Genomic DNA, 117,989 nt, shown 5'->3' on the forward strand with positions numbered 1-117,989 from the left:
GGGGGATAATTTTACTGAGCAGAAGATGTGATTCATGGGTAAAAAGAGTTTCCTAATGGGAGGAAGAAAATCAAAGGAGGTGAAAGGCTGAAGGCGCAGAGAGCCTGAAAATAAGTTGTTTTAGTTATCCAGTTGTTTACACATTCGCCTAACAAGCAACAAGATCTCCAGTTTGATCCCGGGATGAGATATAGATCCCTCGGGATTGTGTCAGGAAGGGCACTCTACCACATCAAACATGTGGCGCTGCCCCCTGGGCGAGCCATTATGACAAAAGTAGTTTTAGTCATTCAGGGGATGAGTCATATGTAGCACCACGGTCTTGGAGGAACGTCGTCTCATTTCACTGTGTACTGCACCACTGCACATGGTTGGGATGACAATAAAGTCACTTGACCTTGAGTTCTTTAAAATACAATATATACACTATGACACACCAAAGATCACGTTTCCAATTAATATAAAAGTTATTTAATTTAAATTGTACAAAACCATCTTTGTCCAGCAAATTACCTCTCACAAATACAGATTTAGTAATATTACATTTTTATTTGAGTTGTCTTGTTTAAAAGTTTAGCAAACATCATTTGATTTCTTCACTTTTTGTTCAGCATGATACAAAAGTCCTTTGCCTGCTTGGACTGGAAAAGCACATAGTTTTACTTTTTTCTTTAAAGTTACACAGGCGCCGGGCCATCGGGTTAAGATAAATCAAAGTTAAATACACATCAGACAAAGAAGCTTCGGTAACTTGAAACTGAAAAACCCCACGTCTGTTCTAATTTACACCAAATCTGATCACATCTGCTTCACAAAACTTGCTTTATCTTTCCTTCAATCTGCTCACACGCACACATTTCTTTACAATTCAATATGCACACAAATGCACAACACTTGTACGACTTTACCTTTCGCTCCATACCCTGTCCCCTTCTTTACACTTCTTCGCAAACCCTCAAGCAAAACATTCTTTAATCGTCTCAATCGTGTATTATTAAAGCACAACCTCACCAAACCTCAACCAACAGCTTTGTAGAAATGACTGTCTCTTACTCCATGTGTAACCTATTTGTATTTTTTCATTCATTTATTGTTTGTTGTTGCCTCTATTCAAGACGAGATGCTAACAATTTTGCAACTGACAAGTGAGTTAATGAGCCAAATTTCACATTCTGACAGATTCAGATCATTGAGGTGCGATTAGTGATCCTCCTCAGCAGGCCTGCAGGATAGGCTGGTAGGGCTCAGTCAGCACTTTGTAGCGGATCTTGGTGTTTGTGACGGCCCCGTGCTTCTGGCGCAGGTGCAGGCGCAGCTGGCTCTTGTGTCGGAAGTGCAGGTCACACTTCTCGCACTGGAAAAACACAGAGCGTTCATTCATTAGACGTCATGAACATGACAGGACAATGCTCTTGATGCTGCGATTACGTGTGCCACAGGTAGCTTACGCTGTAAGGCTTCTCTCCGGTGTGGATCCGCAGGTGACTCTTCAGCGTCTGCAGGTGGCGGAAGCGGGTGCCGCAGGTGTTGCAGGGGTAAGGCTTCTCCCCAGTGTGAATCAACACGTGGGCCCTGAGGTGGGCAACCTAACACCGGGGCAGACCACACAAACAGGTTGAGAGGTGCAAAATAAAGCATGCAAACATCAAATAAGGCAGGCCTCGAGGAAGAGCTGTAGCCATCTACACTCGCTCCACATTTTCAAATTTTGCGAGCAACTAGAAGAGTTAACGAGAAACTGGAACTCAACTAGTCTACATGAACCAGTCTGATACTGCTGGAGATAAAGAAAACACACCAGTATCTAGTGTGGCTAACATCTGTGTTATTTCTGAGAAGTCTTTTCACGCAGTCATTTGACCCTCACCTGAACAAACCGTGCCCCGCAGGTGTCACAGCGGTAAGGCTTCTCTCCGGAGTGAATCCGGGAGTGAGTCTTCAGGTTGGCTGGTCGGTTGAACTGAGCTGCACACACGTTACAGCGGTATGGCTTGTCACCTGCAGACCCAGAGGTCATTGTTACATGTTTGTTGTTCACTTCTGAACTGCATGCAGAACAGGAAAGTAAATTTAAACTTTTTTTTAAGTCTCACTTGAGCAGGCAGGTTTGGGTCCTTGAAGGCTGCCAGAGAAGGAATAGGGCGTGTAGTAGCTTTCACGCTTAACTTGGTGATGATTGAGATGGGCGGCTTCTGGGTGAGAAGAGTGCGATTTCAGGAAAATAGTTAAAAATAAAATCTTATAATAGCACCAGTGGAAGATTTTAAAAGTGCTGTTTATACCTACCATGTCCCTCCTTGTTAGAGGTGGGCACAGTTGGGTGGTCCTCAGAGGGTGATGGCCTGAGGGGAGGGGCTCGGCCAGAACCCTCGTAGCAGGAGGCCTGCCCCTGTCTGAGGAAGAGAGGGTCAAAGATTTTAGAAACCCTTACAAACTTTCTGTTTTCTCTGTCTTTTCATTGTTGTTATCCAGTTTACCTATCAATCTGACCGGGCACTTCTCCAGACCACGCCTCTGTTGGTGCGTTTGGTGTTGAGTCATCAGTGGGTGATGCTTGATTTTGGGGTTCCTCCATCTCCTCGACTTTCACTGCACTGGCAGCACAGAGAGGGTTGAGGACAATGTACTTGTACTTCTTCCAGTTGCAGGCCTTCGGGTCTGGTGTGGCTTTGGCATCACTCTGGGGAAAACAGACAGAACATCAGTTATACAAGTGCTGCACGAGCTCCCCAAAACCCTACAAATCAAATACTTTTCCTGAGACATACCACAAGGTTTTTGTTGCAGGTCTCAGATGCAGCAGGAGAACTTGGTTGGCAGCTGGAGCGGGTGGGGCTGCTTGGAGACAAAGTCGGGCTGGCCATGAGAGGTGACTCAGGGTCTCCTTTCAGCTCTGTTGACCTGGGCTGACAGCTGGGGAAAGCCCCTGGCTTGAGAGAGCCCCCAGTCACCACAGGGACCCTGCAGGAAAAACAAAGGAAGCGCTGTAATGAGCTAAACCCGTCAAAGGACAAAGGAGCGCAAACCAAAGCACGTCTGGCATTGTGCAAACAACGGCTCAAAGTGATAAACAACTTTGAAAAGTAGGAGCCGCGCAAAAAAAGTCATCCGGGATATCAACTATACATTTAATTATTCAGTTTCACACTAGACCTTCTTACCGGGTTGCTGCTGCTGTTGGCAGTAATCGCAGGGGTCCTTGAGTAGGCAAGTCCCCTCCTTTGGGAGATACAGAGGGTACGGACACCCTGGAGTCCAGCTCCAACTGGAGGTGTCTGACTGTCCTATTCTCCATGCTGCAAAAGATTGCACATGAAATTTGATCCAGTTTAATACACTATCTCTTCCAAGCTGTGAACAGCACGTGTTCTTTCATGGCCCTCACCAGTGCAGCTGCATGAAATCCCGGCAGGTCTCAGCCACGTGGTCCATCTGCAGGTAGACAGCCACAGCCAACACCCCGGAGACAATGCTCGGTGTCAGAGGGAGGCGGGAGGTGTACATGAAGTCTAGCAGCAGGGAGACGCTAGAGGGGTCCAGTGTGGTGGGGAGAGACACAGTCATGAGCTGCTCCCCGCTCCCACCACGCCCCTGTAGCAATGCACGGCGTGAATACAGCGAGTAGAAGAAACCACTGAGAAGAGAGGAGAAAGCAAAAACAACTTAAAGTAAGACATGCAGTTCTCGTATAAAAAACTATCTGCAGTGCTTTTAAGGGAAGAAATGGGGAGAAAGGGAGTGGGAAGAAAAAAACAATGGATGTACTAAGTGGAAGGAAACAGGAGCTTATGATGAATGAAACAAAATTAGAAAGACAAAACCAACTATGAGTCAGGCATAGAAAGAGGTGCAAGATGTACCACTCGGATTATTTTTGCAGTAGAAGAAGATTAAAGAAGATATTGCTCCTAAATTCTGACCACAAAAGGACTGGTTTGTCCACCAACCTGCAGGCCACGAGCACAGCACAGTGTGCCTGCAGGTGCACGTTGCCAACGATCAGGGTGGTGTCAGTCAGGATGCTCCGATGTCGGAGTTCATTCAGGTTCAGCAGCACATCATTGGAGTGGCGAGTGAACTCCTTCACATATCCTTCAGCTGGGGCCGCAGCCCTCATGCTCTGCCCTCTGTCGGCCCGATATCCCTCCAGAGCTTCCATCGTGCTCATCTGAATCTTTAAGGCATTATAAGTAAAACAATGAGGCATTGTACATAATTTTCATGATTTTTTTAATGATTGCACAAATATCCTTTCTATGTAAGATGCATAACAGACACTTACCTGTGTGTAACTGAAATAATAAATATACTGGAGTGTCCCAGACACATCCGTTAGGTGAGACCAGCTCCCTACTCGTACCTTTGAGTGGGGAAAAAAGAAATACTAATTTAATCCCATTTGCATATTCAACTTTACAGTGTTACGTTTTTAAATCGACATGAATATGAATCAAACAGCAGCAGCGTGCACTTTTAAAAACTAAGAGTTTACCAGAATTTTCTGTAGATAAATCACCTATTTAGTGTACTTCAAGGGTTGTTTAAAGAAGATTAAGATTATTAACAGTTCTACATAAAAATAAAAAAGTTAATCTAAGAAAGCGACAGTTAGGCAAATCATTTTTAAAAAAGCGAAACAATCAGTATTTCCACCTTACCCCGACCAGCAGGGACGAGAATTAGCGTGCACTGCACTGACGTCAAACCCCTTTGGCTCAGTGTTCAGTCCACGGTCAAAGATGTGGAGCAAAGGGATCACCGACAGCCTCCGCTTGCTCTGAGCAACACTGTGAGGAGAGGTTGAAGGGAGGGAGCTCTTTATAATATCATTCAGGAAGCCCCCTTACAACCAGGGCAGCTCATTTCCTCTTTCCTCAATGGGCCCACGCGCACACTGGAAACAACGCAGGAAAAAGCCCTGCATGGCTCAGGCTCCAGGCTCTAAGTATTTTTAGTGGTCTATTAGTTTTTCTAAACTCCCCCCTAGGTCTGTACAAACTAATAGCAGGAAAAGCATCGTGTGTTTTTGTGCCATGTTAAAAAAATATATGTAAGGACCTTTGGGGACATGCAGTACGTGTCTGACTATCCAGGGGTAAGCCAGAGAACATCCCCCACCAACGCTTTCCTGCCCTTCACCTCTCTCCTGGACAGAGGAAACTGCTTGACAGGAAGCTGGAGCACCAACTTATTGTTGAATAAACAAGTTATGCTTTCACCTTTTTAAAGGATGATTTTTTTTTAAACATTTTTACAAATTCTGCTAATAATTTTATGCGCAAGCTCTCATAACCTATGATGATGCCCATCATTTATAATAAATACTCCCATTCAAATACAAACTGTCATTGTTGAGTCAACCAGGTCAGTATAATGGGCATTTATAAGTACTTCACAACACTATCCGGAAGCTTCTGGCTTGATGCCTCAGAGCAAAGGCTACGTGTTATGAGGACCAAAAGGAAGGAAGCGAGACAAAATTGATCATTATAAATGGGAGACACCTTCTCCACACTGAAAAACAACCCCTACCCAACCCTGACTGAGAGAAATGCAGCCGACAGATGTGCAGGAACTTCCTCACACATACACACAAACATGCACAAACTTATTATGCATCCTGCAAAGCTGCTCAGAGACGTGGATAAAAAAACCCGCCCGCGCAGGACATCCGTCAATAATAAAGCAAGCAGGAGATAAGGGAAGAGATATGGAGACCTGGGTTGGGGGCTGGGAGGTGTTAATGAAGTGAGGGGACAAAGGCTTTAGAGGTTATGAATATATTTTTTTTTAAAAATGATTAGCGGAAAGCTGCCCCATCTTTAGCACAGCCTCAGGTTCACAGAGAATCACACACAGTACAGTTAACTGAGTCACAGCTAACGTGAACTATGAACTGTGTTTCCTCCACATCAGAGCATTTTACAGGAGACCATGAGGAAGGTGAAGAAAAAAATCTTCAAGGTTGACTTCTTAGAAGTGCTCTGATTCAGCTATACTGTGTAATGTTGAGGTGAAGCTTGGAAATGTTCCTCTAAAATGAAAAACAGATGTAGGATTCAGTGCAGGATGAGATCTACAAGAGAAACAAAATACTGCTCAAACTTAAATGATTACTTTTGATGAATTTAAAGTGACTCGGTTAACTAGACTACATGTTCTCAGAGTTTTGCAGGCTTGATATGTCTTAAAGGGGAAAACATTTAACAAGAATTTATTTAATAGTAATAAAGATTATTAGGCATAGAGTTTACAGAGTTTTTGTTACACTGTTACACAGTTTGATACAGCACAGCGTACTCTAAACACTGCATGCTCTATATATTGCGTATATTTATGCCCTATATGTTGTACTGTGCCCCATACACCGCATTGTGCCCCATATAACACACTATGGCCCATGCACTGCACCACACTCCTTGTGATAGAAATTGCAGATGTTTTCCTTACTGAAGTGCAAATTATTAAATAAAACAAATTTATACAGCTGTGATCCTCAATACCCGTTTAACTCAATATAAGTAAGCGAACTAAAGAAGATTAAGTCGAGTGCACAAATTTATATTAAGTAAAAATGTAGTTTTTTATTTCCAGTGATGACTTTATTGCATATTATGTGGGAGTTTCCAGTGATAATGTAGATGGCAATAAAAGGACACAGATAAGTATGGATATTTTGTATGTGTAATTTTTTTTGGCATGCTGTTTTACAATTTATTACTTTGCAACTCTTTTGGATATAAGTCTGAAATCACTGGGAGTCCCACTGAACAAACGCATTCAATTAATTAGCTTTTTCAGGTTTGATAAGCCTTTAATAAAATATTTTCCCTACAATTCAGTGTCTAAAAGATGATTTCAAAATCAAACGCAAACCCATTTTCATATGAATCCTTTGAAAAGGTGAATCGGAAGTAAGATGTTTGCATGGGACGTTGAGTGTTTGTGTGTGCTCTTGTGCTTTTATTTGTTTGGATGGAGCTCAGATCAATTGTGTGCTTTGAAAAAAAAAAAAGAAGGAAAAACCATAAAGGAACACAACGGTTAAGAAAACAGAGAAGGAGATGTAGGTCTAGGCTACTTCCAGGCATTGTGAGAAGAACGGATGAGGGGGGCGGTTGAGGAAAAGTGAGAACATTACTAAACGGGTTCACCAATGGCCGGAAGCCATTGAGTCTGTCCCGCTGGCAAGACTGGGCAACGCTCATTGTGACTTCCTGCATCTTGCCCCATCTGTCAATGCCCATCAGCGACCCACTGGCCCTGTTTTGATAAAATGCAGAGTTGTTAATATTTAACATCAAAATAAAGTCCCAAATGGACCTTCTGCACTTCTCAAATGAAGAGCTTCCCCTTGTTTTGTGATTTCCTGGTTGCCTGGACAGGACCATATTGTTTATCTGATAATGTATGGACTGAAGCCATGCTTTGACTTCAAATCCACCAGTTGGTGCCAAAGTGTTGATAACTCCTGTAACAATAACAGAGATCAACCCAAACTGCCTGTGATTACAGAGCTCTATGGCCATATAAGGGCAAACAGCATAGAGCTAGAGGAGGAGGAGCGGGACAAGGAAGCAGGGAGATCCCAGGGAGCAGCTCTGGTTGTTTGTCCGCTTATTGGCAGAGATAGAGTGGGAAATGAAAAATAAATGATATGAAACCCTTCCTTTGAAGCAGTGCCTTGAGGAAAGAGCCATGTGCCTCCAACACTGTGCTGGGTGGAGTATGAGGAGGAAGAGGGAGAGCGAAGGGAGATGGGCAGCTGACCCAAATCTCATGATTTGATGAAGCTTGATAGAACTAGTACTTGACCTCCATATTAACGGCTGTGTGTGTGTCTGTGTGTGTATGTGTGGTGGAAAAGAAGCGAGTGAATATGTAGAATAAATAGAATACATTGGAATAAATAGTATAATTGTCTTTTCAATTCAGTTCAATTTTATTTATACAATGCTACATCATAGCAACAGTTGCCTCAAGGTGCTTTATATTATAAAGTAAAGACCGTACAATAATACAAAAATACAATGTTTAATTGCCTTTTTTGTTGACAATAGACAATCCAATCTGCATGAGTGGTATCCTTCAGATGGAACCAATCCAAGGGCTTAGTATCAGTGGTAAGTTGGCAAACATGGCATCAGAGCTATGTTTGCCAAAGAGGTGCTTCCTCAGAGTGAACTAGTGGCTAGCCTGACACTCTGAAACACTTTGAGACTAGATCATTTGTTTCCAAAGTGTTATTGTGCACACCACCATCAGAAGATCGATAACAAGATCAAGTTTTTTTCAGTGAGAGATGAAGAAGCAGCCTCGGTGCAAATGATTTGTTTCAAAAAAGATTTTTAAAAAGTGCAATGCTTAAGCGAGAAAAAGTTGCTCTAGAAGGAGGTTGCCTAAGAGTGAACTCAAACGAGGAAAAGCAAGAGTCATCGAACAAGGTCATATGGTGGCTATTTACAGCGGCTACCTGGGAAAAAAGTTCCTGTTTACTGATTAATCCAAGTTTGGCATTTGTGACAGTGACAGAAGTGTGCAGATAAACAAGAGACAGAATGAAACTGTAATGTATTAGACCCAAAATGAAACATAGTGCTAATCAAGTCTGGAGCTGGACACCAGTACTGAATCACCTTCACCCTATCCTACTCTCTTCACCCAACTCTATGTTGACAGTTCTCGTGCTGCAACACGATAACGAGCCCACACGCAAAACAAAGGCAAATGAGTGCTGAATGTCACGGTCTTTGGTCCACACACACGATCATGTTGAGATAACAACATCGGGTATCAGGTTTTGCCCAAACCTGTCAGCACAAGCGCTGTTATTAAACCATAAAATGATTGTTTCATGTTTATGAGGGACCAAAAAACTTTGTTGTGCACAGGAAAAACTACCCTAAATGATAATACAATATCTGCTTAATTGTGCCATTTTTTAACCCACTTTCCCCAACTTTCTGTGTTTTCTTTAGCTGGATGATTGAGCATGCGTCAAGACATTTTGGTTTGTATAATTTTTACCATAGTCACCTTTTTGGAGAATTCTGGTCATATTATTTTATAGTAATCTACTGAGCTTCTCTGTTTTACTAAAGCTGGCCTGTTATAGCTGGTGGTAATGTTTCGGGTGCTGAAACACATGACTTTCCCACCTTGTCCAAAGGGAAGCAGAGCTCAGTGGCGGTCTCAGACTTAATATAATCCATATACTGGTGTAATTACACATGTGGGGTTATTCTGTTCAAACTTAGCAGTCTGGTATCTGTGTTATGTTGGAGTTTTGAGTGTATTCTTTGGGGGGGGGGCAGCCTGTAGATGTGACGGACCCCCCCACGTCTCCGTGCGCGCGCACGTACACGCGCGCAGCAACGACGTCACACGGTGGGAATGCAGTGAGGATCTGCGGCCGCCGCTGCTGCTGCTAAAGGCCTCTGGATCCGGGACAAAGTAGGTTAGCCACGCCGAAGCAGAAGGAAAGTTTCTCCGGGACAACTTTCCCCGGCCTGGGAGCGTTTGGATGGAGGCGTAGGTCGTGTTGGTGTGGCTCATTTCACACGGTATGTGTCGTGGTGCGTTTTGGCTGGCTGCTTTGTTTCCTGTTCGGCTGAAGTTAGCCCGAGGGAGAGGCACGAGCTTTGCTCGAGTTCAAAACAGGCTAGTAAACAAGGCTGTTACTAAAGTTAATCACGGCCGGTTAGCCCCGGTTTGGAGCGCTTAAAATGCTGTGTGTTTTCACATGTGTGGGGTACGGAGGACAGTTTTGGACGAGCAGCTGAGCAGTTTGTCTTTCACGAGAGAAGAAAAATGTTAGTGAGCGCAAAAAAGCAGAACAAACATGTCGCTCGTGTATCTGTGATGCGCCTGCTTGTTTCCTCACTATCCTGCTGTGTTTCTGGATTTTTAGATGACACCGAAGGAGAGAGGAGGCTCTCTGTAACGGTACTGTGAAAGGTAGGAGACGATCTGATGCCGTTCGTGTTATATAGCACAAAATAAAATGTATACATATTTACAAAAAACGTTTCCCGGTATGACTTCAGTCATTTTGTCTTCCTCTTACTCCGTTTAGCACAGATCGCCACCTTTTCAGGCGACACTCTGTCAGATGAGTTAACGCAAACAGAGCAGCGAGCTTCAGAATAAAAGCGTAAATGTTACAAAATAACGACCTGTTATTAAAATTAGAAATAAATAACAGATTAAATTAAAATTTAATCTGTTATTCTTTTAATATTGTGTGTTACTAAAGTGCTTCCAGTGCATTTCATTTCGATTTTCCAAAAATCCCGGATGTCCTGTGCCTCTGTTCCCGTTTCCTTCACGCTTCTTGCTGCAGTCAGCATCAACTTTGACATTTCACGGGTTGCTGCGCCTCCCGTACAGCCCAGCCCAGCTCACACATTTAGCTTTGTGTTTCACTCCACACGAAGAGGTAACAAGACGGTCTAAGTGATATAACAGATGGGATTAATTTCCTGTTCTGGATCCTGGGATTTGAGTGTGTGCTCATCCGGATTCAGACAGGGGGTGTTAAAACGGGTGGTCAGTGGAGGTGTTGGGTCACTCTTTCTTCCACGTGGTCAGTGTGTATTATCATGTAAAGTCCACCCTGACATTGTGTGGTTTATTGATAAATGACTCCAAATCTTAATATAATGAAGGGGGAGAGGGGTAAAAGCTTAAATCTAATGTTTGGGAATTGTTTTTCTGTGTGACTACCTCATCTTCTCATCCGTCAGTATAATCCTCTTATGATGGCCACACGACCCACATACAATCAGTCTGAGTGGGCTATTAATTTCTCCACTCTGACAGTACGTAGCTGTGATTCGCTGTGCCTCTCAGTCCATTTTAGCTTTGTGTCCATAGCTTGCATTCATATGTGCTTGCTCTTGTTTTATGTTGTCTGTAAAGTTTGATGAGTCAGCTATATTTGTATTCTGTAAAATGATGAAAGCGCAGACACCAAAGTGATGGCCTGAAATCTGTCTGGCCTCAGTGTTATTACAGTCATATTTGCTCAAAAATACACAATACAGATAACAGTAAAACATGCCAGATGTTTTTTTTTTCTTATGTAACAGGAGCGGCTTTACGCCCCTCACGTGCAAGTCGGCACTTTTTCAGCTCAGCTGTGAGCTTGTCCTGAGAATACATAGTATATTGTTATGAGCCAGGTGTTTATGCGTATACAGATGCATATCACGGTACAACATTTCCTGCCGTGTTTTTCTCCCAGCTTCATTTGGAAATAAATGATACTGGTGTGTAAACATGAAAAGACAATAACTATTGTGGCGGATAAACAGACGAGGGGTAGCTGCAGATTTGCACCTGTTTATGTCACTGTACATCTGTGTGTGTGAACGGGTGTGCTGGCGATCTTTTCCGTCACCGTTTGTGTCGTGAAACGCACAAAAACACACTCGCACATGTTTTCAGGCGTGTGCAATCCTGCTGGAAATCCCCGAGCCCTGCAGTCCAGCTTCTCTCTTCCTGCTCTTCAACCAGAAGCCCATTGTTCAAGCCGTGTGTGCCCGTTGCCATAGGAAACAAAGTCTGAAGCATCCCTTAGTTTCCATTGGTTACCTCCGGCATAAATGTGCAAAACAGCCACAGCTGAGCTCGAATACACGAATTAAGCCTAAAAGCATGAAAAAAATACCAGGAGGTTAAAGTCAATTTTCTTATTATTGTTACAGGTTAAAAGCACGTATCAGTCATATTGTATTAATGAACTTTTATGTACAGAAAAATGTGACATAAATGTTTGCATCACCTCAGACACCTGCCATGTCCGGTCCCACCTGGCTGCCACCGAGGACTCTGGACAGCCCAGAGCGAGCCGCCCCCCAGATGTCCCACTCTGCTGGTGGAGCAATCTATCGAGCCCCTATGAAGAAGGGCACGCCTGATTTCAGACCAAAATATGGTCCTTACGATCAGAATGGAGGAGGAGGAGGAGGGATGGCCAACAGGTACATGGCAACTGGGCCCACAGGTAAGAAGGCTGCTCGGCACGCGGCTGTATCGTCCTGAAAGCATCTGAAACTCAACTCACCGATGTTTTTATGTTACAATCAGGAGAAAGGAGCTGTAAAATCCTAAAACTCTATAAACTCTGCATGATATCCATCCTCTGCTACTGATGTGCAGATGTTAGACTGAATAATGATGATCCCTTCCTGTAGCAGTTATATTTAGGAAGGCTCTAGCAGTCACAAATAAAGTTTGTTTACCGAAGTCTTTTTAGTATTAAATGTCAAAAAGCAAGTTTTTTGAATTTGTAAAAGTTTCTGCTGACCTCTGAAATACACCGAGTGTGTGGCTGTGACCCTGTTTTCTTCTATCCTTTTTACATGGTGTCATATCACATCGTCAGAGTTTTAGAAGCGGAGATTGTGGTCGAAGCAAGGTCTTTTATTTTGAAAATTGACCAGATTCTTTATCCTGTTCCTGTGTCCTGACGTCTTTCTCCCAGCGATGTCCTTTTTTTCTTTTCTTTCCCCAATCGATTGTAGAAGATGGCTGTCCCTCCCTGAGCCTGGCTCTGACGGAGGTTGCTTCCTGTTAAAAGGACGTTTTTCCTTCCCACTGTCGCCAGTTGCTTCCTCATTAGGGGTTTGATTGTAGGGTCTTTACCTTAAAGAATGAAGTGCCTTGAGGTGACTCCTCCCTGTATCTTTTGCCTCCATTTAGAAAAAGTAAGCCGTGGTATTCTTAAGTGATACAGAGGAGAGATCCACTGGGGACACTCCTGAAACACTGGTGTATTTCAGGGGTAAAACAATGAGAATATTTAGAAGTAAGTGACTAAAAGTCTGATAGAAACAAATCGGATGTGGCTATGCTGGAATACTGACTCTTCACTTTTTTGATTTTTGTTTAATTGGAAACAGATTCAGGCCTGTAGCGTTTCTTACTCATATTAGAATCATGACTGAAAGATCTCTCGTGGTTAACGTGGGTAGAACGAGTGTTTCAGCAACCAGCGATGCATCGCATGAATGTCAGAGCGAATCTCTTTAGTGAAGATCGGCTTTGTGATGTTGTGCTTTAAAAAGACGGTTTTGGATTCATTTCCAATATCTGTTCTCTAAAACATTAGGTGGACCCATGCATCATTCATCTGGTGATCACTATTACCCGTCTCCACACGGTCCTAAAGAAGACCGCAGTTGGAGCCCTCACATGGACAGCTACGAGATGATGGTGAGTGGACATGTCAGTAGCTTTGCCTACAAGAAACTAAAGATTTGAAGGGTTTCAGAACCAGCTGACAGGTTTCTTATGCTGTTCTGGTGTTAGCATCGTGGCCCAGAGAAGCCAGCAAGCTACCACTCCAAAATCGATGCTGAAATTGACTCCCTCACCAGTATGTTGGCTGATCTGGACAGCCACCCGCAGGACTCCAGCACTCAAGTACGGCAAGCTTGATTAGCTCAAAATGATTTACATGTACTTAATTGATAAATTAAACAATGAATAATGTTGATATCTCTCTTTATTTGCCTGTTTATTAATTCTCCGCCTCCCCACAGCTCTATGACAACGTGCCTTACAACAAATACCTCTCAGCGGATCACTACAAGCCTGCACACCAGAGCGCTGCCCCTCCTCAGGGTCGCCCATCCATGAGCTACAACCCTCATCCCCAGAGCCAATACCACCCAGCACCTCCCTACCCCAATGAGCATCAGACACCTCAGTACTCCACCTCCCACCAGCAGGACTACTACACCACTTCTACCCCTAAACCTTACCCTCAGCCCGTCCCAGCCTCCTACACCACAGCGTCCACTCCTACGGGGCCCAGGTTCAGCGTCCAGGTCAAGACAGCGCAGCCAGTCACCTACTCTCAGACAGGGAGGCAAGCTGAACAGGCATACACTCCGCCTCCTCCTCGCCAGCACGTGTCACGACCCCCGCCCCAGACTCAAACTGCTCCCCAGGGCTGGTACCCTCCACATCCCGGCTCACAGGTTCAGGAGATGCACTCTGAGGGGGGGTATAAGGGGAGCGGCTCAGGGTCTGGAGGAAGAGTTAACCAGCTTCCTGTGTCTAAGAGAGCGATGGAAAATAATCAGAGTGGGTCGGGAGCCGCACAGGGTCCAGGTTATCAGTCGAGCAAGGTAGAAACGAAACTTCTATTTTTTTCATACAACAAACACAAATTGATTTGTGGTCCAGGTGTTCTGAAAAATCAAATAAACTTTGTGTGATTCATGTGTCCTCTTTCCTCCAGCAGGGGGCAGCAACGCCCAGGCCTGAGGAAGAGCTGGATCGGCTCACCAAGAAGCTGGTGTATGATATGAACCACCCGCCTGCTGAGGACTATTTTGGTATCAGTTGTTACTAGTGGCACATCACAGCAATAAATCTAAAAATAGTTTAAGAGGAAAGCTCATCTTAATGACTTTTTTCTTGTCCGTTTCCATGCCGACCTTCAGGTCGCTGCGCCCGCTGCGGAGACAACGTGGTCGGCGATGGCAGCGGCTGCATCGCCATGGAGCAGGTTTTCCACGTGGAGTGTTTCACGTGTATCACCTGCCACGCACGTCTGCGAGGACAACCCTTCTACGCTCTCGACAAGAAGAGTTACTGCGAGAGCTGTTACATCGTACGTGAATGAGCTGTTTTCATATTTCCTCAAACCGGAGAGATTTGCTCTCCCTCGTCTTTCAGTGGTCCTCTCTCAACCCTGTTTTTATTTCCATCTGTTTTTCTTAAGAGCACACTAGAGCGCTGCTCAAAGTGCTCCAAACCCATTCTGGACCGCATCCTGCGAGCCATGGGGAAAGCCTACCACCCTCGCTGCTTCACGTGTGTCATTTGTAACTGCTGTTTGGACGGCGTGCCCTTCACAGTGGACGCCACGTCTCAGATACACTGCATAGAGGACTTTCACAGGTAATCGCTGAACTGTGCGAGCTAAACAGCGTTTGCAGGCTGCGACTGTGAACTGAGGCCGAGACAGAGGTGCTTAAACTAACTCTGAGCTTGGATGCTTGTTGTGTCTGACAGGAAGTACGCGCCGCGCTGCTCGGTGTGTGGGGAGCCCATCATGCCCGAGCCGGGGCAGGAGGAGACCGTCAGGATTGTAGCCCTGGACCGCAGCTTCCATGTTAATTGTTACGTTTGTGAGGTGAGCTTTCCCAATCAAGCAGATCTCTTGGCGTATATCGAGGAAAAGCTTTATGAATTCCCTTTTTTCTGAGAATAAATTATTTAAAAATAAGAGGAAAAGGGATCAGTTTCAGGGAAATGGAGTAACAGCCTCAATTCTGGCGCCTTTCCAAGGCAGGAGAAAGCCTGGTTACATTAAACATTACATATAATTAACACAGTGAACTCTCTTGTGAGAATAAAGTAGTCAATAAACATCAGCATGGCGTTGCTAATCTCTAAACTGCAGGTTTAGGTGGAAACAGCTCAGTGTGTTGACATAAATCAATCACAGTAATCTGGGGAATCTAAATGTGGACTTGCTGATCAAAGTGTGAAGTTCATCATAGTTGACGAAGAGTTCAAAACACAAAACTCGGCAGTCCTTGTGAGCGTTTATCTGAAGTGACCCGAGTGCCTCTTTTCGTCAGGAATGTGGTCTCCTGCTGTCGTCTGAAGGCGACGGTCGAGGCTGTTACCCGCTGGACGGCCACATCCTGTGCAAGAGCTGCAGCGCACGCCGCATCCAGGACCTCTCGGCCAAAATCTCCACCGACTGCTAACAAATCTCTACCTGAACCTCTTCGCTCCCGGCCTCACAGATCCACGGACAGCCGGCACATTATTGATAGCAGCTTGTTCACTCACAGTGTCGGTAGAAAATCGTTACTTTTACTTCCTCCTCACTGGTGTTCGGCTTCTCCCGCTTCATTTCCTTTACTCTTTGGTACATCGTTTGTAATGTTTAACTCAGCGTTTGTACGACAGTGGCCTGACCTGCAGGCAGCTTGGGCTCCACTTTATCATTCATCCACTCCGGTACTGCCCACATATTCCTTGCACATGTCATTTTATTTTATTGTTAACACTTTCAAAGACAATGAAAGCACACACGGACGTTACAGATTTCAATCTGAAAATAAGGATTTTTTTCCAGATAAGGGACACGCGTGATAATCAGGATTATGGTTTGTCTGAACCAGGCTAGAGAGTAGGCAGCGTTTTGCGTCGAAATGCATATTAAAAGCACACAAAATCAACTGTGATTGTACATAACAGGTGGGTTTGAGTGAATCTGCTGCGGGTTGTTGTGGAACGCGTGTAGCCTGTAGTGCAGTGCGGTGACGTAGCCTGATAGAGCAGGAAATGTAGACGATAAGAATGTGTAGCAGTTTGACAGCCAACAGCTTATTTTTCTTTAGAACGAGATTTGTTAGGACAGATTCTTTGTCACGCTTCTCAGCATTACAGCATCATGTTACTAGTCGCTTACTCACAACTTGTAATAAGACTCTTTTCTCTCTTTTTTTGCCATTTTTGAATGTCTACGAAACACAATCTTTGTTCGATGCTTGTTTGTTTGATACTTGACATGTTACATTGAAAATGACGGTGCAATGAAGTCAAACTCACTTTGTCTAATGGAAAACAGGGTGTGGCTCACTTACGAGGCATCCTGGTGTGCAAAAGCTCAAAGCCTCTTGTAAAGATTTTGTTTAATGTGCCATTTGGGGAAACGTTAAAAAGGAAAAAAGCATTTAAAAGTGATAATCTGTTTAAAGGGGCAGATGACTTATGGATTAGCAAAACTTGTGTTTCTCGTTTGGTGTGAAGGCACCGTTAGGGGGTAATGAGTGCTGAATTTAAAGGGGACCTGTTGTGCTGTAATTTTGAACTCAAGTAGAGCAGCTTTGCAATGATTCAGTCTGAAATAATCAAAAAGTTGCTGTCTCTGTCTGAGCTGTTTTGCACCTCCCCTTCTTTTAAAACCAGCTCTCTTCTGATTGGCTGCCCCTCACAAACAAATGGTTAGACCAGCAGGTGGCTTATGTGCTTATGATTAAGCCTACTCTATGACATCACCTACAGTTTAGCACAGTAATTGGAAATAAAGAAGTAAAGAAAAGCATGATAGGGTCCCCTTTCTTTTAAGGTGATGACTTTGTTTATCCCCCTTAAATGGATTTTTTTTGTTTTCGATTACAAGTCTTCATTTATGGAGGCAAAGTAGTCATACTCTGAGCCTTTGGAGCTGCAGTATTTGTTATAACTGTGTTTAACCTCTTGTCTCTCCGTCCGCATTTTGTACGTGTTTAACTTAAAGGGCTAGAAATGTGAAAGCCTTACCTCAAGGATGTCATTCAGCTCCATAACTGTCCTGGTTTGAAACTGTTTTTGTGTTTGTGTGTTTCTGTGAATTCTGCTTTTGTTTCGGTGACACAACACGATCACTTTAAAACGCTCCAGTCGTCGGCATCTCTTCATTTATCTCGTGATGTGCTAATCTGTTTTGTTTTTTTTAAACATTTCACAGTGCTCGCAACTCACTCAACACACTGATTCACGCCAGCATGCGTCACGCTCCTCGGATCTTGGAGTTTTCTTTCCTTTTCAGTCACGGATTACGATCCTTGTTGTGGATTCAGTTTAAAGTGTTGAGTTGGAGCTCGGTGGTTAAAACGTTAGCAAAGAGGTGATTCTGGCATTTTAACAAACACCATCAAGTGCTGCTGATAACTAAAACAATCTTTTAAAACAACCATCAGTGCTACACCTCAGTGACTTCTCAAGTTATCACATTCACAAAATTTTTAGACAACTTGACTTTGACCTTGAGTTTGAGGTCACAGAGATTCATCTGAAAGATTCAGTTTGAAGCTCCCACGTCTCCTCGTTCTCGAGTTATCACAATTACGAACTTGGCTGAGGTCTAAAAAGTGGGCACAGGCACCAAAATTTGTATGTTTGTTCCAAGCAAAAAGCCGTATTTTTAGCCGTATAAAACTAGGGCTGCACATTAAACCTGCAGTTCAGTGAATTTCATGTATGTAAATCACCAGTTATCCTGACAAGTCTCAGGTTTCAGACCCAGAATCTTTTTCTTCCTGCGGGGAGACTAATGCGTAACGGTGCTGCCCAGGTATTCGTTACATTCGCCAGGTTAATCAGTGTTATCTGTGATTTATATAATGCTTTTTACATTGCAAGCTGAGCCAGTCACTGTCACTCATGTTCTTAAATGGCTTTATCAAAAAAGTAACTTGTATCTATCTGTGAATGATTTCCCTCTAATGCTATCTGCTGCACTGTGTTCAAAAGTTAAAAAAAACAAAAACACATTACCAAAAGATGATATCAACTTGCATTGTGGGAAATGTAGGATCCAGGAAAGCTGGGGTTTGATGCAGACAGAATCGGGGGTATCTCATCGGTACCAGCTTCACAAAAAAGCAAGAATTCAGGATTTAAAATCAGAAAATTTATTTCAGAAGTGTGTACCTGCCGGTCTTGAAACATATAATTTTTATTAGTCTTTAAAACTTAAAGTATCTGCACATTTGTTATCTTACGGTAAATAATCCGGTTACCACAAAGAAAGCAAACATGCGTCGGCTGATCCGTAAAAACAAAAGATACTCCTGCTGTTAACAGGAGGTGAAAGTCTTCCAGAAGAAGTTGCGGCAGCCTGCTTTGCGCTCTCGTTGGGACAGAGAGAGGTGTCGCCTCGTCACCTCCTCCCTGCCTCGCCGCGTCTCGTCTCCTCTCGCCGCCATCAGTTCAGCCATGAACTTCAGCAAGAGCCAGTGAGTCAGATCCTAAAGGAGGACAGAAATGGAGGGGACGGGGTTCCTCAAGTTCAAACACCTGTTCCAGTACAAAACTGTTTATATATTTTAGCTCCTGATGCAGCATTTACTCACCTTGTCATTTGTGAGGTCTGCTCTCAGTGTTTCTGTCAGCATGTCGCTGTATGGAGCCGTGCTCACCCGCACCAGCAGCACAGACAAACCCAGAGCCACGAGAAGCACCTGAGAGCGAAACATCTCCGCCTCGAACCGCAGACAGAACAACTCAGCTCTTACGTTCCCAGACTCTGCTTTCAACGCTGGAGATGTGCGGTGCTGCAAAAATCCACAAACTATAAGAAACCCTAACCAATCGGGATGTAGGAGGTGCGGGAGCTGAAGGGTATCATGATGAGCTGAGCTGATAAATAGGCACCTTCATCTTCAAATCCTCCTCATCCTCAAGCCAACAAAAGGATGTGATTGGTGGAGAGGATTGGCTGTGAGGCAGTGAGGAGGTGTGTGTGTGTGTGTGTGTGTGTGTGTGACAGAGGCTGTGAACAGACGTGTCACCGGACAGGATAAGGTCATCACTGGGCACGATGGCGTGGACGAACCAGCTCCCAAACGCATCCGACAAAAAGTGACAGAGGTGGTTTTCAGGCCGATCGGCACTCATGCTGCATTAACTTTAAATGAGATCCATTAAATCCAAAAAACTGATTTTTGAGGTAACTTCTGCCACTCGTAATTAGCCACAGCAGCTTTGCAGGGGTCTGGAGCGCAACATGAGCTCCGGACACCGTTCAGTGCTGCTAATAACACAGTGTGACTCAAATGTTAATGAGGCTGCCTGGACACAGCTAACCCTTCCAACACTCCCCCACCCTTCACGCCATCGTCACTTTGAGTCAATGGGGAAATAAAGGAGAGAGGAGTTAACATCTAAATGTCAACTCGCCAACAAAACGCTTGATGTAAGTGTAGTGGTGGTGGTGGTAGAGCAGGTTCCATCGGCAAGATGCTGAGCCTGACTCATCCGCTGGAGTGTCTGGTGACACGCTTACAGTAGAAAGTGCTTTGAGTTCTCAACTGAGTAGAAAGTTGCTATTTAAGTAACATTATAGACTAACTCAAAGAGAAATTTCAGGGTTGCCTAAAAGAAATGCACTCCTCCTCTGTTTTGTGTGTCTTCAAATGCTTTCTCTGTGATTGAGTTTCCATCCCGCTTACTCGTTTTTTCACCTCCTCTTCTCAGTAGCAGCAGGGATCCGCCCGGGCCGGGAGGATTTCTTCCCTCAAACGACAGTTTCACATCTAGATATTTGTTTAAACAAATGCTGCCCATCATTTTTGAGGTTGTGGTCCTTGTTGGTGAAATCTGCATTCACGAGTCCGCTGTCAGAAGACTGAATTAAGATGGTGTCAGTGAAAGGACACCACAAGGGAAACTAGTGCTGCAAAAACACAGTGAAATGTTCAACACTGGAAAGTCCCCATGATGCTCCACAATGAAGGAGGAAAGGCACGGCGGAGGGAGCGTCATGATTTAGGCTGCTTTGCTTTGCTTGCTCGAAGGACGGATGGAGTGCAACCACCGAGGATGTAAATGCTGTCGAGTAACGTTTATGTGAAGCTCGTGTCGCAAACTGGTGATTGATTTATAATAGGTTACATCATTTCATTAATAAACTAAGTTTGTGTTTGGTTAACTATTTCTTTGTTCTTGGCAATAAATCTTATACTGTTGGAAAGTTTATTCCACCTTAAATGGTGCTACATTTGTAATGAAAATCCACTTGTGGGTTGAGCAGCACCACCTCCTCCTGCTGGCCACCTGCTAGGTCACACACTGCTGTGGGATGGTGTCCCGTTCTTCACCCAATATTTGTCACTAGTCAGCCATTGCAGCTTTGTTGGTCATTCTGGCACGAACATCGATTAAATACACTAAGAGAATAAATACAAGAAATCATATAAACAAAACACAACACTGGGAATTCATAGAATTAAATAAAAAAATAAAATATCCAAAAACCACTAAACACTGGGCCAGCTGACCCAGAGCCATGACAATCTCAGGCTTAACATCCTCAACTCTTTGAAAGAGTAGTCAGTGGTTGCATTGTGGGTAATGTAGGCAAATTTTGAAAAGGAAGAGAAGTGTGAAAAATACAAAAGGCAATATTTCTGGTACTGCTGGATCGATTCTGACGCCTGCTTGGAGGTATAAATACTGCATTTACTCAGTTTTCTACTCTTTCAGCAGGACAGGAAGTCAGAAAAACATCAAGACCTTGGTGAAGATATGTTTTTAAGAAACGTTTAACAAAAATACTTAAATACTGATTCACAGCGAACCGACTATCAAGTCAGCTTTATTGATTGTGACTGACATGTTCCCTTGATACACTGTTTCTGCCATTTAAAAAAGTCATCACATTTCTAAAAGAACTTCTCAGCAACCAGCTGGAATAAAGGAGTGCTCGAACACCGGGCCAACTAATGAAGAAAAAACCATTTTCACATCTCATTTTGTAAAAAGAGAGTGACCTTTTCTGTGACTGTCCTCTCCACGGGACTCTGTCTGATTACTCAGTCTTTAATCATGACGGGACTTGACTTAAAGTAACATTTTCTGGACGTTGTTGAGTCAGAGCGGGCATCCAGCTGTGCCGCCTGGGATTAAATAGAGAGGTCTGAGATAATGAATAAGGATGCCTATGTGAGACATCTGACCCAAATGTCACATCTGGACCTGTTCTCATCAGGTGACCCTGAATCCTCCCTTAGTTGCGCCACGATAATTTTAGGCTGCTGCGGCCTTCCCATGATGCAGTGTTTCTTTGTCACTCACCAAGTGTTTATACACCATTATGCATTTAATCATGATATATTATTAAACTCTGGCTCTCTTCCACAGTGTGTCTTTTGTCTCGTCTCCTTCCCCTCACCAACAACTGGTCACAGCAGATGGCTGCTCCTCCCTGAGCCTGGTTCTGCTGTATTATTGGAGGGTCTTTACCTTACAATATAAAGCGTCTCGAGGTGACTGTTGCTGTGATTTGCCGATTTATAAATAAAATTGAGTCACCCTGAGTCAACGCCTCGGTATTTACTAACGTGGCTCACAAAAAAACTAGACATGTATGACACTAGAGCCAAATATCCATCGTCACCTGGAGTCATATTTACTGAGAGTCTTACCACAGCAGGTGTTTTAACCTAGATGACTGTCAGATTCGTGACATAACATCACCTATAATAATAATAATAATAATAATAATAACAATACAGGTGCAGACAGAATCCCCACCTATGCTGTAAAATTCTGATATTTTTAACTCACTGATGCCAGTTTTTAAAGTGACATAAAATGATCTAATACTGATGCACATTTACTATTTAGTTGCTTCCCGAGCTTGAGTTGGCAGTTTTCATCCTCTTTCTTGCTACTCTGCATGCAGATACATTTTTACAGGCACTCACAGAGCCTCCAGAAAACCTTCATCTATTAGGCTTTATGACGTTTATGATCAATTTCGTTATTATATAGCGAAATCTGTTTATCCAAGCGCTTCCTGTGTGCCATGTTTTCATTTCTTCATCAAAGCTGGCAGTCAGTGACACACCCCGCTTTCAGCACTAGGTGTCGCTGTAGCATCGTGTTTTCATCCAGTTTCTGACTTCAGCGAGTTTTCACGTCAAACGTGGTTCGGAGTTTACATTAAGGCCTAAAATTTGTCTTTTTGGGTCTTTTTTTTCTCTTTTTTAAAATTTACTTTGAAGTGAATCATCACGGGTGCTTTTATATACCGCAGACGTCCACGCCAATGTGGGCGCCTCACAGCTTCTTACTGCACAGGTGAGTCTCCATTCATGTTCACCTCATACAAGGAAGATTTTGAGTACATCTCCAGCATATGCCACCAACAGAAATACTGTGATTCTGCAGAATTTGATGACTGAATGATTTTGTGGAGTGGTCTGGGGGTGGGATATCTGCTCTCTGAATGAGGATACCAGAGACGATTGGGAGGACGGCTACACGACCTGCATTTATCCTGGTGGTGGAGGAGTACAAGCATCAGGGCATCCACATCGATCACAGGCTGAACTGGTAGATCTGTATAGACCAGGCTGTGTCCATACAGAGCTGAGAAAGCTTATTTATTGAGTTTTCTGTCTGTTAGCTGTGGTGGGTGCTGTGTACTTTGCTGTGGTCTGAGGAGGGATGCAGCATCAGAGCTGATGACACCAACGAACTAATCAGAAAGGCTGGCTCTGTGATTGGCTGCAAACTGAAGACTTTTGAAGTTATTGTGGAGAGGAAGTGACTGATCAAACCACTTACTGGTCAGGCAGCAGAGCATCTTCTCTAACAGACTGATTCAGCTCAACTGCTAAAAGGACAGATACACAAAATCCTTTATACCACTGTGTATAAATACAATGTATGTGTCTGACAGAGACATATCTACTACATTCTACTACTTTTAGTTTTTCTTTGCAAACCATGAAAAATCAAAATATTAAAGACTCAATGAATAAACTTTGTTGATGGAAGCTTACATTTTATTGAAGAAGGGCGGTGTCAGTTTATTCATAAAGCATTAAAATACAAGCTGTTGTTCATCTTCTGTTTGAAACAACCCATTTAACTCCTCCCCCCTTAAGCCAGCATTCTTTGGATTGGCTCCAACTCACAAACAGGAAGTTTGTGGGTGGAGCTTCAGTACTCACAGCCAGACCTATGTGGTTAAGATGACCATCCAAGGATATCAGTTCTCACGCTATCAATATGTTCTTAGAGTCTGTTCTTAAAGTAAAATGGGAAGTGTGGCATGAACGTGTTTAATTCTTCTTTTTGAGCATTAATGACACATGAATGTTTCTCCCACTAAAAATCAGCCATGAATCAAAAAATTTGACCTACTAACTCAAACATTTGAGAAAATAAGATGACAACCTGAAACGTTGATTTATGGATGATATATAAAAAAAAAAAAGCTCCCATACCATGAAGCTTCGTATCACTATGGTCACAAGTGAAGGACTCTTGGTGTTGTTATTGGCAACACCTGTGCTGCCATGACTGCTGATTGAAAGACGGCTTGATTTCTAACAGGCTACACATGGGGGTGTAGCGGTTGCCCGGCTGGTGTGGTAATAAAAGCTGGTTTGGGTTTCAGCACTGCATGGTGCCAGTGTAACCAGGATATGCAACGCGACAGTTGAGCTTGTGTTGGTTAGCTAGCATCCAGGCTAGTTTTAGACACTACCAACAGATCAGTGGCTATGGCCTTTTGTTTTTGCTTTGGGTAAGGTGTTTTCCACACCAGTTTATGAGTTGCTCCTCAAGCAGCTTTCTTCCATGAGACTTAAATCCGTTTTATCTTACAGAGTGCTCTTTCTCCTGTCGCTGCGGACAGCTTCAACGCGTGATATTCCCAGCGGTGAGCTTTAAATGTTTGCTTCTCGTAAGAGCAGCTGTGAAAAGCAATCTCTAAAACCTTTAATCATGCAGGAGTTCTTCAAATGGAGTGTCGTGAGCGTTACTTCATGATAGCTGTTGGTCTCTCCTTTGCTGGGGATAAACCTCGCTTTGAGGCTGTCGGTGAGTCTCTGACTGGCTGTAACTCCATCCTGGTGCATGTTAAATCTCACTAACCTCTGGCTTGTCGCCCAGACAGCACAGGCGTACACTCCATCACCGAGGAGTACGCGGCAGAGTGTGGATACACCATCAGTCTTCTCCCAGTTCTCGGCCACGTGGAGCTCAGAGCCTCTTACTTCAGCTGCCATACTAATGATGCAGTATGCCCCAACGCAATTTATCCAGACTTAATTACTGCACGTTAAGTGTTGTCTGTTCTCTGTGATGGCAACCTGGTGTTCCCATGCGCTTACACAGGATGATGAAGTGTTCACGTTCAACTTCAACCTGATTGTAACACGTGGAGGCAAGCAGGCCACATATGCGCTGAACAAGACCTGCACTCTGTCACTCCCGTGGTCTCCTCGAGAGGTTACCTGTGAGGTCAACTACATGGAAGTAAGCTTGGATTCAACCTGTAGCATTTTTTTTTTAATCCAGGGAACTCCTTGAGCTCTCTTATAATCCTGGATTTCCTGCAGGTGTCGGTGAGGAGTGAAGCAACGTGTCCGTATGTGGAAAACGGCGATTCTGCTTTCAAACCCGTATGTTTCACCTTAAGTGCAACTGCCAAACCTAATGTTTATGCACAGCTAAAATTACAAATTTGGGTGGGCTTCTCTTGAAATATTTCCTCTTAGGCCCTTTACTCAGATTGGAAGGTGATGTTTCAAAGAGCAGAGGATCAGTTTCTGCCCATGAACCTCTCTGAAGCTCGGAAGCTGGGTTACGTGTTTGCTCTCACAGATGAGAGGCTTGTGTTTCGGACACCGTATGAGCAACCCCATTCTTTCAGCACTGAGGTAAAGGGATGAGAAACTGTAAAGGTTGATTATCTTATTCCCGGCTTATGTAAAACTTCCAATTTTGTGTTTTTCCAGGTGAATGGCATTCCAGTAGAGGTGGTCCATGCAGTCCTGTTCTCGAGGCAAAGCTGGGTTGTCCTTGTGGTCGATCTGTTGGCTGCTTGCTCGATGCGTCAGTATTAATCCTGGTGTTTTGGGGGGGTGCTTTTGGGGGTTTTTTTGTTTGTTTTTTTAACCCAAATACTTATAAGGAAACGATAATGGCGTGTCCACAGATAATGGGTCATATGACGGTGGCTATATGATTTGGGAGACTTCTGAGCTGCTCCACAGTCTGGTGTCTCCCTTAAATGAGACTGAGGTCAGCATTGGAGCCAATGGGAAACTTGTGGAGAAGAAAGTTGCAGAGGAGAGGGGCTACACCGTGGAGAAGGTTAACACCACCCTGCAAGTCAGTATTCCTTACAAAGCTGAAGGAGGATACAGGAAGGTAAGAAGGCACTAGAGCTGTAGACTTGGACTCGGCAGGTCTTCTAATCACAGCAGAGCTTTCAGGTTAAGACGAAATATTAGTGACATAGTCTGACTCTCTTGCAGAGCTTTGTGTCTCGAGACCTCTACGAATACTACGTTTTTCATCTCTACTTGGAGCAGATCTCAGTCGACGAGGCTGAGATTGCAGCCAGGCTTCGTTTTCACAGGATTATAGTCACTCCCCTGCTGCGATGCCACATTTTCACTGAAAATCGTAAGTGTATCTAATGCACTGCATCACATCGCTGTGGTCATATTCTGATGGGCTTTTTGTTTCAGAAACTCTTGCAAGAGAGCGCTCATTCACCATCTATCTCGGCGGTGTCCCTGAAGACGTGGTGTTAGTTTCTATTCAGCTGAATGGACGAGACTTTACTTTGCCACTTACAAATACGAGCACCTACAAGGTCACTGAAGTTCTCCACCCCAACGGCACCCATGGATACACACTGACGGTGCTTTTTGATGATCCTATTGTCAAACTGCAGGTAATCTTTGGGATTAAAACACCCCCCCCCCCCTGTATTTCATACTGGTTCTTAAAATGTTTCCTGTTAGTTCTCCAGAAAAGCCGTGGCAATGCAGCACATCCTGAATGTCAACTACACACTGGCTGTTCAGCCTGGAAATGAGCCTTACTATCATGAAACGACAGTCACAGCTCTAACTCGTGTCTGTAAGTCTTGAACCTGTTCAGTCTTTGGCTCAAGCATGAAATGGTATTAAATAATCCTGTATCCAACAGCGCCTCCTGTCTTTGATGCCAACTGTTCGGAGTCCAGCATACACTTTAAGCTGGACCATCGCCCTTTTGATTACTTTTGGGAGCTTGCCATCGGCTCGGACGTGCTAACCTCAGACCTGGCAGACCGGCGTGGCTACATCTTCAGTAATGACAGCCAGAGTCTGCGGCTTGATGTGCCGCTATTCACGAATGGGTTTAAATACCAGGTAGATGAGGGAAATGCTGTTGGCATGATCAGTTTGTTCTTAATAGGCTTGAATTGTGTTTAAATGTAGAAGTGCTGCATGTGTTTGGCAGGACGTCACTTTGAAGGGATTCTCAGGAACTTTTGAGATCCTTGTGAGAGTTCGTGAAACATCAGAAGTCCAGACGTCCACAGTTAAAACCTGCCTGTTCAGTCCCAAAGAATTCATCAGTAAGTGCATCCAGTCTTGACTATTGCAGACAGTCTCGGAGTTACCCATCATGTTAAAATTCAATTGTCTGTGCAGTGTGTTCGACCAATGGGAAGGTGAACGTGGTGGCTAACTTGTCTCTGCCAATCCCAAGTGGAGGGAGCCCAGCTGAAACCAGCCTCAGGGACAAATCCTGTCTGCCTAAAGATGCAGATGGCACCAGGGCTCTCTTTTCTTTTGCTGTTAATGACTGTGGAGCTATAATCATGGTAATGAGCAAATGTTATCTTTTATGTGTCATTTGTACCATATATTAAAATGCTTTTATTTTACTTAGCTGGGCAGGGACTCTGTGACCTATAGAAATGAGATAATCTTCAGCTCTGTGAGAAATCCAGAAAATCTGAGCAGTAAAAACAGGTATGCATCCTCACCCTCAACTACTTGGGTTTTCACCATTCGACTACTAAAATGTAACTTGTATTCCAGAGTGTTGCTGCAGTGCACATATACTGTGGCTGGATTGCATGCCCTCTTCTCGGCATACAAGTTTGAGTCTGACACAGTTGGCGTTGGTCGTATTGTGCATTCTAACCGCATCATTGAAGGTGGGTGGTTTAACAATTAAACAGCCTATCGGTGTCACTGAAAATGTTAAGTTAAATTATGTTCGTACTCTAGGTCCCGCAGTGGATCCCACTAGTGCATCCACCAGGAGATCAGTGACCGTACGACCTCGTTACCAGCCTTCTGCAAAGTACCTCAAAGTGTCGAGCTTCTTAAAGAATCTCTCAAACAAAGGTCTGCACAACTTTTAAACCACAGAATTTGCCAGCATTGGAAGTGTCTAAATTGTATTTCTCTCCACAGGACTAAAGGAATCTTCACAAGTAAATGTATTTACTGTCATTTAAAGAACTAAGACTTACACTATTGTTTTGTAATAAAGACTTAAATGAAGCATGTGATCCATTCTTGTCAGTTTGTCACTTAAGCTATGTTCACACTGCAGGCGAAAGCGCATCAAATCTGACTTTGACCCTATGCGACCCATATCCGATCATGGTATGACAGTTTGAACAACACAAATCCAGTCTTTTCAAATCCGACCAGGTCACTTTCATATGTGGTACCGAATCCGGTACATATTTGGTGTTTTAGAAAGTGACAGCTGTTTGACTGGTCATATTGCATTAAAGCTGTCTTTTACGTGACAGATGCCAAATATCAATGTCGGAGAAGACTAACCTCTGCACAGAGGTAGGATCCACTGCTGCAAACAAGGCCATTGCTAAAGCACGGGCTCACCCCTCCCATTCAGTGTCCTTCCTCCTCTAATTTGTCAAAATTCGACAGACTGTGCAGAAATTAGACTGCTGCAACAACACCTAGCTCTGTAGCTGCCATTTGTACTTCGGTGAACGGCGTGTTATGTGTCTTTTGCACATGCAGGCCGCTTTGAGGGCCATGAACGTTCACACTAGAGCACGTTTGCTGAAGCTGGGACTCGGTGTCAGAATTACTGTAACATGGGCCTCAGGATCTTAAGTCTTTGTATGACTAGGTGAAACTCATAGGGAAATGGCCTGGCTTCTATAAAGCTACTCAAGGTTCTTTGCTACTAACATCTGATCTTAAAGCATTTAATTCTGGGAACTTTAAAGCAGTGTTCAAATGGCTCATTGCAAAGCTGGAACAAGCTGTGTAAACACTAAATACTTGATTTGCTGACCTCACAACATTGGCTTTAACTTGTTCCATATCAATGACATCAGTTTACTGTAATCATGACAAAATATAAATTGGACTTTTGCTTAAACAATCAAAACTTGGTGTTGTCATCTTTAGGTCAACAATGCTTCTCATCTATAGATATTCCATGAACTACAGTAGCTTTATGAAGAGCACTGAAGCCAGCAGGGATATCAACCAAAACCAGTACTGGAAATGCAAACTCTGGTTTTAATGATCCACTCAGTTGACAAGTTGAGGTAGTGTTATTTATGACCAGTTTTATTAAAGGGCATTGAAGCCAGATGAGACACAAACTGCAGGCATGTCTTTAAGACAGACTTGGATGAAATAATTTCCTGCTTCCAAATTCAGGTAAGAGGTTTCTGTACCACCCTGTTGAATACAGAATTGAATTTAAAATCTAAAGGTCAGGCCCATCTTAAAGACCTCATCGTACCGTTTCACCCCAATAAAGCACGTTGCTCTGACTGCTGGTTTACATATGGTTCCTGCTATTTAAAAGTAGAATGGGAGGCAGAGCCTTCAGCTGTCAGGCCCCTCTTGTGAGGATTCTGGAGACAGACACCCTCTCTGCTTTTAAGATTAGGTTCCAAGGTGTATAGTTAGGGTTGGATTGGGTGGCTCAGGATTCCCCCTTAGTTATGTTGCAATAGGCATTGGCTCTCGAGGACTTCCCATGATGCACTAAATGTTTATTCTTCACTTGCCTTTTTTTTTTTTCCAATCCAAATTTTGCATGTATACCATCCGTTTTATTTTTGTTGCACATATTTAGTAGACTAGACTTTTTATCGAGGGGTGGAACCTAACAACCATACGATCTACTTCTGAAACACTTCATTGCATATTTATTACATTACAGCAGGGGTCCCCAATCCCAGTCCGCGAGGGCCGGTGTCCCTGCAGGATTTAGATCTCACCCTGGGCCAACACACCTAAATCACATGATTAGTTCATTACCAGTCCTCTGGAGAACTTCAAGACATGTTGAGAAGGTAATTTGTCCATGTAAATCAGCTGTGATGGATCAAGGACACATCTAAAACCTGCAGGGACACCGGCCCTCGTGTACTGGGATTGGGGACCCCTGCATTACAGTGTGAAAAAATGTGGTGCAGTTCCTCCCTTGTCCACCTGAGGGTGCTGCAAGAACCTTACTCCAATCCTGTGATTGAACTTCAACTTGTGATCCACTGAGGATTTCCACAAGATTTGAAAATGAAATCCAAAAAAAGAAATATAAGATCCAGACATATGCACAAATGACTGCAGATTTATGCTTCAGTGCACTTTAAAGTATTTATCAATGGGAATATCACAGTTTGAAATTGCACACACATACAGAAGGGCCAAACATTAAGCTCAAGAACCTTTGCAACTTTATCAGTAGCACCTAAAGTGCACTGAAAACCCTGCGTCAGGCTAGGGAAGAAGCCTGAAGCTTATCAGTACTTATATTCTGGTAGTGTCACTGGCCAATCAGAGGCTCTCAGAGTTACACTCACAGGTGCAGCCTTTGAATAATCAACTCATCTTTAAATCACTTGCAGCTGATGCTAAAAGTGAACTTTTAATTTCAGGGGTCAAACGCAACTGAGCTCACACAGACTACTGCTGCTGTGGTTTGGATATCCCAAACACGTGATTCACTTGAGCTTGTGTTGGTTAGAAGTGTAGTTTGCTAGCTCTCAGGCTGGCTTTAGACCCTGCCAACATCAGAGGGTATGGCATTTAAGTTTAGGTAAGCTGCCTTAGTGGGAAATCATCAAGTTTATTTATGAAGTTAATTTCCAGTTAGGTTTTCTGTCACATGTCCCTTTGTGTTGCAGTGTGGCCTTTCTCCTCTCCGTGTGCTCAGCTGCAATTTGTGATCTCATCACGGATGGTAACATGCATGTGATTAGGGAGTGTGATTTTAAAAATGCTGGTAATCTGTACTTAAAACTTGCTTTGTTCATGCAGGAGTTCATATGGAGTGTCGTGAGCGTTATTTTATGATAGCTGTTGATCTCTCCTTCACTGGAAAGGAACTTCACTTTGAGGCTGTGGGTAAGTTCCCCTTAAAAGCTTCCCTTCTGCATTGGAGCATTTTTTTTTTTTTTTATTATAAAAAGCTTCTTTCGTCTGATAATTCTGGCCACTACGGAGCTGCATGACTGAGGTTATCTTCTTTTTGTAAAGATCGAACAGGAGTGTATGCCATCACTGAACAGTATGCTGCAAAGTGTGGCTATACCGTGAGTGCTCTCCCTCTCCTGGGCCACGTGGAGCTCAGAGCTTCTTATTTCAGCTGCCACACTGACAACAAAGTATGTGCAAGCAGTCAAATAAGCAGAAATGTGCTGCTGCGTAAAGAGAGAAGGCTTTGATAAATTTTCTCTTCTGTGTATTTCAGGATGATATGTTCTCCTTTAATTTTAACTTGATCGCTACACATAAGGGAAAGAAGGCCAGCTATGCACTGAACAAGACCTGCACTTTATCTCTCCAATGGTCTCACAGAGAGGTTACCTGTGAGATGAACTACATGGAGGTAAATTTGGATTTTTTTTTTTTTTTAAATGTAGTCAGTAATTTTTTGAGGCTTTTTTAAAAATAGAGGACAAAATGAATACTGAACTGATAAATATACATGAATCTATATTTGCATATCCCTAAAAAAACATGTTCTTATAATTAATCAAAAATACACAGCAGCAGGTTTGCATTTTTCCCCCCTCTGAGAATGAGTTGCAGTCACTAAAGACATACACATGAAGGACAATGCCACCCACACCGTAATAAAATGTCACAATCTTCCTCACCTTCTGAACTGAAGTCAGAACTTTTAAAATAAGGTGCTTCACTGACTCACTGACTTGTATCAGGCTAGTTTAGTTTTGCAGTCTGTGTGAGTAAAGGTGGCTGCTTCTCACTTGGCATTGATAGCTGAGGTATGCAGTGGACTGATGGCATTCCACAGAAAGTGGCAAACTGGATGTGTGGATCTGCATCCCAGCTGGCAGTGGCCTTTATGGATTACATGTAATGTTTTTGATCTCTTGGCTGACTAAAACATGTCTGTTCTATAGCAGCCACCGTAGCTAGGATTATACACTTGAATAGGAAGAGGGTAAGAAAACAGAATGTGGTTGACTGCAGTCTGCACTCACTCATAATCTAGTGGTGAAAATCTTACACCCTGTAATTTGGTGAATTCTGTGCAGGTGTCTGTGAGGAGTGATGTTACCTGTCCGATTGTCCCAATCAGACACAACAAGAATGCAGTCAGAGCTGTAAGTCTTACACTCGTGTAAATCTCTCACTCAGGAAGCAAACTGTCTTAAGACTTGTACATTTCCTCCAGGTACGCAGAACCACTTCTTCAGACTGGCAGGTGACTTTTCAAAGACCGGAGGAGCAGATGCCGTCCATGAATGTGTCACAAGCACGGAAGCGGGGCTATACGTTTGACTCGAGGGATGGAAGACTTCTGTTTCGAACGCCCTATGGACAACCCGACTCACTGAGCACTGAGGTAAACCACAGATTCAGAATCTGCATTTGAACCATTGACGCAAAGCAAGGCTTACATGCGTTTCTCTGCAGGTGGAGGATGTTCCAGTGGAGGCAGTGTATGCAACTGTGTTCTCCAGACAAAACTGGGTTGTCCTTATGGTCGACCTCTTGGCTGCTTGCTCCATGTGTCAGTATCTGCCTTTATGTCATTTTAGTGACTTTCTGCTTAGGATCAGGTGGACTTGCAATGTTGTTCCTCTTAACAGATGAAGGTTACTTTGATGACGGGGGCTATATGATGTGGAAGACTCCAGAGGCGCTGTACCCGAGTGTCGGTGGCACACAGATCAGGATTGGACTGAACGGGGATGCCATGGAGCAGCTAATTGCAGAGAAGAGGGGTTACATTGTTGAGAAGCACAAAGGCACAGTCCATATCGGCATCCCTTATAATGCTGAAGGAGGACACAGGAAGGTCAGAGGATGCATATTTAATCTGAGGATCATACAAATTTTGCAGTGCATGTTAAGTGTAGCTTTTGGATTGCTCTGAGGCTGCTTGTTAAAATGTTCAATTGATGCACAGGGATGGCTCGTTTAAGCATTTAATAACTTGAATAATTCTCCAAACTAGGGAAAAACTGGAGAGCTCGGCACAACCCCATTTGTTGTAACTGTGTGCATTCTGTAATCTTGCCTTTTGAAAGACGGGAAGTAGGCCAGCGATGACTCCCGCTTTAGAAAGCAGATTGCAAACAGGCGATATTCCTGAATAATGTTCAGTTTAATCACAGATGAGCTGATGAGCGGATTCACTGCAACATTTCGGAGTGACTGCAATCCAAGCCAGAACAGAGATTGTTATCCTATTTTTACTCGAGATGTTGGTCTTTGTGGCCATGTGACTGATTTATCTTGTATTACATCCTCTGTGAAACATATTTCAGTCAGACTAGCAGTTTATCTAATGGTAAAGATTGAAGTCATGCAAACTGCATGTTTGTCTTTCAGAGCTTTGTTATTGGGAGCCTCTATGAGTTTTATGCCTTCGACCTCTCCGTGGAGCAGATCTCAGTAGATCGTGACTATGTCGATACCATGCTCCAGTTTCGCAGGACTCTGGTCACTCCCCTGTTGCCCTGCACGGTTTTCACTCGTAATCAAACAGTCCTTGAAGAACAGATGTTCACCATCTATCTCGGCGATGTTCCTGAAGATGTCATGTTAGTTTCTATCCAGTTGAATGAACGAGACTTTACGTTGCCATTTACAAATACGAGCACCTACAAAGTCACTGAAGTTCTTCACCCCAACGGCACCCATGGCTACACACTGAAGGTGCTGTTCCACGACCCTGTTGTCAAACAGAAGGTAACCCTGCCACCACCACGCCCTTGTGAAAACGATGACTCTTTGATTTTGTTTTGATATAAACACTTGTTGCCTATGTTTGAAATAAATATTATTAATATTCACAACATGATGGCTTAAATCCTGCTCATCTTAGTGAATTTGTTTTCTTTCATAGTTCTTTATAGAAGATGCAGTTCTTCAGTTTATGCTGGATATTAACTACACGCTGGCTGTGCTACCTGGAAACGACTCTTATTACCGCTTGGCATCCATTGTGGCACTGTTCACAGATGTCTGTAAGTTATTTGATAATTTACTCAATATTGGCAAAAGCTTTAAGAATGGTTAACAAGCTTGTATCCGACAGCACCTCCAGCCTTTGACGCGGTCTGCTCGGAGTCCGGGATACGCTTCAAGCTGAACCGTCAGCCTTTTGACTACTTGTGGGAGTTAACCATCGGGTTAGACGTGCTAACCTCAGACCTGGCAGACCGGCGTGGCTACATCTTCAGTAATGACAGCCAGAGTCTGCAGCTTGATGTGCCACTTGCCACTCATGGGTATAAATACCAGGTAGACGAGGGAAATGCTGTTGGCATGATCAGTTTGTTCTTAATAGGCTTGAATTGTGTTTAAATGTAGAAGTGCTGCATGTGTTTGGCAGGACGTCACTTTGAAGGGATTCTCAGGAACTTTTGAGATCCTTGTGAGAGTTCGTGAAACATCAGAAGTCCAGACGTCCACAGTTAAGACCTGCCTGTTCAATCCCAAAGAATTCATCAGTAAGTGCATCCAAGCTTTATTATCGCAGATGGTCTCAGTTACCCATCATGCTAAAATGCATCTGTTTATGCAGTGTGTTCGACTGATGGGATGATGACTGTGGTGGCAAACCTGCCTCCGGTAGTCTCAGGTGGAGGGAGAACATTAAGAATGAGCCTCATGGACAACTCCTGTGGGCCTAAAGATATGAATGGCACCAGGGCCCTCTTTTCTTTTCCAGTCAACAGCTGTGGATTCATATTTGAGGTAAAAGCTGAGTTTACTGATTTGTGGCATCCCCTCCCTGTGCTGCTTTGCCCTCACTTTGTACTTTTTCTTCAGCTTGGAAAGGATTACGTGACTTATCAAAATGAGATCTTCTACAACAAGAATGACCAGAATATGGACTTGGTTTCTAGTGATGCCACTGAGAGGTATGAATCTCAAAACTTTCCTGTTCATTTTTCTTCCCCCACCTGCATCGATCCATGACATTGAAGGCTGTCCTTGTCTCCCAGGGTGATCGTGCAGTGTACATATCCTCTATCTAGTCTCCATCAACTCTTTACAATGTACAGATTTGTGTCTGACACAGTTGGAGTTGGTAAAATCATCCGCACAGTGCAGCCCACAGCAGGTACAGTAACTTATTCACCTGCTGGAAATTATGCTTTCTTTTTCAAAATCTAATTTATTTTTTATCTGTTTCTAGGATTGCAACGTCCCACCAGAAAGCCCACTGCTGCACTTCAAAGCACCCCAAGACACACACAACCTGTTGTGTTTGTACCTGGTGTTCGTCCATCTGCTCGATACTTTCGAGTTTCTAGGGTTCACAATCTTGCAGGTGGCTAACTGATAAATATCACTTTTTGGTGATCCCCTTTCAGGAGCTTAAAGTCACAAAGTTGTATTTTAAATAGGACAAAACTGCATTAAAGCTGACTTTGAAATTATTTGTCTCGTAGAGCTTTACTACTGTGTACTTGGCATCATTTTTGACTGTTTCTGACACAGGATGTAAGAGTGTCGAGATTTCATTGTAAGGAACTCATGGTCATAAAGGGGTAGAAATGACTAATTATGGCTCTCCAACGTTTAATTTTTTTTTTTCTTACCCTAAACATTCAGGAAAACTTGAATCTTGGTCTAAATATATTAAAGAGTGAGAAGCTTGGGAAAGAGTAGAATGCACAGGTAGTGAACTTACAGACTAGTACACTTCAGCGAGAAGTGTACCTCAGTCAGCCAGTCACATGAAAGCATTTGGACATGTAAACAAGGTCAGCATGATAGTTTAAACTGAGCAACAGAATGAGGACAGGTGATTTAAATTCATTTGAACATGGCATGGTGCTGGTCTGCTTCAGAAACTGCTGATTTATTGGGATTGTATCACACAACTATCCGTAGGGTTTAAGCGACTGGTATTAAAGAGAATTCAGTGAGAAGCAGGGTTCTCTCGCTGAAAGTCTCAGAGGAGAGAGGTCGGACTGCTTCAAGTTGATAAGAAGGCATCAATAATTCTAGTAACCATCAGTTACAACCAAGGTATGTAGAGGAGTGTCTCTAAATGCACAAGTCCAACCTTGAAGCAGAACTGGTGTCAAGCCAGCCTCCAATTCGAGACTTGCAGTCAAGCCAGCCTCCAGTTTGTTTTACGTTCCCTGTGTATTCAAAGTATTACGGGAATGGATGTGGAAACCGGATTTCAAAATAAAAGCCAACTTCGAGTGAATTAACAGATATGTTAAGAACATAATAACATATAATTTAGGCTTTTTTTTTTTTTTTTTTTTTTTTTTAAACAAACTCTAATGTTAGATCTATATGACACAGCCTTGTACCCTAATTGTGCCCTGTCACTATCAAGGCCATCTTATTTTGGATTTCAAAGTAAAAGCCCTGTGAATCTTCATTTTTGAACTACTCTTTCAATGACTTAATAATGCTCTTAAAAGCAAAAGTCGTATTTCCAAATACTATTTGAACTTTATATCAACACTTTCCAACCAGTCTTTTTCACAGTGATACCATATCAATATCAAGTCAGTCTGATTTTGCCTTTCATAGTAATGGCCCTTTGAAATTGCCGATATTTGACTTAATCTTCTAACGATTCAAAATGCTCTAAAATGAAAAATTCTTGTTTCCACAGGGTAATTCCACCTTAGATCAACAGTATACAGCCCCACAGTGATACCATATCAATATCAAGTCATTCTGATTATGCCTTCCAAAATAAAAGCCTTTTCAAATTGTCCACAATTGACCTACCTTTCAGTGATTTCAAAATGCTCTAAAATGGAAATTTCCTGTTTCCACAGGGTAATTCCACCTCAGATCAACAGTATACAACCCCACAGTGATACCATATCAATATAAAGTCATTCTGATTTTGCTTTCCAAAATAAAAGCCTTTTCAAATTGCCCATATACGACCTACTCTTTTAACGATTTCAAAATGCTCTTAAATGAAAAATTCATGTTTCAACAGGACAATTCCACTTTAGATCAACAGTATACAACCCCACAGAGATACGATGTTAAGATCAAGTCACTCTGATTTTGCCTTCCAAAATAAAAGTATTTTCAAATTGCCCGTAGACGACGTACTCTTTTAACGATTTCAAAATGCTCTTAAATTGAAAGATGCTGTTTCCACAGGATAATTCCACTTTAGATCAACAGTATCCAACCCGACAGTAAAACCATGTAAATTTCATGTTGGTCTGATTTCGCCTTTCAAATTAATGGCCCGTCGAATTTGTCCATATGTGATATACTCTTTCAATTATTTCGGAATGTTTTAAAAATGTCGGTAGCACGGTGGTTAGCACTGTTGCCGCACAGCAAGAAGGTCCTGAGTTCAATTCCACCATCAGGCCGGGGTCTTTCTGTGTGGAGTTTGCATGTTCTCCCCGTGTTTGCGTGGGTTCTCTCCGGGTACTCCGGCTTCCTCCCACCGTCCAAAGACATGCAGCTTGTGGGGATAGGTTAATTGATTAATCCAAATTGTCACTAGGTGTGAATGTGCGAGTGAATGTGAGTGTGAATGGTTGTCTGTCCCTATGTGTTAGCCCTGCGACAGACTGGCGACCTGTCCAGGGTGTACCCCGCCTTTCGCCCTATGACAGCTGGGATAGGCTCCAGCGCCCCCCGCGACCCTGAAAAGGATAAGCGGAAGCGAATGGATGGATGGATGAAATCACTGAAAGGTAGGTCAATTGTGGACAATTTGAAAAGGCTTTTACTGTGGAAGGCAAAATCAGAATGACTTGATATTGATATGGTATCACTGTGGGGCTGTATACTGTTGATCTGGAGTGGAATTACCCTGTGGAAACAGGAAATTTCCATTTTAGAGCATTTTGAAATCACTGAAAGTTAGGTCAATTATGGACAATTTAAAAATGCTTTTATTTGGGAAGGCATAATCAGAGTGACTTGATATTGATATGGTATCACTGTGGGGTTGTATACTGTTGATCTAAGGTGGAATTACCCTGTGGAAACAGGAATTTGCCATTTTAGAGCATTTTGAAATTGTTCCAGGAGCAAGTCAGATATGGGCTGTTTGAAAATGCTTTTATTTTTGAAAGCAAAATCAGAATGTCTTGATATTGATATGGTAACATCGTGAGGTTGTATACTGTTGATCTGGAGTGGAATTACCCTGTGGAAACAGGAAATTTCCATTTTAGAGCATTTTGAAATCACTGAAAGGTAGGTCAATTATGGACAATTTAAAAAGTCTTTTATTTTGGAAGGCATAATCAGAATGACTTGATATTGATATGGTATCACTGTGGGGCTGTATACTGTTGATCTAAGGTGGAATTACCCTGTGGAAACAAGAATTTTTCATTTTAGAGCATTTTGAATCGTTAGAAGATTAAATCAAATATCGGCAATTTCAAAGGGCCATTACTATGAAAGGCAAAATCAGACTGACTTGATATTGATATGGTATCACTGTGAAAAAGACTGTGGTTGGAAAGTGTTGATATAAAGTTCAAATAGTATTTGGAAATACGACTTTTGCTTTTAAGAGCATTATTAAGTCATTGAAAGAGTAGTTCAAAAATGAAGATTCACAGGGCTTTTACTTTGAAATCCAAAATAAGATGGCCTTGATAGTGACAGGGCACAATTAGGGTACAAGGCTGTGTCATATAGATCTAACATTAGAGTTTGTAAAAAAAAAAAAAAAAAGCCTAAATTATATGTTATTATGTTCTTAACATATCTGTTAATTCACTCGAAGTTGGCTTTTATTTTGAAATCCGGTTTCCACATCCATTCCCGTAATACTTTGAATACACAGGGAACGTAAAACAAACTGGAGGCTGGCTTGACTGCAAGTCTCGAATTGGAGGCTGGCTTGACACAAGTGAAGCAGATGGGGTGCACATGTGTGGATCTAGAGAAATTTTCCCGAACATAGCGTGGAAATCAAATGGGGTAGCAAAATCAAAGCCGTGTTTTTACACATGCTGGTGTTACATCCCTGTAATCTGCTGTGTGTGTGTATACCAAATGCAGTAAGTATACACGTTTCATAGAAATGGTCTATAACTTTATTTTCTTTAGCCCAGATAATTAAACATTTCAGTTACATAAAACATGTGAATTTTGATTTATGCACCGTATAGCCTTCATAATAAAGAAGTATGTAGCCCAATAAGTATAAAATCCAGGAAGCTACACAACATGGGGTGGTCCATTTGTGAACCTAATAAAGCGACTCATGCGTTTATATTGCAAAAAAGCCTGACATTTTTTGGAACTCTAAACTATCTAAGAGGACGTCGGCCTGATTAATTGCTGTAAGTCATGCACTGCATGGTTTCTTGTACCATTTGATTAAAAATGTGAATTTAATCACTTTATTAGAGACATTGACTTTTTTTTTCTCCGGATCATTTTTTAATTTTAATTTTTACAAATATGAATAAGAGCATGACCGGAAATACATATATGCAGTCACACTGCGTTTCATACGTCAGTCAGCAGGTGTCGCTACCCCGACTTCTTTTAACGGAGCATAAACAAGTTTATGAGTAGTTAGTAGTTAGATGCTACCCTTACCTCTCGAGCAACACAGCTGAACCACCATGAACAGCGAGGAGCATTTATCGGTGAGTGACATCACTCTTTAGCTCACTTGGACTGCATGCGCAGGTCCTGCGGGTCAGCGGTGGTGATTTCATCGTCCGTCCTCCATCAGACACCCAGGAAGACGGTCCTGCCCCCTCTGTCCAACAGGACCCTGTACCACCCCTCCTTCCTGCCGCTGTACAGGGCCGCAGGCCTCCCACGCCACAGTCAAGAAAACGCTCAAACAGGTGAGTCACTTTTACCTAAACCGGCTCAAGGGGAGCTTCATCCAGCTGCTCAACCTCTGAGAGGACTCCCTGATTTCTCCCCAGCTCACCCCACCACGCCTGCAGAGTTCTTCTACACTGACCCCACCATGTGCTGTGGCAGGAGGATCCCCAATAGACTCAGTGGGTTAAAGGTGAGTGAGAGACCATTTCATAATTGCACCAACAAAACACACTGTTGTGGAGAAGCTCCATTTTTCATACTCATTCATTTTCTAAGGATTAGTTCCTGCATGCCCAAATAAAGACTTGTATGGCTTTCCAGGGGCCAGAGTCCCACACAACAATACCACAGCTTAAGTATAACTAAATGCTCTGTCAGAGTCTGTCATCAAGACTTCACTCTCAGATAACTTTGAAAAATATTGTTGGTCTTTTGTAAACTACATTTTGCCTCCACCTCTGTTTACCCATCGTCCTCTACTCAATGCATCCACAAACTGAAGTACCATCCTGTGGAAATTAACTTATATAAATCAGATTTCATAATCGCTGTGTGGTTACAGGAAAGAGTCCAGTGTGTGAGCGTTTTAATAACAGTGTTCATTTAGGCCACATAGAAAAATGCACACATCAAACGCTTCATGATAATTGTGTTTTCTTTTAGTTGCTCTTTGAGTCGTTCAGTCAGTTTTTGTGCTGGTGTATTGTGATGCGACTGCATGACAGGCTTCCACCATGTTTTACAAATGGCTGTAGACACTTATTGTCGTACCTCTCTCCTCGCATTATTAACAATTTGAACTGAAAGTTTCACATTGGATTCATCCCTCCATCAGTGCAGTTCTTCCGTTTTATCCGTTTCTCTTCATTATGAATGGCTTCTTGACAGCCAGCCTTCCAGGCCATTTCTGATGATGCTTCAGTGAACAGTAGATGTGTGTTATGTCTTTGTTGGATGTTTATCGCCTGATTCTTAAAGACACGAGGTTCAGATATTGTTCATCTGCTGTAGATAGTTTTTTCAGGCCTGACTCTTGCTATTTCATGCTCCACTTGCTAATTTTCCAGGGTGTCCTCTCTTTTAAGGACACCCTGGTGCCAAAATACTATTTGATGCCTGTCCGAGTTATCACTACTTGATTCAGTGAAAGGTGCAAAAGGAATGGGAACAAATGATGTGTTGTTTTTGGAGCGACACACAGCTGTTCTTTCTTTCATCTCATTTCTCTCAGGTATTTGATTGCTTGCAGCTCAACACGCCACGACCCATCATGTCCGCCTGCCTGGCCCCACCAAACCGCCCAGACCCATTCAGATCAGGACCACACCCCACTAGAGATCTGGGTAGCCCCACTTGGAGAACACAAACCATTCACCCTCAGGTGCAGCCAAGGCAGGTTGTCCTCCAGCTTACACAGGAAGAGGACCAGGCCGTTACTAACCTGCTGAAACTGCACTACCAAATGGACGATGACTCAAACCTCAGTCATCCTTGTGCCAAGGATGGTGAGGAGGGGTACAAACCTGCTCGTGGTGCACTGATAGAGGGAACGGTTTGGTCAGATGCAGAGCTTGAAGTCGCTGACACTCTCTCGAGTCAATTAAAACTAAATTATGTTGACTTGTTGAAGGCCCAAAACCGAAATGAAACAGCAAACACTCCTCCCGGTCCTCTGCTATGCCCAAGCCCTCAAACACACCAGGAAGCTGAAGCTCCACTTGCATTAGGAAGTAGCGCCGTTCCCCTGAAGACATCCCCAGTGATCAAGAGCAAAGTGAGTGTCTTTGAAGGGTTTATGGAAGCAAAGGAACAGAGGCTCTCAGATTTGGAGGGCGATGCCGTGGACGTGCTCCTGAGCCTTATGGATGTTGATATCACACAGTGACTGCTCAATATTTATGTTCTCGGCTCTTGTGTTTGAGCATTGTATTTGCACTTTACCCAGTTTTGGATTTTGCACAGGTTCCTCTGACAGACGAGAACTTTATAATGTTCAGTAAACGTTACCGAGAAACAAAGAGCCAGTTAAAAAGACAAAAGGTTTTATTAAAATATGTCCTGAAGGAGAATCACCCTGTTGTAATTTACAACATACTATACAGACCAGACCCCATTTCCTGATGCCCTGCAGGGGGAGCTACAGCACCACTCCACAGTGGTGGACAAGCTAACAAGCTAGTCAAAAGCACAACTACTAAAAACATAAAAAACAAAGTTCAAGCACAGTTTGCACATGCTGAAAGCATAAACCCCGTACTTCACAATTGTGTACTTCTGTTTTCAATTAAAAGGCACTTCCTGATTTTATGTCTGTTTTCTAGTGAAATTTTAAAACGTTAACATCTTTCAGCTGAGATGCATTTGGGGGTTTTTGTGGGGTTTTTTTTTAAGACTCCTTCTGTTCTCTAATCCGGCAAACCAAGTGTCACATAGCACTAAAAAACAGGGCATTGTTTGTGTATTGACAACTAAATCTTTCCAGCCAACACCCAGCTCCTGTCTGAGCGTACGAGCGTTTGAACAATGCCACGAATGACTGGCATGTGAGTTTGGCACAGCAGTCTGTGAAGAGGTGTTGGCGTGGGGCTGCACGGAAAACAGGAAGAGGTGGATCCTTGCAGTTAGGGAGATATGTAAGCTAATCCTCTGCTGTCACATACTTTCTGTTTCTTCTGCTGAAGTAGCACATGCTGCAGCAGCTCGAGTGTGTGTCCGCCGTCTCGTCGTGGTCGCCCTTCTGCTTTTACCTTTCGTTTCCTGTTTGCTAGAAACTGGCAGCTCACGTGGCACAGTCCCTGAGTAACTGTCTTTCTCAAAAGTTTACAGTAAATGACGTGGACACATCTACTGAAGCGTGCGGGTCTTGCTGTTTGCAACCAAAGTCGCTGCTTGCATGACTCTGTAGCGCTCCCGGAGGTTCCTCCTCCTCACGTGTTCGTTTGTGATTTCGATGACATTTGCTACGGGGAACCAGCCCTTCTGACCGTCCGATAGGCGGGTTCCTTCGTACAAGCCTATTCGGGGGGGAGGGAGAAAAAAAAAAAAAGAGAGGGGAGGAGAGTGGGGAGAGGACAAACAAGGGAAGGGGGAGATATTGGCGGTTTCTGCGTCGTTCATGCAAGAAAGTCAAAGCAAATAAACTGCTAAAGCGAGGGTTGGAGGATGGAGGCATATAAACAAGCAGAGTCCAGGGAGGTGATACAAAGTCATGTTAGTACATGTAACTTTTTCTGTGTAACAAATGTTAATAATAATAATTAGTTTCGGTTTCAGCTGCCACAGCTTGTTTTCTAAAGATAAACGTTTCCCACCCGATGCTCTTACCCTCGTTGGTTTTGCGGATGACGTTGATGATCTCAGTGGGCTCCAGGCTGAGCTCGTCGGCTTGCTGGGCGATGTACTGCTCCACGCACTGCACCTGAGGACAGTCTGCCATCCACAGACACATATAAAATTGTAAACTTTCATAACTCGCATAACACTCGGTGTGTGTGAATTTTGTATGCGCTTGTCCTCACCCCAGTCCTCGTAAATCACTTCCTTATCATCTCTCTCTTGGTTGGCCGTGTTGGGGAAAGCTGCCATCCACCTGTCCATGTCCGACCTGTTGATGGAGACGGCCACAGTTTAGTCTCATACCAGTGACGTGTAATTCCTGATGTAACAGTAGGAAGAGTTTTCACCTCCTTCGAGGTGTGAGGAGAAGAGGAGGTCAACAGAAAACCATAGCAACCCGTTTCTGAGGCTCAACATGTCCCACAGTCTTCTGAATCTAAAAATCCTCACATTGCATTTTGGCACATCTCTGAAGAATGTTCCCAGCATTATATTTAGGTTCATTTAAGTTTAGCAAATCACTTTTATAATGGTTTGGTCAAGAGATCTTGAGTTTAACCTTGATACGTCGCCAAAACTACCAGTTACACAAACAGGCGTGTGTTTGGACTGTGGGAGGAAGCTGGAAATACCAGAGAGAACTCAGACAGACACAAGGCGAACACGCAGGACGCCAGGGACCTTTTTACTGTGCTGTACAGCGCTAACCACTGTACTGGGTGCTCTCCAACTCTCACCCTATGACGGCTCAGACAGGCTTCAGCCTAACTGCAACCCCGAGTTGGATAAGCAGAAGTGGATACACGAATGGATCGACATTAGATGTTTTTGGCCTAAGTACTAAATTTGAAGGATTTATTCCCTGGAGTCACACATTATACTATTAGCATAGTGACCGATATTTGCATTTTACTGTGATGGTGTTAGAGGAAAACTATGTCACCTAACTCACCAACAACACATCCTCAAAATGTTTAACAGAGAAAATGTTTTGCATAGAGCATTATGGATTCTCTGGCCTCAATCACATCCTGGACATGTTTTTGATTGCTCTGGATCACCTAACACTGGGGATATTTTATAACCTGCAAAAACATCCTAACAATGTTTCCGTCAGATCATGTTGTCATCAAGTCAAAGTCAAAAAGACCATATTTATCCTCAAGGGGCAATTAAGACACATGATACCTTGCCAACCATGCATATAATAAACAAACATCACAATGAAAATTGTTTGAAATGACAAACATCCTTTTTTTCCATGTTTAACTTCCCTGTAAGCCGGTTGTAGCAAGTCTGTCAACATCCAGGACGTCAGCTTGTATGCTCTCCAAACTGGCTCCCAGGCATGAATCAGGGGGGGCAGGACTTTGCACATGTGTTTGTTGTATTTGGTTCATAATTTCACTTAATTTTTAATGTAGTGTGAATGTTTTTCTTTGTGCTCGTTAAGCTTTTACTTTGAAAGTCAGAACAGCTGTTCATCCAGGGCAACATTTTCAAGGAGTGGCCAGGCAGGAGTGTAATCTAGTTACACTTTTAGGCCAGAACTGTTTCTTGGTGGATCTAATTTCTCATTTCCATCTCACATAACCTTTGAGTAACTCGCAGTTCATCTACAATTTTTCCTTTTAGGAAATTAAATGTTTCTTTTACATGAGTCAAATTACCCGATTCATGCTGCTTCTATGTAAACAGCATGAACTACTTGAATTGGACTTTGACTTCATGTCTAGTTTTTCCCTTATTTTCATTCAAGATACTGCAGATGTTAGAGTCAAGTACATGCTGTTCACACACACACACACGCGCGACCACTCACTGAGAGGAAGCTTTGATGAGCCGCTCAAACAGGCGTCCCTGGTGGTTTTCCAGCAGCGTGAGATTGAAGCAGTGTTCGAAGGGGCTCCCACTGGTCCCGCTTTCCTCTATTGGCTGCACTTGCACCAGAGAGCGATGGGCATGGTCGAGCACCACAAAACGCTCCGTGCTGTTTGAGACAATGTAGACAAAAGCTAATTACAAGAAAAATATGAGAAGGAAAACGGGTCTAGCAGGAAGCAGGTATATCGCATGCTGTGTATACTCTTAACGTCTAGCACCTTTGGCACCACCTTCCCTTAAATTTTAGGGAGTTGGAGTTATTTAAACGAGTGATGACACGCATTTAACTCTTTCCCCATAAAGACGACATTCGGCGACCTCCCCTGTAATGAGCTCACTATATATCATTAAAGATGTAATAGTTTGGCAAGTATTAGAATAGTTTCTGGGCTTTTCCAAGGGTAGCTGCATAGGCAGAGACCACCCTCACAGTGTTTAATGATTAACCAAAATGTATAATTCTGAATTAGTGCATAAAGCTGAGGCTAGTAAATATCTCCAGTTTACAGATAGGCTTTGATATCCACTGACATCAAGCAAATTTATGTAGCTGTTGTCACAGAAGCAGAAAGATGCATTTATTAAGCTGTAAAGGGACTGTGAATGCATGATGTGTACAACATCTGAAAAATTCAGTGCACGCTTTCAATTCTAATCAGAATCTAGCAGAACGAATCAATGATGCATCAAAGATGGGTCAACAAATTAAGAGCATTTTATGTTGTGTCAGTTTTGTTTTTGAACCTAACCCCTTTTTGGCAGCGATGACGAGCAGGTCGTTGAACAGGAAGAAGTAGACGGGAGTGAACTTTGCCCTCATGTTGAAGAGAGTCGCTCCTTTGGACATTTCCTGGAGCTCTCCCTTTTTCTCCAGATATCGAGTCTGGGAGATGATGGGGATGGCCTGAAGAGGACAGGTGGCATTTACGACTCTTCAAAATAAAAGAGATCACATAAGCTGAATACAAACATCAACACTGCCGTTACCTTGAGCTTGTCAAACTCCAGTGTCTTAGAGATATGAATCAGCTCCTCCATCTGTTTCATCTTTCCCACCTCTGTGTTACACACATCAATGATCTGAAACAAAATGATGAAATCACTTAGCAGATCCCTTTTATTTTCACACTTAAAAAAACCTCCTCTCAACCATCCTTGTATAAAACCGTGTGTCTCACTGGGAGTATCAAGTTTATTCTTCTGGCTCTTTTAATAAACCTAATCTCAGCCTGCCACCGCCCTCAATGGCACCTGTGACTCACTGAGTTGATTCAGTAGGAAATCCTTCATTCAGACAATAGCTGACATCTAATTTCCAGAAGCATACGGCGCACTTTAGACTCAAATATGCCGCATTTGCAGGCAGAAGGGTGGTTGAGGAGTGAGGCGTGTTTACCTTGGACACAGAGGCCAAAGCCTTTGAGGCTGTCTGCTCCTCTTTCGTCCCCTCTTTTGTTCTCTTCAGGATGTTCTGAAACAACAAACAACAACTTTCTATTTCTGCAAACAGACAAACAACATTACCAGGAGACATTTTTCCACCAAAACACAAGCAAGGTTGTGAAACTGGGGCGAGGCGAGTCTGTGTGTTTGCTTATAGGTTAAAGGATCAGCGAAGGCTAGAGTGTGTAAGATTACGCTGGAATGAGGGCATTCCACACATCCGAACACCGTGATGAACTCATGCTATTGCCTTTCACTGACCCTCAGGAGAGAAGGGTCAGCTATGCACAATGTACTGTGGCGTTTTGTTTGGCACTTAAGTAAAGCACGTAAAGCTTACAAAGGCTGTCACTCATCTGTGAGTTGCTGAGCTTTTTCCTCTCAGGAGAGAAGCAGAAGCAAATAACCAATTTGTCACTCTGTGGCCTAAACATGCACTCACATGCCACCTAGTTAGTAAGGGCTTCACTAGTACCAGGTTTGACTCCAGTTTGCCTTCAGACCTGGCTTAGTTACTTGTGACATAGATTCAACAAGGTGCTGGAAACATTCCTCAGAGATTTTGGTCCATGTTGACATGACAGTGTCACATAGTTGCTGCAGATTTGTCTGCTGCACATCCATGATGTTAATCTCTAGGTTCACCATGTCCTAACGGTGCTCTACTGGTTGACATCTGGTGACTGTGAATCCTGAAATATTTATACAACTGTGTTTATGTTGTTTTGAATGTTGCAGCAGAAATTGAGATTTATCAAGCCTGGAACATTTCTCTCATCTTCTGTTGTTTAATATTGAGCCCAGACAAATTGTAGCCTTAGTTTCCTGTTATCAGGTGACAGGAGCGGCACCTGGTGCAGTCTTCTGCTGCTGGAGCCCATCTGCTTGTGTGTTCAGACATGCTCTTCTGCATACCTTGGTTGTATTGAGATGTTATCTCAGTTATTATTTTGTGGGGAAAAAATCCCAGAAAATCAGCAGTTTCTGAAATACTCAGACCAGGCTTGTCTGGCACCAAGAAACATGCCACGTTCAAAGTCGCTCTAATCATCTTTCTTCCCTACTTTGGTGTTCTGTTTGAACCGAGTTGTCTCCCTGTGATTGGCTGATTAGATATTTGAAGTTAAGCCCGGAAAGATGATTCTGATCATGTGGACATTTCTATAGAAACCTATAGAAACCTTTCATCACTCATCAAAGTGAATTGATCATTAATATGTATGTGTCATGAGCACTGATCAATGGCCCTGAATACTGTTGACAGAGAGTTGGGGATTGGCTGCAATTACAGAACTTATGTTAACTAACAGTGGAACAGGTGTACCTAATAAAGTGACCAGTGACATATGCTAAGGCATAGAGAGTGAAAACTGGGTGATGCTGCACACCTCAATGAGCATTTTGATGCGTGTTATTCGCTGGAACGGCAGTAGCAAGAAAGACATGAAGGGCAGCCGCTGGCACTGAGGCGACTCTTGGAGACGAGTGATTACTGCACTGAACTGCAGGTTGCTCTTCCTGTAAATACACCACAAAAGTAAAGATAAGGTAAGACTTTGTCTCCAGTTGAGACAGTTGGTACCCTGCCAGCCTGCACTACTTACAATCTTTTCTCATAGTTGCTACGGAAATTCTCAGAGAGTTTGAACCTGATTCAAGTGAAACTCTGGTTGCTTACATGAGCTCAGTGAACATCTTTTCCTGGTAGATCTGGTTGCGTACGTAGTCAATGTAGGCGGGGAAGTTGTGCTGGGCATGGTAGTTGATTATATCACAAATGTCAGAGAACACCACGTCCTGAAATATGCGGTCCTCCAAGTCTTTCAAGAATCTGTTGAGTCAGATAACAAATTTTCAGAACTTGCAGAAAACTGTGCACAAGCCTGTTGAACCATAAAGAACAAGCTTTACATTCCTGTCCCAGTTTCATCTTCAACAAGTGACCTTGCAGCACTTCACATCATAAATCACTTTGGAGTTTCTGTTTTTTCCTTATCTCCCTTCACCCTTTTTTTCCCTCACCTCTCGCTGACTTCACGGATCCTCAGGATGTTGGAGAAGAGGGTCTTCCTGTCTCTGATGATCATCGTCTCTTCCAGCTCCCGGCTCTCCATGAAATGTTCAGTCAGAACATGAAGAGATCGCAAGTAAGAGGCCTCTGATGTCAGGACCTCAAACATACTCTGTCAGGAAGAAGGTGAACAAAGCTGCACATTAAAGGAAACCAAGATGACACAAAAAGCAGGATAACTGCAGTTTTCATGTTTATAGAGGAAATATTTATGATTTATATATGATTTTTTTTAAATAAGAAGAGTTACACAGGTTGTGAAGGGCTCTTGGGAGCTATTTATAAACAACTAAAATCCAAGATCATCATTTCAAACAATTGTATGGATGTGTCAGCAAACGTCTGGAAGAATACACAAACTGTCACCCTCAGATCAGAAGAAACTGATAAGCAAGAACCACCCAGGAACCACCAAGGCTCAAGCCTGTGAGGAACTGGAAACTGCTGAACACCAGCATCCTGTCCACAGTGAAGCCAGTTTCACCATGAACTGAGAGGGTGTCGACCAAAAAATATGTTTCCGCTCCAAAATGAAATTTACAAATACATGGATAATACACGGAGACCAAGACTGAACTATTTGGCCACGATGACAAGAGGAATGTTTGGAGTAGCAAAGATGAGGAGTTTAAACCTGAGAACACTGCATCAGCTGTTGAGCATGGTAAGCATGGTGGTGGTAGCATCAAGCTCTGCGGCTGCTCTGCTGCCAGTGGTACCAGTATATTGCATAAAGTGGCTCGAATAATGGAAAAAGGGCTACCTCCAAATTCTTCAACTTCACCTCAAATCAACAGCTAGATACTTGAAACTTGGGCACAGCTGGGTGCTTTAAGAGGATGATCCCAAACACACATCAGACTGATTTTGGGATGGATAAAGCAAACAAGCATTACGCCTCTGGCATGGCCATTCTTCATGCCCCGACCTCATGTAGACTATGCTTAAAAGACGGATTTATGACACAAAGCAAGCAATTTAAATGGAGCAATTCTGCCCAGAGAAGTAATCAAATATACAGCCAGAATGATGCCAGATGCTTGATGATGGCGATCAAAAATGTCGAGTCAATGTGCAGCTTGTCATTTCACTAAATATTAGTGAGGGGTGTATTTAAGCCTGTATCAGTACTTCAAAGGTTATTTACCTTTACAAATTCTGTTACTGGCACTACAGCTTTATAACTAACTGTAAAAGCTTTTCTGAACGTCATACCGGGTGAATCAATATGATGTAATAGCAATGAGTTAGACAGTGTGGCTAAATGGATTCTAATTCATGTAAAAGCATTATATTATTAGTTGGAAAACTTGATCCTGCATCTCAGATTTCTCCTTTCAGCCTTTATTGATTTGTCTTTATGGAGCCTCTCTGCCATGCATTATCGTCTCCTCTCCTCCACTCCCTCACCTCCTGGTACTTGCACTGGTCAGAGCTGAGATTCTCCAGCACCCCGCTGTCCCGCACATTTGGGAGTTCCTGCCACAGAGTGCTCTGAACCGGTGTGGGCACCGGGCTGCCCCTCGGTCCTCCATTTCCAGGGCGACGACCGAGGTGGTCCATAGCATAGTCCGCACTAGTTTTGCTGATGTTACGGCAAACTGTCTGGCGCCGGATCTCTTTTGTAATGACAGAAGCCCGGTACGTCTGGTAGAGAGGTTCTGAAACAGGGAAAAGAGTCAAACATTTTCCTGATTACTACATATATTCATAAACATCAATCACTCTGCTTCCCAGTGGACCTGCATAATCAGTTATCAGTAAACCAAGAACTACTCGTTTAACTTTTTGGTTACGTTTTAGGCTTTCCTTTTCTTTTAACTTATAGTACATGATCTACTGTCTCAGGTACTTTGGAATTAGGACAACATGCAATACATCTTAATGGAGTCGATGAAAATACAGATGAATATCATCAGATTCAATCACACTGACGATAATGTGCAAAGAAACTGATTAAATGGAGACAAACATTATGGCTCATAGTAAAATTCACCAAATGCGTTTCCTATTTAAGATACTAGTAATGACATAAACCTGTATCCAGTGCAAACGCTTGTCTAACTGGAACTACATATCAAAATCTGGTTTTTGTAGGGACAGAAGCATGTCTAATGAATGTCTAACAGGATTTCAGCTGCTCAACAGTTCATCAGGACTGTTTTTTAGTGGGTGAAAGGTTTTGCAGGCACATCCTGTTAGCACCTGTACTCATGTTTTACCAGCATTGGAGTTTCAGTATGTGGAGAATGTGACAAGGTGACAAGAAAGAGTTTCCTTAATCTGACGTCATGCAGGTGGCATTTGTTTGTTGCTCCAAAACCTGCATGTGCTGTTGAGCGTTAGCGGCGCCTTCACAAATGTGACCCAGGCAGTGAATTCCGACTGTACACAAAGACAGCCAGGCAATGACACGATCAGAACAACTGGACTTTCCAATATTTCCAATGTTTTTTTTAATCTTAGCTTCACTGTCTGCAAATATCCTACGAAACTACGTCCAAAATTTTTTTGTTTATTTAACAGTTTCTGATGCAAAAAGTAAAACTAAACAGCACAGTGTTGCCCCAAATCATCATCCAGCAATCCTCTCAGGTATGATGGCAAAATCCCTGCTCAGCGCAGCCACACATGCCTGTAGGTGTGACCTGACCAATCAGCAAGTGAAATTTGCCCCTTTATTGATGCTGGCAATTTTTCCATCTTTAGCCTGTGGCGATAAGGACGCGTGGACTGTGAGCGGATTATTGTAAATGTAAAGGCATGTTTATTAGAAGTTGAATCATTTATGGACTTGTTTTGGAAACAGGGTTACAGTTGATAGATCTGGGCTTGTTGTGGCTTGTTTGTTTTGAGTGTCAGCCTTACCATCCTGCAGACGAGTGTCGAAAATAAACCCAATCTTCCTCCTGATAGAATTCCTCCTGTCAGGGGACATGACATTGGAGAAAAGGGTTAACAACTTACAAATGCCCCCTTATTAATCTGTCAATACTCTCAATAATATAAAGGCTGGTTTAAAGGGTAATCCAGGTGAAAATCTTTATTTTTCTTATATGAAGACATTGTGTTAGCTCTTCTCTAAATGCGCTCTACCCTGTTTATCCATTTGTAGCTTGAGCCCTCCTACTGTATTTTTTTAGCAGGTTTTACTCAAACAGGAGGGAAAAGCACCTTTGTTTAGGAGCATCTTTGGAAATATACTGCATATATTTGTGTCATTTTATCTGAGGAAAATATAAAATATTTCCACACATATCCTTTTAAAATGGAAAGGTAAAGATGCTGACTCACTTTTCTTCGCTTGTGTCCTCCTTCTCTTCCTCTTTCCCTCCATTCTCCTCCCCTAGTAAAAGAAGACATGGCTGCTTTTAGTTAAACAGATATTACCTGTATGCATCATTCACAGCTCATGTCAGGCACACAGAATCCTCGTTCAGACCTTTTTTCAGTGTGAGGGACTGCGCTGAGGCAGTGCTGAGCCTCCTGGGATCTGCCTTTGGTGGTGGTGGTGGGAGTCTCTGAGGTTGGAGGGAAATGTGTGGAGGTGGAGTGTGGGCTCGCTGAGGGCTCAGTCCAGTGGTGGCGGAGCCACTGGGGGAGGAGGGTCGCAACAAGTGACCCTCCTCCGGTGTGGGCATGGGAAGAGGAATGCCGCCCCTGGGTATTGTTTGGCTACGACTGTCCTGGTTCAAAGGGATCCTCGGGGGGATAGCAGGCGGAACTTCGTCCGGGGTCACTATGGTTTCTCCCTCTTTCTGAAACTCGGACGTGGGATCTGACAGACTGTTGGTCAGTTTGGACCGACGGCCTAGTTTGCACACTTTGATTAGAGGAATATCCAGCTCCTTACACTCGACTGCGTTGTTTTTAGGAGTGGGGTAAATCAATGGAAGCGTGGCCTCGTAAATATTCTCTTCTTCATTTTGGGTGCTTCCGTGCTGAATTTGCGGTGACTGCATACGTTTTGGGGGAACGGGGGGAGACCCGGAGCGAGTGATAGCAAGCGAGGCAAGAATGAAGTGAGGACCCGGGTCCGAACGCCTCCTCTGGTTGTCCGCAATCAAAACACTCAACGACTCGTGGAACTTTGCTTTTTGTTTTTTCAACGCCTCATCCTCCTCAATCGCAAAAGTGTCCTCTGTGTCCTCTGCCTCACTGTCCCCTTCATCCACAAACTCTACTTCCTCATCTTCCCAGTCTTCCTCATCCTCCTCTCCACCCTCCTCCCCAACATCTTCCACGTTCACGGGGACCCATATTAGTTTCATGCCAGGCCGCTGGAGGTGGCAGATGCAGCTGCAGTTCGGGGCGCAGCACGGGCTGACAGGCGTGTGATGACTGTGCTCCGCCTCCACTTTATCTCCTCCAGTAAGCTCAACCTCAACCTCCTTTCCATCAGGCTCTGCGTAAAACATAAGAAACACATGAATTGTTTTGAAATGTTTTCAAAAGGGGAAGAAAGTAAAATGATAGTGAACTTCTCAAATATTTAGTTTCTTCCTTATTTTGCAATTTAAAAAACAAAACAAAACACACAAAAAAACTGAGCTAATGAGTGGGAATGGCTGCTTTCTGCCCACTTCCTGTGTCCTCAGACAGAAAGGTACACTTTTATTAAGAGCTTTGCTTCCCCTTCCCCCCCATCTTCTCTTCCCATAAATGCTTCACATGCACATGCTGCACCGTTGAGTCAGCACGCGTCTTCAAATATTCATGGAAACATTTGGAGGATCGCATGGGGGAAAATTCAATACCGACAAAAGGAAATGGAGGAGGTGGAGGAAAGAGAGTGGTGAACTGGAAAGATGGTTAAAGGGGTCAGCAAGTAAGCATCTAAAAAAGCTGGGAAATAAAGGACAGTTTTGGTAACTTTCCAGTTAAACCATTAAGAACACTGATGCACTTTGCCATGCTGGTGACATCAGCGATGGTGGTGTTGGACCACCTTTATTTCCTGAGAGTTAAACGAGTGGAATCTCCCCAAAACTATCAGATGCACCGACACAGATACTGATTCAGCTCAAAACACTGCACAACAGCCGTCCACAAAAGAAAAGATTCATTTACTGCACATTTGATTTGTAACTGGTTATTGGCCACTAGCACATAATCGAGGCACCGGTTGCAAGTTATATTAAATTTCACCAATCACCATTTTTTAAATCATTTTTACACTAGCAAATCACTAGCAAGACAATAAATATATAAACAATTTAAAATGAGCTTATTATCCCTAAACATTTCTTTAACATCTACTCTTCTTCAACTTAAACTCATTTTAATTTTTTTTATTACTGTTGAAGTATCTCACAGTAGAAGATCCTCACTATGTGCCTGTGACATTTCTATTTTAACTCTGTTGTTTATTTATTGTATACGGTGATATTTTTAGATTTTGCCCTGGTGCTGCAACAGAATCATTTCGCTTTAGATCCATTTTATTTAATCTTTTAAAATGAATGAAATCCCTGTTTTGGGGTTCTTTTGTTTGTTTGTTTTTACTAATGTTGACAATAAAAGATAAAACTTGTGGTTGTTGGGGTGTGCCGGAATAAATTCTGACCCTCCCCTGCCCTAACAGGAATATTTATTTTTAAACTTGACTGCATGCTTTAGCTATATTCACTCAAAGACTCAGTGAGGTCATGTTTAAATGTTTTCTGTTTGAACAAGGAAGCAAAACAAGGGAAGTGATATTGTATGTTGGAATGGAAAATTCAAATCTCACATCAGTACCAATGCAACTTAATTTCTTTGGGTTTCACCATGATACACCAAAGAAAAGTGTCGCTGCAGCTTAAACAAAGAGATAGAGATGGAAGAGATCCCTCTAGGATCCCTCTGTCTTTTCCAACAGAAAGTAAACACAGCACACCTAACTTTTTGCTTTGCACACACACACACACACACACACACACACACACACACACACACACACACACACACACACACACACACACACACACACACACACACACACACACACACACACACACACACACACACACACACAGGATCAGCTGACTGACTTCTTTTATGGGACAGACCATTCAAACACAACCACACCTCAGAGCTCACTGATTACGCTGCACATTTGACGTTACACATTTAACACTTATATGCCAAGGTCTTTAAATGCACACACACACACACACACACACACACACACACACACACACACACACACACACACACACACACACAATTTTTGCATCAGACAAAATGTCTAATAATTCATGTGTGATCTTATGCTACACTAAGTCTGTGAAACTAGCCTAATTATAAGATAAAACAATTACTGCTGTCATCTGATCTTTGACCAGCTGTTGCAAGAGATTTTTTTTAATTGGAGGTAAAGGTTTAAACACGTTTAGTTTCTAGTAAATCAGGTGACACTTGCTTTTGATGTGAAACTGCATTAAGAATGCATTTCTGCTTCTTTGTAAACACTAACCTTACTTCACTCTGACCATCTTTATATCTGTGACAAAACCTGCAGTTTAACTCCAATCAACGCAAATTAAAATAATAAATTAAACTCAAGATAGAGGTATTTCTCCCATATACTTCTCCCAAAGCTTTACCTGATCGGCCTCCTTCCACGCTGCTTCTGTCCCCCTCCTCTCCTCCATCAAGCTCCTTCTGTTTCTTCGCCAAGCGGCTCCTCTTCTTAGGGAGCGGCGGAGCTGCCTGCTCTGCCTCCTTCTGAAGCTGCAGTCTCACCCGGGGTTTGGGCTTTATCATAGGAGGCCTCTTGGACTGTCTAACTGGCTTGCCTTCTGCAGTACCATTGGTGGCCGGTTCCAACCTTTCAGTGGACTCCTGCTTGCTGAACTGGTTCACAATCCTCTTGACCTTCCCTCCAGAGCGTCTGACATTGCTGTCCCTCTCTCCAAGAGTAGGGGAACTGCATTGTGGTTTTGGAGGAATCTCCGGCCTTGGCTTGGCCTCGGGTTTGAAGGGTGAAGTGGATGTCGGCGGTTCCTGGACGGACATGGTGGCAGGAAGGACGTCGTCTCTTCTGATGTGCTTCACTCACTGCCCTGACCTATCAAAGGCCAGGCTTTTGTGAATGTTAATGTGAGCGTGTCATCATCTCCTGAGGAGTAAAAAGAAATAAATGTTTACAGAGAGGAAATCGATGTTACGTAACTCGGTATGTAAATACCAGCGCTGAGTAGGACTTTGAGTTCTTATGTAGAAACCCCCCCTCTGCAAGGCCACAGAGGAGAATGAACTTTACACTGTAATAAGCTCATTAGTTTCCAACAACTGTATGGTGACGGTAGAGAGTGTTTTAGCTGCTCCTAAAGAAACATCCTGCACTGCACAGTGTTTATTCGCTGTTTTAATGGCTTCAGAACAGGGATACTGGGCATACCTGATGGCAGTAGCAGCTACGCAAGGCCTTTTGTTATAAATAGAAGAGCTTCTGTGCAGAGGAGCAGTGCAGATGCAGAAATACAAAAAGCATTTCTTCTTTTGTGTGCTGTATCTGTGTAACGAGCCCCCAAGGTCATGTGATCAAGTTACACCAGTTCAGTTTGATTAATAGTTAATATTAATGCATCAACAACCACTCGACCGTCTCCCGTGTTGACATGTCAGCTTAAAAGCCTCACACACATCTGTGTTCAGAGAATGAGCACATCCTCGACAGTTGTGTTTTCCTCCCTTCACAAATATCACCATCACTCGTGTATTACTCAACTTTTAAAAAAGTTAATTAGGGATGTTAACTGGAGTACTTTACAGTTGTGAAAACGTTGGTCTCTCACACATACACCCTGACGTCACGCCTGCAGTAAATCTGCAGAGACCTAATCTTTTAATCTAGAGGGAACTCGGGGAAGTTTCCATATTCAAAGCACTCTGGTCATTCAAATGAAGCGAATAAACCAGAGCTTTTTTAAAAAGTGTCTATAAAAAGAAACGTGATGACAGCAATGTGGTAGTCCCTTTCCATTCTGGGTGACCAAATGTCCACGCTGCATATTCCTCTCACCATATGTTTTTTTTTTTTTTTTAATGTGCCTGTTTGTGTGCGCGACAACTGATGCAATAGCAAATCAAAGCAGGCTTAGTCATGCACTGAGTCATGAAGAAAAGAGAACAGAGATCCTGAAAAACATGTTATTTCTGCACTGCTTTGTATATCGTTTTGGTGAATAAATTGAGCGTGTAGCTGCAAGCATTCTGATTTTCTAGACAGTTTTAACTCTGCGATTACACTTTTGATTAGCTGGTTAATCTCTCGAGCATTTAAAATGCTGACAAATCCATGTCTATGTGGTGCTGTAAGCAGGAGCGTCTCTTAAATGACTCATAGATGAGCAAATATGGATTACTTGTTAAGTTTTAACAAGATTTATGGAAGCCAAAAGAGTAACTGATCATAAGTCACCTTAAGCACAGCTGATCACGATTCACTTTTCGCATTAGCAGATTATTAAAGCACCAGTCCACCAAGTTTACAAGTGGAAAGAGACACAACCTTTAGCTGGGGTTACCGAGGAGCAGCTTTCCAGGAGCAGCTTAGGCTTGAAGACTGTACTGCACAGTGAGGGTCTTATCAAAGAGATTCAATTACTATAATTACTATACTAATTATTGGAGTGCTCCTTGTTGTGATGATCTGCAGCCCTGTGCCAAACTGAGCATCAGAATGAGGAAGAAAGGCGATCTAAGTGGCTATGAATGTAGCATGGTTATTGGTGCCAGACTGGCTGGTCTGAATATTTCAGAAACTGCTGATCTACTCTTTCCACACAGACATCTCTAGGGTTTACAGAGAACGTCAGAAAAAACAGAAAATATTCAGCGGCAGTGCTCTGAGTGAAAATGTCTCATTGATGTCAGAGGAGAATGCCCAGGCTGCTTCGACCTGATAGGCAACAACAAGCACTCGTTACACACCAAGGTATGCAGAAGAGCAACTTTGAATGCTCAACACATAAAACCTTGAAGCAGCAGCAGAAAACCACATTGGGTCCTATCAGCTAAGAACAGAAAGCTGAGGCTACGGTTCACACAGGCTCACCAAATTTGGAAAGTAGAAGATTAGAAGTTTGCTGTCTGGTCTCATGACTCTTGATTTCTGGTTTGACATTTGGCTCTCAAAGTCAGAATTTGGTGTAAACTACACGAAAGAATGGATCCATCCTGTCTCATCAACAGTTAAGGATGCTGGTGGGTTAATGGTGTGAAGCTATTTTCTTATCACACTTTGCCTCTTAGTACCAACTGAACATCGTTTAAACACCACAGCCTCCCTGAGGATTGTTGCTGACCATGTCCTTTATAACCACAGTGTGCCGCTGATAGCTGTTTCCAGCAGGATAACACACCTCGGCCTCTCTGAAATCTCAAAAGTCTGAGCAATGTTTCCCCACATTAAAATATTTGTATATTTTATGTGTATATATGTATATTAAGGATTGTACATACATGTAAAACATATTTTACTGTAAAAACTGTTGTTGGAACCATACTGAATTTAACCAGATAAACATAAAGAGAGAGAGAGTATGTATAGTTTGCAAACAGCCATTATAATTCATCGGACAATGAGAATAGGACAAATCAACAATTGACAATGACTAATTAATATTGTGCTGAACACAGTCTGATTCAGTAAACTACATCAGTGTCAACTGTTTACTATCATAGCCAAGTGGCTAGCAAACGTACACAGAAGTTTTCACTATCCCTACTAATTAATGTTATCTTGTTGTATCTCTGTTGAGGTCAGTGCTATCCTCTATGCTGTTGCATGCTGGGGCAGCAGGTTGAGGGTCACAGATGCCAACAGACGAAATTAACTGATCCACAAGGCCAGTAATGTTGTGGGGATGGAGCTGGACTCTGTTAGGGTGGTGTCAGAGAGGTAGATGTTGTCCAAGATAAGGACAATCATGGATCATACCTCCCACCCACTCCATGACGTACTGGCTAGTCACAGGAGCACGTTCGGTGAGAGACTGAGATTACCAAAAAGCACCACTGACCGACACAGGAAATCATTCCTGCCCGTTGCCATCTCCCTGTACAACTCCTCCATCTAACACACTGTGAACACTGCTGTAGTGGCAATTCCTTTGTTTGACAAACCAAACATCCCACAATTAAACGTCCACAAGCCACAGCTGCACTGAGATAATATTTTGTATGCAGGCAAAAGAAGTCCACGGTCCAAACTTGAAGGTTGCGTTTTTATGGTTCATTCATCCAGTTTGGCAAACAATAACAAGATCCATTTTTTGTTCCTTCCTGCTGCTTCTCCTGCTCTGGTAAAAAACCATAGGCCCACCCCAGTGCATGCTGGTCCTATACCAGTCTCTTTATTTATAGAAACAAAATGGTCCTACAGCTCTTACTAATTTAACAAGGTAAACACCAAACAAACAAAACATTGAAACAAATATTAACCTACAAATAAACGTGTAAATAAACCCCAAAATATAAGTGAACTAACAACAAACTTTAATTTCAAAATAATAAAAATAAAGAACAAATAGCTCCAACAACTGCAATAGTTAGACCCTTTTTACACACGCTCTTTTCCACTCTGTAATATTCATGTCAATTTTCTTGATATTTATTTATAACCACCTCTGTTAATTCTTGATATTTATAACTGAGTGATCTGTATATATTAGTGCTATTTCTTAAATGTGTAAAATCTGTAACATAATGTATTGTTTGGAGTTTAGTCTGTTACTGTTACTATTTTTAAAATTTCTTCTTGGAGGAACTGTAACCCACATAATTTCCTTAGGGATTAATAAAGTATTCTGATTCTGATTGTTTCAGGATGACCTGCCATTATCCAATCACACATCTCCTTACCTGCATCTTCTTTTCTCTTTTTTCTAAACTGAGCACCTGATGGCTTTGAACTTTTCTTGTCCATCTTCCATTGGTTTTAATTTTATACTCCAGTATGAACACCCATCCCTCAACCCGAGGATCACCACAACATAACCTAATAGACCTACACCTTACACACCCTCCCCTTTCGACGGGTTGTGTGTGAGACTTTAAATCATCAAACTGTAAATTATACATTTTAAATTGTTATTGATCCCTTTACCCCTATGCCTAAAGTGTATATTTATTTTCTTACTCTTCTTATAGTTATTGTTTGTTAACTTGCACTGCTGTAACTGGAGCCTCGTCGCCTCGTCTCTCTATATACTGGACTGTATGTAGCGCAGATGACAATAAAGTTTACTTTGGGGAGGGCGCCCTCCCCGCAAATGGGCAGCAGAAAACCGCTCGGTGCCTATGCCATCTCCAAAATGCGCTGGCTGATGTCGGGGCAGCTCGAGTACGAGCAACTTCTTTTGGAGATGCCTGTGGTACTGCCCCCACCACGCAACAGCCCATGTCGCCCCGATCAAAAACCGCTATTGACGACAGTTTTATAAAAGATTGAAGGCTTGGTGTAAGAAATACATATGCTGTTCTGTCTCAGGGAAACCACATTTTAAAGATATTTGTCATCTTTATTATACTTACACATGCAAACAGACAAGTCACTGTGACCATAATAGCTCCTTGACTCAGAATCTGACTAAAGTCAACCGCACACAAACACCAGTAGACAGTTGTTACTGAAAGAGTGCACCAGCTAGTCAGACAGGTTTGGAGGGCATGTAAATGATGCACAGCTTTAAACAAGGAGACAGAAAAGCAAGAGTCTCACATTTCAACAAAGTAAATCAAACAGCGCTACACCACAATCACCCCCCTAACCCCATCCTTGTCTTATGTTTCTGTGTCGCGTTATGTGTTTTTTGTTTTTTTGAGTTTTTAAGTACTTTACAGTTCTTAGAAATATGTTGAGGTATAATTCAGAATTAGAAGCATTAACCCATCAGGAGCTGTAGCAGTGTGTGTGTGTGTGTGCGTGTGGGTGTAGAAGCAGGTCTTTCCACATCTCACTCCAGTTATCATCACCGTCCACAGGAGTAACTTATAAACCTTTAACAGGAGGGTGTGTTTGCTCACAAAGAACTTGTGTAGACGTTAAAATAAAACACTAATGCACTTGCAGATAAAACAACACACTTTAAGGTCACGTTCCAGACATTGCTTTCTTTCAAGCAGTGGCCAACAGATTTCATCTCTTTTGTGTACATTTCTGTTGACCTGTTTAGCTCAATAGCTGCATGCTCCAGTCTGCTGGACCATACAGATGCTCAGGCTGGGTCAGTGGGCCACTCATTAATTTCACTCAGTGTATTTATCCTGTAAATCCAATACATATCAGATATAGTGTCATCCCTTAAATCAATCCAGCTTGAGAACAATACTTAAGTGCCTTTAGAGAGGACGTCCATTAGCACAGTGTTTTGTGTGTGTGTGTGTGTGTGTGTGTGTGTGTGTGTGTGTGTGTGTGTGTGTGTGTGTGTGTGTGTGTGTGTGTCCACATTATGCCATTAAGCCTAATGGATTGAGTGTGTATATAAATTGGGTATGGGGGCTTTAAGAGAGTCTCTCTACCTCAGCAGCATCAATACTTGTGATGTGGATGGAAGCTCCACGTTGGCCAGGAAGAGGAGACAGGAAAAGGTGTGCCAGAAAGGAAAACATACACACACAAACAGCGCGGTGGGCTCTCATGGAGATCGAAAGAAACAGAGTTGGTTGATATGAGGAGAGAGCATACTACCATGAGGTTATGAATAGGCTATATAAAAATGCCCACATTAAGACCCGCCAGATGTGGATGATCCTACAAAGAAGCATGATTTTACTGTGAAAAACAATCTTCTTATGTAGTGAATACAAAACAATCACTGTTTATAGACTAGAGCACTTAATGGACTTATGAGTCCATAACAGTCTCTGAAATATAATCTGAAAAGATAGCATAAAACCACAGAAAACTCTGCGCTAATACAGTCTTTAAAATAACCACTGTTAAGTTTAACACTGTCACTGTATCCCAACATATTCCACAGAAGGAACAGGTGCTCGCGGAATCCAGCAAAGTGCACCTGTTAAAATGCCAAATATAGACAAAATCTCCATATAAAATATAATTACACAGACAGAAACTCACCAGTGTTGTTGAAGACGGGTCTGAATGTTTATCCTCAGTCATTCGGCTTTAGTGCTCGAAGTCCAACATACTCTGCTTATGTTTTGTAAGAAAATCGAAAGCTTCGGGATTAAAAACCTGTCCACAGCTCACCTACATCAATGAACTTTAAACTGTGCTCGCGCACGAGAAGAAATAAATCGGTAGTTAGACAGGCTGTTAGCAACAAATATCCAATAAAAACAAAACCAGTTCAGTTCATTGTTGACAGGCTTGCTGCCTGAGCACCCATCACCCCTCTCTTGTTGTCTCGCCTTTGTTACCAGCAGAATATGAGAGGTAAAGAAGGAGTGCAGCTGCCCCCGAGAGCTATTGCTGCCAAGCTAACAGCAGATAACTGCAGCTTCCGGTACTGTTTTTCAAAATAAAACTACGGCTTAAAAACGTAAGGTGGAGGATGACTACAAAATCAGCAACTGTGCGAATTAATATAGTGTGTATATGATGTATATATTGGGTATATACAGTCTTGGTTCAAAAAAATAAATATTTTAGTTTGAAATTGTAACATTGCCAGCACAACTGTTGAAGCGGTTTAGCCTTTACTAATGGAAATATGACTGAAAATATAATTGGATACTACATCACACAACATGCCCTTAACCTTAGCTAAAACTCTGTGTTTCGTGTTTGGACTTGGATTGGGATTAGTTGTTATCGGACTCTTACTGTGAAAATATTTAGTGGACGTTTATTGAAACTTTGCGCATATTTGGTCTTCCAAAACAAATAAGGCAAATGTTTTACTTCTGATTTATTTGCGCGTGATAGTGTTGGTGTAAAACCAGCGCAGGTGTCAAGAAAGCAGGTGCACCTGAACTTTTTTTTGTCTCCTACCCCCACCTAGTGTCTGTTTTGTGAACTGCAATGAACCGTCCATTATTGGGTCCGAGCGATCAGTCCAGCCGCACTACACAACACGTAAAGTGGGCTTTACATGTCACGTTGAGGTTAGGATAATGTGAGGTGAGTGGTTTGTTTTGGGGTGGGAGTGGAGGACATAATTGGTGGCATAATGTCCCTTATTAATAATTTGAATTCGCCATTAATATTTATTGAACTATTAGCCTATGACATCACTTTGAGACAGTCTCTTCGCAAATAATATACTGTAACGATGGTTAAGTGTTATTGTACAGTGACATGTTGGTGATCTCTGCACACTGTTGTTGTTCCTTTAAGATTCATGTTTGGTTGTGGTGTACAGGAAGGGGTGGGTGGGACCTTGTTGTTCTGTGTGTGTGCCAGGCGGAAGAGAGGTGGAGTTCGAGAGCACTTCCCCCTGAGTTAACAACCCGCTGGCTTATGTGCCAAATAAACGGACAAACTGAGACCCCAACCGTCTGGTTCTTGTGAACGTTACATTGGTGTCAGAAGTGAAGAAAGAAAAAAGAACCCCAGAACGCCCGACACCCTGTTGCTGGCGACGCTTGCTGTTACGAGACGAGGATGTTGCCGGGCAAGATTAAGAAGGAGACGGAGGAGAGGGAGGTTCGTCCGCGCTCGCCCGCCCATGGAGTGAGGGAAACGGCGCTGCGGCTGTCTGCCGAGGCTGGATTTTCTCCAGGTTTGACTAGGCTCGGGAACTGTTCGCACAGCGGCCGCGATTCCGGCGGGATGGAGTCGACCTCGCTTGGCGCGCCGTCACGTGATGTAAACAAACATGGCGGCGCCCAGCAAGCTGCAGCGAATATAAAAACGCCTAAGTTCAGCGGCAAGACGCCATGGGAAGTGTTTATCGCACAGTTCGAGCTGTTAGCTGTCGCAGCTGGCTGGTCTGAGGAACATAAAGCTCTCCAACTGGCTTTGTGTCTGTGTGAGGATGCAGCTGCATGCCTGCTGCTGCTGACCGAGGAGCAGAGGGGAGATTATAATGCTCTGGTCGGAGCACTTCAGAGGCGCTTCGGGCAGTATAACCAACCAGTGCTGCTGAGGTCGGAGTTCCACAACAGACGCAGATTGCCAGGCGAGCCCCTCCGCATTTTGGCCCATGAAATCGAGTGCCTTTGCCGGAGGGCGTATGACAGCATGCCACCATCAGTGCAAGCGGAGTTAGCTTGGGACCAGTTCCTGCAGGCCCTGAGCCCTAAAGAGCTCCGTATGCAAACTCAGCTTGCTCGGCCAGCCACACTCAGTGCAGCCCTGGAGCTAGCGTTGGAGAGGGAGATGCTTGCAGGATCCTCTGGGGGCGCTGATGACGCACACGTGGTGAGGGCTGTGTCAGCACCTGTGGAACAGATGGAGATGCCAGCGGGCTTGTGCAGTTTGGTGCAGGCGGCTTCGCTGCAGTCGCCTTCCCCTCGGGCTGGCCCACACCGCCGACCACAGAGCTGCTGGGGATGTGGACAACCCGGACACCTCATCAGGCAGTGCCCCAAGCTTGCAGCGGTTCAGGGAAACGCCCACGGGCCCGTGTAGGCGGGAGTACACGGGCCTGGGAGAACGACATCCCCACACCACCGCCACCTCCACCCGGTGCGGCCATCGCTGTGGGCTGGACCCAGGTTGGCGGCTTTTGCCATGTTCCAGTGACGATCGCGGGGGTGTCCTGTACGGCCCTGCTGGACACGGGGTCCAATGCAACGCTGGTCCGACCCGATATTGTCCCAACCGGAGCTGCTGTGCAACCGACTAATGTGCAACTTAAGACTGTGACCGGTGATCTGGCCCCAATGAGAGGGAGGGGAGTGTTCCAGTTCAAGGTGGGGGACCTCGGTGTGTCTTATGCTGCCTGGGTGGCTGACGTGCAGGACGCCTGCATCCTTGGGCTGGATTTTTTACGAGCCATTGGCGGTGTACTGGACTTAGGCAAAGGCTTCCTCGTAACCCCTGATGGGAAGAAGGTGCCGCTTATTCCTCCCCCGGTCTGCACAGCATCTGCCGCGGCGTCCACCTCCACCGCAGAGACCGCTGCAGACCCGCCAGCAGAACAGCGAGCGGAGGAGGAGGAGGAGAGGCTCTTAGCAGTGAGGAGTATCTGGTCAAAGAACTGTGAGGGGCTGACTCCACAGCAGCAAGAGAGTCTATAGCAGGTACTAAAAGAGTTTAGTGACATTTTTGCCCTGAAAGAAAGTGATGTTGGCTTGACACACTTGGTAGAGCACGTCATTGAGACCGGGGATGCCCAGCCTATTAAAGTGCGCCCCCGCCGCCTGCCCCTGGCTCATCAGGAGGCTGCAGAAAGGGAGCTGTGTGAAATGATGAAGGCGGGCATCATAGAGCCATCTGATAGCCCGTGGGCCTCCGCGGTGGTGATGGTGCCTAAGAAAAAAAGTCCTAGGATGCGTTTCTGTGTGGACTACAGACCACTCAACAAAGTGACGAAGAAGGACTCTTACCCCCTTCCCAGGATTGATGAGTCTCTCGACTTAGTAGCCGGGTCCTCCTGGTTCTCCACCCTGGACCTGCGGAGTGGCTACTGGCAGGTGCCACTGTCCCCGGAATCCAGACCGAAGACAGCCTTCTGCACTAACAGGGGACTATGGCAGTTCAAAGTCCTGAGCTTTGGTCTTTGCAATGCTCCTGCGACCTTCGAGAGGCTTATGGACAGTGTGCTGGCTGGCGTGCCACGGCAACGGTGTCTGGTTTACCTGGATGATCTTCTAGTGCACGGGAGCTCCTTTGATGCTGCCCTGGATGCCCTGAGACAAGTGTTGGAGAGGGTGGCAGCTGCAGGCCTGAAGCTGCACCCCGACAAGTGCCACTTCATGAGGAGGGAGGTGGAGTTTCTGGGCCACAAGCTGGGTCGTGAGGGCATCAGCACGTTGGAGGAAAAAATTCACACCATTACCGAGTGGCCCACACCAGCAGACCAGAAACAGCTCAAAAGCTTCCTAGGACTGGCGTCTTATTACAGGAGGTTTGTGAAGGGCTTTTCCTCCATAGCCGCACCACTCTTCCACCTGCTGCAGAAGGACCGTGACTTCATCTGGACCCGGGACTGTCAGCAGGCGTTCGACACCCTCCGCAGATCGCTGACAGAGTCTCCAGTCCTTGCCCCCCCTGACCCCGCCCTGCCTTTTGTCCTGGACACTGACGCAAGTAATGTGGGGCTGGGAGCGGTGTTGTCGCAGGTTGGGCCGGAAGGGGAGAAGGTGGTGGCGTACTTCAGCCGGGTCCTGAACAGGAGTGAGCGGCGCTACTGTGTCACACGACGAGAGCTGTTGGCTGTGGTGGCGGGGGTGAGACACTTTAAGTACTACCTGTGCGGCACAGCATTTGTTATCAGAACTGATCATGCTGCCCTTCAGTGGCTGATGTCTTTCAGGGAGCCAGAGGGACAGGTGGCTCGCTGGCTGGAGGAGCTCCAAGCCTTCAATTTCACTGTGGAGCACAGAGCAGTGTTACATTTCGGGTGTTACAGGCCGGGGTGTAACAGCAGGGACGCACCATTCTAACGCAGACGCCCTCTCTCGTCGCCCATGTGCTGCAGCTGGCTGCCGTTACTGTGAGAAGCGAGAGGAAATAGAGCGGGAACTCACGACAATAGACGGAGCAGCACAGCTCGCCTGCAGGGCTCTTCTGATGGTGGATGCAGCGGAGTGGAGGGCACGGCAGGAACAAGACACGGACCTGCTGCCGGTCCTGCAGTGGCTGGAGAAGGGGGAGCAACCCCTTTGGGATGAGGTCACTGGGTTTTCCATCTGTACCAGGGGGCTATGGGCCAAGTTTGCAGCTCTCAGGCTGAAGGAGGGGGTGTTGGAGCGTGCCTGGAAGGATCCTGCCACGGGGGAGGAGAGGTGGCAGGTTGTGGTGCCAAGGTCGCTGAGGTCAGCTGTGCTGGAAGCCTGCCATGGGAGCACTGGCTCCGGCCACTTTGGGGTCTCCAAGACTCTCCGCCGCCTCCGCCAGGGCTATTACTGGGGTCAACAGCGGAGGGACGTGGAGGACTTTTGCCGCAGCTGTGATGCATGTTCCTCACACAAAGGGCCACAGGACCAGTCCCGGGCTCAGCTTCAGCAGCAACCAGCAGGAGCCCCAATGGAGCGAGTAGCTGTGGACGTCATGGGCCCATTTCCTCGCACAGACAGAGGAAACCGCTATGTTCTTGTGGCCATGGACTATTTTACCAAGTGGCCGGAAGCATACGCCATCCCAGATCAGGAGGCTGAGACGGTCGCTGATGTATTAGTGGAGGGGATGTTCAGCCGCTTTGGAACAGCAGAGACCCTCCACAGTGACCAGGGGCGTAACTTTGAGTCCAAGGTATTTGCTGCCATGTGTGAACGCCTTGGGACTAAGAAAACCCACACCACCCCACTTCACCCCCAAAGCGATGGGCTGGTGGAAAGGTTTAACAGGACGCTGGCCCAGCAGCTAGCCATCCTTACCTCAGAACACCAACGGGACTGGGATTACCATCTTCCCCTTACCCTCATGGCCTACAGGTCGGCAGTACAGGACTCCACCCAATGTACGCCTGCCCTGCTCATGTTAGGGAGAGAGCTGAGAACTCCTGCAGAGTTGGCTTTTGGGAAGCCCCCGGACGCGCCAGAGGCACCACCGGGCCGGGACTACGCAAGGAAGCTGCAGGACCGGCTGGATTCTGCACATTCCTACGCCCGAGAGCAGCTGGCGAAGGCAGGCCTGCGCCAAAAGAGGAATTACGACATCACCACTAAGGGGAGGCACTTCCATGCTGGGGAGCTGGTGTGGGTCTACAGCCCAAAGAGGAAGAAGGGACGGTGTCCTAAACTGGATAGCAGCTGGGTGGGGCCTTGCAGCGTCCTAGAGCGAGTAGGGGAGGTTGTTTACAGGGTGCAGTTGCCTCCTAGGGGGAGGATAGTAGCGCTGCACAGAGACCGGATGGCCCCCTACAGAGGGCAGTCCCTCCCCTCCTTTCCAGAGGGACGTGTACAGAGCGTCCATGACCCTGCTCAGAGGGACCCCCGACCGGGGCTGCGTTCCCCTCCCTCGGACTCTCCACCCCAAAGCCCCGAAGCTCCGCGTCCACCTCAGGGGCTCAGGAGGTCAAGGAGGGAACGTAGGCTACCACCCCGCCTCAGAGACTGTGTCGTTCCCTCGGGGACGAGGAACTTATTGCTGGGGGGGCAGTGTAACGATGGTTAAGTGTTATTGTACAGTGACATGTTGGTGATCTCTGCACACTGTTGTTGTTCCTTTAAGATTCATGTTTGGTTGTGGTGTACAGGAAGGGGTGGGTGGGACCTTGTTGTTCTGTGTGTGTGCCAGGCGGAAGAGAGGTGGAGTTCGAGAGCACTTCCCCCTGAGTTAACAACCCGCTGGCTTATGTGCCAAATAAACGGACAAACTGAGACCCCAACCGTCTGGTTCTTGTGAACGTTACAATACTTTTCGGAACACCGGAGTTGACTTGTAGTCCGATTTGTTGTTGTTTGTGTTTCGTTTGTTTTTTCTCTAATCCACGGAGGCTCAAAATTGTCTTGCGTAGTCTTTTAACTTAACAAGACCGAGTCCTGATCTCGTTAGTGATCATGATTGGCTGCAATCGATAGTTTTCCGTCGTCATGAACTGAGAGGGGGCAAACAAAGAAAGAAGCCCCTACTCCAAAATCAACACTATTAAACTCAAATGAGATTTACAGTTGCGCACACTGACAACCAAATGCCTTCTGGTGAAAAGTTTTGTGGTCAGGTGAGTAAAAGATTAAGCTACTTGTTCACGATGACAAGAGGTATGTTCATTCAAACACAACAGCACTGTAGCAGCTGTCGAGCACGGTGGTGGTGGTAAAATAGTTCTCTGGAGCTGTTTTGCTGCCAGTGCTACTGATACATTGGATAAAGTGGCTGGAATATTGAAGAAGGACTACCTCCAATTTTTTTTTTTACTTCACCTCAAATCAACAGATGCGTAAAACCTGACCATAAAAGATAATATTAATAATAAAAATATTAATTTATATTATATTAGAAGCTTATTGACGGCTACCAAAAGCATCTTGTTGAAGTGCAAGTTACTAAGGGACATTTAACCAAATATTTGTAGGGACATATGTATATTGAGCCCATATGTATAGTTTTGATTCTGTGTGGATGAGAGAAAATCTAAAAGAAATTCAAACTTGTGCACCCAATTTTTGATTTTTAAAGTCAATAAAGATTTATCCTGTACAATCGTTCCACCCTGGAAAAAAGCCAAAAATCACCATGGCATTCATGGATGAAAATTTCCAACCACAACTATACCTAACCTGTTTTAGTTTAAAGTTTGACCTATTGAAAATCCATAATGTTAAGTTAGCTTACAAACAAATAACTTAATATCCTTTAAACACGATTTACATACACACAAAGTGACATTTATCTTATTTGGAAAATTCAAAAAACAAAAAAAAAAACAGCAGTATTTAGTTGTACGTGATCGTTTTTGCACTCCAGGTCAGACATTTGTAGACTTCAGGAAAAGTATGATGCGCTGACTCCTGAAAAGCATGCTAGCCATTATGAATGAGAAGTAGAGCCGGTCAGTTTGATGGACGTGAGAAGCTGCAATGGCTAATAACATACAAACATTTTTTTAAATTACTTTTAACCAATCAGAAAACTATATGCAAATATCATGCGGTTAAATTTCACAGTCAAATGAGCTAAGTGAGTCTAATTTCACGAGGACCTATTTAACTGGGATGCTCGTGCCGCTCAAAGATACTGCGGCATTTCCTTTATACTCGTTGAGTCGCAGCGCTTGGTTGGTATCACTCCGCCGGCAGAGGAAATGCTCCTAGACCAATCACATCTGTGTTTACACCATCACCTGTCAAACACACACCCTCTGGTAGATTTTCTCTTTGAAAGGTAGGATTTCTAGGTTTATTTTATCTTTACTTTTTAATGCACATATGAATGCATTGGGGGAGTTAAAGTGTAGTTACGGTGGCGATAGAGTCGGTTAGCCTGCAAGCGACAAGCAGCCGGGGATAGCAAGGTTAGCGTCCCGAGAGCTAGCGTGCTGGAGCTGGTTATCCGTCCGCCTGGCTTGTTTTTTAGCCGATTATCAGAAAGTCCTTGCGCCTAATCATGTCTGGCTGAGGTCGGCGCGAAGCGATGCGTGTTAGCTCAGCGAAAGTGCTTACTAATATTTTGAGACCTTTAGTTTGCTTTTAACCGATGTTAGTTAGTTAGGACCAGCCGTGCAGTGCGTCCTCAAGCTAGCAAGAAATACATCAGTCGGCTGGAGAAAGGTGCGTTTAGCGAAGCTGTTAGCTAGCACCGTGTACGGCTGCCTTTTTTATTTAGCTGCTGCAACTGATAGTTATTACGGTGCTCCTATTTCCTCCGTTTGTTTCTAGTTTTCTCGCCTAATGTTAGCAAACTAACATCGTGGAAGCAGGTGGTGACCCACAGTGGGAGCCCGTTTAACCCCCACAACCCTCTGCGTGCTGCGAAGCATCGCCACCACCATAACGGAAAGCGCATCTACTGCCAAAAGTCCCGCTTTTAAAACGTTCACTGTGGTAAAAAAAAACACTTGTGTAATAGCTCCAAAATGTACCTGAAGTTAAATGACCCTAGACGGTTACATTACATTGTAACTCCATTAATTATTGCTGCTTCATTAATGTGTAAAGACGCATTTAGCGAGGAGCTAATTTCAGCTGCTTACATTACTGTGTCTCGGATAGTTTTATCTGTAAGAGTGCTGCACGTCCATTATTTATAAGCTCTTCAAAAGATTGTTTTTATGTTTGCTCCCACTGTGTAAAGTCTGAGGGTATCTTAAGACCCCACTGCCACTTAAGTATCCCTTTTATTTCCCCTTAAGTAACGTCAGTGTTAAAATGGTATTATGCTGTAATTGCTCTTTTAGCTTGTTCCATCCCGCACAAATATGATCCTGAAATATGACATTTAAAATGGCACTGCTCCTGTATCTGACCAGCTGGTTGCTGTTGGACTAAAGCTATTAAACACACTTTCAAGAGACACTGCAGCTTTGCTTACAGGGCAAAAAAAAAAAAGTAGTGGGACATCTATTTTTTTATTTATTTTTTGTCACATGTGGTGTTTGGAAGCGTTTGCTCTCAGGTTTCCTTAGCTGTTGAATTTGTGAAATCTCAGAGGGAGGATTGTTAGAGAGCAGAGGAGAGGGAGGGAATTGAGGAGGAGAGTGAATCAGCTCGAGACGGTATAAGGTGCAGTGCAGTGTGGGTGTTTACCCAGCCTCCGTGCTGTAGAGCTGTTTGATTTACCTTTGTTCACTTTTACTCTTTCTTTTTATTTTCCTTCCTGTGCATCCAGGAGCTGAAACACACACTCACACTGAAGCGCCTACGGTAGCCGCTAACTGGACGGACTCTCTGGCAATTGACCTTTTGCAGGTAAGCCTGGGCTCTCTTTCTACAGTTCTGGCAGACAATACTACTTCTGAATGATCACGTCCTCCACAGCTTTGTCTTTAGAGGGTACAACTGCTGGATCATTTGCAATGCGGGTGGACTTGAAGAGCTTGGTTCATATGGCATCCCTGAGAGCACACAGTCACGTTTAAGGAGAGAAAGCTCGACTGGAGAGCTTCATAGATGTTAGATAATAAAACAATAAAAAAAACCCAATCACTTACATTTTTATCGGAAAGATAAAAAACAAAACAAAAACTGTCTTAAAACAACTCAACAAAAGTTGTAAGATTAACTTCCTCAGCTGCTAATTGGACTCATAAATGTGTGCTTGTAGTATTCACTGATTTTTATTTTACTGCTCTGTTGCCATAAATAAAATAAAAATTCCCCTTAATCACAAGACTGTATCAGTGTTCCCAAAATGCACAGTTACAGAGTTCAGTGCCTGCCACCCCCTCACCCCCACGTCCTCACCCCCTCGCATAAAGAACTTTATGGCTGCAGCAAAAATAAATGAAATGATATGTTTCTCCTCAATAACATTTTATCTCAGATTACAATAGAAGTACACTACATTTTAACATTCTTTCTAATTCAAACTGCATTCCTTTAATATGTTAATATTTATACTTTAAACTGCATAAAGTGTATGACTATCTCTATAACTCATTCGAAGGCTTGTCCTTGAGTTTCTGGACATCGCAGCAGAAATGGGGTGCTGTCACCTTCTCATGTGGTCGGGGTGTAGCTTTAGCCTGCTGTGGGTGTAAATATACTGTGACAGCAGAGGATGCTGATGTTAAACATGGTCAAAGTCGCAGCATATGTGCAGCTAATCCCTGTGAGCTCAGAGAGTCTTCAGAAAGCTTAAAACTTTTTATGAAGGGCAGCCAATCAGAAGAAACGTGGCTTAAATGGAGGATGGCCTCAAAGTGAGAGGAGCTAAAATGACTTAAAATGACTTGTATGTAGTGGATTAACTCAAGGGCCAAATAAGTATTATTTGACAGCTTCTTTGAAGGTTTTGATTACACATTTTAGAATACTTGTAGCAAGAACGAAGTGCTCTTTTTATGCCACTTAAGTTCATCGCCATCTCTTTGCTGTCCACTGTGTGTGTGTTAAATGCAGAGGACAGGCTGCAGCTCGACTTTAAAGACCCGCCAAAACAGCGTCTTTATTTATGTGCTGCTAGATAAATAGATGTTTTTAGTCTAGTTGTGCATGAACCCCTCGAACCTTGAGTTAGCAGAGATCTTGGAGGTCCTGTGGGTTATGTTTTGGACTCACAATCCTATGGGACCCACTGTTGTGATGCGAGCTGAGCAGATCTGACCTGTGATAGTGCATCACGAGGAATGTCCGCAGCAGTTGTCTTGGACAGCTCTGAGCGTTTGACCTGTGATAACCCCGTCCCCGAGGCTTCGCAGCACTGTGTGTTTATCTGACGCTTGTTAAGTGCTAATTGGAGCATCTCAGGTGCAGCGTGCAGCATCTCAGGTGCAGCGTGCAGCATCGGTGCAACGCGGCAGAGCCACAGAGGGAGTGTGGTTCTTCAGGGCCTTCTCTAAGCAGTCCTAGAGAGCACAGGGAGGGAAACAATGTGAAAGCAATTTGATCGTAGTTAGTGCTTTATCAGTCTGAGATTTCATGAAAACACAGCAGTGCGTTTCCTCCTCTAAGGTTCTGATTTATTGTTTTTCTTTAAAAAAAAAAAAATCAATATTCCCATGTTTCCGTTTCAGTGGAATAGTGGAATAAGTCTTGAACCATGAGCTCAGTGGCAGTGTTGACCCCGGAAAGCTTTGCAGAGCATCGCAGTGGTCTCAAGGACCAGGAGATCACAGGTAACGACCTGCACCTTCCCACTTATTTTTATTCTTGCTAGAGTTTTCCCCTCACGAGCCCAAACTAGTGAGCAAATTATTAGCCCAAGTTTAATGTGTTTAGATTTTCTGATATGTGCATTATGTGTTTTTGACACAGGCTTATTTTTATTGTTGTTTGGTATCTTTGTTGTTAACAATCCTTCCCTACACATACTGTTTTCTTACTCCTTCCTTGCCATTTTTATCTTTATCTCTCTGGGCCAGGCTGCGTCCCGGAGGATGAGGCCTACATCCCTACCTATCTGGAGGCCTTCCCTCCACTGCCAGAGAAGGGAGCACCAGGGGAGAAGGCTGGAGAGCCGCCTTCGGCATGGGGGAGCAAGATCAGACCCATCAAAGCCTCTGTCATCACCCAGGTGAGGAGCCCACTGTGGGGACTGTTAAAAGTGAATGAATGCATTTCTCAGCTCTTTTAATGATGATGGCTGTAACTGAATTTAGCCTCAAGCCTTTTAGCTGCAGTAGAGCTGGTCTAATGAAAGATGCATGTTCTGGGAACAACAAGCAAGAAAAAAACACTTTCAACTCGTCTGTACCCAGGTGTTCCACGTGCCCCTAGAGGAGCGTCGTTACAAGGACAACAGCCAGTTTGGGGAGGGCGAGGAGGCCAAAGTGTGCTTGGACATCATGCAGCGAACGGGAGCGCACATCGAGCTGTCTCTGGCCAAAGACCAGGGCCTGTCCATCATGGTCACTGGCAAAGTGGACTCCGTGATGAAGGCTCGCAAAGAAATCGTAGCTCGATTGCAGACACAGGTAAATGCACTCGTACTACTCATAGTATAATTAAGTGATCTGGATTTGGAAAATATTGGGAGGATATACATATATGTAATTTTTTACTTTCTGTTTGAAAAGCTGGTCAGAGTGTGTACAAGTAATCAATGTGAGCAAAAAGTTATTAATGCTCTAACACAGGGATGTTAAAGTCATTTTACATAGTGGGTCAGCGTAACTGCCCTTTCTGTCAGTATAAAGAGATTTAACTCAACATATGAGATGGTTACGTTTAATTTTTTTTAAAGAAAAAATAGTACGTGTGAGGTCCTCCTCGTTGTAAATGTGTAAAACTCTGTTAGCTCATTGCCCAGAGTGTGCTGTATTTATAACACATACAAGAAAAACAAAAAGTTCTAGTAGATGCTGGAAAAAGTGGAACTTTTCAGTCATTTAATTGTTCACCTATTACCAAACTCTTTGGTGTGGAATGAATGACGCTGCAGGTGGAAACTTTATCAGGAGGAAAATCTGCAAATCTTAAGCCAATAGTTTGATACTTTATTGATACCGCAAGGGAAAATTTTTTTCATTTGTTCAAAATCGATGTACTCCTGTTATCTGAAGCCTTCCAGTGGGCCGGATTGAAGTCTTTGCTGGGCCGATTCTGGCCTTCAGGCCTTATGTTTAATACCCCAGCTCTGTACGAAGTTAAAGAGACAGGATATCCTTAATATGGTCATCTCAGGTACACAGCGTTGGCCGCGAGCACAGGAGTTCCATCTGCCTGCTGTTCGAACCTCTTGTTTGTGAGGGGCAACCAATCAGAAGACAGTCTGTTGTCAGTATTTGTGCAGTGCAGGCTTTACATTTGTTATTCATTCTTGTGTGACTTGCAAAAACAGTGAAACCTCTGAAACTCAGATAAACTTAAACCCGCAGCAAAGAATTTGAATACGCAGCCATCTATCTTTGAACAAAAATCACTGTGAAACAGAAACATCAGAACAGTGTAACCGGTGGCTAAAAAATGTTTTTGTTTCGCTCTGCGTAATGTTGAAACGTGATCCAAAGACACACACGGAGGGCAAATACCGGCTGCGGCTCGAATAATCCTATCAGGCCAGTTTAGGACAAAAAGTTGAGCCGGAAAATGACCATCAGCTCCCAGGGGTGGCCTTTGTGCCTCAGCAGCAAACATGCTGATTTCCACTTCAGTTGGTGCACTGAGCTGCAGTTACTGGTTGAAAAAAGTGCAGAGGCTCTCTGTTCTCTTTTCAAGGTCGAATGCTTTTTACCAAGTTTAAAGAAAACTTTGATAGTAGGAATTTTATGTCATCCTGTTACTTTCCCTGGTAGATGATGACTATTAAAAAAAGGTATTTTCTGTACATGTGCACAAAGCTCCACCAACATTAGAATTAAAAGGGATTTCTGTGGCTGTTGCTGTACCCTGATAAATAAGAAGGCTTATTTCCATTGGGAAACACTACAAATCTAACTTACTTGCTCCTGAAAACTTTCTCCTGCTCCTCTAGGCGTCGGCAACGGTCGCCATCCCCAAGGAGCACCATCGATTTGTCATTGGGAAGAACGGTGAGAAGCTGCAGGAGCTGGAGCTGAAGACTGCCACCAAGATTGCTATTCCACGCCCGGACGACCCCAGCGCCAACATTCGCATCACCGGCACCAAGGAGGGAATTGAGAAGGCTCGCCATGAGATCCTGCTGATCTCTGCTGAGCAGGTCAGACATGGGTGGGTGGATAGGGGGGTGGGGGTTGTTTTAATAACTAATTTCTGCTCAACTGAAACTAATTGGTCTCGCAATGTGAAAAGATGCACAAACAGTAGCATTAGGAACTAAATTGTTTCTTACTATTCAATATTGAATCGTGTTGAACCATCACCATGACGTCACGTTTGATCGACTCTTCTGTCTGCCGTCGTTCTCCTGCTCTTCCTCACCCACTCACCAGGACAAGCGCGCGGTGGAGCGTCTGTCCCTGGAGAAAGCCTTCCACCCCTTCATCGCCGGAGCCCACAACAGGCTGGTGCAGGAGCTGAGCCTTGAGACAGGGGCCCGCATCAGCATCCCACCATCCAGCCTGCCTAAGGACGAGATCGTCATCACCGGCGAGAAGGAGGCGGTCGCGCTGGCCGTCAGCCGCATCCGAGCCATCTACGAAGACAAGGTGGGACTGTTTTCCAGAGATTATTCATGCCCCATCCTGCAGACATGGGACATGAGCGACTTTAAGTCCTCTTAGGTCAAAAATCCCCCAAAAATCAGATGCCCTGTTATGTTTACATTGAGTTAAAAGGTCAAAGGTCATCTCTTCCTCCTTTCAAACTGCCCAGACGATCAGCAGATCGAAACCCAGACCTTTGTTGGCTCGACACATTTTCATATTTAAATTCGTATTTTTCAATTGTATTATTTCTTGGTAATACTAGTCTGTGTTTGTGGAGCGGCTGTCTGATCACATTTGACTACCAAAGCATCAGTCAAATGTGGTACTCGAAGAAACAGAGACACGTGTTTGAGTTAAAGATAACAGCTAGGTGCTCTGGGTGTGCTGAATTTAAGCCTAATTTAAAGGTTTTGTAGCATTATTTGTTGACTAGACAAACTTTAAACCTCAGATCCATAGAAAATTGTTCAGAATAAAGGAAGTCAGCGTTGAAGATGGATTAAAGTCAATCTTTGTAATGGCCTGAACAGTTTTCACTGATTGCTTTTAACCAAATTTAGAGAGAAAGGGAAATTTTCTTAAAGGCCATTACTGTCCGAAGCGATTGAGCCAGAAAACGACCTCCACTGATGTCTGCTGCTTGGTGGGATCATGTATGGTTGTAAATTGTACCCCCTAGAATTGTGACCTTTCTGTACCCATGATGCTGCCTTTTTAGCATTTTTTTTTTTAAATATTGTTTGTATTAGTTGATATATCTATTCTTTATTTCTGTATTTTATAGATGTGCAATGAGCTGCTGTATAGCCACCTTTACCCAATAAAAGCAGGTGTAACAGATTTATATAAAAGGACAAATGTCAGGTTCTTTAAAATAAAAAATTCAGCTTCTTTAAAATATCCATGTTAAGCGGGGTGAGGGTAGAGCAGGGCGATATGGCCAAAAATATTTATCACGATATACATTTGAAAATTTGCGATAACGATATAACTGACGATATAATTGATGCGAGACAAAATACAACTCCACAACATTACTAGCGCAAAAAGACAACCTTCCATTTATTTTCACTTAAACAAGAAGCTAGTTTTTATGTACATTAAAGCTTTATAAAAATGTAACAGTGCAAATGCAAATTCCTTGCTGAAAGTTTAACCAAAAGGCATTTCCAGTAGAAATGGGCTGACATATCCTGAGCATAACCATGTATAATATCCACTGAAGTTAAAAAGAGGTGCTTTGCAACATTAAACTGTAGTGTGCAGTACGTATTTTTTGGACCATAAGGCACATTGAGCTAAACAAAGCAGTCAGATAAATCAAACTTTATTAAACTCATTCTTCTTGCTTCCTCCACTTCTGTACCATTGATTCATTGATGTTGAATTCTCTGGCAGCTGCTCTATTCCCATGTTGTTGCAGTATATTAATGACTAACCTCGTATTGTGGATGGATTATCTCAGTTGTTCTCCTGACTGACGTTTGGTCCGTTTACAGCATCCTGCCATGCGATTGCATTTGTCTCTAACCATGAGGAACCTTAGTGTTCATCCTCCAGCTTCACTGTTTATGTTATGCTAACATAGCTGTGTCGCTAGCGATCACGTAGCACATCATTATATACCAGCTAGCCCAACTTCAGTAACCCTACAAACGTCACTGCTGTTTAGTTTCCTGTCTTCATTTATGTTGGAAGTGATAGCAGAGCTGTACGTTTGAATTTTTTCAGAAATCTCTCAGTCAGAACATGCTATATCATGTTTAGGTAACTAGCGAAACTAGCGAGCTAACTTTCGCTAGCTTCCTGCTAACTTCTAACTCCGTTAAATGTAATAAATTTTGTTTTCATGGATGCCTGGAAGTTAAACTGAATTGTTACACCTGGTAAAGCAGCAATGCTGATCGTTTTATTAAAGATGAAAGAATTTAGACAGTTTTTAACTCTAAGTGATGCTGCAGTGTTGTTTGACCTGAATGTATACGGAGTTTAGGACCCAGATTACTCCCAGATTTAAGAGCATCTTAGTCCGACAAATACGACAATAACAACGGCCGCTTGCATGTTCTGCAAAAAAATGTGCTTTGTTGTGTATCTGACGGATAAACACCAAACCAGTTCCACATCACTGAAGTTGCACCATTTTTACAAACCAATTCTGGATCATCTGTTTCACTCAACAATCGGCCATGTGCGTATGAGAACAAAGGCACTGCGCATGCGCGTTTTACTCATATTCTATCGCGATATAACGTTATACCGGTATTACCGTGAACGGTATAATATGGCCCAGCCCTAGGTGAGGGGGGGTTTAAGTGTGTCATTGGTTGTGCTGTTACAAACGTTTTCACAGTTATGCCTTTGTTTGTGTACGCGCTCAAAGTGAAGCGTTTCTATGCCGACAGCATGCTAGCGTGTGGCTGTGAGCATTCATGTGACTATTTCTCTGAGCTGCTGTTCATGTGTTTCAAATTCATGACTGGCTCATTGGACATATGGGAAGCTGAGTGGCTGATTGGAAATCATCCGATTCTGTCTGCTCCATCAATGCCTTTCTTTTTCCTCTTTTTGTTTTTGTGGTCCACTTGTTTGTGTCATTGACCTTAAAATACTTAATTTGCATCAGTACTCATGATGACGTGTTGTTGTTTTGTTGTTGTTGTTGTTGTTTTTAAAAAAAACACAGAGTCAAAAATATCAAGCCAAAAATATAAAATAAAGACTTTCCGTATATGTCAGGGGCCTTTTGGTCAGAGTAAAGCAAGTTCGGTCATCACACTGGTCCTGTGCGTCTTTGTGTCTTGTCCAGAGAAAATTTACATGACAATATGCAAACTATGCATGTGCGTTAGATTTCAAGTGGACTTGCAAGCAGTTTAGCAGGAATAACGACTCCAGCTGCATTTGTCCTCAGAATATAATCAAATCTTTAAGATTTTGCAGAAATCCAAACAAAGAACAAAGAAAATGATAAAAATAGGATCACATACTTAATAAAGGGGAGTCTCGTGTTTGTTATTTTCATGCATGATTTTTATTTGCTTTTTTCAGTCGTTTGTGCCAGTTTTTTCATCCGGGCTAAATTTGCATTGACATTTTAGACGCTCGGGTGTTTCTGTTACCCCGAACGACTCGCTGTGGGAAAGCAGCGCGCGGTTTAGTTTAGGGTTTTACTGAAGGACACGCATGACTGCAGGCAGCTCAGTGTGGTTATTTTGTTTCACCAGTCGTGTTTTACTTGTTCGCTCCATCTCATGAACCATAAAGCTAATCTGTACCAAAGGTGTTTGATTTAATGTGTTTCTGTATTTAAGGAGGTTATTTAGAGTTTGTGCATTATCTCAACTTTAAAGAAGCTCTGTGAGATGGATGGGTGAAGCAGAGGAACTGCGTGTTTGTAGCAGATGAGCTCCGATGATAGGCAAGCCGGAGATAATAACGGGAGAAAATTGGATTTCCCCAGAGAACAACAGGATGAGAATGCTAATGTCATTTAGTGCATATATATATGATTAGCAAAAACAAATGTACTTTCTCTGCTGCCTTCCCACTTTCATCTGTCAGTCACCCTCCTTCTGTTCCCTTCTCCTTCCCCAGGGTTATGTCCGGTCTTTCTGTTACTTGACTTTTCCCATCTCCTTCCTGCTTCCCTGATTTCTTTCTTCTTTCTGTCTCCTCTTATGTTTCCATCCATCCCTCAACGAGCTTCTCGATTTACCCACATCCTCTCGCCACGATTGTCTTATCACTTGTCCATGTCCTCCTCGCAGAAGCGGAAGACCACGACTATCTCTGTGGAGGTGAAGAAGTCTCAGCATAAGTACATCATAGGTCCGAAGGGCAACACCCTGCAGGAGATCCTGGAGGCCACGGGGGTGTCGGTGGAGATGCCTCCTCTGGACTCCAGCTCAGAAACCATCATCCTCAGAGGGGAGCCTGACAAACTGGGACCAGCACTCACACAGGTCTACGCCAAGGTGAGAACACGAGAAAACTGTAATTAAAGGACAGAGATGGGGATTGCATTTTGCTTAATGTAATTAGCTTTTGTTATGGCAGAAATGTAGGGAATAAAAGTCCCTGAAGTTGCATTTACAGGGTACATCCAAGAGGTACTCAGACGGCCTAGATTTCCTTTTTTTTGAGACTTTATGTTTAGATGTATTTATTTTTAATAGTTCAGAGCAGCAAGATTAACAACCTCAGCAAGTACATCACATCCACATCTTTACAGTGAAAGAAATTGGGAGAGTTGGGCAATGATTAATCTATATGTAGTTTATCAATATTAGAGGCAAACATTTATGATGGATTTGTTGACCAATCCAGAAGTCATATAGCAACATCTGGTTTTAAGTCTTCCTTTAAACTTTGGTTTTGGGCTCCACCAGGTCAGGATACGTACTCCACCTCACCCTGTGTCTGAAACAAGCTGCTTTAGCTTCCGTGACCATAAAAGGAAATCCGTGGTGAGCTGAAGTCAGCTCGGTACAAGCATTGGAGACTGAGCGTGTAGAGTAGTCTGAAGCCTGAGCTTTGGCTCACAGGGATTACTTGCATGTACACTGATCTCATTTTAAATATTTAATATGGAAAGAAGGAAAAGCCCCATATAACCCCTTTATTTTAAGTTGCAACTAAGCCATTGCAGAAAAACTATTTCTGTGATTTGTCAGTGCAAACATGGTTTTAATGTTTTGTACCCGTTCAGGCTAAGAGCGTAATGGTGGTGGAGGTGACTGCCCCCGCCTGGCTGCACCGCTTCATCATTGGCAAGAAAGGACAGAACATCGGGCGGATCACACAGCAGCTACCACGGGTAAGGAAAGGAGAACAAAGAAGGCGTGGGGTGATCTGAGGTAAAAGCCAGAGATAACACAGAAGTCTCACATCCTGCTCCTGCAGCGTGACAGAAAGCTTTGTGGGGGGAGGCTGTGTTATGGCAGCAGTTGTTGTGCAAAATGGGACCAGTAAAGCAAAAAATGCTGGACAAAACACAGACAGAGAAAAGTGACTGCGGAGGACACTTGATTTTAGAAACTTGACGTCAGCTGAGATGAATTACAGCATGGAAGAATCAACACAGAAGGGGAAACGTCCTAACTGGCTTGCCTTTATTCCTGTCTGTGTGTGTAGGTTCACATAGAGTTTACCGATGGCGAGGAGCGCATCAGTCTTGAAGGGCCGACGGAGGAGGTGGAGCAGGCTCAGGCCCAGATACAAGAGATCATCAAGGACCTGGTCAGTGCAGACACACACGTACACCAACACAACAAAGCTACGGTAGACATGACGTGTATTGTCTTCTGTCACTGAAAGAAATATTGCTGTGTTGGACAAAGCTTTGGAAGAGCCGCACACACTTATGGTTCGGTAGACCCGAAGAGAGATAAGAGAGAATCACGTTTGATTGGTTGAGTGTTGGTTCACATTTATAAATCCAAATCTCCTTTTTCTTACCCGGTGTCCAGCTGGTGAGGATGGACTACACCGAAATCAACATAGATCAGCGTTTCCACAGACACCTCATCGGAAAGAACGGAGCCAACAGTGAGTCGATCGCTTTACCCCTGACCTGAAAACTAAACTGTAGCAAATCTGTCATACTCCCAGGTGGAGCCCTTGTTGCACCTCATTAGTTTGTCTCCCTACCTGCAAAACTAACAAAGAATATGTTTTTAAAAGTGCTTTTATTTCATGTTTTATATAATGGTAAAGATCATTTGATCCACACATATCGATGTATTTAGATTTTTCCTGTCAGTCATTCTAGTTGCTTTTAGTTTAGATAATTCAAATGCTGCCTGGGGTAGAATATTTAATGGAAAGCATCAAATTCAGGGTTTTGAGTGATTTTTAAACTGAAAAGTTGTCATGTGGCTGTCGCTGATCTCAGACTTCCTGCAGTGTTTGTGTTGTAAAGCAGGGAACTGGATTGTGAGTCATGAGTCGGGTGTTAGTGACCTGATTTTCATCATGAGAGCTAGTCTTTGATAACAGATGTCAGGCTCTTACCTACAGCACATCAGTGTTCTCCAGCAGGTTTAAAACTGCTCCATCTTTGAGCATGAATCCTATCTGGCTGTTAAGTGATGACGTATGAGACCTGCTTCCAGGTCCAAACTGCGTCCATTAATGCTGTTGTGTTTTTAACATGTTTTAATGCTTTGTATCTTGTTCTGTTTAATCTGAACAAGCCCCTAAAAATAGTCAATGATCTCTGTCGGCCTCTCTGAGTTTTTATTACCACTATTCATCTGCAGCAGAAAAAGCTGAGTTTTTAAAACCTTGCGATGTAACTACGGCCCATGGTTTGCCACCAGATGTTTGAACAGGTTAGAAAAGAGTCATTCTGAGGCTAACGAAGACTTGAATGAGTACATGAAGCTGAGGATCAGGATTTTTGTCATAGCGAGTAATCCAAACCACGCAGCAGTATGTTGATGACCAACCTCGTGCTGATGATCGATCGTCTCAGTTTTTCTGAAGTTTGGTCAATTTTCAGCATCTTTTTCCTGCCTTGCATTTGTCCCTAACAATCAGGAACCCTCATGTTAATTTTTTTGAGAGGAAAAAAAATTTAGCGTTCATCCTCCCACTTCCCTTTGCTCAGGTGTTTATATTATCCTAACCATAGCTGTGTAGCTAGCCACCACGTAGCACATCATTATAGCTAGCCCAACTTCAGTAACCCCACAAAAGTCACTGCTGTTTAGTTTTCTGTCTTCATTTATGTCCAAAGTGATAGCAGAGCTGTACGTTTTAGTTTTACAGAAATCCCTCAGTCAGAACCTGGTATATCATCTTTATATGAAAGCTAGCGAGCTAACTCCCTGCTAACTTCTAACTCTGTTAAGCTTCATTAATCCTGTTTTCGTGGATGTTAAACTTAATTGTTACACCTGGTAGAGCAGCCACACTGATCATTTTATTAAAGATGAAAGAGTTTAGACACTTTTTAACTCTCAGCGATGCCACGGTGTTGTTTTGAGTTTGGACCTGGAAACGTCTGAAGGTGGATAGACGCTATGAAACATGGATTTAGCTTCTAAAGTGTCCTGCAGAAATCTTTTCCATCCTTCATTTCTTTATATCTTGTTAGATAAATAGGAAATGGTTGCAGCATTTTATTAAAACGTGCAAACATGTACTATATAAGACAAAACAGAGTTAGTACAATTCTATGGAGCTTGAACTTATGTTTATTCTACTACTTCAGGCTTGGATGAATGACGAAACATTTCTCCCTCTCAAAACACTGCATGTAGATAAAAAGAACCAACTTTCAAAACCTTTTGGACACGTTTTCTTCTAAACATTTTAAGAGAAATAGTTCTCTATGGACTGATTCTTATTTAGCGCTTTTTGCTCTCCCGGATCCTTCAAAGCGCTTTATGCAACATGCCACATTCACCCATTCACACAAGCACTTTCTTCTCTGCTTTAAGTGGTTACCAGCTAACACTGACACACATTCATACTCCGATGGATACTTGTCCTGATGTTTGTTTTTTAAATCATGGTCTCCTTTAGAGTATTAGGGGCAGTGAAGCAGGACATTCTTCAGGTTGTGTTTCAGTGTGAGTGTGCCGGTGTGAGAGTGGGTGATGTCAGGTTTTCACTCTTATTTCATTTCTGCTGTTTTCCCTGTATCACTACAGTAAATCGTATCAAGGAGCAGTACAAGGTGTCGGTTCGAATCGCGCAGGATTCTGAGCGAAGTGGCCTGGTGCGGATCGAGGGAGATCCTAAAGGAGTACAGCTGGCACGCAGAGAGCTCATGGAGATGGTTCAGAGGATGGTGAGAATGGACTCAAAGCATAGGTTCATTGGTTTGATAGAGCCAGATGACATAAAGAGCTTTATTTCTTACGTTTTTGTCATTTCAAGGAAAACGAGCGCACCAAAGATCTGATCGTGGAGCAGAAGTTTCACCGGACAATCATCGGACAGAAAGGAGAAAAAATCAAAGAAGTTCGAGATAAGTTTCCCGAGGTGAACGTCCTCTGTGACCCGAGAGTTTGTCTGGCCTTGTCATCACCGTTCAATGATTTGTTTTGACTCAGCTGTAATGTAATTTGGTGATTATCATCTCGCTGCCTTCTAGGTCATTATCAATTTCCCCGACCCGTCGCAAAAGAGCGACATCGTCCAGCTGAGAGGTCCAAAAAATGAGGTGGAGAAATGCGCCAAGTTTCTCCAGAAAATCATCGCTGACCTGGTACGACCCTCTGTTTTTGTCGTCTTGCCTCTCCCTGTCCTCAGCCCTTACACAGGTTTCTTTCTCTCGCAGATTGAAAATAGCTTCTCGCTCTCCGTTCCCATCTTCAAGCAGTTTCACAAGAACATAATTGGCAAAGGGGGCGCCAACATTAAGAAGGTGAGATTTATTTTTTTTTACAGGTTCTGTCCAAATCTGACTCCTAAAATTATTAGATCAGAATGTAGCGTTTAAGACAAAAACTAACGGCAGACGCTCGCACTGCCAGATCCGCGAAGAGACCAACACCAAGATCGACCTGCCAACGGAGAACAGTAACTCGGAGATGATCGTCATCACGGGCAAGAAGAACAACTGCGAGGCGGCCAGAGACCGAATCCTCGCCATCCAGAGAGAGCTGGTGAGACATGGTTGCTTTTGGTTGATGCTTGAAGAGTTTTGAAGAAAATAGATTTTTAAAATCTACTTTCTTTTTGTTTCTTGGATGAATAATTTATTAAATCTTTCGATTAGAGTCATATCCATAGACGATCAGTGGAGTTGTTAACCTGAAAAAACACTCCTAACTTGCATTAGGAAAATCAGCGGGTTGCTTGCTGGCTTTAATCTTATTTTATATTTTAAAGAGTCGATATAAACTTCTTAAATAAACGGCATCTTTGCCATTATGGCAGTTCTAGACTTAAAAAGCAGAATTTAATTCTCCCTACACCGCTCGACTTTTTGAAACCACATATGCAGAGATGAACTATTAGATATGGTTCTGAGCCAAAATCCGGTTTCTCTTGTTTTTTTATCATCTCTCCAATCCCACAGAAGGGTACAAAATTCTCCAAAGTAATATTAAAAAGAGGAAAAAATGACAGTGGGTTAAGATTTCTTTGTTAAAAGAAGCTGGAGATATTATATCTCTTGGCTGGCCTGGGAACACCACCGTATCGCCCCAGATGAGCTGTAGGAGGTGGCTGAGGTTCCCTGCTCAGACCTGCCCTCTGCAACCCCAGCCTGGATGAGCAGCAGAAGGTGGATGGACTGAATATTTATTGGTTTCCTCTGTTGGGAATTAATTACGTCTTCTAAAATGTTCGTCTTTGTCGTCAGTTTTTAAACTGCATGAAAATCTCAGCCTGTCCCTCTCCGTCCCTCCAGGCCAACATTAAAGAGGCAGAGGTCACCATCCCAGCCAAGCTGCACAACTCTCTGATTGGCTCAAAGGGCTGCCTCGTGCGCTCCATCATGGAAGACTGCGGCGGCGTCCACATCCACTTCCCCTCTGAGGGCTCCGGCTCCGACAAGGTCACGATCAGAGGGCCCGTCGGTGAGGTGGAGAAAGCCAAGAAGCAGCTGCTGCAGCTGGCGGAAGAGAAGGTGAGCAGGAAAGAGCGAATAAATAGAAGAGGTGACTAAAAGTTTAAATACTTACATCCTCCTCCCATCCTCTGCCTTTCGCAGCAAGTAAACAACTTCACCGCTGAGCTGCAGGCCAAACCAGAGTACCACAAGTTCTTAATCGGACGGGGCGGGGCCAATATTCGCCGCGTCCGAGACCGGACGGGCGCCCGGATCATCTTCCCGTCGCCTGACGACACAGAGCAGGAGCTGATCACCATCGTAGGGAAAGAAGAAGCCGTACGTCAGGCCCAGAAGGAGCTGGAAAGTCTGGTCAAAAATCTGGTGACGACCTTTGTCCTACAAAACATCACCATTTAATTCATGTCTTGATTCTTGATTTTTCAAATCAACAATCTCGCCGTCTCCCTTTGCAGGACGACGTGGTGGAGGACAGGATGGTGGTGGACGTTCGCCATCACCGCCACTTCGTGTGTCGGAGAGGACAGGTGCTGCGGGAGCTGGCTGAGGAGTACGGCGGCGTGGCTGTGAGCTTCCCTCGCACTGGAGCGAACAGCCAGCGGGTCACGCTGAAGGGAGCGAAGGACTGCGTGGAGGCCGCAAAGAAACGCATCCAGGAGATCATCGAGGATCTGGTGAGAGACGGAAATCACGTAGAGACAAACGGTCGCTATCTGCACTCAGGTCAAAGCTGATTTATAAGAATCTGACTGTGTGAAAGTCACAGAAATGCTGTCAAAAGTAGCTGCAAGTTTTCTACTTTGGACAGACATGGATGTTATTTCAAGGACGCTTCAATAAGCTCATTATTTATAATTGGAATCGAACCTGCTCCCGGTGTGCTCACCTTTTGTGTTTTCTTCTTTCCTCCTCCTCTCTCTCGAGCAGGAGTCCCAGGTGACCGTGGAGGTGGCAATCCCTCAGCGCTACCATCGCGCCGTCATGGGCCCCAAAGGCTGCCGCATCCAGCACATCACCAGAGAGCACGAGGTGCAAATCAAGTTCCCCGAGAGAGACGACAGCGCTGCAGGTTAGAAACGACCCACGACGTGCACCCGCAGCTACGTCCTGCTGCTGCTGTGAAGATGTTGCCGCTGCAGAGGGGTTTATGTTGCAGTTTAGCACACTAGGTTAGAAATGAGCAGGCCTTTCTCAAGTTTCCTCCCTACCTGCTCATCTGTCCGCATCAACATTTAGAACAGCTGATAAAGGGAAATTAAAATGTCAAAGAAGAGACGGGAGAAATAACGGTCAGTCAGTGTTATGATTGTTGACGCTGCATAGTCGCACAGCACTGTGCACTTTCCCTGATGGCAACACAAACAAAATTAGCTGTTCCTAGCAGAGTCGGGTAGAGTGTAATTCTTCAATCCTTCAAGTTCCACCAGATCACAATCTATTGATGGCAGTGAGTCTGTAGCATGTGTAGTATTTCGTATTCTTTTACATGTATAAAAAAAAAATCAGTGTTTAAGAGTTGTATATCAAAATATAAACTTTTAATCCCTGTTTTTCTCATTGTAAACTTGCAGCTCAGGAGGTTTCGCCACAGGAGAACGGTGAGGTCAGTCCAGAGGCGGAGTTTGTGCCCCGCAAGTGTGACATCATCACAATCTCTGGGCGGGCAGAGAAATGTGAGCTGGCTAAAGCAGCCCTGCTGGTAGGCGCTATCTTCATTAAGCTGAGATGTGACGCTGTTTAATGTTCATTAATATCTCTGAGCACACGCTCTGTGACTCCTCCTTCAGGCGTTGGTGCCCATAACAGAGGATGTGGAGGTGTCTTATGAGTTGCATCGCTACATCATTGGCCAGAAGGGCATTGGAATCAGGAAGATGATGGAAGACTACGAGGTAAGGCGACACGCTGCTGCTCTCTGGTGCCATCTACTGGGACTTTCTATACCCGTGCTTTCCAAACGTGTGAACTTTGGGGTTTTGTGCACGTAGGTGAACATCTGGGTGCCGCAGCCTGAGAAGCAGCTGGATGTGATCAAGGTGACGGGCCTGGCAGCCAACGTGGAGCGAGCCAAACAGGGGCTGCTGGAGAGGGTGAAAGAACTGCAGGCCGAGCAGGAGGACAGGGTACAAGCACACACTGTGTCATGTTTATCATCACAGTTCAGTTTTTCATTTGCTTCTCGTGATCGTAGCGACAGATTTTCAGATTATTCATCATCCACAATCATTACGTCATCCATCCAGATTAGACAAACCTCTTTAAAAAACTTTGAAAGGGGGAAAAAATGGAAGCACAAGTTTAATTCTTAAAGTTAGGAGATTACCTCAGGGGTCATGATTTCCTGATAGCAGTGAATGTGTAGCGTGTGTAGTATCTCTTATTCTTTAACATGTATTTAAAAAAGAAAGAAAACAGTGGCTCTGTCTCCTCTCAGGCCCTGCGTAGTTTCAAGGTCACCATGTCTGTGGATCCAAAGTTTCATCCCAAGATTATCGGCCGCAAAGGAGCCGTCATCTCTCAGATCAGAAAAGACCACGACGTGAGCATCCAGTTCCCCGACAAAGGAGACGAGCAGCAGGTCCGTTTCCCTTTTTTGTCTTTTCCTGGCTCTGTGCCGAACCGTTCCCATTGATCACTTCAAATCCTTTCCTTTTCCTCCCAGGATCTGATCGTAATCTCGGGGTACGAGCGTAACGTTGAGGAGGCGCGCCAGGCCATCCAGCAGCTTGTCGCTGAGCTGCAGGAGATGGTGAGCCAAGACGTTCACCTGGACCCGAGGACCCACGCCCGCATTATCGGGGCCCGCGGCAAAGCCATCCGCAAGCTGATGGAGGAGTTCAAGGTTGGTTTGGATCGATTCATAGATCGCTCGTTTTGAAGTTAAACGAGGAAATGTTTGATCTTCACTCCTCTGGTTTCTCAGGTGGATATCCGGTTCCCTCAGCCCGGGTCGGACGAGCCCGACAAAGTGACGGTGACGGGCCTTCCTGAGACGGTTGATAACGCCATCGATCACCTGCTCAACTTGGAGGAGGAATATGTGAGTTCACTGAATATAAGACAGAGATGCAGTTACAGCACACGTCCTGCACATGCGGCTAAAATTCCATCCTCAGCAGTGATGAACAAACGCATTTTAGGAAAGGTCATGAAATATGAGATGATTGGGTTTTACTTTAACGGCGTTGCATGATTTTTAAAATCACAGGAGGTCAAAATGACCTCTTTGGCGGTTCTAGGGTTAAACATACCGAGCATGCTTCTCAGTCAAGCGCTAGCAGTCAGAAACAGGACGCGATCTAAGAACAGCAGCAAGGTTCAAAGCAGCACAGAGGTACAAGAGGAGACGACTTTGAAGGGGAGATCAGCCAAATTTAAATCTGGTTGTTTTGCTTGTTTTACATTTCTGTATTTTTAAATCTGTTTTTGTTGGATTTGAGGAAATATTCATGATATTAATGAACTCTGAGGTATAATAATCATAATTAAAACCCACCGATGAAAATGTGTTTTTCCAATAAATTGTGACAGAAATCCCCCCAAAAAACACTTTATCTGTTGCGGTTCGCGAGTTATTGTACCAGATAAAGAGATTTGTGGTATATTTGCAATCACGTTTCTGTTATTTTGTAACTATGTTTTAAATTTAATATATTGCTTTACATGCCTTCGGGGTAACAAGTAGATCCACAGGATCCCGGCCAGGAAATGAAAATCATTCTGACTCATCAACAAAGGCTGTTTTCAGGAGCAGTTTTCCTTCTGTTCATCTCTCTCAGCTGCTCAGCGTGACGGAGACAGAGACTTTGGCAGCTTACATGAAGCCTCCATCTCGCTACGGAGGGGGAGGCGGAGCAGGTGGAGGGGACGACAGCAGCGGGGGTCCGGCTAAGGGCTTTGTGGTGCGGGACGCTCCCTGGAACGCGGCTGGGAACAAGGTGGGATGTCTTAGTTTAATGACATGATCCTGTTGTTGGAGGGATGTCTGTGCAGTAAGGGCCCATCAGACCGTGTGTTTTCCTTCCAGGCTCCCGACATGAGCAGCGCCGAGGATTTCCCCACGTTCGGGACAGGCGTAGCCCCAAAGCAGGCATCGGCCTGGGGCCCCAAGAAGTTCTGAAGCTGTTCATCTGGAGAAAAACCAACAAAACTTCTGTAAAGTAGACGATGAGAGACAGAACAAATCTCAAATCTAATTGCTGCTCGCCTTCCCCTCCTCTTTAGTGACCTTCCTTTTGTCTCTCTTTCTCTGAACCACCCCTCCTCACTGTTCTCCTAACAACCAGCCACAATGAATTCTGGGAGAACTATTCCTTCTTTCTTCCTCCTGTCTCCCTGAGTACCTCCTCCTCCTCTTCCTTCCCCCGAGAGAAAAAAAACATTGAGTCCTTTGTCCATAGTTTTGCTGTCCTGCTCTTCCTCTCGGTTCAACCACTTTTGTTTGTTTGTTTTTTACTCCTCCTGCTTCCAGACTCCGCCCCCACCCCTCGACATCACGTCAGCGCGGTACATAAGAGAAGTTTGACTTTGTCAGAGGGCAGCGAGGAGGCATCCTCACGTACCTGACGCAAACCTAAAGAGAGGAGAGTGTGGTTTTGTTTTTTAGAGCGAGAAGAGTTTGTAAGCACCGACGACTTTTAAAGATTTCCTCTGGTTTTTACGAAGAGCTTTCTCATTTCCAGTTCGCTAATGTGGTGCAGTGGGCTGTATCCGTGCGTTGATGGGCTCAGGAAAGGTTTTTCCACCCATGAGTCTCTTTAAAAAAAAAAAAAAAATTATTTCCAAACTGGGAGCAAAAAAAACAAACAGCTGCTGTAGTTCTTTTTAAATAATAAGTCAGAAGACGTGGAAGTCCTGCACTGGTTGTTTTGTAATGAAGGTTGTTTTTTTGTTTTTTTTTGTTTTGTCACAACTGTTTTATTTATTCAGAAAAAAACAAAAGGAGCCATTTCATTTGAACTACTGTGACCATGCGTTTTTATAAAGCACTCGCTGTAGCTTGCAACCTTGCGTCTGGGAGTGAATGCTGTACGTCAGGGGTGAGAACATGTTACTAGTTGTTCGAAGTGTACAAAGAACTTTTCGCTATTTTTTTAAATCTGTGTGGGATTCTTATTCTTTTTGTTGTTGTCGTTGTCCTTCTTGTTGGTTTCTGGTATATTTGAAAGACTCTGTATGCGTGTGCGCGCGTGCAAGTTAAGATGTATATTTGAAAGAAGCTGAACCAAACTTTTACTTGGTCTTTGTCCGTTTGTCTGCTCGGAGCTCATCCTGGAGAGTTTTTCTTGTTTCTTTTTGTTTGTTTGTTTGTTTGCTTTTTTATTTACCTTCTGAACTCATCTTTAATTCAGACGTGCTGCTTAAAGTGACATCTCTGTTCCAGGATAAAAAAAGAAAAAACTCAACCATAAACAGCCGCACTTTGGTTTCCTCTCCTTCAGGTGCTTCATTTTACGGATATTTCGTAGCAAAAAAAAAAAAGATGCCCTTTTTTTGGTTCTGAGACTTAAAATGTGAGCTCGTTGCTAAATTATACAACCGACCCAGACTTCAAGCAGTTTAGCTAAACCGTGCTTGTGCCTGGAGGTTTAAAGGAATACTTGATCATGTTGGAAAATATGCTAAGAATTAGCTGAGAAAATCAGAGCAGGCGATTGTCCATTAAAGCAGGAGGAACTGCAGCTGAACTTCAGTTAAAGATGACTCTGCCGTGAGCGGCACTGCCATCATTTCGCGGCATCAGTGACTTAAAGTGGACCTATGCCTTATTTTCTGTCGTATACATTTATACAGTGCTCATTTATTAGACCACCACGCAGTGTAACGTTTATACTACAGCTTACCTAAATCATCAGTGTTGGTAAATGCCAAAATAATTATGTTTCTATAATTAAAAACATGTTTCATCCATTGACTTTAATGTTTATTAACATTAAATTATGACTTATTATTTAAGTCGGCATGCTAAATTACAGTTATTTACATGAAATCCTGAACAGAAAATTTATTTGGGTGGTGGATTATTTCCTGAGTTCTTAGAGAAGTTGAGAGTAACCCCTCAAAATTGTGAGTTATTGTTGTATTTGCATAATAAATAATATCAGTTGTTATTATATTTAGTTTTAAAGAGCTTATGATGGATTTCTAACATGTTTTCTAGTTTTTAAGACAAGTGGTCTAATTTGCTACACACTGTAGACTGTTACAGTGACGTATGATTGTATTTATATGGCAAGAGTTTAAATTAGGGCTGTCAAGGTTCACGCCTTAACACGTCATCATGATTCAAATTTAAAAAATAAAATAAAAATTGTAACATATTTAACCCATTTGGAGTGCAGAACTTTTGAAATGCGTTGACAGACATTTCCGGGATTTTGAGTCATTCTCCATTCCAGATGGGTTAAAATTTTTAATTGCGTTAATCGTGACGACAGATTAATTCTGCATTACTATTGACAGCCCTAATTTAAAGTTATGAGATTACAGTCTAGAAATAATCCATATGAGCTAAAAGCTCACACTTCACTCTTCTAAGCGGTGTTTTTTTTTCTATTATTGGACCTGTAGGACGTCAGTGAGCGCAAAGCCCCACCCACTTGCTCCTTATGACAACCAATCAGAGGAAGAAAAGAAGAATAAGAGAAAAAAAGCTTGTTTAGACCAGTATAAAGCATGCATGTAGCGTCCCTGTCATAAACACTCATTAGCTAACGACTTTAGCCAGTGAGCATGTGGTTTCAGTCAGACGTCCTCCTCGTCACATGGGAAAAAGGACGGCAGCAGCAGAAATGAGTGGGTGAAGTTGTAGGAGCTACATCCATCTTTTAAACTTTGTGATTTCAGAGAAAGGATGAACTGAAAGACTCTAGCAGGGTCCAGGATGCCAGAAATGAGGATTATTTCTAAGTGGCGCAAACAAATGATGCAGGTGGAAACAAGCTGAATAAAGTCCACTTTAAGTCTCGCTCGCTCGTTGAAGTTCAGCTGCTGGTGGATATTGCAGGCTCTGGTTGGAAAAGTGACCCTCTGGTCGTCCATGTGCTCTCTGTCAGTCAGTGTCCTCAGAGATTAGCTCACCTGTGTCACTTTAATTCACTCAAAGGAAAGATGTTCTCATGCAACTATTCCCTGTAAATGAAGCTAAAGAGGCAGAGTGAACAGCTCTGTTAGCAGACGATAAAAAATTAATAAATGAATAAAAAATAAATAAATCTCAGGGTCCAACTTAAAAGTGAAGCTGGTGCAGAAACAACTTAACCGCTGAGGATGGATTTGCAAAAGACGCCGACTATGCAACCCAGCAGGACCACAGAGTAGATCAGGCCCCGTCAGTACTACGGTCAGATCTTTTGTTCGTGGAGCAGCAAACTCCCTCACTCTGACTTTCAGCTGCCACTTTGCTGGGTCTGCATTTTTTATTTTTTTATTTTTAATCACATTGTGTGTGCTTGTTGTTAAATAGCAGGATGGAGCTTCTCGCGAAGCAGCCGCTGTTTCTGTACAGAAAACAAAAAAGCTATGAAAAATCCCACTATCGGCCTTAAAGAGTTACAAGTCACCAGGATTTTGGAGGTGGTGTGATTAAGTGTGCAACACTGCAATAACGTGTCAGTGACCAGACTTTTCTTTTTTCCTACTGGAAATAAAATGTGAAAAAAAAAGGAAGCAAAAAGCACCAGCTGGTTTGGTCTTTTCTTTTCAGCATCTGTTTGTTTTTCCAGCTCAAAGGGGAAAAAACAGACTTTACCCATCCATGTGTGCATACTGTCTGTCAGTTTTATTTTTTATAAATCAGGAAGATATGATCTGTTATGTAACAGCCTGTACAACGCGACATACAGAAAACAGAAATAACCCCCCAAAAAATACAAATTAAATTGTACAAAGCAGCACTGGGCCATAAATAAACCCACTTAATAACTTTATTGTTTTCACATTTTTGATTGGAAGTGTTTTTCTTTTCCTCTTAAGATTCCCCGTCACAGCTGCTTTTATAGAAGGTGAGCGAGCTTCGATCGTGAAGTGAGTTTGGCTCTTTAAATGAAAGAAATGTTGGAAACTGAACTGAAGAGTGGGAAGCTGACATGCAGTCAAGGTGGATGTTGAGCATAAACGTTTGACACAGAGTGTAAATCATGAAGAAACATTCACGTGTAAACACCTGGACGTAGGTCGCGGGGACACGGACTCTGCTCCCGGGGGTGGATCGAGTGTAAACTGAAAGGATGAAAGGGTGGTCACACCTTTTTTTGGTGTGAGTCCATTTCGCTGACCTTTAGAAGAAGAAGCTAAACATCTGGGGAAATGTGCGTTTTCACATGAAGATACAGTCAGCCTGTAGGACGCTCCAAAGCTACCGCGTCCTCTGAAGCTTGGTAATTAACGTCCTCTCACGCTGGTCTGTTTAAACCGCACAAGCACTAAAGAATAGAGAGCAGTGGCACTGATTCAGGATGCTTCTCTAGAGGAAGCATCCTGAAGTTACCGTTTTCTCTCAGGCCATCGCTGACAACAACAGCAACAGTGAGAGATGCATTTCCAGAGGAACCTGGAGAGCATCTGTGTGCTACGGGTGCTGTTAAACCTACGACTTCATCCACATTTTCATCCCTTTCTCTTGTAAACCTTAAACTCAAAAAATACTGTCTGAAAACCTTTAAAATGAGGTGAGGTATCACAGGGAACCATGTGGGAGAGGTTTAAAAGGGGCTCGCTGTAGCTTCATAATCATTATACAGGTGTGAAAGGTAAAATCTAAGCAAAAAAAAGATGCTAATAAGCTTGTAATTTCTTTAAATTAAACAGTGTACTATAAACTTGTGTTTAATTCTACAGTATCTTAAAATATTTCATATCTCCTTAACTTGTAAGGCTGGAGCGTTAGTTATCATTCATCACCTGCACTTTGACAATCCCAAACGTGCAGCGGGGGCAGGTCCCAGGTCCTAACTTGTTTTCCCATTCGATAAAGAAGTGATGCTGGACAAGACTGCAAACGGGGCTGATTTAAAAACAAACAAAAAAGCCAAACTGCTAATGTGGAGACATGAAGAGGACAGCAACATACAGTGGTACATGTGTAAACAAGCCCCCCCAACCCACCCACTCCAGTTTTAAAATCCCTCCAGATTCAAGTGTGTCTTCTTTTTTGTCTGTGTGTGAAAACATCCTCACTCTCCTCGTTTTGTTTTTCTTCTTTTTTACCCACATTTGTGTTTTTAGGTGACAGTTTGTTAACGTGCAGACTGGCAGGAGTGCAGCTCCTCCCAAAGTAAAACACTGACCAGCACAGTGTTAAAAGTAAGTGCCAAAAAGAGAAGCCGTTTGTGAGGCTCCAGGAAAGAAAGAAGAAAAAGAAAAGTGTAATAAAAATGATTAAAAAAAACCCCTACAGCGGATGAACGAATGCTTTGTGTGGATGAGAAGTTTAAAAATCGCCCACGAGTGTCTGAAACATAAAGTGCAGGCAGTGTCTGTCCTTTGAAACCGCCGCGGCGCCGCTAAAAGAGTCCGAGAGCGAAAGGAACGAAACTAAATCAAAGATGCTGAAGTGTCAACACTCCACAGCAGGAACAGCTGGATTCCAGAGGAGTCTCTCGCTCAAGGCAGGGCTGGATTTGGTTGTCAAGTTTTTCTTCTGTTCGAAAAGTACTAGGAGTGCCGTGTGGAGCTACCCCGCCTCCACCCAAATTCTTCCTTCATTGCTCCGTTCACTCGATCCGAACGAGCAGTCCGTAGAGGAGCGTGCCGCCCTGCTCCTTGGTGATCCACTCGATCTCGGAGTTGCTGAAGCGAGGGTCCAGGGGCTCGCTGTGGCCGAGCGTCGGGGGTCCCACCTTGTAGGAGCCCGGGCGCACGCACACCTGGAATCCCACCTGAGCCTGGTGGCAGCGGTGAGAACGGGGGTCCCGAAATCTGCGTGAGGAGAAGTGCGCTGTTAGTACAAAAAGCCACCTCACTTCCTGTTAGCACTCATAAAACAGGCAGATGTGACTTACTGCACTTTGGGAGCAAAGATCTCCAAGCCAGAGTAGCGCATGGTGGGGGAGAGTCGCACCCTGGGCACCTCCCTGCCGGGGGCGCTGTTCTCCTCCGGCTCGCTGTAGCCGTTCGGCCCTTCCACCTTCGCTGGAGACACCGAGAAGATGGACGACATCCCTGTGGAGACAAAGCGTCAAAATGTTGTTTTAGCTGCTTTAAGGTGTTTCCTTAAACAACTCGCGTGTGTCTGGAGTCGTCGTGTGAATACAGAAAAGGCGTGCCGGTGATTTCTCTACCCGGCAACAGCTGGCTGTGGTCCAGCGTGTGTCGCAGAGCTCCCACGCTGGTGCCGTGGTACGCGATGTGCCACTTCTTCAGTGCATTGGAAACCTCACAGTGGGACTTCATCCTGTACAGATGTGACAGTGTGTTACTGACGCAAACACAAAGCAAGCTGAACGGATTAACGTGGACTCCCTCGCTAGTTTCAGGTCAAACGGATAGTGATGTCATCGCTGCTCAGCTTGAGGCCGTCTTCTTACCTGAGGCCAAAGCGGCACCACCCAAAGGGCAGGGCGTAGTCCCGGGGCGGCTCTCCTCTCTTGTAATACGCCTCGTCCCCCCGGAGTTTGTGGCAGGACTCACAGTAGCACAGGTTGTACTTTGCATCTTCACTGAAGTATCCATCTTAATAAACAGAGACGCTGCGTTTTAGATCCAGATGAAGTCTCGGGAAGAAAAGCTGAAAGATGAAGCACCCACCTGGTAACGTGAGCATGTCCTTAAAGCGCGAGCACAGCGCCTGGTACTCGCAGGTCTTATTGGGGTTGACCTCTGGAGGCGGCGTCCAGCACACACTCTCTTTGATTCCTGTTGTGAAAGGAAAGGAGGCAAAACTGATCAATCTGACGGCCTCAGCACTTTGAATATTTAAAAAAAAAGAAAGGAAAAAAGTCAGCTTCGTACCATCAACCATGTCTGCCTTCTCCATGTCGCCCTGACAGCGGGTCTCACCACTTTCTCCACCCACAGCTGGCACGTTGTTGGTGACTATTGTAACCTGCCGTCAGCACATGACATATGATAAACATGCTGCCTCACAGTCCACACACTAACTGTATTCACAGCTTTCAGCTACACGAAGGTCTAAAGGTAGCAGCTGGAAGAGCTGCACAAACCTAAAAGACGCACAGGGTCTGTTTCAGTGCCATCGCTCATCACATGTGGGTATCTAATAAAAGCTTGTAGATGCTCTGGTTCTGTAGTGAGGTCAACACTGTGCTGTGACGAGGTAGCACATGTAACACCTGATGGAAATCTATTAAGACAGGTACACAGCAACAACCAGTCCCACTCACATTCACACCTACAGCCAATTTAGAATCACTAATTAACCTCACTGCATGTCTTTAGGCTGTGGGGGGAACATGCAAACTCCACACAGAAAGGTGACACTGCTAACTGTGCTGCCACCTGATGGTTTGCTATGACCCTTTTGGCTTTCCGTACCCCTAAACTTTGGCAATCTTCAAATGTGACAGAAATGAAGTCTCTGGTCTGTTTTTGGACTTAAAGTTCATTAAACACGATAAAACAAATCCACTCTCAGCTTACACTTTCATGTTCTTTTTAATGTTAGTCGGCTCTTTGTTTTCTTCTACAAATCATTTCTGGATTTTTATGCAAAACATGCACTAATGTGTGCGCAAACCTGTTCACACTGGCCGTAGAGGTCTATGAAGGGGTAACAGGGAGAAGGGATGTCCTGGGCCGCCACGCCCTGGTCCATGCCGTTGACATAAAGGTGGAGACAACTGTTGGCGTCCACCAGCAGACCCAACGCCGTCCCCTCTGGACACGTATCCAGGTTAGGACCGTAGTTCTCACATATCTGGAAAAAAGAGGGGGAGACAAGTGAAGCAGTGAAAGTGAAGGAAGTCAAATTTGAGGGTCAGTGCGAACAGACTCTCTCATGTAAGACAGAAAAAAATAAATCAATATCCTCCCCGATGACAGATCTGTGTGATCTCAGTGCACACCTTCAGGGAGTTGTGGAAGACAGAGTCTCGCTGCAGGAGCCAGGCTGAGCGCTTCAGACAGCACGCCGTGGAGGGGAAGTTGAGCCGGTCGGGGGAGTGACCAATCACCCCTAAAGACAGCGACGACGTCCATGACGGGTTCAGACGGTCGATGTGAAACTGGTGGGCAAAAACAGCGATGGTTTAAGACGGTACCCCCGAAATCGAAGCGAGCGCTCGGAGGATCCGAATGATTACGTTAAGCCTTACTCTTACCTGGAACAGCTGCTGACGAGCCAGCGGCTGGGCGGTGACCAGCAGGCCCTGGTTGTAGCTCGACACTCTGGCTGCTGTCAGGTTCTGATTGGACAGCTGGATGTTTTTGCCGTGATTCTCCAGGAATGCCATGACAGTGGGCACCAGCACGCACGGTTCGCTCTCGGCCTGAAGATGGCAACAGAGAGTCAGACTTTCTCTCTAAAAATCGAACAGGCGGAGGGTACCTCTTAAATATCCTTCATACCTCTCTGACGGGAGTGCTGTCCTCCTCGCCCTCGCTGCAGCTGTCTGAGGAGAGCGAGGGCGCCTTAACGCTCTCCGCGTCCTCCGTTAGCGAGGAGCTGACGATGGACGCCGCCGTTATCCGCCCGTACAGGTCCAAAACTCCATAAACGTTCTGCAAGGAGCAAGAAAGAGGCGCTGAGTGGCATCGCAGACCGACATCACTGATGAGAGTCAGAGTGAGCGGTGGTTACCTTAGCTACGGCTGTCGCGGCGGGCCCCATGTCTTCTCCGTCGATGAAGATGTGCATGGTGTCGTCGTTGCACCTCTTCACTCCGACGCGGTTCCCAACCTGAAAACACAAATCCGGGTTTAACGCCGCCTGTGTCACGACACAATTAACACCTCCGAGTGACGTGCGGCGATGACACACTGCTGCTGTTCGTCTGGTTTTTAGCTTCAATGCTTTTCAAAGATAAGAGACATTTAGAAAAAGTCTCAAAACATTAGTTTCCGCTCTGTTTTAAAGCTTTATTCAGCCACAGCAGATAAACAACACAAAGGAATCACAGCATTTCTCTGCATTAAGAAAATGAATCAATATTTAAATCAAAAAGCCCGAAGACTGATGGAGTAAGCCGATTAGTATTCAGCTCCAAACTATTCAGGATTTGCATTTTAACTTGAAGATTAAGAGCGTGGGTGCTCGTGTTTAAGTCTGCAGGTTTTTATACCCTGGGGTCAACTTCAAATGATGGACAGATAATGTTAAATATTAATCATCAGTGAACAGTGAGAAGCCCTCGATCCAGCTATTTAGACGGTGCCTTTAAAATTTGTATTTTTAAAAAGTGGTTCTCCAATTTTAAAAAAAACAAAACACAAAATAAAAAAGACAAAAATGTGAGCGTGCAGGAGACAAAGAAGCAGATTCTTCTAAGCTTCTCTGAAAGGCTGTGAGAATCTCTTAAGTCAACAGGTTTAAGGGTCTTTAATTTGATCTTCAACTAAATCCTTAAAATTTAATGAGTTACTTGAAGCGCCGCTTACAGGTATCTGTGAAGAGCTTCGGTGCACAGCTCAGAGAGCCGGCGGGGGAGGAGGGGGTGTGTGCGTGGCTTACCATCAGCCGGTCCAGTGAGCAGCCGTAGTTCTGCCGCTGCAGCACGCCGTTGCGACGGACCTCGGAGCCGCAGAGCAGCCAGGTGACCTTGGTGCGGAGCTGCGGGAGGGAGGGGGAGAGACCTGACAGCGGGCAGGATGGCAGCTCCAGAGGAGCCAGCGTGGTCAGGCCGATATGCAGCGAGCCGCACCACTGCTCATCCACCTCATCTATCCTCACCTGCAGGGAGAGAGGAGCAGGAGAGGATTAAATGCAGACCTCAAACCTTTCCTTTCTACTTTTAAGCATTTCAAATGTTGCAAATCAGGCCCGCCATCTCTGAAATATCTGGTCACCGTGACCTCTTCCTCACCTCAAACAGCTCATCCGTTTTGAGCTCCTTTGCGCTGAACGCGATGCCGTGAGCGTAACCTCCGACTCGGACGGCCTGGCAGCCCTCGCCGAGCAGCACCACGTTCTTACCGTGTTTGCTGTGGAGCCGGTGGGCAACACCTGCCACTGCAATCACACGGAATGAAGAACAAACACATCAGACTCTGAGAACATAGTTTCGTCTTTTTCTTCCATTTTGAAATATGCAGTGCTGTGCAAAACTCTTGAACCACCCGTCATTTCTACTCATTTTGCTTTTGGTACTAAGTAAGGATCCTGACATTTACCTGGTGAGTGGATGGGGAAGCTCTTCTCTGTGACGTTGCTGGTACAGAGGCTGTTGTCCAGCGGGCCCGATGAGCTGGTGATGGACACCTGAACGCACTGACCGTACAGATCGATCACAGCATACACCTCTGAAAGAGTCAGACACACACATCTGTTAATCTGACTCCTTTACCATAATCCATCTCAACCCTGTGGCAGAATGAAAGGCAGCAGAAGCAAGTATGTATGGTTTGGATGTGCAGAGGGAAAGCGTGGCTGATTTAGAGGAAGTAGTAGTGGTATGTGTTGCTTCAGTCAAGTCCTCCAACTCGTACAATTTCCTACCTGATGGGAGGCCAGAGCAGGCGACACCTTGGTTGACACCGTTGATATAATAGTGCAGGTCTCCGCTGGCTGAGCGCATCATCCCGATCCGCGAGCCCGTCGTCAGGGAGTCCAGATCGCAGCCGTAGTTGTTGCGCATTGTGTTGCCATCCTGCATGATGGCCGTCCCACTGCGAGGAAAGCAGAAAGGGAAAAAAAAATGTTCTCAGTTGAAACCAAAATTTTACATTTTTCCACAAAAAAAGTTCTGGAAAAATATTTTGACTTTCCAACAATTATCTTCTCTGTACACCAGTTTTAATAGGTTAAAAAGAGACAACTGGGAACGTGCACATCTGCATTGGTCATGCTGAGCACACATACACTGAGTCCTTCTTAATAAAGCACAGACATTAGTTTCAAGATGACATCACATTGGCATACAGCATCAGTACCTGAGCATCCACGTGTCATAGTCGATGTCTGTCATGGTGTTTGGAAACTCCAGCTCCTCTGGTCTGATGGCTGTCACTCCTAAACACGGGAAGACGAGGAGAGGAACACTTTTGTTTTTTTGCTGCTCTAGTGTGAAGTGACCTGCTGCTGGACACATGGCAAACATCTCACCGGCTTCTATCGAACCCGACCAGCGGTCCACCATCTTCTGGATCACGATTTCAAACAGCTCTCCGTCCCGAAGGCACCTGCAGCAGTTTAAGACATGACAGAGGAATGTTAGCGGCTCCACAGAGAAACGCTTTACACCTTCACCTAATGAGCAAATCAAACATGGTGACACCGCCCATCTCCTGTGAATAAGAGGTGGATAGTCTTTAAGCATAGACTGTATAAGAAGATGGACAGCGCCATCACTGGTTTCATCTTGGTGTTTTGAAACCAGATGTGACAAGTGGTGGACAAACCTAGAGACGCCGCACACTCATACAGGAGCCCCACACTAAACCAACATGGCTCTACTGTCTTTTTAACTCTTGCTGGGTTGATAATTTACAAAATGTGCACGTTTTGTTGAACAAAACAGAAAACTAGTGATTGAGAGTGAGAAATGTTTTGTTATGAGGTCAAAGATCAAGAGAGGAGCAAAGCGATTTCCTTATAAACTTCTATATAATCAAACGGGTGCTGCCCCCTGCTGGCTGTTAGGAAGATTGCAGGATTAAGATTTATTTTTTTATATAAAGCACAATCTTCCATGGATGGATTAAGAGTCACTACAGGTCACTTTGACGTCACGTGTTTCACCTGTTGGAGATGACAATAGCATCGTTGAACTCGCTGCGGCAGTTCTGACGCAGGGCGGTGCGCCCCCCGTTGGTGATGACAGCATTGGTGCCATGTAGGTGGTGGAAACGCAAGTCAGTGGTTGTGGTGGCTCCGCCTACTGAGCAAGGACTCCCAGGGGACATGGCTGTGGGTCCCTCGGAGCTGTCCTCTGGAAGAGGAGGGAGGTCTACTGAAAGAGAAAGAAGCAGAGAAAAATAACTCTGATGATAATATTTTCTTTTTAAAGACATTTCTTAGTTCTCGTGCTCTCCTGTCTTACCCATGTCGTCCATGATGGTGGCCTGTGCAGCCTGGCCGTAGAGATCCACCACGGCATAGACGCTGGGGGGGACATTCCAAGCTGCCGGGCCCTGAGCCACGCCGTTCACAAAGAAATGAAGGCTGCCATCTTCTTTACGCACCACACCGACTGTGTCACCGGCCTGGAACGAGAACAATGCATTAAAAACAAAACAAACAGTCATGTTTAAAATAGTAATAAAAAAAAAAACATTATTACCACTAACCTTGAGTCGGTCCAGGTTGTGTCCATACTCATCCAGTATAGTCGTTCCGTTGTGCATAACACCGTTCCCCGTCATCATCCACGTCCCTGGAAAACATCCCCAGTGGGATCAGTAACCCCGGCGCAGCAAGTTATCCAAACTACAAAAGCTGCTCCATCTCATCTCACCTGAGCGCAGGTTTGTCATGGTGGAGGGCAGCTGCAGGTAGGCGGGGTTGTGCGTTGTGACGCCTATTTCAATGGAACCCGCCCACTTGTCCACCATTTTGTCTATGCGAACCTGGAACACCTCATTGGAGCGCAGCGGCCGGCTGCTCAGGACCACGCCGTGATTGAAGTCGTCAGTGGCGCTGTAAAAGCGGCACTGTTTACACTCCATCACTGTTCTGTGATTGAAATACTGCAGTACTATATCAACTTTCTTCACAAGTACTTATGAAAAATACAGCAGAGGACAAGCAGGTAATCTGCGTGTTGTTCAGAGGTTTTAGGAGCTTTTGCAGCAAAGATTAGTGTGAAGATGAGTAAACACTAAAAATATTGAGCCGCAAGAACATATTTACACCACGTTCCAAATTATTATGCAAATTGTGTTTAAGTGGCATAAAGATTAAATAAGTTGTTTGTCAATTAAACTCATGTATGGAATTGTGTCTCAGGGCTCTTTGGATCACTGAAATCAATCTCGGACACATTGGTTTGAGAACAATTAAAGGAAAAACCACTAAAGAAGGATGTTCCACATTATTAAGCAGACCAGCATTTTCAAGCAATATGGGAAAGAAAAGGATCTCTCTGCTGCTGAAAAGCGTGAAATAGTTGAATGACTCGGACACGTAATGAAAACCTTAGATATTTCACCAAAACTTAAGCGTGATCAGCATAATGTTAGGAGATTTGTGCCTAAGTCAGAGCACACATGGGTTGGTGTGGATAAAGGGACAATGTGGAAGGTTTCTGCCAGACAAATACATCAGACTAGGGGGGCAGCTGCTAAAAGGCCATTACAAAGCAGCAAACAGATATTTGAAGCTGCTGGTTCCTCTGGAGCCCTGCGAACATCAAGGTGTAGGACCCTCCAGAGACTTGCTGTTGTGCATAAACCTTCTATTCGGCCACCCCTAACCAATGCTCACAGCAGAAACGGCTGCAGTGGGCCCAGAACTACATGAAGACTAGTTTTCAAACAGTCTTGTTCACAGATGAGTGCCATTCAACCCTGGATGGTCCAGATGGATGCAGCGGTGGATGCAGCGGTGGACGGTTGGTGGACAGTTGATGGACAGCCAACATGTCCCAACAAGGCTGTGACATCAGCAAGGAGGTGGTGGAGTCAAGTTTTGAGCCGGAATCACGGGGAGAGAGCTGGTCGGCGCTTTAGGGTCCCTGAAGGTGTGGAAATGGCCTCTGCAAAGGATGTGGCTTTTCTGACTGACCACTTTCTTCCACGGTAGAAAAAGAAGAACCGTGCTTTCCGCAACAAAATCATCTTCATGTAAGACAATGCACCATCTCATGCTGCAAGGAATACCTCTGCATCATTGGCTGCTATCGGCATAAAAGGAGAGGAACTCATGGTGTGGCCCCCATCCTCCCCTAACCTCAATCCTATTGAGAACCTTTGGAGCATCCTCAAGCAAAAACTATGAGGGTGGGAGGCAGTTCACATCCAAACAGCAGCTCTGGGAGGCTGACATCCTGCAAAGACATTCAAGCAGAAACTCTCCAAAAACTCACAAGTTCCATGAGTGCAAGAACTGTGAACTGCTATCAAATAAGGGGTCCCATGTTAATATGTAACTTGACCTGTTAAGACATTTGAATTGTACTCTAATGCTTGATGACTTGAAAATGATGCTGTCATTTGAATCAACTATGTAGGAAAATCAGAGAAACGTATCATTTGCATAATAATTTGGAACGCGGTGTAGTTGTGTGCATTACCCGTAACAAGTATTTTCAGATCACGAGGTTAACATGAAGTAGCAGAAAGGACAACTCACTGAGGTCGCAGCGCCGTCCTGCCATCGCTGATGATGGCGGCCTTCTGACCACAGTTGGGGTGAAAGAGCAGACGGTCGGGCAGCTCTGCGTCCGGGGTGACGGAGAGAGTTGTCCGGGGTCGGCCCACGTCGGGGGACAGCGCTCTCATGATGGCGTTGTTGCGTCTGAGGCGGTCGCTGTGATTGTGGTTGTGGACTATCGTGACTTTGACAGCCATGCCGTAGAGGTCGACCACGCCGTAAACCACGTTGGGGGTCTGAGCTGCTGCGACGCCTGGGAGAAACAAAGCAAGAACAGTAAAATTCTTTACACTCAATACTTCATCCAAGTGTGGATTCTACGATTACATCTTCAGACACATCTTAATACATGTGCAGATACAGAGATGAACAGCCGAGAATAACACAGGAGCTAAAACATATTTACATCGATCAGGCATAACATTATGGCTACTGACAGGTGAAGTAAATAACACTGATTATCTCTTCATCGTGGCACGGGCTAACACAATACGAGGCAGGTGGTCAAAATGTTATCCTTGATCGGTGTAAATAACTAAAAGAAATCTCCAGCACCAGATGAACTGCTTTGTGGTTACTGGCTACATCTCTCACTCATTCATAACCACCATATTGCGCCTGCAGCTTCAAAGTCCTGGACCGGACTTCTGTCTCCTCATCAAAGGCTGTGATCCGTCTCACCTTGATCGATGCCATTGATGTAAAAATGAAGCGCTCCACTGGCTTTGCGCATCAACCCTATGTGATCTCCCTCCTAAAAGTCGATAACGGAGAAAGTAAAGTCAGATTTACCAGAAAAAGACTAAATGAGATGTTTACGCGTGTGTTCACGTGCTTCACCTGAAGTTCATCGAGGCTGAATTCACAGTATTCCCTGCGGGTTCCTTTTCCGTTGGTTAATATCCCACAGCCGCTCATCATGATTGTACCTTAAAGAAGCAGAAACAATCAGCACCTTGTAATTTGCCGCAGACAAACAGACTTCCCCGTGTCATTACTCGTGCCTTACCTGAGCGCAGATTGGTCATAGTTGCAGGATAGTCCAGGTTGTTGGGGTTGTGTGTGGTCACACCTATCTCTATTGAGCCTGACCACTTGTCCACCAGCTTATCGATACGGATCTGATAGCAGAGAAGAAACATAAAAGATCAATGCTGGTATTCACAAGTATTTGTCTCAGCGCTAATTCTAGTTTAACTGGTCTCCGTGCAGCTATAAAGAGCACGTATTCTGCCCATTTCCAGCTGTCTTTCTTTCTCCTGCAATTACAGATTATAGCAGAGACAAGAATTATGCCCCCCCTTTCTTACTTCTCCTTCCCCTCACCTAAAAGAAAACTCTTCCTCCTCTCTAATATTATAGGAACTAGAACTGAGCCTTTAAGAGTATTATGATTATCTGTCACAATTATTCATTGATTTTAATGTCAAACAAAGATTTTATTGCACTTTCATAAACCCTTAATGCTGCTGTCACGTCCTTGTGCTACTTCCGGTTAATGTGCAAATCTTTGTATCAAATGATTCGTCTGAACTCAGTGCAGCTCTTAAAGAAAAGGAAACAAGAATTGCACCAAAGCTTAACATAAAATTACAACAACCCTGCGCTGCTTTCACATTTACACTGTGCTGCATTCCTGTTGGTTTGACCACCTTTGCAGACCATGAGGCGTGCATGAAGTGCATGTCCTACAAGCAAAATATCACGTCTTCCAGTCCCGTCACTCTTTCTGCGTCAATAAAACTCAAAGCAAACTACTCGACAGCTGTGCGACCTCCATGTTTTTTCACTGAGATGTTTTGCGTACAGGAAAACATGAGGGTGGCCTCTGGCTCTGCAGCTACCCTTAGAAAAGCCCAAAAACGATTCTAACGGTTGCCAAAGCCAAAGTTGTTATTGATATACTGAACTGTCACAATCATCATCATTAAGGGCACAGCAGAGATCATTAAATGTTTTCTTTATGGGGGAAAGACTGAAAGCCTCCTCTCACTTAAGGCCGAACCTTTATTTTGATTGCCTGCCCCTCGGCTGGCTTCCTCAAACAGATCCCAGTAAGCCTGGCCTCTTGCAAGGCACATGTGAGGCTCTGGCTCGGTCTAAAACGACCATATAACATACTGCAATAACTTTTCATGTACAGGTCAACATTCATTTAAACAGTTGGCCTGAACACATGCACGCACCTCGAACATCTCATTGTGTCGGAGCGGCCGGTTGGTCATCACCACGCCGTTGTTGAACTCGTCCAGCGGTCTCCTCCGCTCTGCCGTCTTGTTGTTGTTGCTCAGTTTGATCAGCGTGCCGCACTTCTCGTGGAACAGCAGCGCGTCGTTGGTGGTCATCGCGCCTGTCAGCGCTCCCGGCCCCACGCCTCCATTACCAGCAGGGCTGCTGTTAGAATTTCCACTGTCCCCGGCACTTCCCGCTCCTCCTCCTGTCGTCCCCGTCCCGCTGTTGCTGTTCATTCCTCCGCTGCTGCTCCCTCTGTCATTTCTGGAAGAGGAGTCGCTTCCTGTATTTCCTCCTCCTGCTGCTCCTCCCCCTCCACCACCGCCGCCTCCGCCATCCTCCCCTCCGCCCTCATCTTCGGAGCGGTAAAAGGACACTATTGCGTTGTTGAACACGTCAAAGAGCTGGTGCTCCGTCAGAACTGAAAGACACGTGAAGAGAATAGCTGTGAGCGCCAGTCCAGCTGGAAAGTGTCCGCTGATGGTTCTGGGGGGCATGTTCTTACCAGCATCGGGCTCCAGGTTGTTGAGGAACTTGTCTGGTCTATTGTGACTGCATCTAAGCTCAGGCACTGGCAGAGATAGGAGACAGCAGATCAGCACAGTCCAACAGACAGAAGGAAAAAGAACCGTGGCGATAAAGAGCAAAGGCTTCTTACCTTCATCTCCATTCATCATTCCATTCATTGCTGTCACATTCATCAGTGCCGCGATCCCCGCGTCCTCCCGACCCCCACACACTAGCACCTCTTCCTCCTCCTCATCCTCCTCCTCCTCCTCCCGCTCTAATGTCTCGCTCTCTCTTTCCGCAGAGGGCGGTGGCGGCTCGCAACTCACAACTGTCACTTGCGTGCACTTCCCGTACAGGTCCACCACCGCCCACAGCTTGGGTGGCAGGCCGCTTGCGGCCGCGCCGCAGTCCTGCCCGTTAACCCAGAGGTGGAGCTCTCCGCGGGAGCTGCGCTGAATGCCCACGCGGTCGCCCTCAGCTAGCTGGTCCAGGTCGCGGCCATACTCCTCCAGGACGGAGCGGCCGTCGCGTAGCACCGAGCAGCCCGACACGATCCAGGAGCCGCCCTTAAGGCCCGTGGCGCTGCTGGGGAAGTCCAGAGCGGCGGGGTCCAGGGCCGTCACGCCGATTTCGATGGAACCGCTCCACGAGTTCACCTGAAAGGAGACACAGTGTGACCTTTAACCTTTCTCCTAATTAAAGATCCATTTTTAAAAAAGCAAAAGACAACAAAGTATGGATTTTACACCTTACCATAGACCGAGTCTTTGTCCCACATTTAGCAAAACATTTAAAAACGCTCAAAAATAACGTCAGAGCCATGTAGCTTTGTGAAGTCGACAGCAAATATTGAGAAAAAGCACAGAAGTAGTAAAAATGTATTATTATTATTTTTTCTCTGACTCCGAGTGGAGCTGTGTTGTGCCGTGGGAGTTACTCTTAAAAAAGTGAAGCTCTGTGCTAAAAACTGCAAGTAGATATCTATGGAAAACAAAGGGCGTGTCGTGTATGATCCGCCGCTGTTATTTTTAGTCGATCTGCCGGTGACGAGCACAGCTCAGGCAGCGCTCCTTTGAGAATAAAGCGGGACAGTGCGAGCGTAGAAGAATATGAAAATTTGTCAGAGATTAGTTGACAGTAACTCTGTCGCTGCACTGTCATGTTTAACAGCACGAACATGAACTTGGAAGAAAACTCACTGAACCACCAGTGCTGCATTAGATCACTGTTATGATACCGGTGTCTTACTGCCAAGATGGGAGTTAAATACATTTTGATACTGAAGGGTGAGTTTCACACATCCTGCTCTATATTTAGATCAAACAGAAGAGGGAAAAAAATTAAATAACAACTTGCAACTGACCACGACATCAGAAGGACGTAATCAGCTTTGTCCCTACATATTGTCCAATTTGTCATCTGTCTGATGTCCCATTAGCTTGATGACAAAAAGCACAGTTGAAATGATACATGTTGCAGTGTGTGTGCAGATTAGGGCTGCTATGATACAGCGGCACTGACAGCAATCGGAAGATTATTTAGGTAACGAAATATTGCTAGTATGTAAATAATTCAATTCAATTCTATATTCAATAACAACAGCAGTCGCCCCAAGGTGCTTTATGGACCCTACAATTAGGGCTGTTCGATATAACGATATATATCGGATGACGATATAAAAACGTCTATGTTTCATTTTACGCTATCGTTTGTTTCGTGGTGTCGCAAAATAAACTGTTTACGGAAATATTTTTTCATCGTTTTGATGGTCACTGTAGCGGCTATATTAATTTCTTAAAGTTCTCTCTTTCTCTTATATTTAATATAACCACACTATGGACGGACCAGCGCCTGTTTTTATCCGTTGTGGTTAGCAACAACTACGCTAAAACCATCGCGTGTCTGCTTGTTTATGTTCCACATAAACCTTTCACAATAAAGCTCAAGATCCTGTTGAGACTTTTCAAAATAAACGTAATCACGTGAAAGAGCAGATTATTTACGGATGAGAAGTAAAAAAGAGCCGCCAGGTGCTAAAAAATAAGCCTTAGACTCAAACGTTAGAACAGGCTTTTCCCCGCAGCACGCTGTGTAATAAATACTCACAAAGAAAACGTCGCCGTTACAACTTATGTCTAAAAATCTATCGTTTCATGCATCAGTTAAAACACTCGACTCCAGCTACATGAGCAGCTGGAAACACTTCTCGCAAGTCGAGCTGCCGGAGATTCACAGAATTTACAGAAAATGTTACATTTGTGTGATTTATATCGTTATCGGACGATAGAATTCTTATATCTCATGTTATATGAGATTTTGGTCATATCACACAGCCCTACCTACAATAATCTAGAGAAATGTCAACAATCAGATGACCCCGTATGATCAGACACTTGGCGACTGTAGGAAGGAAAAATTCCCTTTTGACAGGAAGAAACCTCTGGATCGGGGAGGGGCAACTATCTGCTGTGTTACGGGTGAGGGGTTTTGTTTATATGTTTTTGTCTTTTTATTACCCATTAAGTGTATACTTGTACACCAACTTGCTGGCAGTTTTTTGGGATTTATAATATAAATATGGCACAGGGGCAGGAAATTTTTTTTACAAGCTTTTGAAGGCAGATTATGCAAACTCCACAAGTAAAGGAACAGAGTTGAATCAGGTACAAGCTCAGGATCTTCTCACTATGAGGTCATAGCTAATGCTTTCCTCCGTTTTATGACTGAAATAATAAAAAGAAGTGGAGCCGCAGAGAGCACAGACGGCTCTGTGGTCCAGGTGTAATGATTAAACCCGTTCGAAGAAAACAAACACCTGAGCTTCAGCTCAGCGATCTCACCATCCCCTAAACTCATGGCGCAGTTGGTCCCCGTTTCACAGCAAAAATTCCTCGTGCCTTTGCACGACATTGGCCTCATATCGCCTAACAGGCAGCCCGAGGCATCTTCGGTAACACGAAGCTCACCATAAGCTGACGACAACGAGATACTTTATTGATCTGCCGAGATGAATTCTATTGTTCGTTTTTGTTTAACCTCCACAACGTGGACGAGAGACTGCAGCAGAAAAAGGAAAATGTAAACAGCAGCTGGCGTTGATGTTTAAGTCTTGATTAAAAACACTTGAGCGCAGGAGATGCGAACCCCCGTCGTCTTGAAGAGGAGTCGACTCCTGGCTGGCTGCACTCCACCTGCTGCTCAAGGAGAAAGGTATCTGACAAAAACCTCAGCGGTGGATAAAAGCCTCAGTTTTATGCTCAGTCATAACCCACCCCCACCCCCATTAGGACTCCAGTGTAAGAGATAACCGTGACCATATCACTGAAACCCTTCCAGCTCCTGGGATGTTTTTCTGCAGCTGACTTCTGTGCCAAAGACACTTTCCCCGGGATCAATACCTTTTTTTTTTTTTGTCCTTTTTACACTACAGTAAGCCTCCTCCTGCCCACTTCTTCCTCAGCTCCGTGGCAGGTGCTATCTAAGGCAGTGTGCTACTGCAGCCAGGGTATCTGGGTTAACAAATCTGGGAGTAGCTCAGGCTGACCGGGTCTGTGTGTGTGGAGGAGACAGACATCTCCTTCCCTCGCGCTCTCGCTTACGTAACAGCAGCCTGTGGGCGTCTGCCTCCCGGTCATTCACTCGACTCGACTCAAAAAGACTAATAATTCTAGGCTACAAATATACACACTAAGCGGGACAACAGAGCATCTTTTATAGGGAAACAGAGAAGTTCATAGCCTGTCAATTTCAAAAGCACCACCTATGAGGAGCACCGCTAGAGAGAGGAAACGCAGCTGCTCAGCTTTTGCGGCGCGAATTCTCACAACAACAAACTCCTATTTGGGAGCAAATAAAATTTTTCCAGCCAGATCGGCATGACTGAGGAACACAAAGTGGCACAATTTACTGAATTTGTGTGCTTTTAAAACACGTTAGACTTGAAAACCTATGACTTTAGCTTTAGCTCGTAATTAAACAGTAACAGCAAGAAACGAAAAGTGGCATTTCAAAGTAGATATTAGTATCAATGTGCCAATTATATTGATCTACTCATCCCATTAAGCACAATTCAAAACTTGATATTGTCACACGAGACAAAACACAGCTAATCATTTTAGCTTTAAGTAACTCCCAGTATACAAAATGCATGACATAGTATTCCATATCACAAGTTGAATCTTCCACTGAATCCTATCATATCAGTTCCTTAAATGCTAAAACACCTGCCGAGTCCTGTTCCAATAAATCACTTCATTCCCCCTCATGTGTTTACGTCCCCCCACCCTGGACGTCAGCACTCAAGAGTCATACCAGCGGGTGCTCCGTGATGTCAAACTATTGATTTTCAGACTGGCAATGCATGCAAAGACAGGGCGTGAGCCTTTTTATGAGAGCCTTTATCAGGCTGAGAGCTCCACCAGGGATGCATAATTATCTAGCATGCAGCAGGTGCTATTAAACCAGATGCTTTACGTGCACACACGCTATGCTTTTAGACGGCTGGACACACTGTCATTTCGTGTGTGTGGGGGGGCAGTTGGCTTTGGCACTGACTCCAATGCTGCCATGTTGTTGGCAAGCGTCGCTGGGAGGCCAACTGCAGAGACAGAAGCCATTACAACGGAGAAGGTTTTCCACAACTGAAATGTAAACACTGTGCACAGGCACTCTTAATGCAATTCAAATGCTAATTCAAGGAAAGAGAACATTGGGCCACCTCTACCTGCAAAAAGTCACAATTAAAAACTGGTTTAAGCTTCATCAGTGGATGCGAACTGTAGCTGTAAGCTGTCTTTGTACTTGTGATTGAGGAGAGGCAGGACTTTGACTGGAAATGAAGGAAAAAGAAAGGAAAAAGATCACCTGTACTTAACTTGATGATGCAAACAGTTAACAGCAGCAGGTCTAGTAAAGTTAGACACGTGATATCCGTGATTTTGTGTTTAAATGGTTGTGAAGTCAGCCGAAAGAGTGCATGTAATTAATGAGTAACAGCATGAAGTAGTCAGCCACTTTTGGAGCAGCAGTTCTAGCGGTCTGCAGACGCTTTGCATACGCACAGAGGTGAGCGGAGGCTGCAGAGCTGAGGCTTTCAGCACACAGGCTCTGGTTAATATTAATGACAGTGGTAACAGCCTCGGTGTAGTCACTGTGTACTGTTCACACATGGCCTCTGAGTCACTACGATATGAACACTGCAGTGTTATTAGCCATCGGACAGACAGCCTGACAGGCGACCGATCCTTCAAAACAAGCCCTAAAAGAACCGCACTTACCGGCTTAGGTGGGATCCTTTCACGCGATAAAACGATATCGGGTCCCTGTCAGCGCCAGACAAAGCCCTCGTAGCACCTTCCAGAAAGGCTAGCCCCGGCCAGCCTGCTAGCGGCTCATTAGCACGGCTATCTGACGGCACCAAGGCAATACGGGCGGGCTATCGTTAGCTAAGAGACTCGTTTATCACATCCAGCCCACAGCGGGCTGTTTATCAGCTCCCTGCGGTCCTCCCCAGTCTCTGTAGGTGTATCTAATTAAAGCCTGAGGAGCGGTAAACACTGCGGCTACTGTCAAGCCCTGTGTGTGCCGCCTTAGCAGCAGCAATAGCTTTAGACCGTGGACAGCCACAGACCCCCGGCTCGTCCCTCCAGCTCCACTCCCGTCCCGCTGCCCTCACACACGCTCAGAGGAGCCAGCAGCGGGCCTGCAGTTTGTTTACCTTCTTGTCAATGCGGACGGTGAAGACATCCCGGTCCCTCAGCGGCTCCTTGCTAAGCACCAGGCCGTGATTGAACTCCTGGACTGGCTGGTTGCGACGGGCGGTTCGGTTCGAGTTGGACAGGCCGATCAGCTTTCCGCTCCGCGGATGCAGCTCCGCCGCCATCTTCAGTGGGCGGCCAGTATTCACGACAGCGAGGCTTTGCGACAGTAACATTATGGCAGCCGGCAGATGTGTGGAATCCTTAGCAACCGCACCTCAGGCTTTAATGACTGAAAGCGTGGCGTCATTTTAAAGTCTATATAAACGCTTTGGTTCAGAAGCTAACGTTTTTACATTCAACGTAGCCTCGTCGTACACTTGTTTTTGATTATTTCTCCTTTATTGGCTCGAGGGCTAAAAACTTTCTACTTTATCTACAGTTAGAGTCACGTTCGTTATCAGTTCGCATTTTATCGCTTTATGTATGTTTTTTTTATTATTATATGATTTTCTAGGTAAATATTAATAGGTGTTATTATATTTTTATTCTATTTATTGCTACTTTAATGCTGTCTTGGGAAACAAATGTATATAATGTTCTGAATGAAAATAAATCTATATATCTGTCTGTGTTCTCCGACCTCTCACATCTTCCAGTTCATTTCAAAGCTGCACATAACATTTTGATGACTTCTTGCAGCGATAAGTGAATACAGAAACGAGCGAGCAGACATCATTTTATCTGAAACTGATCTTGAGCGTTTCATTCATATTTGCTCTAATCTTTCTTCTTTTCTGCTTTCATAATTTAAAGTTGATAAGTAATATTTGGACTTTTTCCGTGTATCTAATTTTATGGGATAGATGACGTCATACACAAGTCTCTGATGAATTTTACATTATGTTTAATTAACCACTAGAGGGAGCAATTTTCATGTCTAAGATCAGTCACTCGGCGAGAGCGAGTGGGTTCTTGTGAGGCATGCGTGAAAAGACTGGCTGAACGTAAGTTGAAGAAAATTAGAATTCAAATTTGGCTTTAAAGGAAATCGACTACACTCAGTGATGGTAGCCTCGTGGCAAAAGATCTAAGAGGTCTAACCGGGTTATAAATGACTGTATTTGAGCTGATAGATAATCAGCCGAGAGTAGAGGATTGGATAAATGATCAATGTGGGTGACCATCATGTTAACATAGAACAGGACAAAAGGCAGCCTTAAATGTCCTTCAGGAAGCCTGGACAACTATTCCTGGAGACTTCTTAAATGGTAAATGGCCTGTATTTGTATAGTGCTTTACTAGTCCCTAAGGACCCCAAAGCGCTTTACACATTTAGTCATCCACCCATTCACACACACATTCACACACTGGTGATGGCAAGCTACATTGTAGCCACAGCCACCCTGGGGCGCACTGACAGAGGCGAGGCTGCCGGACACTGGCGCCACCGGGCCCTCTGACCACCACCGGTAGGCAACGGGTGAAGTGTCTTGCCCAAGGACACAACGACCGAGACTGTTGGAGCTGGGGCTCGACCCGGCAACCTTCCGATTACAAGGCGAACTCCCTTGAGCCACGATCGCCCCCTTAAAGAAATTACCAAAAAAAAAAAAAACTGCCTAAGAGAGTTCCGACTCTGCTGAAGAATAAAGGTGTTCATAACAAAATAACATAACAGTTTTATTTGTTACACATCTTACTCCTCTATTGTGCCTTAAAATATACCAGAAAAATGAATATGTATCAGAAACCATTTTAGGGAAAGTCATATTTTATTCAAAAACTTGCTGTTGCATGTACCAGGGTCACAAAACTGCTCACATTTATCAGATTTATCTGTATGTTGTGTTAAAAGTGGGAAAGTGGAAGAGACATCTCGTAAAATATTAATATTTAGCACTAAATTATTTAGACTTTAGAGATTCACTGGTACAAGTATAAAATTCTGACTTAAAACACTTTAGTGCTCATCACTGCAAACACCATGTCTACTCAGCATACCCTAAAGTGTAAGCATGCTTTTGTGGTTTAAGCGGGGCAGCTGTGAGAGGAAACGGACACGTGTTTCACGCGTGCCAAATCCAGATCCAAATCCTTCCCTTGGACCTGGATCTTCTCCAGACAGCCTGTCAAGAACTGAGAGCCGACATCGTCGTCATTCTCACCTGAAAAGACAAAATAGATGAAGAAAACAATCGTCTTCACGAGTTACACAGAGCAGATCCTTTTTTTGTGTTGCTGCACAGTAATACAGGATTCGACTGAAATACTTTAAAGCTGCAGTCTCACCCAAAAGGCCTCCGATGGCAAGATGACCATCTCTCCAAGCTGATAAATAACCGGTGTTGCTCCCTGCACTGACTGAAAAATCAGCCGATGATTCTTCCTCATGTTTAACCACCCTCAGCGAATCCTTCAGAAACTTAATTTGGAGCCTCTTGAAAGTGTTTTTCATGGTGAACACCTCTTCTCTAGAGGTAAATGTGAAGTTCTGAATGCCAAATGGAAACAGAACTGTGACATACACTGATCTGTGTGTGTTATTTGCATGAAACAAACATCATTGCTAAGTTAATAATCCCGCTTTGAGGGCAAATACATCTGACTTATGTGGATACCTTAGTGTTATTATCAGCTACCACAGAGAACATGAGCTCCTCCCCATCAGCTTTGATGCTCAAAAGGGTCCCGTCCATCTGGCTGAAATCCCCCCACAGCTCAATATGGACCTCGTGATCTCCATCGATCTGGAAATCTGGGGAAAAAAGAAGAAAAAAGTACATTTGCTGATGTGTTGAGGCAGTTAAAACCACTTCTGATAAATACAAATTAACGTGCTGAATCTGATCAGGAATACCTACTTAGAAGTAGGAGAAATATTGCTACCCGAGATGCCATATCATGCATAAATGCAATATCCGGGCCAGCTGGAAAGCTTGTTATTGAATAAAGGAGTGTAAACACTTGCTCGTATCTGGGATAATTTAGCAGAGTGTTCCCACCTGAGGTGTTGAAAATGGCAAATCCTGTGCCAGGGAAGTAGCTGCCAGGTTGGATGTTTTCATAGCAAGGCTGTAGCTCGTCTGCCTCTGCCACCCATGGGGAGGTGAGGTTCAGCCAGTTGCCTTTCCGCACACAGCCATCCATTTTGGGATTGAACTAAAGGAAGAGGAGGGACGGTTCAAACATGTTCAAGAAGCTATTTTCCAGAGGTCTTGTGCAAGGAAAGGAAAACAGCATCTGGTCTATTTGCAGCTGAAGTGCAGTTTAAAACAAATGGTGCAAAATACACACAGTACCTGAACAATCATCTTTTCTTTGCTGATCAGAATCCCGCCAAGGGCCAGTCGAAGTTTACCGTAAATGACTTCCTCCATCTGCTTGGAATGTATGCCCACCACCAGCCCGCCAGTGCCATCCACCTCCAGGTTTACAAATTTGCCCTGGTTGCTCATTTCCATCTTGGTGGCATCAAGAGAACAACAAACGGTACAGTTAGCCAGTTTTAAGATGAGCTGTTATGCTCATTTCCAGCATGTTTTCATTCTCGCGCTCTCAAGGAGCTCTTCATAATTTCTCATACGGAGCCTTGGAGCAGCTCCTGAGTTCTCTCCAGGCCCAAACCAGCAGTTTTAGCCACTCCCCCTTCAAGGCCACTCCAGCTTTCTTCTGATTGGCTGTCTCTTGCAAACAAACCACGAGGAGCAGATGGGTGGAATTTGTGTGCTCACAGCTGTTTTCCTTATATGACGATGACCATAATAATTTGCATATAAACTGACCTCAATATTTAATATGAACATCCACTACTGTGAGGATATATGTATATGTATGACAGAAAATAAGGAAAAGCATAAGGGGGTGAGTTTTTAAAAAGCAACATAAAGCAGTTCTTTAGCCAGTTGGAGTTCAACAAACTGATTTCCAAGTGATCACTGGATGCTTACTGTGTGCCATTTCCCGTCATTGAGCCTCGGGTTGCCCGCTACGCTGACGAGCACACCTTTGTTGATCTGCATCAGAGGGACGCCGTCTTTCAGCGACAAAATAAACCAGTCATCCCCGTTTTTTGTGTCTCCGTAGAAAATCAGACCTTCTGGGTCAAATGTCCGGAACTCAAAGGAGGATTTGATGCTGCGTGGCAGAATAAAGATACAGTAAATTGGAGTGACGGCTGCTCATTGGTGCATTAATAAGACAACCTGCTTATTTATCTTTGAATGATCTTAGAGAGCTCATGTACGCCTGTTCAGTAAAAACTGAACTTCAATGTCACGTTTTAATTTGAAATCCCAGAAGAATCATGTGCACCTTCTTGCCCACAGATGAGCTGCTGTGCAGGCTTGACGGTGCACTGATTTGCCCCATCGCACACGTACCTGCGGATCTCACTAAGGTTGACCGTTGTGTGGATCAGCGGCCTCCAGTCGTGGGTGTTCTGGCCCAGATTGACGGTAGAACTGCCCGGCACCTTTTTCTGGAAGACACAAGCTTCATCTTGCACTGAACTGACACTTAGGTCGTTACTCACAGCTTTTTATTACACGCAGCTCTAATTTATTGAACTCAGCCTCAGTATTTTACACTCAGAGATCTTCATTGGCTGCTCGTTAAAACCACATTAAACCGAGAGATTAAATTTATTCAGTTATTGATTCGACTTTTAAAAAAAAGCTGAACAGAGCAGTGTGCAGAAATTATTAAATGGTGATGAAGTGCCACATCACTGCATTTCATTGACAAGAGCAACCACACAACACTCACTTGTGGAGATGAACCATGTGTATGTACAACATTTAAGAGGAAAAACAAGTCTTGCTTTTCTTTTTGTGTTAGTAATTTCCCAAAACTGGGACAAAAGTAAAGTATTTCTTCTCTTATCTTAATTATGCTGATGCGTCCACAAACTGAGCAAATTGAGCAAAGTCTAAGCAAATGTTGGGATCCCCCCTCCCCCTTAGACTTTTATTCTTTAAAACATAACCTATGAGCCAACAAAGTAGATTTTTCTAGAAGAAAAAGATGTATCTAAATGATACAGGCAGATATTTCCAATCATCAGGAGCTGTAGCATGTAATTGTGCAGAAACAATATATGTCACTACAGTCATCCATGCTTCTGCAGAGAATCAGGGACTTCATTAAAGGCTGAAAAGGTGCATATAGATGATACTTCCTACGCACACACACCGAGTGCACATTTTAATTCTAGGCATTGTGCGTTGCACTAACATACCTTATCACCTCCGTTTTCCTGGCCCTCAGCTCCCCACCCCAGCAAAATAAGGCTCAGAGTGAGCAGTAGTGCACCTGCCATTGCTTTCCAAGTCATCCTGCAGCACATTCACTGACCCAGGCCTCGCCGCGTTCAGTCCCCACAGCCCACGGTTGGTCCAGCTACACTGCGGTGCAGATGGAGGTCGAGTTAGGGTGAGGAGCAGAGAGATTGTGGAAAAGTCTGCAGTTCGCTGGTGTCTGCTGTCACAATTCCTGGGATCCAGAGGGCATATATGCCATGTTCTGGACAAGCTATCGATCCCTGAGGCTGGCAGGCCGCGCTGGTTGAGACCAGTGTTTGCAGAAATGCAGATGGCTGTGGGTGGTGAATGTGAAGTACAGCAGGCAAACAGAAGAAAGAAACTGTGGGGGGTTTTAAAGGGTCTGTTGCAATATTAGAAGTTAAAAAGTGTGTTTTTATCAGTCCATCAATCTTCCGCACTCGTTGTTATATGTGTAAGGACACGACTGCGGGCCAGGTGAGTGACCTTAGCGAACCCAGACACATGTGTTTACACATTACACAGGAACCTTGATTGACCGCTGCCAGCCATGACTAAGTGTGTGTGTAAAATGTTGCAGTGAAGGGGAGAGAGAACTCAAAGTTCTTTTCTTCCGCTGCACACAATCAGGCCATGAAAGGTGGGAAATGCAAGATGAACAGCAAACAGGCCACAACTCTTCCCTGTCACACGCTCTCATACATACGAGCTGATCACAGAAGGTATCAGCACTCATCTAAATGAAGGGATTACTGATGGCTGCCGTCCATGCTG

General features: G+C 44.2%; 10 protein-coding genes across 20 annotated transcripts; 5 read left to right on the forward strand and 5 right to left on the reverse strand.

Moving 5' to 3' along the window:
• Positions 1-455: 455 nt before the first annotated feature.
• Positions 456-4,816, reverse strand: bcl6b (BCL6B transcription repressor). Of its 2 annotated transcripts, none has more exons than XM_080880073.1 (12): positions 4,659-4,816; positions 4,283-4,360; positions 3,948-4,174; positions 3,386-3,634; positions 3,162-3,296; positions 2,769-2,961; positions 2,478-2,680; positions 2,287-2,393; positions 2,094-2,189; positions 1,868-1,998; positions 1,449-1,586; positions 456-1,354 (listed from the first exon to the last, which is right to left on the reverse strand). In XM_080880073.1, exons 3-12 carry the CDS (start codon positions 4,166-4,168, stop codon positions 1,214-1,216), a joined length of 1,614 nt encoding a protein of 537 aa, XP_080736199.1. In that variant the 5' UTR covers positions 4,169-4,174; positions 4,283-4,360; positions 4,659-4,816; the 3' UTR covers positions 456-1,213. The 2 variants fall into 2 exon arrangements, with proteins under 2 accessions (XP_080736199.1, XP_080736198.1); XM_080880072.1 differs by having other exon boundaries at positions 2,094-2,192.
• A 4,554-nt stretch (positions 4,817-9,370) lies between these two features.
• On the forward strand, positions 9,371-17,413 carry trip6 (thyroid hormone receptor interactor 6). 4 transcript variants are annotated; one of them, XM_080875503.1, is made up of 11 exons: positions 9,371-9,563; positions 9,911-9,957; positions 11,791-12,007; positions 13,115-13,218; positions 13,315-13,428; positions 13,548-14,138; positions 14,252-14,348; positions 14,457-14,626; positions 14,738-14,916; positions 15,031-15,151; positions 15,603-17,413. In XM_080875503.1, the coding sequence occupies exons 3-11, from the start codon at positions 11,800-11,802 to the stop codon at positions 15,732-15,734; spliced, it is 1,716 nt and encodes a 571-aa protein (XP_080731629.1). In that variant the 5' UTR covers positions 9,371-9,563; positions 9,911-9,957; positions 11,791-11,799; the 3' UTR covers positions 15,735-17,413. The 4 variants fall into 4 exon arrangements, with proteins under 4 accessions (XP_080731629.1, XP_080731632.1, XP_080731631.1 ...); XM_080875506.1 differs by having other exon boundaries at positions 14,255-14,348; XM_080875504.1 differs by lacking the exon at positions 9,371-9,563 and adding an exon at positions 9,669-9,812.
• A 134-nt stretch (positions 17,414-17,547) lies between these two features.
• sst5 (somatostatin 5) lies at positions 17,548-20,486 on the reverse strand. Its single transcript, XM_080875535.1, has 2 exons — positions 18,873-20,486; positions 17,548-18,767 (listed from the first exon to the last, which is right to left on the reverse strand). The coding sequence occupies exons 1-2, from the start codon at positions 18,993-18,995 to the stop codon at positions 18,597-18,599; spliced, it is 294 nt and encodes a 97-aa protein (XP_080731661.1). The 5' UTR covers positions 18,996-20,486; the 3' UTR covers positions 17,548-18,596.
• Positions 20,487-23,777: 3,291 nt separating this feature from the next.
• On the forward strand, positions 23,778-27,840 carry LOC308399668 (uncharacterized protein). Its single transcript, XM_080887029.1, has 19 exons — positions 23,778-24,058; positions 24,141-24,193; positions 24,265-24,354; positions 24,427-24,554; positions 24,652-24,792; positions 24,876-24,938; positions 25,035-25,196; positions 25,275-25,371; positions 25,475-25,689; positions 25,797-25,947; positions 26,013-26,221; positions 26,292-26,409; positions 26,479-26,684; positions 26,776-26,893; positions 26,970-27,142; positions 27,211-27,293; positions 27,363-27,481; positions 27,555-27,674; positions 27,744-27,840. The coding sequence occupies exons 1-19, from the start codon at positions 24,036-24,038 to the stop codon at positions 27,785-27,787; spliced, it is 2,313 nt and encodes a 770-aa protein (XP_080743155.1). The 5' UTR covers positions 23,778-24,035; the 3' UTR covers positions 27,788-27,840.
• A 2,382-nt stretch (positions 27,841-30,222) lies between these two features.
• LOC308411770 (uncharacterized protein) lies at positions 30,223-35,161 on the forward strand. Its single transcript, XM_080905800.1, has 17 exons — positions 30,223-30,369; positions 30,458-30,513; positions 30,591-30,677; positions 30,810-30,937; positions 31,024-31,161; positions 31,835-31,903; positions 31,975-32,145; positions 32,217-32,313; positions 32,393-32,601; positions 33,138-33,497; positions 33,655-33,775; positions 33,847-34,052; positions 34,144-34,261; positions 34,336-34,508; positions 34,584-34,675; positions 34,760-34,878; positions 34,954-35,161. The coding sequence occupies exons 1-17, from the start codon at positions 30,353-30,355 to the stop codon at positions 35,094-35,096; spliced, it is 2,304 nt and encodes a 767-aa protein (XP_080761926.1). The 5' UTR covers positions 30,223-30,352; the 3' UTR covers positions 35,097-35,161.
• A 3,513-nt stretch (positions 35,162-38,674) lies between these two features.
• LOC308392528 (uncharacterized protein) lies at positions 38,675-41,469 on the forward strand. Of its 3 annotated transcripts, none has more exons than XM_080875601.1 (4): positions 38,675-38,785; positions 39,426-39,589; positions 39,674-39,762; positions 40,804-41,469. In XM_080875601.1, exons 1-4 carry the CDS (start codon positions 38,781-38,783, stop codon positions 41,455-41,457), a joined length of 912 nt encoding a protein of 303 aa, XP_080731727.1. In that variant the 5' UTR covers positions 38,675-38,780; the 3' UTR covers positions 41,458-41,469. The 3 variants fall into 3 exon arrangements, with proteins under 3 accessions (XP_080731727.1, XP_080731728.1, XP_080731726.1); XM_080875602.1 differs by lacking the exon at positions 38,675-38,785 and adding an exon at positions 39,297-39,382 and having other exon boundaries at positions 39,472-39,589; XM_080875600.1 differs by lacking the exon at positions 38,675-38,785 and having other exon boundaries at positions 39,303-39,589.
• A 128-nt stretch (positions 41,470-41,597) lies between these two features.
• arhgef15b (Rho guanine nucleotide exchange factor 15b) lies at positions 41,598-61,725 on the reverse strand. The gene is made up of 16 exons (XM_080875591.1): positions 61,379-61,725; positions 54,894-55,408; positions 51,749-52,711; positions 51,601-51,652; positions 51,175-51,230; positions 49,717-49,967; positions 48,258-48,418; positions 47,914-48,066; positions 47,624-47,753; positions 46,189-46,263; positions 45,780-45,872; positions 45,542-45,696; positions 44,731-44,898; positions 43,091-43,176; positions 42,897-43,001; positions 41,598-42,586 (listed from the first exon to the last, which is right to left on the reverse strand). Exons 2-16 carry the CDS (start codon positions 55,303-55,305, stop codon positions 42,417-42,419), a joined length of 3,030 nt encoding a protein of 1,009 aa, XP_080731717.1. The 5' UTR covers positions 55,306-55,408; positions 61,379-61,725; the 3' UTR covers positions 41,598-42,416.
• Positions 61,726-69,063: 7,338 nt separating this feature from the next.
• Positions 69,064-90,306, forward strand: hdlbpb (high density lipoprotein binding protein b). Its single transcript, XM_080898303.1, has 28 exons — positions 69,064-69,196; positions 70,640-70,719; positions 72,486-72,587; positions 72,834-72,985; positions 73,170-73,385; positions 74,885-75,091; positions 75,324-75,539; positions 79,310-79,516; positions 80,251-80,358; positions 80,676-80,780; positions 81,011-81,089; positions 83,201-83,340; positions 83,430-83,534; positions 83,647-83,760; positions 83,833-83,919; positions 84,029-84,160; positions 84,910-85,128; positions 85,213-85,434; positions 85,527-85,745; positions 85,999-86,140; positions 86,643-86,770; positions 86,859-86,963; positions 87,060-87,194; positions 87,506-87,649; positions 87,734-87,913; positions 87,995-88,111; positions 88,851-89,009; positions 89,099-90,306. The coding sequence occupies exons 3-28, from the start codon at positions 72,512-72,514 to the stop codon at positions 89,189-89,191; spliced, it is 3,807 nt and encodes a 1,268-aa protein (XP_080754429.1). The 5' UTR covers positions 69,064-69,196; positions 70,640-70,719; positions 72,486-72,511; the 3' UTR covers positions 89,192-90,306.
• A 145-nt stretch (positions 90,307-90,451) lies between these two features.
• On the reverse strand, positions 90,452-112,184 carry neurl4 (neuralized E3 ubiquitin protein ligase 4). Of its 5 annotated transcripts, XM_080898260.1 has the most exons (29): positions 111,954-112,184; positions 106,386-106,893; positions 106,233-106,298; positions 105,682-106,148; positions 104,505-104,616; positions 104,336-104,424; positions 104,177-104,249; positions 103,475-103,748; positions 101,640-101,821; positions 101,473-101,558; positions 101,226-101,388; positions 100,925-101,135; positions 100,289-100,365; positions 100,117-100,195; positions 99,683-99,852; positions 99,358-99,486; positions 99,051-99,196; positions 98,699-98,917; positions 97,829-97,927; positions 97,597-97,749; positions 97,350-97,517; positions 97,095-97,253; positions 96,767-96,946; positions 96,022-96,115; positions 95,818-95,925; positions 95,598-95,742; positions 95,352-95,464; positions 95,073-95,232; positions 90,452-94,989 (listed from the first exon to the last, which is right to left on the reverse strand). In XM_080898260.1, exons 1-29 carry the CDS (start codon positions 112,167-112,169, stop codon positions 94,785-94,787), a joined length of 4,851 nt encoding a protein of 1,616 aa, XP_080754386.1. In that variant the 5' UTR covers positions 112,170-112,184; the 3' UTR covers positions 90,452-94,784. The 5 variants fall into 5 exon arrangements, with proteins under 5 accessions (XP_080754386.1, XP_080754387.1, XP_080754384.1 ...); XM_080898261.1 differs by having other exon boundaries at positions 100,925-101,132; positions 105,682-106,298; positions 111,954-112,150; XM_080898258.1 differs by having other exon boundaries at positions 100,117-100,365; positions 111,954-112,149.
• Positions 112,185-113,689: 1,505 nt separating this feature from the next.
• shbg (sex hormone-binding globulin) lies at positions 113,690-117,562 on the reverse strand. The gene is made up of 8 exons (XM_080887109.1): positions 117,173-117,562; positions 116,316-116,413; positions 115,884-116,070; positions 115,236-115,397; positions 114,939-115,095; positions 114,555-114,691; positions 114,226-114,427; positions 113,690-114,101 (listed from the first exon to the last, which is right to left on the reverse strand). The coding sequence occupies exons 1-8, from the start codon at positions 117,278-117,280 to the stop codon at positions 113,965-113,967; spliced, it is 1,188 nt and encodes a 395-aa protein (XP_080743235.1). The 5' UTR covers positions 117,281-117,562; the 3' UTR covers positions 113,690-113,964.
• Positions 117,563-117,989: the final 427 nt, after the last annotated feature.

This window comes from Rhamphochromis sp. 'chilingali', assembly GCF_963969265.1.
Source record: "Rhamphochromis sp. 'chilingali' genome assembly, chromosome: 1".
NCBI classification, from domain to species: domain Eukaryota; kingdom Metazoa; phylum Chordata; class Actinopteri; order Cichliformes; family Cichlidae; genus Rhamphochromis; species Rhamphochromis sp. 'chilingali'.

Coding starts and splice junctions, on each gene's coding strand:
- bcl6b (XM_080880072.1), bottom strand. CDS start 4,168: ATGAGCACGATGGAAGCTCTGGAGGGATATCGGGCCGACAGAGGGCAG. Junction 2,193..2,286: donor CTCTAACAAGGAGGGACATG/GTAGGTATAAAC, acceptor CTTCTCACCCAG/AAGCCGCCCATCTCAATCAT. Junction 1,587..1,867: donor GCGGGGCACGGTTTGTTCAG/GTGAGGGTCAAA, acceptor CCCCGGTGTTAG/GTTGCCCACCTCAGGGCCCA.
- trip6 (XM_080875503.1), top strand. CDS start 11,800: ATGTCCGGTCCCACCTGGCTGCCACCGAGGACTCTGGACAGCCCAGAG. Junction 14,627..14,737: donor ACTGCGAGAGCTGTTACATC/GTACGTGAATGA, acceptor GTTTTTCTTAAG/AGCACACTAGAGCGCTGCTC. Junction 14,917..15,030: donor TGCATAGAGGACTTTCACAG/GTAATCGCTGAA, acceptor TGTGTCTGACAG/GAAGTACGCGCCGCGCTGCT.
- sst5 (XM_080875535.1), bottom strand. CDS start 18,995: ATGTTTCGCTCTCAGGTGCTTCTCGTGGCTCTGGGTTTGTCTGTGCTG. Junction 18,768..18,872: donor CAGACCTCACAAATGACAAG/GTGAGTAAATGC, acceptor GTCCTCCTTTAG/GATCTGACTCACTGGCTCTT.
- LOC308399668 (XM_080887029.1), top strand. CDS start 24,036: ATGGCCTTTTGTTTTTGCTTTGG. Junction 25,372..25,474: donor GTTGGCTGCTTGCTCGATGC/GTCAGTATTAAT, acceptor GCGTGTCCACAG/ATAATGGGTCATATGACGGT. Junction 25,948..26,012: donor CCACATTTTCACTGAAAATC/GTAAGTGTATCT, acceptor TTTTTGTTTCAG/AAACTCTTGCAAGAGAGCGC.
- LOC308411770 (XM_080905800.1), top strand. Junction 32,602..33,137: donor CTGAAGGAGGACACAGGAAG/GTCAGAGGATGC, acceptor TTTGTCTTTCAG/AGCTTTGTTATTGGGAGCCT. Junction 34,053..34,143: donor CTCATGGGTATAAATACCAG/GTAGACGAGGGA, acceptor TGTGTTTGGCAG/GACGTCACTTTGAAGGGATT.
- LOC308392528 (XM_080875600.1), top strand. CDS start 39,418: ATGCGCAGGTCCTGCGGGTCAGCGGTGGTGATTTCATCGTCCGTCCTC. Junction 39,590..39,673: donor TCAAGAAAACGCTCAAACAG/GTGAGTCACTTT, acceptor ATTTCTCCCCAG/CTCACCCCACCACGCCTGCA. Junction 39,763..40,803: donor ATAGACTCAGTGGGTTAAAG/GTGAGTGAGAGA, acceptor CATTTCTCTCAG/GTATTTGATTGCTTGCAGCT.
- arhgef15b (XM_080875591.1), bottom strand. CDS start 55,305: ATGTCCGTCCAGGAACCGCCGACATCCACTTCACCCTTCAAACCCGAG. Junction 46,264..47,623: donor GCATCAAAATGCTCATTGAG/GTGTGCAGCATC, acceptor TTGTTGTTTCAG/AACATCCTGAAGAGAACAAA. Junction 42,587..42,896: donor CATCCGCAAAACCAACGAGG/GTAAGAGCATCG, acceptor CCCCCCGAATAG/GCTTGTACGAAGGAACCCGC.
- hdlbpb (XM_080898303.1), top strand. CDS start 72,512: ATGAGCTCAGTGGCAGTGTTGACCCCGGAAAGCTTTGCAGAGCATCGC. Junction 72,588..72,833: donor CAAGGACCAGGAGATCACAG/GTAACGACCTGC, acceptor TCTCTGGGCCAG/GCTGCGTCCCGGAGGATGAG. Junction 75,092..75,323: donor TGCTGATCTCTGCTGAGCAG/GTCAGACATGGG, acceptor CCCACTCACCAG/GACAAGCGCGCGGTGGAGCG.
- neurl4 (XM_080898257.1), bottom strand. CDS start 112,118: ATGGCGGCGGAGCTGCATCCGCGGAGCGGAAAGCTGATCGGCCTGTCC. Junction 104,425..104,504: donor TATGACCAATCTGCGCTCAG/GTAAGGCACGAG, acceptor TGCTTCTTTAAG/GTACAATCATGATGAGCGGC. Junction 101,559..101,639: donor CATGACAAACCTGCGCTCAG/GTGAGATGAGAT, acceptor GATGTTTTCCAG/GGACGTGGATGATGACGGGG.
- shbg (XM_080887109.1), bottom strand. CDS start 117,280: ATGTGCTGCAGGATGACTTGGAAAGCAATGGCAGGTGCACTACTGCTC. Junction 115,096..115,235: donor AAGAAAAGATGATTGTTCAG/GTACTGTGTGTA, acceptor CTCTTCCTTTAG/TTCAATCCCAAAATGGATGG. Junction 114,428..114,554: donor TAGCTGATAATAACACTAAG/GTATCCACATAA, acceptor TTTGGCATTCAG/AACTTCACATTTACCTCTAG.